This window comes from Schistocerca cancellata, chromosome 7, assembly GCF_023864275.1.
Source record: "Schistocerca cancellata isolate TAMUIC-IGC-003103 chromosome 7, iqSchCanc2.1, whole genome shotgun sequence".
NCBI classification, from domain to species: domain Eukaryota; kingdom Metazoa; phylum Arthropoda; class Insecta; order Orthoptera; family Acrididae; genus Schistocerca; species Schistocerca cancellata.
In genome coordinates, this window is record NC_064632.1 from 603,099,597 (window position 1) to 603,243,775 (window position 144,179).

Consider the following 144,179-nt stretch of genomic DNA (forward strand, 5'->3'; position numbering starts at 1 on the left):
GCTACACCCCATACAAATACTTTCAGAAACGACTTCCTGACACTTAAACCTATACTAGATGTTAACAGATTTCTCTTCTTCAGAAACGCTTTCCTTGTCATTGCCAGTCTACATTTTATATCCTCTCTACTTCGACCATCATCAGTTATTTTGCTCCCCAAATAGCAAACATCATTTACTACTTTAAGTGTCTCATTTCCTAATCTAAATCCCTCAGCATCACCCGACTTAATTCGACTACATTCCATTATCCTCGTTTTGCTTTCGTTGATGTTCATCTTATATCCTCCTTTCAAGACACTGTCCATTCCGTTCAACTGCTCTTCCAAGTCCTTTGCTGTCTCTGACAGAATTACAATGTCATTGGCGAACCTCAAAGTTTTTATTTCTTCTCCATGGATTTTAATACCTACTCCGAACTTTTCTTATGTTTGCTTTACTGCTTGCTCAATATACAGATTGAATAGCATCGGAGAGAGGCTACAACCCTGTCTCACTCCCATCCCAACCACTGCTTCCCTTTCATGTCCCTCGACGCTTATAACTGCCATCTGGTTTCTGTACAAATTGTAAATAGCCTTTCGCTCCCTGTATTTTACCCCTGCCACCCTCAGAATTTGAAAGAGAGTAGTCCAGTCAACATTGTCAAAAGCTTTCTCTAAGTCTATAAATGCTAGAAACGTGGGTTTGCCTTTCCTTAATCATTCTTCTAAGAAAAGTCGTAGGGTCAATATTGCCTCACGTGTTCCAACATTTCTACGGAATCCTAACTGATCTTCCCCGAGGTCGGCTTCTACCAGTTTTTCCATTCGTCTGTAAAGAATTCGCGTTAGTATTTTGCAGCTGTGACTTATTAAACTGATAGTTCGGTAATTTTCGCATCTGTCAACACCTGCTTTCTTTGGGATTGGAATTATTATATTCTTCTTGGGGAATTTCGCCTGTCTCATACATTTTGCTCACCAGATGGACTGGCTCTCCCAAGGCTGTCAGTAGTTCTAATGGAATGTTGTCTACTCCCGGGGCCTTGTTTCAACTTAGATCTTTCAGTGCTCTGTCAAACTCTTCACGCAGTATCATATCTCCCATTTCATCTTCATCTACATCCTCTTCCATTTCCATAATATTGTCCTCAAGAACATCGCCCCTGTATAGACCCTCTATATACTCCTTCCACCTTTCTGCTTTCCCTTCTTTGCTTAGAACTGGGTTTCCATCTGAGCTCTTGATATTCATGCAAGTGGTTCTCTTTTCTCCAAAGGTCTTTTTATTTTTCCTCTAGGCAGTACCTATCTTACCCCTCGTGAGATAAGCCTCTAAATCCTTACATTTGTCCTCCAGCCATCCCTGCTTAGCCATTTTTCACTTCCTGTGGATCTCATTTTTGAGACTTTGTATTCCTTTTTGCCTGCTTCACTTACTGCATTTTTGCTTCCGAAGAAAATTATATAAGACGAATCCATCTGTAAAAAGCATCCTTCCCTGCCCTTATTCCGATCCTGTCCTCACTTAAGTACTACCTCGATACCGAGATTATCCCCACCGTTTGGAAGACGAGCAAAACCATTATGATTCCCAAGCCTGACACGCCACTAACTGACCTGCGTTTTAGGGAAAACCTTCGAAAGAATAACAGAGCGACTAAGGACGTACATAGAGACTAAAGATCTCCATCCAGAGACAGAGGTCGGCTTCCGTACTAAGGACTCCATAAATGACACTCTACTAACTCTACTCAAGTCTACCAACGAAGCCGGCCGCAGTGGCCGAGCGGTTTCTTGGCGCTACAGTCTGGATGTGTGTCATGTCCTTAGCTTAGTTAGGTTTAAGTAGTTCAATGTTCTAGGGAACTGATGACCTCAGAAGTTAAATCCCATAGTGCTCAGAGCCGACCAACGAAGTTATTCAGGGCTTTAATGTCGGACAGTGCACGCTTGTGGTTTTTCTAAATATCGAAAGGGCTATTGATAAATTGTCGCAAATGGCCTCTGTAAGATGTGACAGTTGTGGATTACAACAAAAATGGTCTGGCTGATCCAAGGATATTTAACACACAGGGTGTGCAGGGTTCATGTTTCCACGGCAGTATTGCGACCATTCACCTCACATGCAGGCGTCCTGTCACCGCTAGCGCGCGCTGTACGCAGCGGGCATCCCTCCTCCCCCCCCCCCCCAACCCTCACTCCCACAATAACCCCAGACAATACAGTTTTGCAATATGCACGTGATACCACATACTGGTGCATCTGTCTACGAACTATCATAATAGTGAGAAATACCGAGACATACTTAACACGATGGGAAGGCTGGGTGCGGAAGTAGAGACTCAGGCCCAACTCGACAAAACTCTTCCGACGGAGAAGCTCTGGAACACACCGCTGACGCTTGCCAACATTGACAGGTATCTTGGCGCGTTCACTGACAAACATATGAACTGGAACACGCGCCCCCTTAGAAAAGACAACGAAACAGTAAGCCGTGTTCTAGAATACGCCACAACCCCCCCCCCCCCCCCCCCCAGGAGGAATATCGAATACAGTTGCTGGGCGTCTGTATCCGACAGAAAGCCGAGTGCTCCGTAATGTCGCAAGGCTTCCACGAATGACACCAAACAACGAACTTCACGACTTTGTGAACGTAGAACGATTACAGACGCAGGTGACGAAATTACGCGCGAATTACTGGAGCCGTATCCTGACGAAACGTCCGGACATAGAAGACCTTCTAACAACCAGACCACGCACAATACGATACGTACAGTTCAAATGCATCAGTTCAATGCGTTCAGTAGCCCTAGATACGTCCAGAACATTCCCGGACCTAGCCCTAACCATGGAACCCCTCACTAATGAATGACACCATCACACCTCGACATCAAACAGTGAAACACGAATACAAGACACAACAACACGCTAAAACAAAACTCAACACACACGCGCGCACGCTTGTACACACAATCACACCCACACCCACCCTCCCACCCACAAGCACGCACGCACGCGCACGCCTGCACATACAACTACGCAAATGCTAGTTTACTATACTCTGTCACCTTACCAACACAACAGATCAATCTCAAATGTAAATAAACAAATTCATTGTAAATATCATACTTCCATTTGAAAACTGTAAATGATGAATTAACTTTTCCTTCTCCCTTCTCAAGCCTTCTACATATCTAATCACCTATATCGTTCTGTTATGTTTACTTTAATTGTATCTCACAACCACACTCCTTTTGGTTTTTTCCCTTGTTTCCATTAAACCTTTTTCACTGTTTTTCACCTATCCAATTAATTATGGTTACCACAACAATTTTGTTATCTAGTCGTCAATTATTATATTTATGTTGTTCTACATTCTTAATTTTACTTCTCCTGTGTTCGTTATTACACTACTGGCCATTAAAATTGCTACACCATGAAGTCTACTGACAAGGGAACATCCCCGTCGCACCCCCCTCAGATTTAGTTATAAGTTGGCACAATGGATAGGCCTTGAAAAAATGAACACAGATCAATCGAGAAAACAGGAAGAAGTTGTGTGGAACTATGAAAAAATAAGCAAAATATACAAACTGGGTCGTCCATGCGTAGATAGGCAATATTAAGGGGAATGTGAGTCGAAGGACCCCGTGGTCCCGTGGTAGCGTGAACAGCCGCAAAACGAGAGGTCCTTGGTTCAAATCTGCCCTCACCTGAAAATTTTGCTTTCTTTATTTTCGCAAAGTTATGATCTGTCCGTTTGTTCATTGACGTCTCTGTTCACTGTAATAAGTTTAGTGTCTGTGTTTTGCGACCGCACCGCAAAACCGTGTGATTAGTTGACGAAAGGACGTGCCTCTCCAATGGGAACCAAAAACATTTGATCGCAAGGTCATAGGTCAACCGATTCCTCCACAGGAAAACACGTCTGATATTTTGTATACGACACTGGTGACAGCATGTGCGTCACATGACAGGAATATGTTGTCGACCCACCTAACTAGTACACTTGGTGAATGGGTGAAAAGATTCTTCTACCTTGCCCGATTTAGGTTTTCTTGTGGATGTAATAATCATTCCAAAAAAAGTGATGAAAACATAAGAGTTTTTCACATAAACTGAAAATAAAAAGTTAAAATTTTCGGTCGAGGGAAGATTTGAACCAAGGACCTCTCGTTGCGCAGCTGTTCACGCTAACCATGGGACCACAGCGCTCCTCGCCTCATGTTACCATTAATATTGCCTATCTTACGCATGGACGACCCAGTTTGTATATTTTGCTTATTTTTTCATAGTTCCACACAACTTCTTCCTGTTTTCTCGATCGATCTGTGTTCAGTTTTTCAAGGCCTATCCATTGTGCCAACTTATAACTAAATCTGAGGGGGGTGCGATGGGGATGTTCCCTTGTGAGAAGAGGTCCTTCAGCAAAAACTGGGTACACAAACATAAAGAATACACTCATATCATAGTACCTGGAATTTGAAAAGGAACTAAAAAATTTTGTAATTTAATCTCAAAGATACAAGAAGAAAATTTGTTCGACTGTCATACCAGAGGAATACGCTAAAAAACTTTTTTATCATTGAGAGACAAAGGACTAATTTCGAGATTCTTTTATTACTTCTAGTATTAACTACCTTTTTTTATTCTGATGTGCTGGCGTAAAGTTGTACTGTATAGTATCATGTATATGTGTGTGTTAAATGATGAAAAACGTGTTTTATAATTTCTGTCAAGATCAAGCCTAAATCCCATACCAATGGAGTACAAATTATTCTGTTAATTCGAGAAGGCGAATTTTGGATGGAGGCGACGATCTTTACGACGGCGCTGCTCAACAATAGAGGTACGTGATTGTGCTCACTACTTTCCTTTGGTGGCCGCTAAGATTAATTTCGATGTGTTCTTGCCGAGACATTCAGAACCTGCAATCTTCCTTTTCGTATAAAAATAGGAGTCCGATTGAAAAAGAAATATTCTTAAATTTAAATAATTCCAATTCTTTTACCCAGGCCACGAGGAATGATAGAAAGGAAGTACGTGCCTCTACCCTGGATTGTACGTTCGCTATCTCCAAGTGTGTTACGACGTAATTATTTTACACAAAAAAAATTTAAGATAGATCTTTCTCATCAGATCGCAACCACTCGTACGCGAATGTACGTACCCTCTGAATGTGTCTAGTCAGTCGTGCGCATTGTTCTAAAGCTTTTCTGTTAATATTCTGTGGATTGCATCTCCGCAATTAATTTTTGTTTATGCCACAAATCGCACTTCACGCGAAGTATTTATTACGCAAGTTTCAGGCTCCATTTAATGTCAAAAAATCCCGAAGTACGGCTGACTAAGCAAACCGCTACAATAATTTCATATCTCTACAACTACAATAACAAAACAAAAAAACAATAACAATAGAGGGTACGTTACAAATTACATATTTATGAAAATGTTAAATTTCCAAGAACAGAACAGAATAACCACAGCCAAGGCAGAAAAAATACTAAACTAACTGGTAAGGCTAAACTCAGGTCAATACAGACAATCCTTGTCAAGAATACGACATACACTGTGCACTGTTTGAATCAGTACTCTGTTTTGCAGCAAGTACACGGTCACTGTGGTATCAGTGTTTGATACCACAAATGTTAGGGATTGCAGTTATTGACCGCAGTCTGTATTAGTATAGTTGGACCTGCGAGTCGTGAACAGTGCCGCTCCGCGGCTTGTATCAAGTTTCTACTGAGCTCTCGTTCTCTCTTGCTCGGGATGTCAAGTAGAAAAGTAGCACAGCCTTCAGCTGATAGGAAGCAACCTCTAACAAGGTGCTTAGTAACGTATAGCCTAAGTGAGGCCTCAATAGCTATCTATTTATAATTATATGTATACAGCCAAGAGGAATCCTGTACAATCAGTTAAGTGCAATATATATTACTTTTTACCAATGATTTCTAATTATTTTAGTTGTTTCCGCAGCTCGTGGTCTTGCGGTAGCATTCTCGCTTCCCACACACGGGGTCCTGGGCCCCGGCGTGGTCAGGGATTTTCTCTGCCTCGAGATGACAGGGTGTTGTGTGTCTTCCATCATCATTTCATCCTCATTCACTCGCAAGTCACCGTAGTGGCGTTAAAGAACTTGTGGAGCGGCGGCCAAACCGCCCCCTGAGGGGTCTCCCAGCCACCGATGCCATACGCTCATTATTATTATTTTAGTTGTTGCAGATCCAGCCCGTGCAGTCAGCACCTTATCAACGTTACTGACAAACCTGCTGTGATTTATATGTTTCTATTTAGCATTGGCCGCCAGTCAACATTGGTGACGACTCGTTCGTCGTCGTCATAACAAGCACATCGATTAACTCTCACCACCAACAGAACTGTACATAGGCAGTGGCAGAGAAGTGGCCTTCTCAAACTATTGGGAGCTCATGCACCACATTGGTGGAAGCATTATGTGTGGTGCTCGGAATTTATCCGACTGACATTACCATCATATATAGGGCTACACTGTACTGGTTAAAGATGGGTATACTAGACCAGCTTAGCCGAATAAAGTGTGTACTATCGGCAGCTAGTGGCATCACATCGGAGGAAGCATTGTGTGTGGCGCTCGGAATTTATCCGACTGACATTACCAGCAGATATTGGGCTGCACTGTACTGGTTAAAGATGGTTATACTAGACCAGGTTAGCCAAATAATTGGTGCACCATTAAACATCATGTGCCAGCTTAATCTTTGGCAAATGGAAACCAGGCAAGATGAGTGGAATTCCACATATTCTTTCCTGACATACCAGAATGCTTAAGAATGAAACATGCTGATTGTAGACACAGCACAATGCATTTGTTAACAAGACATGGACCTTATCCCACATATCTACACTATGTGACTTACTCAGAAACCAGTTTTTATATGCAGGGAGAGTGCATCTCCTGAACACACCACATTCTGTTGTGGAAATTGCAGACACTTCGGACACACAATACAGGTACAAAACACATACATAGATGCCAAATACATGACACTGTTATAAACAAGGATCAATACACACATTTTAACACACTCACGGAAAAAATCTCAAAGGCAACACACGAGGAGTATTAACATACACAATCATACAGAAGGAAAGTCTGTGTGCAACAAAATGACTGAATCCATAGAGTGGAAAACAATGTAGACAAGGATTCCATATTTAATTAGACAGTAATTCATAATATCAGATACTAGTCAGATATAGTCTTACTTAATTATGTATGGAGTAAGTGACATAAAGACACTTCAGAACTGCATGTTAGCTTAAGTAGTAAAAGTGCTGGTGCATTATCATGGGCGTTATAAATTTGTGAATATAAATTTCAATAAAATAATTAACTTTGTGTACTACAGCATAATGAAATAACCTTGTTGCTAATATAACAAGCATGATGTCCAAGGAACAATGGCTCAAAGAACATAACTGCAGTGTTCTCCCTCACCCTCGCACATCTCAGTAGCAGCACTATATTTTTTCCCTATCATCTTTTTTGATTCTTCTTAAAGTTTACACAACATATATTTCCTTTTTACGTTGATTTTATATAATTCACAACATTAAACAACTGAAAAATGCTAAAACAAAAGAAAGAAGAAGACAAAAATGAACAAAAAGACCTTCCTCCAGAGGGCGAGACATGGGCCACAGTGTGACTGAATGTGGAAGTCGGGAGGGATTGTAATAGTTGCACTCTGATCCCATACACTGATCATAGTGGCTAAGTGGCATATTACAAACCCGCAGTAAGCACTCAGGTGATGGGTCAATAATGGCTGGATGGTATTGAGTCACAGGGGGAGTGCTCCATTGTGGCTTGACGATGGGTATAGGGGAGGTGGTAGGTGACTGGAGGAACAAGGCACAAAAGATCTGTTTCTGTACCACGTTGGGAGAGTAAATTCAGTCTGTGAAAATCTCAGAGAAATTCCTGATATATTTGGCGAGGGATGGCTCATCACTACAGATACAATGACCATGGGTGGTTTGGCAGTGTGGAAGAGAATTCTTGGTATGGAATGGGCAGCAGCTGTTGAAGTGTAGATATTGTTGGTAGTTGGTAGGTTTGACATGGGAAGAGGTATTGATGTAGCCCTCTCTCAAAATACAGAGGGTCTAACTGAGACCTTCAAAGATTGAAATTACCCTTCCATCCTTGTACAGAAACACGTCTCCCATGCCTTGTCTCTCCAGTCACCTACCGCCTCCCACATAGTCACAGTTAAGCCACAAAGAAGCACTCCCCTGTGACTGTACCACCATGACTGGAGCAACCGAACAGCATTCTACATCAGAGTTTCGATTACACTTGTTAAGTGCCTTCGTGCTGTTTTGAAAGATTCCTTACAATCTAGTCAACTTAATTTTACATTTAATTCTACATTACCATAATCATTTGGCCATAGTTTCCTACTGCTTTTGGATGAGGTAATGGCCACTGTTGATACCTCTTCTGTTTCTGGTGCCTGGGGCAATGGTGGTTGGTGAAGGTTCCTCTCCTGCAACATTTAGCGTGGGAGAGACTGCTGTTGTTGTACTTTTGTGCTCATTTTTAACACTGTGCACCCTGGTTTTGCAGGTCATCATTGCTATGATCAGCTGCGAGTAGTCTTCACTCGGAGATGTTGGTTTTGTGGTCTCTTTGGTGGTGATTTGCGTATGTGTACTTTATGCTATTTTAGGGTTGTAAACACCTAGATTGTATAAACCAGCAGAGAGGAATTTTACAGGGTTGGTGTATTTTTCGCATCCTTAGTCTCGTACATATTTGAGTTCCTTGTGGGGAGAGTTGATTGAGATATGTGATGTGTGTTGTTACGTCGTGTGTCAGTTAAATGTGTGGTGTTGGTGCTGTCAGTTTGTATCACTTTGTAGATTACTCTACTTTTGAGTTCTTTGATTCCATGTTGTAAGACATTTTGAAAGTTTGCTCAGTGGTATCTATTTTGTGACTTCAAATTCAATTGCCATGTTGTATCTCATTCTGTGAATGGTACACAGTTTTAATCTGTCAGGAAGTTTGATTTATATTGTTACTTATATGGCTGGTTGTGTACTCTTTCATAGAATGTGGCCAGACACTTAGGGATCCGTTGCATTTCCTTTTACAACTCACCTCAGGTCACCAAGGACATAAAAGTCACATGGTGAAATACTTGGGCTGTATGGAGAATGTCACAGTGTTTATCACCTAAATCACTGAAGTATGTCCTTTGTCCAATTGGCAGTGTGGGACAGGCATTTTCATGCAATAGGATGGTTGGTCTGTTGGTTTGTAGGAGGGGACTAAACACCAAATTCATCGGTTCCATTGGATCAGGTAGGGATGGGGAAGGACTCGGCCAGGCCCTTTCAAAGAAATCATCCCAGCATTTGCCTGAAGTGATTCAGGGAAGTCACAGAAAACCTGAATCAGGATGGCCGGACGTATGTTTGAACCGTCTTCCTCTCAAACAACAGGACGATTCTGTCCGACAGCAGTCCTGGGAGTTTTGACTTTATGTCACATCACAGTTTCTCCAAAGTGTCTTCATAGTGCTTTGCATTCATTGTGGTTCTATTCTCGAGGAACTCTATGAGCAGAGGACCCCTGCAGCTGGAAGAGCAGGTCATCATGACTTAATCAGAACGTGTGTGAACAGCTTTGGATTTCTTTGGCAGGGGAGATGGGTGATGTGTCCACTGTTGGCTTTGCCGTTTGTCCTCGAGCTGTTAAAATGCTGTCAAATGAAATCACTGTGTTGCACGACAACACTGGTCCCCACATTGCCAATTCAGCAAAGGATATGCTTCAGTGATTTTGTTGGGAAACACTACAATATCCTCCGTGCAGCCCGGATCCTTTATCGTGCGATTTCCACATATTCGGTAAACTGAAGAAAGGTCAGTTTCAGTTGAATGAAGAAGTGTAAGAGTGGGTGTGGTTGAAGGTCTGTCAGCAGCTGACCATTTCTACAAACCAGAAATAGATCATCTCATCTTGTGTACCTATGGGATAAAGGTCTTAACATGTGTGATGATTACTTTTGAATGGAACTATTCCATGGTCCTTTTGTGGCAGGTGTTAGGTTTTCTTTGAGTGCCCCTCTTACTCCACAGTCAAAACTTTCTATTAGTCTGTCATGAAGAAATTTATGCATCTGGCACTCAGCTCCTTTGCTCTTGTTGCACTGTTTTTCTCATTTCTTACAGGGGATATAAATTACAGTCTCTTGTAACCTATACTATGTGCGTTTGTGGCCTTGTTGTCTGCAGTTAGCAGAGGTAACTTCAGTTTCCCTACACTGTTTGGTCATGTTCCCAATATAGCAGCAATTTTAGCACTGTGTGGCGCCTGATTGCCAGTAATTGAAAGTCTATGTATAGACATTCATGTTGTATGAGCATTTAACATATAGATGAGTTCACTTCTTTTAGGTCGCTCGTTCTCTCTGTAGAGCTGTACTATGGGAAGCAAGGAGAGGATGGCTCGTTGTCTCTGTAGAGCTGTACCATGGGAAGCAAGGAGAGGATGTTGATTGGCAGCTGGTATGCTCTTTCTATAACACAAACTGCACGCATATATTAACTGGGTTCTTTATTAATAGGAATAGAAAATTACGTAACTCAAGATAGTCATTGTGGTACAAGCTCTCTGTAATAGTCCATGTTGGCCTCACTACTGCTGAAGTATTAGTCTGCTATGTACACTATTCTGGTTGCTAAGTGCTGCCTGATTCTGCAGTAGTGGTGGAGCTAACTGGCTACTGTGATTCCCACTGGGCTGTGACTGATGACAGACTGGAACTCACTCAGTGTGACAGACTGTGAAGAGACCGTGTGTGACACACTTGAACTGAGTGGCCCTCTGGTCCACAGCGATGATCTAAATACTGGCGGCCGAGAGGGTGTTGGCGGCTCATTGCCTGCGAGTCTGTTTTTGGCCTATGTTGATCTTCTCGCAACCTCTTTGCTGCATGGTGTGCTGGTGCCAGCTTACGCCACCACAACTTCTACATCTGGTTGTTGCCTCCTGTAATTTAGGATTTGTTCTAAATCTTATTTTGACCTCTTGGTAGAAGACACCTCATGTGGTGTCTTTGTTTAAGTTACGCTGGTGGAAACTGTAAAGGAAATCACTGTCTCATAGTGTGCCTGGGACGTGGCGCACCACTAATAGAAGTTTACATTTCCTTGTTTCCTTAAACTTTACGTGTTTTTGTCATTTCTAACAGTTTTTTGCAGTCCTCTTGTGCTGCTGTTTCAAATATAACTGCTGAGGCAGTTATCCTAATTGTCTTTATCTGCAATTTTTTGCTTCCTTGGATCTATGCTTTGTGTGGTTGCTGTCTCAAAACCTTTGGATCCTGGTTTGTTGTCGATTTTATGAATAGTCGGTGGCCTGTTTTGCTTTAGCTTGTTCAGCCTTAATGTTCTCGTTTGCTTTGGGTTTTACAGTGAAACCTGCTGCATCGGCAGTTGGAAATTGAGCCTGTTCTGTTCTGGATTTTTCTGCCTCTTTTCTAAGCTTTTCTGTCTCAGATTTTAGTTTTTCATTTTTGACCTTAAGCATGAATTTGTTCCAGTTTTAGTTCCTTTGTTTGGGCTGTTAGCTAGTGATTTTCATTGTTGAGGATGTCAGTTTGTCTTCATAGTTTTGCTTGATGCAGTGAACCAATCAATTCAAAGTCATGTAAAGAAGTTGCAATAACATGTACTTCAGCTTGTTGTCCGAGTACAGTTTACTCCTTCCTTAGTACTCACATTTGTTCCTCCAAAGGTGTCTGTGTTATTGCACCATTCAGCTGGCATTGTTTGATGGCTGGCAGCAGACAGTGAGAGAGAGATTTTCCTTGTTCTGAGTTCAGTGATAATGTAATTCATTAATGTGTCAATTATTGTTAGTTTGTTTTCATCAAGAGATAATTGTTGGTGTACTGGCAGTGCTGGATGTGCTGCTAGATCTTTGTTTCATGTAGACAGCAGCTGCCACTGTGTATACAATGCTCAAGTTTCTGTATGTGGAACATCACACAAACCTAAAGTTCATCAAAACAACAGAATAAAGTCCCTAACCAACCTGAAAATTAGATTCCAGGTACACTAAGTGTGGCTTTGTTACCTTGGTAAAGTTCATCTATTGGATCATATGTTCAGGCACCTCCAATTATTCTTATATGGTGTTCAGTGTATACAGCTTGGTCTTTGTTACTGTCCAAGAGGAGTGAGACAGTGTTGTGCACTGATGTCTGGTGTTGCATGTGGCAGTTACCGATTGCGCAACTGGAGCAACTGAATCATATTTTCCAGCAGGGCCTTCACTACCTCTCACCACACCCTGAAATGAAGAATGTACTATCCACTATCCATCCCACCCAACCCACAGTGGTATTCCACTGCCCACCAAGCCTATGCAATATCCTTGTCAATCTCTACTCGACCCCTTCCCAAACCCTTAACTTATGTCTCACATCCCTGCAACAGATCTAGATGCAAGATCTGTTCCAAACATCCTCTCATCACTGTCTACTCCATTCCAGTCACAAGTACCTCTTATCCCATAAAAGGCAGGGGCACCTGTGAAAGCAGCAACCACTGTGCTACTTTCTACGTGGGCATGACAACTAACAAGCTGCCTATCCACATGAATGACACAGACACAATGTGCTTTACTTCAATGACTGCTTCACAGGCTGGCCACACTGCAACATCCTCAGTACAGCCTGGATCTTTCACTGTGTGATTTCACGTCTTTGGTGACCTGAAGACAGACATGGGTAGACAACAGTTTCAGTCAGACAAGTAAGCACAAGAGTGAGTGTGGTTGTGAAGCTGTCAGTGGTTGACCATATTCTATGAGGCAGGAATTGATCATCTAATCTACCAATGGGACAACTGTCTTAACGAAAGAATGCAACTATTCCAAGGTCCCGTTGTGGTGGCTGTTCAGATTTAATTTGTCTGCCCCTTATATAAGCAATATGCAGCTCAATTAACTTCCACTTTAACCACGACCTACTACAGATCCTTTGAACAAAAAACTGAGCCCAGTCATTGGAAAGAACCACAGGTCATATCTTCCCACACGATCGGTAACACACGTGATCCTCTAAAGTACCATCCAATATCATTAAAATGCATCTGTTACAGAACCCTAGTACATATTCTGAGCTCAAACATAATGAAGTCTCTCAAACACAAAGACCTCCTCCCTGCCAACTAGTATGGATGCCAAGAACATTGATCATGCAAAACCCAATGTGTGATTTTCTCACAGAACATGCTGAAAGCCATGGATCAAGGAAATCAGGTAGTTGCTATATTTCTGGACATCTGTAATGTGTATGACTCAGTACCACATCTACACTTATTACTGAAAATATGATTAGATGGAACATAAAACAAAACATGTGACTGAGTTGACAATATCTTGTTGGGTTGGATACAGCCTGTTAGCTGAGATGGAGAGTTATCAATAGAAGTATAGGTAGTTACAGGCATACCCCAATGAAATGAATAGAGACCTTCATGTTGCTTGTGTATGACGCTGCAGCCAGTATTAACATTAATCTCAGACTTTTCACAGATGATGCAGCTGTCTGAAAAGAGTTGCAGAAATATTCAAGTGATAGAAACTCCAAGTTGGAATGTCAGCAATATTAGGAAAATGATAGATTGCTTCTCATCGTAATGATGACCTACTGAGCTGCACATGGACACAACGAAAAGATTGTTACACTTTATAGCTTTCCACTCCCCCCCCCCCCCCCACTCACACACAGATATATATATATAATAGAGGGAAACATTCCACGTGGGAAAAATATATCTAAAAAAGAAAGATGATGAGACTTCCCAAACAAAAGCACTGGCAGGTAGATAGGCACACAAACAAACATACACACAAAATTCAAGCTATCGCAATAAACGGTTGCTTCATCAGGAAAGAGGGAAGGAGAGGGAAAGACGAAAGGATTTGGGTTTTAAGGGAGAGGGTAAGGAGTCATTCCAATCCCGGGAGAGGAAAGACTTACCTTAGGGGGAAAAAGGACAGGTATACACTCGCACACACACACATATCCATCCGCATATACACAGACACAAGCAGACATTTGTAAAGGCCCAAGCTCTTTGCCTTTACAAATGTCTGCTTGTGTATGTGTATGTGCGGATGGATATGTGTGTGTGTGTGTGTGTGTGTGTGTGTGTGTGTGTGTGTGCACGCGCGCGCGTGCGCGTGAGAGTGTATACGTGTCCTTTTTTCCCCCTAAGGTAGGTCTTTCCGCCCCCGGGATTGGAATGACTCCTTACCCTCTCCTTTAAAACCCACATCCTTTCGTCTTTCCCTCTCCTTCACTCTTTCCTGATGAAGCAACCATTGGTTGTGAAAGCTTGAAGTTTATATGTATATTTCTTTGTGTGTCTATCAACATGCCAGCACTTTCGTTTGGTAAGTTACATTATCTTTGTTTTTAGATATATTTTTCCCACGTGGAATGTTTCCCTCTATTATATACATAAAACAAAGATCATTGTTTACCAACCTAAGTTCACCACAGGATCAACATAGTTCAGCTTTAACCAACACTTTTTTGACTTTTTCACACCAGAATTCCAGTTGCTTTCTAGTTCATCTTTATCTCTCCCCATATATTTTTATTTTCATTTTAGCCTCATGTTACACTTTCCACCTTCTAAATACCATGTCACCCTCACAACATCCCCACAATGGTCCCATCAAGTTTTATTTACATTCCCTCTGCAAACATGCCTTCGCCCTAGCTAGATTACGCTCCCATATTTTACTTAATCAGGCTTCTCTGACATTTGGCATTACCCCCAAAGGCCTCACACTTAAAGTTCCCATCTCTGGCTGTAACCCTTCTTTCCATCAGTCCCTATACCATTTCCAAACCGAACAATCCATAGCCCTCATCCGCCTAATCCTTCACCTACACATCAACTCAGCCAATGAACACACCTGTCAACTCCTGTCCTTAATAAAAGTCCTCAATCTTTCCTCTCCCACATCCACACCGGCTGTTCAGAGCATTCTCCTACAGGCCAACCGCAAATTAGAACAGCATGCCACCCTCCACCTCAAAAAACTATCGAATCTCCTGGTTTACCACTTCTGGAAAGGCAATTCACTCACCCTCCTCAACCTTTCCAACAAACCTCAACCTCCTCTCATTGCACACAGACCCAGTCTCTCCCATCTATTCGATCTCCCACTTCCAGCTCCACTCCCCCCAAAACCTCAAAATTCTAATCAATACAATCTGGAACCACAACACCCTAATTCACTAGTTAACCTTTCCTCCAAACCTCTCTCCCAATCCAAAACCTCTGTCCTATCCAAAGGCCTCACCTTCAGCCCTACTCCCAGATTCAACCAATCAGACCTCATCAAAGATTTACTGTCCTACACTTGTAGTCTCTGCTGGAAATATCACTTTGCCATGAAGAAAAATAACCCTAATGCTACTCCTAATGATCCAACTCCCCCAAGACACTATCCAAATTGAACCCTGCCTGAAACAGTTCTGTCTTCCATCACAGCGGGACCCACCTCCTCTTCCTCAAAATCACCCTCTCCAAACCTTCCAGGAATTTCTCACTTCCATCCTTGCCTCTCAATCTTTCTTGAATAACCTTAATCCTACTCCCAACATCACCACAGCTGAAGCCCAGGCTATCCGTGATCTGAAGGCTGACCGATCTATCGTCATTCTTCTGGCTGACAAGGGTTCCATAACCGTGATACTTGATCGTTGGAAGTATGTGGCTGAGGGGCTGCATCAGCTTTCAGACAACACTACATACAAAGTTTGCCAAGGTAATCCCATTCCTGATGTCCAGGCAGAGCTTCAAGGAATCCTCAGAACCTTAGGCCCCCTACAAAACCTTTCACCTGACTCCATCAACCTCCTGACCCCATCGACACCCCACACCCCTACCTTCTACCTACTTCCTAAATTCACAAACCCAAACATCCCGGCTGCCTCATTGTAGCTGGTTACCAAGTTCCCACAGAACGTATCTCTGCCTATGTAGAGCAACACCTTCAACTCATTATATGCAGCCTCCTATCCTTCATCAAAGACACCAACCACTTTCTCAAACACCTGGAATCCTTACCCAATCTGTTACCCCAGGAAACCATCCTTGTAACCATTGATGCCACTTCCTTATACACAAATATCCCGCACGTCCAGGGCCTCACTGCGATGGAGCACTTCCTTTCACGCCGATCACCTGCTACCCTACCTAAAACCTCTATCCTCATTACCTTAGCCAGCTTCATCCTAACCCACAACTTCTTCACTTTTGAAGGCCAGACATACCAACAATTAAAGGGAACAGCCATGGATACCAGGATGGCCCCCTCATACACCAACCCATTTATGGGTTGCTTAAAGGAAGCCTTTTTGGTTACCCAGGCTTGCCAACCCAAAGTTTGGTACACATTTATTGACATCTTCATGATCTGGACTCACAGTGAAGAAGAACTCCAGAATTTCCTCTCCAACCTCAACTCCTTTGGTTCCATCAGATTCACCTGGTCCTACTCCAAATCCCAATACACTTTCCTCAACGTTGACCTCCACCTGTCCAATGGTCAGCTTCACACATTTGTCACATCAAACCCACTAACAAGCAACAGTAACTCCATTCTGACAGCTGCCACCCATTCCATATCAAACGGTCCCTTCCCTACAGCTTAGGTCTTCGTGGCAAATGAATCTGCTTGAGTCCTGAATCCCTGAACCATTACACCAATAACCTGAAAACAGCTTTCGCATCCCGCAACTACCCTCCTGACCTGGTACAGAAGCAAATAGCTAGAGCCACTTCCTCATCCCCTCAAACCCAGAACCTCTCACAGAAGAACTTCAAAAGAGCCCTACTTGTGACAGGATACTTTCCGGGACTGGATCAGACTCTGAATGTGGCTCTCCAGCAGGGATACGACCCTGCCCTGAAATGAGATCCATCCTTCATGAAATCCTCCCTACTCCACCTTCGTAACCTCTTGGTTCATCCCTACGAAATCCCCAAACCACCTTCCCTACCCTCTGGCTCCTACCCTTGTAACCGCCCCTGGTGTAAAAACTGTCCCATGCACCCTCCCACCACCACCTACTCCAGTCCTGTAACCCTGAGGGTTACACGATCACAGGCAGAGCCACGTGTGAAAGCACCCAGGTAATTTACCAACTGCTTACACTGTGAAGCCTTCTATGTGGGAATGACCAGCAACAAACTGTCCATTTGCATGAACGGACACAAGCAGACAATGTTTGTTGGTAATGAGGATCAGCCTGTGGCTAAACATGCCTTGGTGCACGGCCAGCACATCTTGACACAGTGTTACACCATCCAGATTATCTGGATACCTCCCACTATCACCAAACTATCAGCACTCCAGATATGGGAACTTGCCCTTCAATATATTCTCTCTTCCCGTTACCCAACAGGCCTCAACCTCCGCTAATTTCAAGTTGCCGCCCCTATTACCTCACCTGTCATTCAACAACATCTTTGCCTCTGTACTTCCACCTCGACTGACATCTCTGCCCAACCTCTTTGCATTTACATATGTCTGCCTGTGTGTGTGTGTGTGTGTGTGTGTGTGTGTGTGTGTGTGTGTGTGTGTGTGTGTGCGCGAGTGTATACCTGTCCTTTTTTCCCCCTAAGGTAAGTCTTTCCACTCCCGGGATTGGAATGACTCCTTACCCTCTGCCTTAAAACCCACATCCTTTTGTCTTTCCCTCTTTCCTGATGAAGCAACCATGGGTTGTGAAAACTTGAATATTTGTGTGTGTGTTTTTTATTTTATTGTGTCTATCAACATACGAGCACCTTCTCGTTTGGTAAGTTAAAGCATCTTTGTTTTTTATACATATTTTTCCCACATAGAACGTTTCCCTCTATTATATATATAGGTTGGTCCACTGATAGTGGCCGGGCCAAATATCTCACGGAATAAGCATCAAACAATAAACTACAAAGAATGAAACTCGTCTAGCTTGAAAGGGAAAACCAGATGGCGCTATGGTGGGCCTGCTAGATGGTGCTGCCATAGGTGAAACGGATGTCAAGTGTGTTTTTTTAAATAGGGACCCCCATATTTTATTAATATTCATCCAGTAAGTAAAGAAATATGAATGTTTTAGTTGGACCACTTCTCTCGCTTTGTGACAGATGGCGCTGTAATAGTCACAAACGTATAAGTACGTGGTATCACGTAACATTCCGCCAGTGCGGACGGTATTTGCTTCGTGATACATTACTCGTGTTAAAATGGACCATTTACCAACTGCAGAAAAGGTCGATATCATGTTGACGTATGGCTATTGTGATCAAAATGACCAACGGGCGTGTGCTATGTATGCTGCTCAGTATCCTGGATGACATCACCCAAGTGTCCGGACCGTTCGCCGAATAGTTACGTTATTTAATGAAACAGGAAGTGTTCAGCCACATGTGAAATGTCAACCACAACCTGCAACAAATGATGATACCCAAGTAGGTGTCATGGTTAATCCGCACGTCAGTAGCAGACAAATTGCGCGAGAATCGGGAATCTCAAAAACATCGGTGTTGAGAATGGTACATCAACAGCGATTGCACCCGTACCATATTTCTATGCACCAGGAAATGCAAGGCGATGATTTTGAATGTCGTGTACAGTTCTGCCACTGGGCACAAGAGCAATTATGGGATGATGACAGATTTTTTGCACGCATTCTATTTAGCGACGAAGTGTCATTCACCAACAGCGGTAACGTAAACCGGCATAATATGCACTATTGGGCAATGGAAAATCCATGATGGCTGCGACAAGTGGAACATCAGCGACCTTGGCGGGTTAATGTATGGTGCGGCATTATGGGAGGAAGGGTAATTGGTTCCCATTTTATCGATGGCAATCTAAATGGTGCAACAATGTATGCTGATTTCCTGTGTAATGTTCTACCGATGTTACTACAAGTTGTTTCACTGCATGACAGAATCGTGATGTTCTTCCAACACGATGGACGTCTGGCACATAGCTTGCATGCGGTTGGAGTGGTATTGAATAGCATATTTCGTGACAGGTGGATTGGTCGCCGAAGCACCATAGCATGGCCCACACATTCACCAGATCTGACGTCCCAGGATTTCTTCCTGTGGAGAAAGTGGAATGATATTTGCTATCGTGATTCATTGACAATGCCTGACAACATGCGTCAGCGCATTGTCAATGCATGTGCGAACATTACGGAAGGTGAACTACTCCCTGTTGAGAGGAATTTCCAAATGCATTGATGTTGATGGACATATCATTTTGAGCATTTATTGCATTAATGTGGTATTTACAGGTAATCACGCTGTAACAGCATGCATTCTCAGAAATGATAGGTTCACAAAGGTACAGGTATCACATTATCACATTGGAACAACCGAAATAAAATGTTAAAACGCACCTACATTCTGTATTTTGGAATGAGATTTTCACTCTGCAGCGGAGTGTGCGCTGATATGAAACTTCCTGGCAGATTAAAACTGTGTGCCCGACCGAGACTCGAACTCGGGACCTTTGCCTTTCGTGGGCAAGTGCTCTACCAACTGAGCTACCGAAGCTTCAGTAACTCAGTTGGTAGAGCACTTGCCTGCGAAAGGCAAAGGTCCCGAGTTCGAGTCTCGGTCGGGCACACAGTTTTAATCTGCCAGGAAGTTTCATTCTGTATTTTAATTTAAAAAACCTACCTGTTACCAACTGTTCATCTAAAATTGTAAGCGATGTTTGTGACTATTACAGTGCCATCTATCACAAGGCGAAAAAAGTGGTCCATGTACTACACGAATGTGTAATAAAAAATGGGGGTTCCTATTTAAAAAATAGTAGATATCCGTTTGACCTATGGCAGTGCCATCTAGTGGGCCAACCATAGCGCCATTTGGATTCCCCCTTCAACCTAGACAAGTTTCGTTCTTTGTAGTTCTTTCGTTTCACACTTATTTCGTGGGATATTTGGCCCGGTCACGATCAATGGACCACCCTGTATATATATATCTATGACCGCTACCACCAGAGGCTCTGAACGGAATGTGACTATTATGTGAATAGCAGTCTGAAGTGGGATTGGGATGTGGGAGTGATAGCAGGGTACAGGTGAGGGTGGTGGGGGAGGGAGGGGGAGAGAAGATAGTTGTCTGGTGGAACATGCAAGTACTAGAGACTTTCAGGCACAGCATTGGGAGGTGAGGTGTGGGTGGCAAATTGGAAGCAGAAAAGGAGCAGGGAAGGGGAAAGGATGGAAGGGGGAAGAATGGCAGAAGGTGGCACACATGCTCCCAACCCTCCAACCACCCACAAGACCTGGCTGCAAAAAAGTGCCCCTCTGTCACCCAGTATCTCCCCGGACTGGAACAAATGAACCACATCTTATGTCAGGGCTTTGATTATCTATCAGCATGCCCTCAAATGAGGGACATCCTACCCAAGATCCTTTCCACCTCTCCCAAAGTGGTGTTCCGTCATCCATCCATCGTAATCCCTGTGGAAGGTGCAGGCGCAAGCCCTGCCCAATCCATCCACCCAGCACTTCCTATTCTAGTCCAGTCACAGGCTTATCCTGCCCCATCATAAGTCAGGCCACATGTGAAACCAGCCATCTCTGACACCAGTTCTCCTGCAATCATTGCACAGCTATTTATATTGGTATGATTACCAATTAGCTGTCCACCAGGATGAGTGGCCTCTGCTACACTGTGACCAGCAAAGTAGACGATCCTGTGGCACAACATGCAGCTGACCTTAACAAGCTTAATTCCAATGGCTGCTTCACAGCTCAGGCCATCTGGATCCTCCCTTCCACCGCTTGCTTTTCCGAACTGCACAGATGGAAGTTAACCTTACAACACATTCTCCACACCCAAAATTATCTGACCCTCAATCTACAATAACCTACTGTCCCTATAGCTTCCACCCATCAGCTTCCACCCCCTCATTCTATCACCTCCTCCCTTTTCACAATCCCTCACCCTCTTTGTGTGCTGCTGTCTGCAAATGTACCTGCCCATCCTTTCCCCTTCCCTTCTCCTTTCCTTTTCTGCTCCCTGTTTTTTCCCCCAACACCCCACCACCCGATGCTGCACCTGGCAGTCTCTAGTCCCTGCATATCTCACAAGGCAGCTGTCTTCTCTCACCCTACCCGTTCCCTGCTATCCCTCCCTCTTCCCCACCTGACTCCAGATTGCTATTCACATGACAGTTGCATTCCGGTCAGAACTGAAGATGGTGGTGTGGTGGTGGTCGTGTGTGTGTGTGTGTGTGTGTGTGTGTGTGTGTGTGTGTGTGTGTGTGTGTGTGCTTGCATGTGTGAATGCATGGGCATTTGCTATGCTGGAGAAGGCTTTGGCCAAACGTTATAATGTGTAACAGTCTTTTTGTTGTGCCTGTCTGCAACTCAACAGGTCATCTTCATAGTGAGAAGCAATCTATCCTTTTCCTTATGTTTCAAAAATATTCAGTCAGATTTTGATACAATTTCAAATTAGTGCAGAGAACTTGCTTTACATGCACAGAAACATGCAGTTCACAAAATGAAAGAATGCAGAACACTATGGCTACAATATTAATGGGTCTCAATTAGAAGCAGCCAACAGATACCAATAACTGGCTATAAACAATGTGTACAGATATGAAAAGAAATGATCACATATACTCATTTGTAGGTGAGCAGGTGGCTGACTTTGGTTCAGTGGCAGGAAACTAGGAAGAAGACCCAGTAAGCCTAGATATGAGACTGCTTAAAAATCACTTGAGTAGCCCCTTTTAGAATACTGCTCAAGTGTGTGGGACACATAACAAGTAGCACTAAAAGGGATATTGAACATATGCAAAATAAGGGTAGCAAAAATGGTTACATGTTTGTTTTACTAAAGGGGGAGTGTCACAGAAGTGTTGGTACTCTGTAGAAGACAGATGAAAATCATCCCATGAATGTCTACTTACAACATTTCAAGTATTGTATTAAGTGAATAATCTAGATATATTCTTCAGCCTCCAACTTAACACTCACATACAGATCTTGAAGAGACAATTAGAAAAATTACAGCATACACAGAGGCATTTATGCAATGGTTTCTCCCTCACTTCGTATGTGATAGGAATGGGAAGGAACCCTGACATGTGGTATCATGCTGAGAACACTCTGCTATGTATTTCACAGTGGTTTGTTGAGTATGTATGTAGATGTGGAATTACCATAAGCCTTGTAAAATCCTACAATTTATTATAAAAATATGCTAAACACATGTACTTAAAAAAAAGGAAGAAAGAAACAACAAAACAGTTATACAACTGAAATCACACTGAAATCATTGCTCATTTTTCTGACAGACGCACCAGACTCTGCATCTGCTAATTAACAACTAATTTGAAGTGGTAAAATTGCATCTTCACTAATCTGTTTAAGCATTTTAAAGTGTCTATTGAGTGTACATATTATTTAATGAAACATTCTTTACACAATTACATAATTCATTGCAATTAATGGAACACCAAATACAAATTTAACTGCAGGAAACTATTACATGGACCAGAAAAAAAAGGAAATAAAATATGCTCCGAATGGGTTTTGGAAATGGTTGACTGTGTTGCCTTGTACAAAAATATTAATGAGAAGGTCAGTTACTGTCATCTTAAATTTGTCTGTTTATCTGTTTTCAGAAGTACATCCCTGACTGCTGTGATGACTGTTGGGTGGCAAAATGCATTTAGACACTCTTCTAACAGTGTTCTTTGACAATTCTTCCCAGCTTCCGATTTATCAAAAGGTACGTTTTTACATTTATCAAGCAACAACTGCTGAAAATCTGCTACTGGGCAAGTAGGTACAATATTCAAAGCCGTTTTACTTATGGCAGAGTATATTTTACTTTTGTCTTCTTTTTCTTCTTTGCTTTCTGTAGTGTTCACTAACTTCTCAGCAGTAGAGTGTGTGTCAGATGTGGTCACACCTTCAGAGGTTTCATTCTGTGTGTGCCTCTCCAAGCTTATCTGCACTAGCCGAAGAGTATCTTCAAGTGGAGAGACTGGCAAGTCAACCTATAAAAAGAGAAACCACAGAGCAATCAGCTTCACAGTTCATTTACAGACTGTCACACAGAAATTAAATGTAAAAGTCAACATCTGATAGATTCAGGCTGAACCTGGGTCAATGAAAATGAGATTGATTTGTGAGTAATTACAAACTTGCCACTAGTACCTGCAGTTCAAATGTTTCACATCACGTTTTTTCAAGAAATTGAAGAACGCAGCAACTTATGGGTACTGGAGTGACTTTTTTTTTAAAAATTATGTGACAATGTTTCACTTGAGGAATACAATTTAATTACTTATGGTACATCGCACAATCTCAAAAAATACATAAAATGAATCTAAACACTCACTTTTGAAGTAGTACAAGAGGAAAAGCACTGTAATATTTTCCAGTAAGCAACTCCACAGCATATGGATCGAGAATGGAGAATCCGTCAAGCATTGAAAAAATGAATACCAGTGCCTCAGGACACTGTGTAAGCAGTTCACACAGGGAAGTATTGTCATTTGTTGTTAGACAATGTACATTAGGTGTATTTTTTAATGGCCTATATCGTGAGGTTGGGTGTGCAGTTACTGGTAGATTGGAATGTTCTGATATGTCCGATGAAGTACACTATTAGCCATTAAAATTGCTACACCACGAAGATGACGTGCTACAGATGCGAACTTTAACTGACAGGAAGACGATGTTGTGATATGCAAATGATTAGCTTTTCAGAGCTTTCACACAAGGTTGGCACCAGTGGCGACACCTACAATGTGTTGACATGAGGAAAGTTTGCAATCGATTTCTCATACACAAACAGCAGTTGACCAGCGTTGCCTGGTGAAACGTTGTTGTGATGCCTCGTGTAAGGAGGAGAAATACGTATCATCACGTTTCCAACTTTGATAAAGGTCGGATTGTAGCCTATCGCGATTGCTGTGTATCGTATCAAGACATTGGTCGAGATCCAACGATTGTTAGCAGAATATGGAATTGGTGGGTTCAGGAAGGTAATATGGAACACCGTGCTGAATCCCAACGGCCTCATATCACTAGCTGTTGAGATGACAGGCATCTTATCGGCATGGCTGTAACAGATCGTGCAGCCACGTCTTGATCCCTGAGTCAAAGATGGGGACGTTTGCAAGACAACAACCATCTGCACGAACAGTTCGACGATGTTTGCAGCAGCACAAACTATCAGCTCAGAGACCATGGCTGCAGTTACTCTTGACGCTGCATCACAGACAGGAGCGCCTGCGATGGTGCACTCGACAACGAACCAGAGTGCATGAATGGCAAAACATCATTTCTTCGGATGAATCCAGGTTCTGTTTACAGCATCATCATGGTCACATCCATGTTTGGCGACATCGCAGTGAACGCACATTGGAAGCATGTATTCGTCATCGCCATACTGGCGTATCACCCAGCATGGTGGTATGGGGTGCCATTGGTTACGCGTCTCAGTCACCTCTTGTTCGCATTGACGGCACTTTGAACAATGGATGTTACATTTCAGATGTGTTTCAACCCGTGGCTCTACCCTTCATTCGATCCCTGTGAAACCCTACATTTCAGCAGGATAATGAATGACCGCATGTTGTAGGTCCTGTACGGGCCTTTCTGGATACAGAAAATGTTCAACTGCTGCCCTGGCCAGCACATTCTCCAGATCTCTCACCAATTTAAAACGTCTGGTCAACGGTGGCCGAGCAACTGGCTCGTCACAATACGCCAGTCACTACTCTTGATGAACTGTGGTAGCGTGTTGAAGCTGCATGGGCAGCTGTACCTGTACACACCATCCAAGTTCTGTTTGACTCAATGCCCACGCATATCAAGGCCGTTATTACAGCCAGAGGTGGTTGTTCCGGGTACTGATTTCTCAGAATCTATGGACCCAAATTGCGTGAAAATGTAATCACATGTCAGTTCTAGTATAATGTATTTGTCCAATGAATACCCGTTTTTCATCTGCATTTCTTCTTGGTGTAGCAACTTATGGCCAGTAGTGTAATAAGGACAGCAGTTAAGTTTTTAAAAGAGCTACACAGGGCTCCTATTACTAGTAGTCCAGACCATCACATTTTTGAAGGTTATGCAGGAACTATCAGTCACCACATAAGGACAGGCAGGAATGTGTGACAGAGAGATTCTTAAACATCAACAATGCAATGCTTGGTACATGCAATGGAAAGGCACTTCATACAGAATTGCAAAGATGGAAACCAACACCAAGAGTGCAGACTTTGAGGATGAAACCAGACAGATTGGAAGGGCTACTACTATGAGAAACAATAATCACTGTAAATGCCACTGATTACATTTCTGAAGGCCTCTTCAGTATTTTAATTACCATGGAAAAAATGTTTCTCCGTGATGAAGGTGGCCTCAGATTCCTTTGTTGTGGTTTGATATGATCAATGTGGAAAGCTGGCAGCAGTGAAAGTGTTTGATTAAGAAGCTGAATGGAAACAAAGTGCACACATGTGATGACATGATAGACTTTATAATAGGTCAAGATGAAGACACGGCCAAAATAATAATGATGAGAGATGAAGAGAGACAGAACAAAGATATGCCAGGGTTAAATTCCCTGCTACTTTCTATGCCCGTCATTTAATCACATACCCACATGTAGATACACACAACAAAATGATAGCTTTAGCTAGGCCACAAAGATTTTTTGTACAATGGAAGTTCTAATGGTCAGCCTCAAAGATGAATTAGTGTCACTAAGGTAATTGGAAAACTGAGCAGCAACAGAGCTATGCTGTTGTGATGTGACATACATTTCATTATGGCAAGCACATCCCTGTGGGAAGAGGATAAACTCTTTCTATCACCATGAGGGTGCTGAAGCACATTAGAGATTGTTAGTTCTTAACATGACTGCCATCATGTGGAGATTTGGTTGACTTGTTGTGGTGTAAAGTCAAGTGCCGGCATGCCAGGCAGGAACATTAGAGCAGAGGGGGCTGTGAAGAAGACGTCAGAAAATAGTATGCTAACCGACCCCTCTCTGGGACGACGATGCAATGGCTGCACCCCTCTACATGACGAAGACATGAGCACCGTGCCACCTGGCTGTGACCCAGTTCTCTGAGTTCCATAGTGGCGATTTCAAGAATAGCATCAAGACTAGTCAGTTCACTTCTATTTTGTAGTATTGTCTATACCGAAGAGATTTCTTATTTTGTCTGTTGCCCTTTGCTTGCAACACATCTGTAGTTCACAAAGTTAAGAATTGTTATCATTTCCTTTTGTAATAAACTTCATTAATATGATTTGTTTGAATTGTTGTGTACCCGAGAAAGCAGGTTTCCTAGGCACCCCACATTCGACGAGTAGGCAAGATACAAGACTTAAGAGACTATTATGTATATAAAGAATCACTGTCCACATGCCTGAAGAAATTATGAGCACAAAATTCCAGGTAAGCATTGTTAACTTGAATAATGCAGAAGTGGAGCTAATGCAAGGTTCAGTCATTGCAACAGCATCTAACATCTACATCTGTATTCTGTAAACCACTGTGTAGAACACTGCAGAAGGTACTTCCAGTTGTAGCAATTAGGGTGTTATCTCACACCATTTGCATATAGGGTGCATGAAGAATGATTGCTGAAAGACCTTCGTGCACATTGTAATTAATCTAATCTTAGGACTTTCAGGGTAAATTGGTACCTACCTTCATGCGTCTGCCACTTCAGGTTTTTCAACATTTTTGGACATACTCATGTGAGTCATACAACCTTGCCACCCTTCTTTGTACACACTCAAAATCCTGTTACAGTTACCAGGTACAGGCCCTACACACTTGAGCACTATTCTTGGATGGTTTGCACAAGTGTTTTTGTAAGCAATATCCTTTGTTGACTAGCTGCATTTTCTAAGTATCCTGCCGGCCGGTGTGGCCGTGCGGTTATAGGCGCTTCAGTCTGGAACCGCGTGACCGCTACGGTCGCAGGTTCGAATCCTGCCTCGGGCATGGATGTGTGTGATGCCCTTAGGTTGGTTAGGTTTAATTAGTTCTAAGTTCTAGGCGACTGATGACCTCAGAAGTTAAGTCGCATAGTGCTCAGAACCATTTGAACCATTTTTGAACCATCTAAGTATCCTATGAATGGACCTAAGTCTGCCAGATTCTTTACCTACGAGTGAATCTGTATAATTGTTTCAATGTGTGTACTCATAATATGTTACACGCTGGTGTTTCTGCAAATTGAGTGTTTTAAAGTATGACTCACTGACTTTGTAGCCATTGGATAGCACATTTTTGCATTTGTTTAATTTACAGTTCTGAACATTTAAAGCTGGTTGCCAATGTTGCCAATGTCTGCACTGGTTTGATGCCTTCTCAAGATCTGACTGAATATTTGTGCAGCTTGTGTCATATAGCACATCTTGTTGTTGTTGTGGTCTTCAGTCCTGAGACTGGTTTGATGCAGCTCTCCATGCTAATCTATCCTCTGCAAGCTTCTTCATCTCCCAGTACCTACTGCAAACTACATCCTTCTTTATCTGCTTAGTGTATTCATCTCTTGGTCTCCCTCTATGATTTTTACCCTCCACACTGCCCTCCAATACTAAATTGGTGATCCCTTGATGCCTCAGAACATGTCCTACAAACTGATCCCTTCTTCTAGTCAAGTTGTGCCACAAACTTCTCTTCTCCCCAATCCTACTCAATACCTCCTCATTAGTTATATGATCTAACCATCTAATCTTCAGCATTCTTCTGTAGCACCACATTTCGAAAGCTTCTATTCTCTTCTTGTCCAAACTAGTTATCGTCCATGTTTCACTTCCATACATGGCTACACTCCATACGTATACTTTCAGAAACGATTTCCTGACACTTAAATCTATAATCGATGTTAACAAATTTCTCTTCTTCAGAAATGCTTTCCTTGCCATTGCCAGTCTACATTTTATGTCCTCTTTACTTCGACCATCATCAGTTATTTTGCTCTCCAAATAGCAAAACTTCTTTACTACTTTAAGTGTCTCATTTCCAAATCTAATTCCCTCAGCATCACCCAACTTAATTTGACTACATTCCATTATCCTCGTTTTGCTTCTGTTGATGTTCACCTTATACCCTCCTTTCAAGACACTATCCATTCTGTTCAACTGCTCTTCTAAGTCCTTTGCTGTCTCTGACAGAATTAGAATGTCATCGGCGAACCTCAATGTTTTTATTTCTTCTTCATGGATTTTGATACCTACTCCAAATTTTTCTTTCGTTTCCTTTACTGCTTGCTCAATATACAGATTGAGTAGCATTGGGGAGAGGCTACAACCCTGTCTCACTCCCTTCCCAACCACTGCTTTCCTTTCATGTCTCTCTACTCTTATAACTGCCATCTGCTTTCTGTACAGATTGTAAATAGCCTTTCGCTCCCTGTATTTTACCCCTGCCACCTTCAGAAATTGAAAGAGAGTATTTCAGTCAACATTGTCAAAAGCTTTCTCTAAGTCTACTAATGCTAGAAACGTAGGTTTGCCTTTCCTTAATCTAACTTCTACGATAAGTCGTAGGGTCAGTATTGCCTCACGTGTTCCAACATTTCTACAGAATCCAAACTGATCTTCCCCGAGGTCAGCTTCTTCCAGTTTTTCCATTCATCTGCAAAGAATTCGCGTTAGTATTTTACAGCTGTGGCTTATTAAACCGATTGTTCGGTAATTTTCACATCTGTCAGCACCTGCTTTCTTTGGCATTGGAATTATTATATTCTGAGGGTATTTCGCCTCTCTCATACATCTTGCTCACCAGATGGTAGAGTTTTGTCAGGACTGGCTCTCCCAAGGCTGTCAGTAGTTCTAATGGAATGTTGTCTACTCCTGGGGCCTTGTTTTGACTCAGGTCTTTCAGTGCTCTGTCAAACTCTTCACACAGTATCATATCTCCCATTTCATTTTCATCTACATCCTCTTCCATTTCCATAATATTGTCCTCAAGAACATTGCCCCTGTATAGACCCTCTATATACTCCTTCCACCTTTCTGCTTTCCCTTCTTTGCTTAGAAATGGGTTTCCATCTGAACTCTTGATGTTCATACAAGTGGTTCTCTTTTCTCCAAAGGTCTCTTTAATTTTCCTGTAGGCAGTATCTATCTTACCCCTAGTTAGATAAGTCTCTACATCCTTACATTTGCCCTCTAGCCATCCCTGCTTAGCCATTTTGCACTTCCTGTCGATCTCATTTTTGAGACGTTTGTATTCCTTTTTGCCTGCTTCATTTACTGCATTTTTGTATTTTCTCCTTTCATCAATTAAATTCAATATTTCTTCTGTTACCCAAGGATTTCTACTAGCCCTCGTCTTTCTACCTACTTGATCCTCTGCTGCCTTCACTACTTCATCTCTCAAAGCTATTCATTCTTCTTCTACTGTATTTCTTTCCCCCATTCCTGTCAATTGTTCCCTTATGCTCTCCCTGAAACTCTGTACAACCTCTGGTTTAGTCAGTTTATCCAGGTCCCATCTCCTTAAATTCCCACCTTTTTGCAGTTTCTTCAGTTTTAATCTACAGGTCATAACCAATAGATTGTGGTCAGAGTCCACATCTGCCCCTGGAAATGTCTTACAATTTAAAACCTGTTTCCTAAATCTCTGTCTTACCATTATATAATCTGTCTGAAACCTGTCAGTATCTTGAGGCTTCTTCCATGTATACAACCTTCTTAGGTGACAGATATATTGGATGGCAGTTTTGTGGACCATTTCTGCCACCCTTCTTGTAGATGGGCATGAACTGTGCTTTCTTCCAACCAACAAGCATAGTTTTTTGTTCAAGCAATCTAAATTATGGTTAAAAGAAGGGCAAATTCACTCTTAAATGCTGTATAGAATCTAATTGGGATTCAGTCAGACTGCAGTACTGTCTAATTTTGGCCATTCCAGATATTCTCAGTGGAATATTCACTAATATATGTATCACTTATCTTTGCAGGGGTGGAAAAATTAATGTGGGACAGTACTTCTGGAACTTTCTGTGTAAAGGAAGATTTGGTAATAGTCTTGAGCATTCCTGTTTTTGCTTTTCAACTCTCACTTTCAGTTTCTGTTTGATCTATGAATGGCTAGATACTAACTTCAGTGCCACTAAAATGCATATGTGTGACCGGAATTTTGTTGGGGTATTTCGATAAGGTTCTGCTATGGTAATTGTTGAAGAATTCAAGCATTGACAGTGTATTTCAATTAACATTTTTCTATCTATAGATCTATGCTTTGCTTTACACCTGTAGTACAGTATTTGCTGTTTCTTTACAGAGACTACATGCCACAGAGGACACCTCCCATCACACGATGTTCAACAATGTACACATCTGTTCTCTGTACCATCAACAGTTCCAGTTCCTCTAGATGTTCCTTTCCAGAGCTACATGTTGTGTTCCGGTTTGAGATGTGCACCACTGTCTGTATCTCGTTTACTGGACTTTTCAACTCATTTTAGTTGCACTTTGTGCTTTGGTAATCATTATTGGTACAACTGCCTCAGGGGTCACTGATACCAGCTTTAATGAGGATATCCTTAAAGAGATCCAACTTATTTCCATGATGTGTGGAATTCCAAATTATCTGCTCTGTTAAGTATTCTGAGAAGCTATTTAGTATTGTTTCACAAGATATCATGTCACACTCAACACTTAAAAAACTATAATTATCCCAATTGATTTTAGGATGTTCAAAGTCTCCTCCAATGACGAAAGTGTGAAAGGTGAATATAAATAATAGTGAAATGAGGTTTTGTCTGAAGTTTCAAGTCACATCTGGGGTTGAGTCCGGTGTCGATCCAATGATATGTTTATGCCCACCCTTGATACCGAGTCTTGCAGAAACACTCTCACATGTACCGTCTATTACTACCATGGTGTATTCGAGTTTTGTGTCCACTGTGGGAGTTTCTGCTTTTGACACTCTATAGAAAAACTGATAGAAAAATAAGCAACACTGACAGTGTTCCTTATATAATATTAGCTGTATTTCCTCAAATGTCACTCCCAGTTGATAATATGGTAAGCAGCTATCACTGAATGTGCACCAACACAAAATGTATTGTGATGTATTAAATCTATACAGCAGCTGGTAGATTTATGCTAACAGTCGTTTAAATTTCTCATTGTTGATGCTTATGCTTTGGCTGTTGTTTGTATGAATATTTCAGTTAAGAAAGCCTCCTTCAGTCATTTTAATATATTATTTATTGCACTATGCATTTAAAAGCTTGTTTTTCATCATCAGTTACAATTTGGTTGTAGCTAAATGTTCATTCTGTTAAAGAATGAGTCAATTAGATGAAGGATAGTGTTGAAGAAAATCTGCTACCAGACACTTCTGAAGATGATGATGTTTGGTTTGTGGGACGCTCAATTGTGTGGTCATCAGCACCCATACAAAGTCCCAAGTTTTTCATAGCCCAATTGTTTACACAATCCAATATAGCCACTGTCATGAATGATGATGATGATGATGATGAAATGATGAGGACAACACAAACTCCCAGTCCCCAGGCAAAGAAAATCCCCAACCCAGCCAGGAATTGAACCCGGGACCCTATGATCCAAAGGCAGCAATGCTAGCCACTAGACCACCCAGTCACTTCTGAAGGTAGCTTATTTAAAACATTTCAGACTTATGCCCATACTCCAGTGAATACATTAAGTTTTGTCTTTCATTCAGGCGTTAGTGATCACTGTGCACAAGAAAAACAGTGACAGATGTAAAATGATGATGGAAGCAATGTGTAGAGGATTATGGTTGATTTAGAGGTGAAATATAATTTTCTGCTTTGATCAGAGCACCACTACCCATCAACACCTATCCTACCACCAGTGGCCTCCATGTCAATCCTTCATAGCATCCAGACCCTCAATTGCCAACCTTTTCCTGCAGTAATACCCTTCAAAACTCCTTCCCAATATATAACAATATCCAAATCTAAACAGACCCAAAACACTTGTGAACTTAGCCAGCAAAAACTTCAATCCTGCTGAAATTTTAGGCCTATCCAAAGGCCTCACCTTCAGCCCCACACCCAAGTTCAACCATGCTGGACTCATCAAACACCTACTCTCCGTCTCCTCATCCTCACAGTGGAACCACTTTTTTAGCTACCAATCCCTCCTACGAAAACCAATCCAATCCCTCCTACCAAAGCCAATCCAATCCCAACACCGAATCTTGCCTATTCCAGTACATACATACAACCAACTGTGACTCTCCTCCTCTACCACCTAACCACTGTCTAGTTACCTTCTAGGAATTCCTAACATGCAACTAGACCTCAGCATCATCATCATCATCATCATCATCATCATCATCCTTCCCCAAGTCCATTAGCTCTCAATGGAAGAAAGAACAGACATCCACAACCTCGAGACTGATCCTGCAGACAAGGTTCTGCATGTCATGATGAATCACAGCAACTACCTGACAGAAGGCATCCACCAATTATCTGGCTCTTCCCACCACAGGCCCCTGCCATAGAGACCCCATCCCAGAAGTCTAGCATTCCAGAATCCTTCCCCTGAACCCACCTCCTTCCTCCCTTGAATGATGTCCAACAATCATGGATGCCCCATTCTATCTGGTTTCTGTAAGCCCATTGAAAAACTCTCCATTATTGTTAACCAACACCTCCAACCTCCCATATTAAACATACAAACTACTACCTTGAGAGACTCTTGACTATCACCACTGCATTATCAAATGGATCCCTACTACTCACTGTTGATGCCGTCTCCCCATGCCCATGGCATTGTTGCTATCAAACACTACCTCTCTCTCAATGTCTTTCCAATCCCAAAATCACTATCTCATTATTCATACACCTAATTGTCTCCTCACACATAACTATTTCTCATCTGAGGAGAAGATACACTTGAAAAAGAAGAAGAAGAAGAAATGTGATGTACATCTACAGACAAACAAAAGATTACAGTTTCAGAAAAACTGGATAATTTATTCAAGAGGAAGAGCTTCATAAATTGTGGAAGTCAATAACTCATTGGTTCTCCCCTGATCATTATGCAAGTAATTATTTGGCTTGGCACTGATTGATAGAGTTGTTGAATGTTCTTCTAAGGGATATCGTACCAAATTCTGTCCAGTCGGCAAGTTACATCATAAAAATCCTGAGCTGGGCCTTCAGCCCTCCCCTTAATGCTCCAAACATTCTCAATTGGAGAGAGGTCTGGCGAACCTTGCTTGCCAAGGTAGGGTTTGGTACGCAAAATACAAGCAGTAGAAGCTCTCACTGTGTGCGAGCAGGCATTTCTTGCTGAAATGTAAGCTGAGGATAGCTTGCCATGTAGGACAACAAAACGGTGTGTAGAATATTGTTGACACTCCACTGTGCTGTAAGGTTGCCATTGATGACAATCAAAAAGGTCCTACTATGGAATAAAATTGTACCCCAGATTAATGCACCTGGTTGTCGGGCCATATGGTCTGTGACAATCAGGTTGGTATACCATCACTGTCACTGCCCAGGGTGTCTCTAGATGTGTCTTTGGTCTCGAATCTCATTGACTGGAGTAGAATTGCCTTCAGTGATGAGTCCCACTTTGAACTGGACCCCAATGACCAGCCAGATAAAGCCCACCAACACAGGGTGAGAGTTTCTACTGCTTGTCTCCATGCTTGCCAAACCCTACCTTGGCCAAAATGGGTACTGGATCTCACCACAATTGAGAATGTTTGGAGCATTATGGGCTGTACCCTCCAACCAACTCAGGATTTTGATGATCTAATATGTCAATTGGCCTGAGTCTGGCATTATATCCTTCAGGAAGACATCCAACAACTGTATCATTCAATGCTTGCATAAGGGCCAGAAGGTGCCCAATGTGTTGCGAAACACTTTCTCTTGGATAAATCATCCAATGTTTCTGAAACTGTAATCATTTGTTTGTCTGTAAATGTACATCAAGTCTACTGACTTCTGCTATTTTTGGGTAATTCCTGATTCCTTCAAGGTGTGTCCTCCTACCCCACCCCTTACAGTGTACAAGCCTGTTCGAAAAATTCCGGAACTTTGCCCTCAAAATTTTTCTATGCTTACCTTTTACTTATTGTGCAACGTTTCCTTTGAAATACTCTCTTCCACAATTGATACACTGTTCCCAATGCCATTTCCACATTCGGAAGCAGTCTTGGTACACCTCTTGCCCTATCTGCGAATTTTCTTTTATCTCATCTATTGTTGCAAATCTTTGTCCTTTTGATGGGGTTTTCAACTTTGGGAATAAAAAAAAGTCCGTATGGGCCAGGTCTGGAGAGTATGGAGGATGAGGCAGCACAGTGATTTCGTTAGTCATGCACCAACAGGGAAGAACGTGCAGGTGTGTTATTGTGATGCAAGAGCCATGAATTGTCTCACCACATTTCAGGCTATTTCCTTCTCATATTTTCTCGCAGGCATCGCAACACATTCTGATGGTACTACTGATTAACAGTTTGTTCCTGTCGCACAAATTTGTGATGAACTAATCATTCAAAGTCAGAGTAAACTGTGAGCATGGCTTTGACATTTGCCTGACCTGACCAGCTCATTTGGTCTTGGAGAACCTTTCCCGACCCACAGTGAAGACTGAACCATGGTCTCAACATAATAACCGTAGGCCCACATCTCATCACCAGCTATGATTCTCTTGTTCTCATTTGAGTGATCTAAAAGTTCACAGATTGTGAGGCAAAGGTCTGTCCGGTCTTGGCTCATGAGCTGTGGGATGAACTTGGCAGCAACACAATGCATTCCAAGATGTTGTGTCAGGATTTCACAACATGATCCAATTGAAATGTTACATTCTTCTGCAATCTCTTGGAGATTCAGTATTGCATTGGCATGCACAGTTCTGTTGACATTCTTGACATGAGCATCGTGGGGCAACATTGATGGGCGTCCTGAACGAGGGTCATCTTTAACTTCAGTCTGGCCATTTTTAAACTGTGTGTAACATTTGTGACACCAAGTATGGCATTAGCATTCATCACCATCTGTCTCTGTAAAGGTTTTCTTGAGTTTCACACAAAATTCAACTCAATACAGCACTGAATAATAACTAACAGACATACAATAATGAAACTTTCATCTGTTACACTATAAACACAGGTGAGTGCAGGGACGCCAATGGCAGTTTTGCTCCAACACATCATAAGCATGAAATTATGAATCTTCTAGAATTATATGAACAGACCTCACATATGTGAGTGTTATCCAGAAAGCAGATTATATTTCAGTATTAAAAAAGTAAAGTGTAGGAATAAATGATGTTTTATTAATTTGAAAGTGCCACTTAGATATTACATTTCAGTAAAGTTTCCACGCAAATTTAGTTACTTATCAGGGCAGTGAACAGGCTTTGAAATTCTGTTGTCATAAAATTCTACTGCCTTAGACTTCAACCAGTTAGTCACGTACTCCTGCAGTTCTGCGTTGTTGTCAAAGTGCTGCATTGCAAACCATGTCTTCATTCTTGGAAAGAGATGGTAGTCACTGGGTGAAAGTCAGATGTTAACTGTCAGTTTGTTTTTAATCTTTTCATTGTCTTTTGAGGCCAGTATTACACCTTGCTCTTTATCTTGAACAGTATTTTGACCACTTTTAAACCTAATGCACCAAAGCACATTCTGCCTTCAGTGACTATATTGTTTCCACACAGTTCACACAGTTGCTGAAAAATTTCAATGAGTTTGGCAACAAAATCCTTATTACTGATCACACTTCATGACTTGTGGGATTTTCAATTCCAGCAAACATTTAAAACTTCTATTGTGAAATAATGAGAAATGAAATGAACCTCATGCTAGCATGGCTGGATGCTGATTGAATGGGAAATAATCACACAACTATATGGCAATGTTAGTCCCGCCTATTGTCACTGCAGGTGAAAACGTATTGTGCTTTCTGGATAGCCCTTGTAAAACAAACCTGTGGCATGGCCATGAGCATCTGCATGGCACACTACTATACTAATCTGTTTACAGACTATATAGAGGAAACCGAATCAGCCTATGTTAAGGCCCTTATCTGGTTCATGGTCAGTGATGATACCTTCATGATCAGGACCCAGGGCCCTCTGCAGCCTCATCACCTTCTCCCCACTCACTTCTGCTTGTCCTCCTGAGCACAGTGTGCCAGCTTTCTGCACATTGACTTCCATCTCTCTCATGGCTCCATCTATATAAAGCCCACTAACCATCAACAGCACCAGCATTTTCACTCTGAGGTGATGATAATTTCATTGCCCAGTATGCTGGTAGGCCTTCAAAGACAGGCACTACCCCCGAAACAGGTTTCCCTTGCTATATCCTCACACACTTCTAATTCTCCCACCACTCCTAAGAACCGCTTATCACCCAATATCATCCTGGACTGGAGCAACTGAACTATGTCCTTTGCCAAGGCTTTGACATCTATCATTGTGCCTAGAAATGAAGGACAACATATCCACAATCCTTCACTCCCCTCCTAAAGTGGTATTCCACTGTCTGTGCTCCCCCTCCCTCCCCCAATCTACACAATGTCCTGGCCCAAATGCTATTCCCACTGCCAATCACTTGTCACAATGAACATATCTCAGTGGAAGATCCAATTGCAAGACCTGCCTAATTCATCCAACCAACACAGTCTAAACCAACCAACTGTGCATCAAAATGGGAATTATCCTTGCAACACTTCCTTCGTTCCTGTAACCTTCCTGGCCTGCATATCCAATGGCCCCTTGCACTCGCATCCTCTTCCCCTTCCTCTGGTCTGTCACCCTCGCCCAGTCTGCTCCTCCATGTCACATTCATTGTGCATTGCACAAACTCATCGTCCATGGTGCATGTGTGCCACACCACTATCCAATGCAGCTGCCGCCTATCCATCGCCCATTCCTATCTTGTACAGCTGCTGCCTCTCCCTGAGCCATTAGTTACTCTTCCACAACCCCCCCCCCCCCCCCCACTTCCTGCGCCTTTTATCTCCACTCACCCCTTCCACCTGACACGATATGTCACCCTAGTCTACTTGCTGAACTGTGATACTGGCATTGTGGGTTGAACCAGCACAACATAGCTGTAACAAATGTGTGTGTGTGTGTGTGTGTGTGTGTGTGTGTGTGTGTGTGTGTGTGTGTGTGTGTGGGCGCGCGCATGTGTGCACGCGCGTGTGTGTGTTCGCGCGTGCATGTAGCTCCAACAAAGATTCACCCAACATCTCATAAAATTTTCATTCTTATTTGTGTTCCTTTTTATACTTCAACACTTCTGTTACTTGGTAAACAACAGAAATAGTTAAGATATACAAAGACAAGTGCCAAAATATCAGAGCTTACTGACTTTCTTGAGCTGGTACTGTCACAGAAGTACTTAACCTTCAATAACAAAAACTACCAACAGAAAGAAAGGTAACAACTTGTGTAGTCTCCAATCGCATATTTCTATAAATTGCTTAGTTAACAAATTTTTAAAGGGTAAAAGCAAACCAACAGAAAAGGTAATTTATTATAAAAGATATGTTGTTGATACTGACCTATGTTCAATGACATCGTAAATGACATAGACCGCCTACCAGCTGAATTCAGCTCTCACCATACAAACACAAACTTTACAGTACAATATTAAGTGAATCAGTCTATAAATTTCCTCAATCTGACAGACAGGAATGAAGAATACAAGCATGATTTTGCCATGTACAGGAAACCAATAGCCACAGACCTTCCACTCTCATCTAATGAGGACCTTACCTTTTCTGCAAATTCACTTATGCTGTTTATAGAACTTTTGCAGAAATCAATAGGAGGTATACGGAATTATCAGTGTGTGCAGTAAATCAGTGAACTTTCTTGATTTTTCAGTAAACTCAGGACTACAGTGCATGCTTAACAGGCCAGAGGTCCAGGCAACAGATTTCAGTACCCGTGACAACATCCCACAGAAAGTATATTGTACAGTGTGAAATATTTAGCAATTATTTTATGGCAGTTACATTTTTGGATTTTGAAACTTGTTTATATCATCAACAGGAAGTTAATATGGATGGTAGCAGGAAGAAAAGTTGCTGTGATTTGTGTGCTACGTACTTGACAGTAAAATAGCACAGAATAATCAAAAGATGGATTGCCAAAATGCAATCTTCCAGACATATGGATCTGACTCAGAAACATGGGCACTCCTCTGAGAATCAGAAGACGTGATATGCTAGGAAAATACCATTCTCAACCCTTTTGTAAAGTAAAGTAATTCTTAATACCTGCAAAACAATGGTTGTAGCACAGTTATGGGTAACACAATAATGAACTTAGTACAAGCAACTCTTTGTTGACAGTCCCCACTCAGAGACGTATCAATGTGATCCTGTGACCTTGGCAGAACTACTAAGGCTTCACCCCCTTCCTGAAAAGCAATTTTCTGAAATGTTTCAATGTTTACTACATAAATTTAGGAAATTTTGTAATTTGTAAGGTAGGTTGATTAACAACGAAGTTTTATTGAAAAAATATTTCTTAAATCAGCTATAGAGGTGAAACGATACAGGTAGTCATAACATAGGTGCAACCACAATGAAGGACTGTCTGTGAAGTGGACAGATTATGCTGTACCTCATGAAAAGGGGCAGCAACTTTTTCAGTAGTTGTTGGATGACTGACTGACCTGGCCTCGTAACATCAACCAACATGGAATGCTGGAACTGCGAAAGGCTGAAAGCGAGGGGAAACTATTGCTGTGACTTTTTTTCTCAAAGGTGTTCTGCCGTACTGAACAGTTAAATGAAAATGGTGTCCTCTCAGGTAAAATGCTCTAGAGGTAAAGTAGTCTCCCACTCGTATCTCTGGATGGGGACTACTCAGGTGAATGTTGTCATCAGGGAAAACAAAACTGGCATTCTATGGGTCACAGCATGGTATGTTAGATATCTCAATATGGTAGACAGCTTAGAGAATTTAAAAAGGTAAATAGATAGATGTAAGTTAGATGTAGAGGGAGTTAGTGAACTGCAATAGCAGGAAGAATGTGATTTGTGGTCAGGTCAGTATCAGGTCGTCAACACAAAGTCAGATGTTTAGGTCTCATAATGAGTAACATGATAAGAATGCAGGTACACTACTATGAACAGCATAATGAATGCATTATTGTAGCAAAGATAGACACAAAACCAACAGCCACCACAGAAGTACTAGGTTACATGCCTACTAGCTCCACAGATGACGATGAGAGTGATAGAATATCCGATGGGATGAAGGACATTGTTTAGATAGTTGTGATGAAAAGGAAGACGTGCAAAATACTAGCATAACATAGACTTGGGGAAAGTAATGGAAAATGTTGCCGCCTGACAGAATTTTGCAAAGAGTATAATTGGAACATTGCCTATACTTGATTTAAGGATCATGTAAGAAGACAGTATATGTGGACGAGATCTAAGGACACTGAAATGGTAAGATAGATATTTCATTTCAAGGAGCAGATGTGGACACTGAGCATAATTTATTGGTTATGAACTGTAGGTTAAAAGCAAAAAATTGCAAAAAGACAGGAAACTAAGGAGATGGGACCTGGATAAAGGAAATAACCACAGGTTGTTTAGAGTTTCAGAAGGAGCATTAGACAATGTTTGGCTAAAATAGGGGAAAGGAATACAATAGAAAATGAATGGATTGCTTTCAGGGGTGAAACAGTGACAGCAGCAGAGGGTCACATAGGTAAAAAGATGAGACCTATTACAAATCTTTTGTATGTCACATACTAAATTAACATAAACTAACTTATGCTATGAACAACACACACACACACACACACACACACACACACACACGCACACACGAATGCCCAAGGGAGGACTCGAACCTCCGGCGGGAGGGGGCATGCAATCGGTGACACGATGCCTCTAACTGTGTGACCGTTCCACACAGAAAATTTTCTAGATGCGGATCTTGGTGAAGAACAGTTTGGGTCCAGAGAAATATAGGAACATATGTGTAAATAATGACCCTACATGTCCTAGAAGACATGTTAATGAACGGCAAACTTATGTTTATAGCATGTGCAGACTTAGAGAAAGCTTTTGACAATGAGGACTGGACTACACTCTATGAAACTTTAATGGCAATAGCAATAAGATACAGGGAGTGAACAGCTATTTATAACTTCTAGAGAAACCACACTGCAATTATAAGACTCAAAGAAATTACAGGGAAGCATTCGAGGAGAAAGTGAGACAAGGATATCGCCTATCCCCAATGTCATTCAATCTCTAATTGAGCATGCTATGAAGAAAACAAAAGGGAAACTATGATAGGGAAATAAGGAATTAAATTTCAGGAAGAAGACATAAGAACTTTGCAATTCACCAGTGAAATTATAATTCTGTCAGTGACTGCTAACAATGTGGGATATGGTCTCAAAAACAGGTAATGAGAAGAATGTCAGAAACTGTAAAACAGGGGTAATGGAATGAAGTGTTGGTAAATTAGATGATGCTGAGGATGTTAGATTGTGAAATTAAATGCTGAACGCAGTGGATGAATTTTGTTAACCCAAAGGGATAGAGAATCTTTTCTGAAGGTATTTGTCCGGAATGTAGCCTTCTATGGCACTGAAATGTGGATGAAAGGCAATTCAAGCAGGAAGAGCACAAAAGATTTTGAAATGATGTGCTGCATAAGAATACTGAAGATCAGATGGGTAGATGGAGCAACAAATAAACCAAAATGGGGCAAAAAGAAATTTAGGCATAACTAGACTAAAAAACATCCTGAAGCATCAAGTTTTTATTTGCTCCTAATAAATATTGATACTGCATAATTATTAATTGGAAATAAGAAAGAGCTATAAATAAGGACTGAGAACATATTCTTTACCAGAAATTAAGTTTTTATTGTAAGTTTAGTTTCCATTTCCTTGCCTTGAGTGAAGCAAATTCAGTGGATAAGCCACTGAAGTGAAATCCAGCAACTGTATCATAGTCTGCTGACAAGATAGCTGAATTTGACAGTCTGCTTCACCTATATTACACCTCAAGTAGTTTTTTATCATCTTTAAATTGCTAAAACTGTGTCGAAAAGGTGCTGCACTGGAGTTTTTATTAATTTCCTGAAAGCTATTTTGTTGGTGTACCCCATACTTTAAAGAAACTCTTCAAAGTATGTTCTTTCTACTGGAATTTGAAAGCCAATGACAATGACAGCATTGTCATCAGCGTCAAAGCAATTCATGTCAACCACTATTTAAAATACTAACCGTTTCTTCTCTGCAGTTATGAACTTTTGGTTTTCTTTGCAATAATCACTATACCCTTGAAAATTTACCATTTCAAGCATTATTATAGCACTCATCACAAAGAAAATTTCAAACTTCCATGACAAGATTAAAAAAATATTAAAGTCTTATGCTCACACAACCACTATATATGGGACTAAGGATTTATAATACACTAGAAGGCATTACACAAGGAGCTTGGGTTACAGAAGCAATGGCTGTACAACCTTGTAGTAGATGCAACCTTTTAGTAGATAAGTGTCACTATTTCACAGAAGAATATATGGATGAAAATTTCACAAATTAAACAAAAATAAATAAATAAAAATAAATAAATAAATAAATAAAATAAAAATAAAATCATTTTTCTGTACACTTAAAAATGATATAGTAGTACTTGTAGTGATACAAATGCCTATAAAAAAATTAGAGCTTTTCAAAGTTATTTTTTAAAGTCATTACATTTTACTGTAATTTTGACACACTTCTGTACAACAAATAACTATTTTCTGTAATCCTACTAAGGCCTTTGACTGCATAGATAACAAAATTCTGCTAAGGAAACTGAAATAGTATGAAACTAAAGGTCTTCTCCTTGCACGGATGAGTCATATCTTAACAAGAGAAAATAGGGGGTCCTAATAGCAGATGGCACAGTAGCCTTGAGAAGGGGCTGCCAGAAATCAAATGGCAAGTATGGCTGATGGAGGGAACCTCCCCTGGAAAATCTTAAAAATTATAAGCCTGATTTAGGTCTTTAAAAGCTAGATTTCAGACAGTTTCTGGCCCAAAATAAAGAACATTTTCCAGGAATAAAAAACTGTAAGTAAAACAAATCAGCATTATCATTTGTGTCAGACTTGTCTTCATGGAAACTGTTAACAGTTGCTGACGGAACAAAAAAAAGTTTAATTTCTTGCATTTTTGACAAACAATTTAAAAAATCCTTAGCAGCTAACACTTTACACATAGCGTTTTTGAATTCTAAAAGGATGGATAAAACTACTGAACAATCTTCCACAAAAATTACCAGAAATTTCAGGGTCTATAATAATTTATTTATGGCACATTTAAAAAAAAAATTAAAGGCGAGGCAGCCATTATTATAGCAGTGTCAGTACAAAGTGTATTATTAAGTATGGATAAAAAGGTGAACTGCACATCTTGAGACATCACGTGGCTAGAACAACTACAACAGCTTACACAGAAATGCCTTGAACCTTGTGATGTCACTTGGTCCAAAAACAGTTTTATTCTTATCCTTTAAGCTGACACGTGCAGAACAAAAACTTTTCATCATCATTCAGAGTAATTATCTTAGTAAGTTGCAGTGACAGAATCATTTGTAGGCAGGTTTACTATGTACTCATGAAGAACATCATTACAGCAAAATGTGAACAGCATCTGTTCTGATTTTTCAGAGCATCAAATTGTGAAATTCTGTTTCTTCAATTTTTTTAGTAACTTCTAATTACGATGGTGAATGCATAATAATAATTACACAGAATCTGTAATAGTTGGGAACCATGCAACTGAAAGAGTGGGAAGCATTAACATGTTGATTGCTGTCGGGCCACCAGTGGCCACATCAGAACCATGTGTCTGATGCTGTCTGCCTTGTCCAGCCTGGTAATGAAATATCCACCGCACAACATATGGCAGTCTACACGTTAAATATGGCGTGCTGCAAGGTTCAGTGCTTGGCTTGCTTCTGTTCTTGGTCTATGTAAATGATTTCCTGGAAATATTGAAGGACTCTTCGAAACCTGTAATATTTGCTGATGACAGAAGTATACTGATACTGACAAAATCAGGAGAATAATGGAACAGGTTTACAACTGGATCATAGCCAACAGCATAACCCTTAATCTTGCAAAAAATTGTATGATGTAATCCCAACAAAGTGAAAATAAGTTACAGGTACCAGAAATTGGAATTAATGGGTATACACTGTATGAGTCACCATATGTGAAGTTTCTGATTATCCAGACGAATAATAAACTGAGGTGGTACGGCCATGTGGATGAGTGAACTAAAAGGCTCAGTTTGACCTGCATTGCACTTAGAAATCTATCTCACTGTACCATCCTGGATAAAAGATTACTGTAACACTTTGCATACACTTGCTTGCAGTTAATGACAACAGTGGATGAGTTCACAGATACAATCAATATACAAATAATTTCCATAATGACTGTGGATCCCTCTCTTGGGCTCAGAAAGGAGTGTTATATTCTGGTGCAAAGATCTGTCATTTGTGAACACCATGCAAGAAACTGAAAATTCCTATCTGAATACTTGGACTCAGGAATTTAAATTCAGCCTAACTCTACCATTTCAACAAAAATAATCAATTTTGGAAAATGTAAGTGGATAGATAAAAGATCTACTCACCAAGTGGTGGCACGAGAAAACATATAAGGGTTAAGTAAACATGCAATCTTTCAGAGCCTGTAGCATCTTCTTCTGGCAGAAGGGTTGAAGGGGAAGGAAGAAGGATGAAGAAAATGGACTGGCAAGGTTTATGAAATGGGAGAGTTAAGAAGTCACAAATAACCCTACGTCAGGAGAGACTTATCGGATGGGATGAGAAGGAAAGACTGACTGTTGGGAACTACATGGGACACGATTAAAAAAAAAAAGTGAGAAGTTAAAGGTGGAAGATAGGGCCATAAGAAAGGCAGAGATTATTGACAAGAAATCAGTGCGAGAGTTAACCCGAGCAGGAAACTAAGTAAATTGTTTGTTGTACATGTGGGGGAGAACAGAAAGATCAGCAAAAAACAGCTAAAAAAATTAAAAGGGAGTGAAGAAAGGAACAGCTCCTGACAAGAAATGTAGAGACTGAAGAAAATTAACATAAAGTATGGATGGATGGGTGGCGAGAACCAAGGACATGTTGTAGTGCCAGTTCCCATCTACAGAGTTCTGAGAAACTGGTGACTGGGGGAAGAATCCAGATGGCAAGTGAGGTGAAATATGTATCAACGTCATCACTGTCATCGCAAGAGGGTATCGCATGTTGCCAGTGTACACCCGCTGTTTATGCCCTCTCATCCTAACTGATAACTTGGTGGTAGTCGTACCAATGCAGAAGGCCAAATAGTGTTTACATAACAGATGGTGCACGGCATGTGTTGTTTCAACGGTGGCTCTCCCTTTGATAGTATGCCTTGCCACTTATGGGGCTGATATAGATAATGGTTGGAGGGTGAATAGGCCAAGCCTTACAGCGGGATTGATCACGGGGTAGGAGCCACACGATAGGGAAATGGGTGCAGAAGGAGCATTGGGTCTGAGCAGAATATTGCTGAGATTTTTTGGGGGGTGGGGGCACTAAAAAGCTATTCTGTGTGTGGTGGGCAAAATATCAGACAGAATGGACATTAATTTTGGGACATTATTTTAAAAAGTCATGGCCTTGTTGAAGTAGATCATTAATACGTTCAAGACCAGGATAGTAATGAGTGATGAGAGCTGTACTTCCAAGTTGTTTTTTGGAGAGGTAAACAGTAACAGGACTGGATGTGACAGCCCTGGAAATCTCCATTTGCACTAGCCTGGTGGGGTAACTACATCCAGTGAAGGCTGAGGTGAGAATGGCGGTGTATTGCTGAAAAGAGTCTGCATCTGAGCAAATATGTTTGCTTCAACTGTCAAGGCTGCACAGGAGGGATCGTTTGAAATGGAAAGGATGGCAACTATCAAAACATAGGTACAGTTGCTTCTTAGTAGTTATAATGAGAATGGAAGTGTGTAGCTGATGTCTGGTGGTGGACAAAATGTCATCCAGAATTTTTGTACTGGATGGATCTTGACTTTTCAAGCACACAGACAGTGGTCTATGGAAAGTTACATAAATGCTTTGTTTTAAGTATTAGATAAAAATAAGAGTGGAATAGTATGGGACAAGCAACAATGTTATTTTTAAAAGTATCTGTTTGTCTCTACATATACCAAGTAATGTAGAAGCAATAATCATACTTATCACTATGATTAAACTAGCAGAAATCATACTTTGTTGTTAGTATACTGTACACAAGTAGCCAGCTGTGGTCACTCCTGCTTGTTGATGTCTGACTTCATTCATACCACATTACTGAAGGCTCTCTTTTGTGATGGGACTGACAGAACGCCATGAGTGAATGAATATAAATGATACTGCAATAGTGCCAATAAACTAATGTCATTTTTTGTTCTTTTGTATTTTCTTTTCATTAATTTACTTTTTTCTATGAAAAAGGGCACTTATGATTCTTTTTCAACTTGACCTCACTTCTGTATAACAAATCAGTGATTTGTAAAATGTACTTTTGGAGTCACAGAAATTATGCATTAATTTACATATACATAGCTCAAGTAACAAACAATGGCCACTCAAAAAAACTGTCTCAAAATCTAGAACACAAGTAAAGACAAAGCACACACTGGAAACAACAAAATAAGCAAATAAATATGTTACTATTAAATTGATAAATAAATAAAAATTTACATGTGTTAAAATCTCCTTTGCCAAAAATAACAAACTATGTCATTGCTTATGATACACTGGAGGCCCCACAACTCCTATAACCGAACACAGTGGAATCTACAAATTAAGCTCTACTGATTGCATTTCATTTTACATTTGAAAAACCCATTAAAACTCCACAGTAGCAAGCCACATGTACAACAGCAGACTGACAATGAGAGGCTTAACAACCTCATTGTCCTACACATTAAAAATGACAGGAGAAATTGAGATTTATGAGAAGAAAGGGAAATACAGTTCTGGAAGGTGAAATTCAATTGCCAAATACTCAAGGAACAAAGACTTTTGACTACAGCAAAAACTTCAGTATTTATGAATGATGTACCTTCGTTTGAGATGCATGCGATTTCACAGGTCGTGTGTCCATACATTTCACAGACCTGCTTATGGAGGCCACATGGGTCAACCCCCTGGTGTGCTCTGGGGAGTCGCCAAAGAAACATTATTATTTAAGTGAATGCAAATGAGCGCTCAACCTATTCTGCAACCTGTGTATCTTACGTGTGGCTCTATAAAGTACTATGTTACATAAATTGTGTTTGTTCTTGTTGCAACAAACTTGGCGATGAGTGAGGGCTACATCTTCTCAGCATGTTAGCGTCAGTGCTAAGTCACCTGACAAACATCTCAATGGAAGAAATACTCCAACATATCACTACCCAGCAGCAAGTTTTTGCAGGACAAAAGCAGGCTCTCACCACCACTCATAATCAAGTGACATCTGCTTGTTCGCAGCATGTTACTCTTCTGTCAGTGCAAACATCATTGCCATTTCCTGCATAGGATTAATCTGCTAAAGATTGGGACTCCTACAAGACACAGTTACACCAACATTTCCAGGATTTTTGCATGAGCAATGCAAACATTTTTAGGGTTTTCTTCCCTTCCTGGCTTTTGCTGCACGTGTATCAGTTGTTGATGTGCCAATCTGCACCTTTGCATGAACTGGCCTGTTTATCATTTGATGAAATGTGCAAGCTTCTCTCAACTTACCATAGTCATTGTGACATGTGTAGAATTTCACTGTTGTTAGAAATGACCAAACCAGTCTTACAAAGCCAGGGCTGCAGAATAATGTGGGCTGAGCTGTCATCGTAAATTTATCACTAGTACCCATCACAAATCCTATACTCAACACATGGTGCCACATGTTGTTATCTGTCTGGTACCTGATAGGGTAGTCCAGGAAGAAGCACTTCAATGTGAGAATCTGATGCTTACGGCTGTGCTCAATATAGCACAGTCCTTTCAAGTGTCACAAGCCGCAGGATATAAGGTTGCTGCACGAGGAGAGGTGTTGGAAGTTCTTCAGTCAACAAGAGTTGACTCGTGTCACATGGGGCAGCGTTGATTACAGCCTCAGCACCAACACAGCATCACAACATCTGCTGCCAGCCCCCTTCTGTCTCGCCCATACTGCTTCATCCACATGAGAGTGCCACATGCCCTATGCATTGTGCTGTTTGCAACAAGTGTCAAATACAAGGCTACATTGCATCAGTGTGTAACTCCTCTTCAAATGTGGCACACACAGTAGTACTGATGGGCATAAACTGTATCTCAACAATGACTGTCTTCCCAAACACACTGTTTATTGACTTGTGTGTGTTTAATAAACTGCTAAAAATGCAAGTGGACACAGGAGCTGCACTAACTTTAGTAAATGCAGAAACATACATGGACTTGGGCTGCCCTCCCCTTACAGTCTTGACAGAAGTTGGTTAGCTACAATAAACAGCAGATGTTGATCCTAGGTCAGTTCTCTGCTCCTGCCCTTACAAATCTGTTGTTTGCTCTCTCAACTTCCTTGTTGCGGATCATTTCCATACTGCAGACTTGTTCTGGGTTAGATGCATTTAACACTTTTGGTTTCTTCATTGCCAAGCAGGTAAATTTAATGTCAGATCAAGTTCCGTGTCAGTAACTGGAGTCCCTCTACTCCATCTCTGTTTTCCCATGAGCTAGGTTGTGCTACGAGTTTACAGGCACACCTTACCATGAATGAATCCCCACATCCTCATTTTTTTGGGTGCGACAGGAGCTTGTCACATTACATGACTCTGTCAAGACTGAATTAGACCAATTGACATTGCTCAGTGTCATTCGCCTTTTCTTCCCGTGAAGTCTGATTAATGCACACTCCGTGATAGACACATACCGTATTTACTCGAATCTAAGCCGCACTCGAATCTAAGCCACACCTATAAAATGAGACTCGAAATTAAGGAAAAAAAAATTTTCCTGAATCTAAGCCGCACCTGAAATTTGAGACTCAAAATTCAAGGGGAGAGAAAAGTTTTAGGCCACACCTCCAAATCGAAACAAAGTTGGTCCATTGTAATATGAGACACAATTTAGGTCGAATGAATGACGATACAGCTACAGTAGTTTGGTTCAAGTCGTAAGCTTAGCAGTTAAGCTTTACCAGGTAGCCATTGCTATGCATCAGGCACTCCGTCCGTATTTATATGCGTACCCTTCCTTTTTCATGTGATTTGTCTGGTTTGAATTGATTGCTTATTTTTCTTTGATCTGATAAGTGCCATTCTCTTTGTTATACGTGAAAATGCATTACTATACTGTGTTATGCATTGTTTGTCACATTCTGATAATGAGTGTTTATGGCCTGTCGCCGCTCGCGGCATGGCTTGCTTTTGTGCACATTACTGCTGCTTAAAAAAAAAAAAAAAAAAAAAAAAAAAAAAAAAAAAAAAAAAAAAAGAGGAATCTTCTCATTAGCAAAACAATGGCAAGAGACTGCTATTTCTTGTTACTTACACTGCTGCTGTCTTTGATAATGATCAACAAGAACCAAATAATAGACTGCGTGTGATAGAAGATGTTCTGAACAAGAGTTTAACAAAAATTTTTCTCTGTTTGAAAATCTTTGCAGACGCCTCTTTAGTACATTACATTCTGCACAGAAATTAGAGTCATCTTAGATTTAAAAATCTAGTCAATTGCCGTGCTTCATTTCTGACTGTATCACTATTAGGCATAAGAATAATATGAATACAAACATGATATCTATATTCTTCCGCATTTGCTGTTGTCTCACTCTAGTTTCATAGTTTATTAGGCAGACAGAATTTAAATGAGATAGCAGCAAACACGAAAAAATACATAGCAAAATGTTTATATTTGTATTATTCTTATGGTGCAGAGAATACTGCATGTGATTCACAATTCATGAAAGTTCCTATTAGCAACCATCTCTTCTCACAGGTAGGAAAAAATTCAGAACGTAGAGTTGGCCATATTGACAAACATCCCAAACAGTCTTGCCAGTCGGAATTTCGTAGTACACTGAAATGCTGCTACATTCGAAGATGAACAATACGGCATTTGTATTTACTTCATTGGATAATGTATGAAAATGCAGTGGTCGAAACTCGGGGCGGAGAAAAAAGCTCGTCTTCCACCTTTTTTTAAATTTATTTACTGACACAGAGGTTTTGGAGCCAGTATTTATCTTTGTGCCTGCAAAGCATGCCAGTGTAGTGCTACATATATTCGACGGCAGAAGTTAGTTGTGGCGGCAACTACTAAAATTTTTCAGAACTTCTGCTTACTTTGCACTCGATTCTAAGCCGCAGGCGGTTTTTTGGATTACAAAAACCGGAAAAAAAAGTGCGGCTTAGATTCGAATAAATACGGTACCCTTTGCCTCACCCTGACAACTTTCTCTCAAAATTGCGAGGTGGCCACCACTTTTCCAAGACTGATTTGTCAGAAGTGTACCTCCAGCTCACCTTGGATGATGTCAATACACCTTTCAGCCTATACCAATATCAACGCTAGCCTTTTGGCATCACTAGTGTGTCCACTATTTTTCAGCATTATTTACAACAACTGCCAGCCTATGTACCCGGCTGCAACAATTGCCTCAACAACTGTTATTTTCTGTTTTTCAGTCTACAGGTCTCAAGTGCAATGTTACCGAATCTCAATTTTTTCAGCTGTCAATTGAGCACCTAGGGTTTGATATTTCTCACACATGGGTCACGCTGTTGCATCGCCATGTTGATGCAACTGCAGCTTTTCAGCAGCCAACCTCTATTAAGGAACTGCAGGCGTTTCTAGATTAAGTTGCATACTATCATAAGTTTTTACTGGATGCATCTGCTGTTGCTCAACCCCTGCATGTGCTTTTGCATAAAAATGTGCCTTTTTCTGGTCTCCAGCTTGTGACTGAGCATTCACTTTCTTAAATCTAAGCTTCAAGCTGCCCAATGTCTGGCCACTTTTCCGCCAGGTCAGCATCTTGTGTTGGGCACATATTCCTCTCAGCATGGGCTTGGTGCAGTGTTTGCACACAAGCACATGGATGGGTCAGAACAAACCATTGCTTACACTTCCAAGACTAATTCCTGCTCAGCAGCTATATTCTCAGATTGAAAAGGAGGCTTTAGCGATGGTGTTCATCCTCAATAAATTTCATGGCTTCTTGTATGGTTCAAAGTTCCATTTAATCATGGGTTCCAAGCTGTTGGTTGGTCTCTCTAACCCTTCGGCTTCCATGATGGACAAGGCAGCACATCGATTACAGTGGTGGGCTCGCTTCCTCTCCCGTTACCATTATCAGATCTATTACCAGCCGATGTTTCTTTTTTTTCCATCTAATGTCATAACAGCCCTGTGAAGAACCAGAAAATGCAGGAATCATGAGGGGAAAAAAACTGTTGTGAGGTCCAATACAAAAAGGAAGAAAAAACAAATCTAAAACATCAAGACATTACATTACAGAAGACGTTGACAAGAAACCGGAGTCACCAGGTAAAAATCAAATCTCTTTTGCCACACTACTGCTTTTTAAAAAAACTTAAAACGTGAGCCACAGCTCGCTTGTCATCTGCTAAAATGTCCGGCAAAGCGGGTGGCAGCCCGGCCCTGAAATGTAAGTGGCTAAAATAGTAGCAGAGGATCAGGAAATGTCTGACTGTTAGTGGCTGGCTACAGAAAGGACAGCTGGGTGCAGGGCCACCACTCAACAAGTGGCAGTGACTAAAGCAGCAGTGCCCTGTTCGCACCCGAGCTAACATTACTTCCTCACAGCGAGACGGACGGGAGGAAGTCGACCAGGCTGTTGAAAGAGGTTTCACGTCTCCGAGTTTGTTCCCATGAAGGGAACACCAATGGTCATGCCAAAGTGACGTGATATGCTGATAAAGAAAAGTTAAAATATCTTGTGAGGGAACAGAGTAAGAGGCAGGCTGACCGAGATGGATGGCGGCCTTGGCTGCAGCATTAGTAGCGTCATTCCCAGGTAAACCAACATGGCCAGGCATCCACATGAACATCACTTGGGCTCCCATCTGGGAACAAATGGAAACACTCCTGGATCCGTCGAATGATGGATCAGGATCATCGAGACTCTGAGGGGCACTGAGGGAGTCAGAGCAGATCACACAGTGAACAGCCTCATAGAGGGCAAAAAGCTCTACTGTAAAAATTGTGTACAGGTCAAGAACCCGGTATTGAAACTTATCAGCCCCGATGACAAAAGCACAGCCAATGCTGTGTGCGGACTTCGAACCATCAGTATACAAAAATATGCTATCGGCAAGTTGTGAGTGAAGTTAGAAAAATTTGCACCGATAGGTCAGCTCGGGAGTCATATCCTTCGGGAACGAGCTGAGGTCAAAACGAACACAAACCTGTGTCTGCAGCGAAGGTGGTGAAGGGCTCTCCCCCATTCAGAAAGTGGCAGGAAGTGTGAACTGCAGCTGCTGAAGCAGGTGACAAAAGCGGACGCTGGGAGGCTGCAGAGAAGAAACGTACATCTCGTACTGGGGGTCAAGAATGTCATCAAAAAAAGAGATCGATACAGGCAGAGGAGGAGAGTCCGGTCAGACCAACCCCCCCCCCCCCCCCCCCCCCCCGCCCCCCAAGAGGTAACACTCAATACACGAAGGACATTGAGGGACCGGGTGCAGTGTGCAGCCAGGTAGGACACGTGTGGAGACCAACTGAGTTTCCTATCGAACGTAAGCCCTAAGAACTTTGTTGGCATCCACAAATGGGAGAGCATTTTGGCCCGTCACAAGGACAGTGTAAGAAACGCCCTGTACCATCAGAGTTGAATGCATATGGATTTGGTAGCAGAAAAACAGAAACCATTTTTGACACTCCACGAATAGAGACAGTCCAGACAATGCTGAAGACAGCGTTGCAGGAGACACGTCCGGTGGGAGCTGCAATAAATAATAACAAAAAGAGAACTGGAAATGCCAGCTGGAAGGCAGTCCATAAGGGTTGATGGCTATGGTGAAGAGGACAACACTCAGTACGAAGCCCTGAGGCACCCTTTTCTCCTGTGAAAAGGTGTGGGATAAGGAGAAACCCACACATACCTGGAAAACTCTATCTGTTAAAAATTCCCGAATGAAACTGGGAAGACAACTGCAGAGGCCCCACGTGCGCATACTACGTAGAATGCCTGTCCACCAACAGGTATCATAGGCTTTCTCCAAATCAAAGAACACGGTCACTGTTTGACACATCTGCAGAAAATTATTCATGACGAGCATCGACAAGGTGACGAGATGATCAAATGCTGAGCAGCGATTTCGGAACCCACACTGAGCATTAGTGATAAGATGGTGTGACTCCAGTCACCACACTAACCGACCATTGACCATGCGTTCCATCACCTAACAAATGCTGCTGGTAAGAGAAATTGGATGATAGCTGGAAGAGATTTATCTTTACCAGGCTTAGGTAGGGGAACAATAGTAGCTTCACACCAAAGCGTGGGTAATACACCATCAGTCCAAATACGGTTGTATGCATCGAGGAGAAAGCGTTACCCCACGGGAGGAAGATTCTGCAGCATGAGGACACGGATTGTATCGGGCCCAGGAGCAGAAGACCTGGATGAGGAGAGAGCACGCTTTATCTCCCTCATAGTAAAAAGAGTATTGTAGCATTCTCGATTCAAAGAGAGAAAAGAGATTGCACGAGCCTCCTCCGCCTGTTCCCGAAGAAAGAAGGCAGGATGGTAGTGAGTGGAGCTTGAAACCTCCGCAAAGTACCGACCCAAAGCGTTGGAAACATCGACATGTTTGACTATGACGTTTCCCACCACAGTCAGACCAGAAGTCAGGGAGTGGGCGGTAGTCCCAGAAAGCTGATGCAGGCCACCTCAAACAAGAGAGGACGGAGTAAATCTGTTGAACGCACGCTTTCTTGCTTTCCTTAATAGTGTGACAGCACTGCGCACATAGTTGCTTGTATCGGATGCAGTTCGTTAATGTAGGATGACGGTGAAAGACATGAAGCACACATCGTCGGGCCCAAATCGCACTGCTGCACTCCACAGTCCACCTATGGACCGGGACCTGACGGGGAGAGGTAGTGGTACAAGGGATAGAGGATTCAGCAGCCAAGAGAATCATCGCAGCTGGGAAATGGCCGGTCGTCAAAGACTGTCAAGGAGGAATATAGCCTCCAGTCAGCAAGAGGGAATTTCCAATGAGGAGGCCGCTGTGGTGGGGTATGACTGTACAGGTGAGTCACACAAGGGAAGTGGTCACTCGAGTAAGTATCAGGAAGAGCACACCACTCGAGACGTCGAGCGAGCTGGGCAGAGAAGATCGAGAGGTCTACATGGGAATAAGTGTGCATGGAATCAGAGAGAAATGTGGCTTCATCAGTGTTAAGGCACACGAGATTAAGATGATTAAGAAGATCTGCCAAAAGAGAACCTCTCAGGCAGGTGACAGGCGAGTCCCAAATAGGATGATCGGCATTGGTGTCACCGAGGAGCAGAAAGGGTGGAGGAAGCTGAGCAACAAGCTGCATGCATCAGGACTGCCCAAGTGACAGCAGAAGATGAAGGGATATAAATGGTGCAGAGGGAAAAGGTAAATTCGGGAAGGAAAACACAGGCAGCAACTGCTTGCAGGTGGGTGTGCAAGACGAGAGGATGGTAAAAATGGAAATGTCGTGTGGCTAGGGCCTCCCGCGGGTAGACCGTTCGCCTGGTGCAGGTCTTTCGATTTGACGCCACTTCGGGATTTGACGCCACTTCGGCAACCTGCGCGTCGATGGGGATGAAATGATGATGATTAGGACAACACAACACCCAGTCCCTGAGCGGAGAAAATCTCCGACCCAGCCGGGAATCGAACCCGGACCCTTAGGATTGACAGTCTGTCACACTGACCACTCAGCTACCGGGGCGAACGAGAGGATGGTGACAAACATCATCTCGTAGAAGCAACATGACCCCACCATGAGCAGGAATCCCTGCCGTAAGGGGAAGGTCCATCCGCAGTGAAGTAAAATGAGAAAGTGTAAAATGGTCTTGAGGATGGAGCTTGGTTTCTTGGAGACAGACTACAGGTGGACATTGCGATCAGAGGAGCAGCTGGAGATCTGCCCTGTTAGACCGAAGGCCATGGATATTTCATTGTAAAATGGCCATAAAATTTAGGAACACCGGAGAATGACTAAGAGACACTAACCTCGACGGCCGCTTAGGGTGAGCCGTCGAGGGAGGACGGTCACTGGAATCCACATGTGGAGGATCTTTGTCCATCAACTCTGCGGGATCAATGGAGCTTCCCTGGTGTCGGTCAGTTGAAAGGGACCAACGAGTCAAAGAGGGCCGACGAGTCTGAGAGGGGGAAGACTGTTTGCCTTTGGATGATTGTTTTGGATTTTGGTGATTGGCAGAAGAGCCAGACGACTGCGAACTCGAGGTACACAAGAAGTCTTCCCGGGAATATTTCTTTCTGAATTGATGGTTTGCTGGCTGCGTTGCAACCGTCTTCGCTGGTGAGGGCAAAGAACGGGTAGCAGAATCTACAGCCTGGGAAGTGGGATATGGAATGTCAGCTTGAAGGTGAGGCGACTTGGCTACACAAACTTGTGACTTACAGTTAAGCTCGATGGTGGCAATGTTTTTTGTGGGATGGGGAGAGTCTAACACGGTGCTGTAGCTTCCAGACGAAGGGGCAGTCGGTTTACGGCTCGCCAAGTTTCCGGGCAACAGGGAAAGGTACCTTCTCCTTCACCTTACCTCCTGAACAGCCCACTCATCTTGATAGACAGGACAAGAACGAGAAGCAGCAGCATGGTCTCCATGACAATTAATGCAGCAGGGGCAAGGAGGTGGACAGGTGCCTTTGTGTGCATCCCTGCTACATGTGACACATTTGGCTGCGTTTTTACAAGATGTACTGGTATGATTGAACTGGTGGCATTTATAACACCACAATGGATTGGGAATATAAGGGCACACAGAGATGACTTCATAGCCTGCCTTTATCTTGGTAGGAGGCGTTAACCGATCGAAAGTCAGAATAATGTGCGAATCGGCACCAAATCGGTAGCTTCCTTTTCCATAACTCTATGAACAGCAGTAATGCCTTGATCTGATAGATAATTAGTTATTTCGTCCTCCATCAAACCATCCAACAGCCATGTGTATATAACACCAAGGTACAAGTTTAAAAGTGTCCTGTGGGCCTCCACTTTTATAGGATATTGTGGAGGGTTTGGGCCGTGAGTAGTTTCTGGGCCTGGAGAGCACTACCAATTTCCAAAAGCAGAGTACCATTGCAGAGACGAGAGCATGACTTCACAGGGCCAGCGATGCCATTCACATCTTTCTGTATAACAAAGGGGTTAACAGTAGCAAAAGTCTGGTTTTTGTCTACACGTGAGACTACTGGAAACTGAGGCGCAACAGGAAGAGACACTGAGGCAGGAGCCTCATTCCACTTTTGTTTATGGGAAACACTCAGAGAAAGAGAAGGAAAGTCAGTCATTGGGAAGAAGTCCCCCACGATTGCCAGCATCTCCGATGGCGCGCTCCTTCCAGCAGGGGCCCTCCAAAGGGGGGCCCCTCACTTTAGGTGATTGTTCTCACCTTAGGTCACACCTTCCGAATGACAGATGGAGGGACCAATTGGCAGAGGACGAAGGTAACAGCTCAGGTAATCACCCTTCCCTGGGCCTGGCCTGTAACAGGGGGTATGTGTGGGCCCTACATGCCAACCTGCAGCTGGGAATTACCCGTTACCCAGTCTCCTGCTACGCAAATAATGTATGGGTGGCCGTCACGCACACACAGGGAGGAGAAGAAAAGATAAGAAAGAAAAGGAGGAAAGAAAGAATGGCCTCAAACGTCACAGAGGAAGAAAAAGAGATCAGAACAAGGAGAGAGCAGAACAATGAGAGAAAGGAACAGGGAAAACTGAAATAGGGAAAGAGGAAACAGGGAAACGGCAGTACAGGGAAAGGGCAGTACAGGGAAAGAGCAGTGCAGGGAAAGAGCGATACAGGAAAAGAGCAGTGTAGGGAAAGAACGATACGGGGAAAGAACAGTATAGGGAAAGAGCAGTACAAGAGAGAGGAGTCCTACAAGTAAACCAACATAAATGAGCCTCAAGAGCCCATGGAGGCATGAGACATCTCCCCAAGAGAGGGGAAAAGGACAGAAGAAGAGGAGACAAGTAGCACTGAAAGAGAAGCAGTGCTGCGAGGGCTGGGGCCCCATGGTCGCCATGCACATAATCACCAAAGAGCGGTGACCCCCCTAGGGGTGCTTACATAAGCCACCTGGGTTGGCCTTCTGATGCACTCTGGTGAGCCACCAAAGAAACAATATTATTTAAGTGATTGCAAATGAGTGCTTGGCCTATTCTGTGACCTGTATTACTGTTATCCATTTGCTGTGTTCAGTGCAATATGTACTTCATTGCATCTTACATGTGGCTCTATAAAGTACTATGTTTCATAAATGATGTTTGTTCTTGATATAATAGCTAAATAGCCAAACAATTAGTTCCAGCAGTCAGCTTCTCTGATTTATCAAAATGCGCAAACATTTTTTAATGTATGTCTGAAGTAGGTATCTATCCTAGGTGTATGAAGTGCGATTTTTGTCATTTTATTATACACTTATGTGGATTACAAGTGGACACATGATCGAATGTACATTACTTGATCAGTGAATTGGAACACAGATGAAAACAGTTTACGAAATTTAATGATACAACACACAGAACTGTAAGAATCATACAAATGTTTAAGATTTAGATACTGATATAAGATTTATTGATATGTTGCAATGAGTCTTTCATTGCATATAAAAGACCTTTGTTAGAATGAACATGTAACTTTCTCCAGAATGTACCTAATGATGAGGCCACAGACTTTGAAATGCATTATGCAATAAATGATACATTAACATGATTGAACAGCCTTTTCTTAACCCCAATAGGAGGTGTATCATATGTTAAAATTCTGTTCGTTACTGTGTCCTCTAATTATCTGCCTGTATGTGTTCACTACTGTAACAAGCAACAGCAAATTTAATTGAACACACACTCATAATTAACAACAAATGTCAATCAAGCAGTTTTCCTACCTTCGCAGAATGCATTAGATACTCTCTTGAATCTCCTCTTGAATAAAATTGACAGAACAATATTATTTTCACCATTTCTTTTGTCAACTTGTAGCTTACCTCATTAGGATTCAGGAAAGACTGTGGATCAGTGGTACTCTTGCATGCCATGGCCATTATAAGACGAACTAATGATTCTTCTACACGAGCCTCATCATCAGCTTTCTGGAAAAGTTTGTTCAGTTTTGTTCAGTTGGTCAGTGAATTGGGATACAGATGAAAACAGTTTATGAAAATTTAATGATACAACACACAGTTAATAAATGAGAGAAAAGTGAGTGGGAGATATATATATAGACACACACACACACACACACACACACACACACACACACACACACACACACACACACACACACACAGAGAGAGAGAGAGAGAGAGAGAGAGAGAGAGAGAGAGAGAGACAGAACTGCATCTTTATACTGCAGTTATAGCGTAGGCTGTTCAACACTTCTGTCCCATATTGAACTTAATTTGCAGGCCCAGCATAATTTTAGATTTAGTGTGGTGCAGGAAAAGCTGAACTCCTGCATATAATTTTAATAAATTGTTTTAAAGCATTTTAACTGAGCAACACAACTCTGTAGCTGTATTTACAGATGAGTCTACACATGGGCACTCCATCGGTTGCTCTGTTGTTTTCCCTGTTCATGTCCTCAAGATCCAACGGCCTCAAGGCTTTACTATCTTCAGTACAAAATTATACGCGATCTTGTGGGCACTGGAGCAGATGAGGTGTATATCAAGTGCCAAATTCCTTGTCTGTTCCAATATCCTGAGTGCCCTTTATTCTCTACAACACTTGCACCCAGCAGATATAGTAGTCTAGTACGTCAAGAACACTCTCCTCCACTTACAAAGACTGAGGAAAGAAGTGTCTTTCTGCTGGCTGCCAGGACACGTGTGCAGATGTAGCAGCCAAGGATGCAAGCTGTGATCCTGATACTTCAGTGTGACGTCCTGCTACATGCTATCACTTCGCTGCTGAGGTGCAGAGTCACAGGTCTAAAGGGAGAAATGTGGCTGGCAGTGACAGACAATATGTGTGTCTAGTAAAGTCCACAATGTGGATAAGTCATGTAACATTTATTTGACAGTCAATTAAAATAGAGTTCAACTCTCTTGGCAAATGAGCTGCCACCTGAACAAGCAGCTGTGCGTCATAGGGCTGTGGACCTCGAGGAGAGTAAGAAGGATTTCGTCCTTCCTTCCAGTCACACAGGCACGATGAGGTCCTCCTTTCTCTCCTCATAGTCCACAGCCATATGACGCACAGATTCTTGTTCTGGTAGCAGTTCATTTGCCAACAGAGTTGCACTCTATTTTGACCAACTGTCAAACGAATGTTGCATGAATTTAAGGTTTTGTGAATTGTCCAACTTGTTCTCTAAAATTTTTGGGTGACTTTTTTAGTGTTATCACGTTTCCTGGCTCATCCATGTTTTTTTATGTGATCAGCCAACCACATATTTCTGTGAATCTATTTTAGTTTTTCTCGTGTCCTACTTACATTTACTTAAATAATTTTTTGAACTGCTGAACAATTTTAATGCTATTTTCCAGTAGCTAGTGTGATTGTGTAGGTGTTCATGGTCTAACGTTTTGATGACTAAGAGTGTGTGAGAAGTATATGTGCAAACTTCCCACTTCTCTTATTCAGACATTGACACTCAGTTTTTTGCTTTCCAACATAGCTAACCATCACAAATGGTGTCCAATATCTACTGTCCCCTTTCCCAAAACATAGAAGATTTTTGTCAAAGTTTAAGATAACTTTAAATTCTAGTAACCAATCTAAACCAAACAATATATCTCTATTGATATTCTCTACCATTAACAGCGTTTGATGAAATAATATATTTACAATGCTGCAGTTCACTTGAGTTTCGTACTTTACAATCTCACTTTTTGTTCCTGTTATTCCAACTATATAAACTCCAGTTACTGGAAATAACGGTAAGTGCTGTTTAGTCTGTAATGAGTTAAGGAATGCGCTAGATACGAGTGATACTTCACTCCCTGAGTCGATAAATATGTTAACTTCAGAAGTGTCCACGGTCCCTACTATTACAGGTTGTGGATTGTTGATAACTAGGTTTGATTCTTCTAATAGTAACCATTCTTTTGTAGGTATTCTGTGTATGAAATTAACGTACTTATTATGAACCGAGCCTCCTAGTGTATCTCTATGACCTGGGCCCCGGCCCTGTATCCAGATCGCACCATGTTTTCCTCGTTATTACTAATTACTGGTTGGTTACCAAAACAGGATATTACATTACCACTTTGTGTTCTATTATTACTCTGAACAAATTCCTGCAAAGTTACTGGACGTAAATTCAAAGGTGGATGCTTCTTCTGATGATTGTAGTTACCATTTTTTCTGTTGCACTGGTGTACTCTAGCTAGATTAACCTCATGTTTTTTTTAAATTATTACCACTGTTCCTTTTGCAGTTCGGACTATTACTCTGGTGTAAGTTTTCATTACGGTCTTTATTTAGGGCATTTAGTGCATCAAAAAAGGATAATAGTTCTCCAATCATTTTCCAGCCACTACCCAAGACGTCTTTTCTTGCATAGATGGATAATCATCTAATTAACTTTAGAACCAGCCCCTTTTCCTCCATCGGCTTATCTAAATACTTAGCCCATATTAGATGCCAGTCGAAATATTTCCTCATGGTACCCCAAGTGTTATTGTAGTATTTCTGGTCCCACAAATCTGATATTAGTTTCTCCTGCACACTAGCAGACCAATATTTCTCTTTAAATTTCTTCTGGAAATCTCCCCACGAAAAAAAGTTCTCAATATTTACAGTACCCCATTCTGAGGCTTCCCCTAAAAGGTACCACACAGCAAATTCAATCTTTTTAGAATCTTTCCAGTTCTTTGGCAAGGCTTGGTTGAATCTTTTCAAAACTTGAGTCGGATGTACCTCTCCGTCGGGCTCGAATTTAGGGAATTGTCTTGATAATTCCGAATTCACTCCCCATTGCAAATCAGTAACTACTTCACTTGTCAACACAACATCGGGTGAAGTTCTTCATTTTTCTACTTGTTCCTGGATAAGTTTGACTTCTCTGCAGAGTTCGTCTATGCCATTCCTAGGATCAGTAAGTTCGGAAGAAGCCATAGGCGATGCATTCCTGGATGTTATTCTCTCGGTGACTTTCTGATCTATAATTTCTTCTACCTGTTCCTCCAGACTACTTACATTTATGATATCAGAGCCTGCTATCTTCTCTTTGAGGCTTCTTTCTACACTGTGATTGAATGACAGGCATTAATTCGCTATGCTTATCAACGCTCTCTTTCATAGTATGCCATCCCTGCTTTACAGCATTAAACTTAGCATTACATACATCCTCCAATGATCCTAACTTTTCATTACTCTCTAATTCTACACTACTACATTTATCCTCAATATTCAATTCTAATCTTTTTGTCAGATCCAGAAAATTATCCTTCTGTTTTCAACTGAAGTCTGTAAACATTTGATTTACATGAATGTTTAAAGAATCAGTCAATTCCTTCTTTAAATTTAATTTCAAATTTTCTACTTTACTATTTAGGGTGTCAAATTCAGTCTTTAAAACATCCATGCCTTTGCATAGATTACTAAATTCCTTGCTCTGTGTGTCAGCTTTGGCATTTAACAAACCTAGATTTGTTGCTTGACTATTCAAGATTTCACTCTGGTTATTTGGAACTTCACTCTGAGCATTTAAACTAGAATGTACTAAACCCAGCTCTTAACTTAGAGTTGCATTTAATTCCTTATTTAAAGTAGCATTTTGAGCTTTGATTAGATTTACTAACTCAGACCAGTCAGGCCCTTCTTTAGTAATTTTCACAGCCATGGCTGATTCTGACATTTCCCCAACTTGCTGTTCGTTATCCATATTCTTATGAGCTTTAGATCTAGTAAGAATTTTAAAATTAACTTTAAGTATAATAACTACAATAATGAAGTTCATTCAACAGTTTATACCATGTTGTATTAAAACAATAAAGTTCTGTTTCACGCTCACCCGGCGTAGAATTTGGGCTGCGTCGGTGAGCGGATGTGGGATCAGAACCAGAGAGCAGCAACTGGTGCTGGCAGTGTCGGATGTTGGTTTCCACGTCTGTGTACCCATGACGCGTGTGAGAGCTGTATACTCCCCACACTGGATCTTCTCAGTCATCTTGCTCTAGGCGTATCTCTTCTAATTCTTCTCTCCAGTTTTTCACATTGTGACTTCCCCACATCCTCTCCCTTATTTGCATTTACAAATTCTCTCTATCAGATATTTGGACAGAATCCAGTTCCATGAAATGGTTCTCGTCTTTTTATGCTCAGTTGCTACGGCAACTCTTGATAGCTTTTTTCCCCATTTTCGTCTGTTTTCTTTGGTCCTTTCTCACTGGTCACCACATTCTAACATTTTGATGGCTAAGAGTTGGTGAGAAGTATATTAGCAAACTTCCCACTTCTCTTATACGAGTCGACTTCCTTGGTGTACACAGCCGATCTTCTTCTCTGGATTGCTAGCTTCTGGAATCTCTATAAACTTCTTCTCCGAAGAATGATGCTAGTTACAGGAACCTTAAAGACTCTCTCTCTTCTTGTGAAATAATTAGGTACTCAAAGAATACTTTTCAACAACTATCGGTATATTTGAGCTTCATAAAGAACAAAATTCACACTTCGCAAATAAACATTAGACTTCTTGTAAGTCACCCGTATCTTCTCACATTAGAAACAGATTTAACTTTATTTAGGAAAGAGTTGGCTTAACAACCATGTCTCTACTACAAACATATCATAAAAATACGTCTTGCCTGCAGCAAGTCCAAGGTAAGAGTTTTTTCACAATTCAGAACCTCAATTGTTCTTTAGTCATTTAACAATAGTCACAATTACAAACAGCACAGAATAACACAGAAGTTCCTTGGTTCTTCCGTGTGTTTCACTACGACTTCCACGAATTGCCCGACAAGTACTTGTCGGTGACGTTCAGCCGCCGCGTGAACATTTTGCTCGCAACTAATTTCACACCTGCACACGCAGACAGGTGACGTGCAGTAGATAGGGTTCCTTTCTCCCACTCAGATCTAAAATATCATGTGTTTGAGACAGTGGAAGGCCGAGTGGTTCTAGAATTTATGTGGAAATTCTCGAAGCACTACAATGGGTGAGATTATTATTATTTCTATTTTTCTCAGACCTTAGGTCTGGTTAAAAATGGAAAGTGACTTGGACCTTCATCAAGCATGACTTCCTTTTAACTGTATGGTATATGTTACATTGTATTTAGGAACTTTCGGGTTATTGAACACATATCAATAATTACGGATTTCTGTAGTTGTATATACACGTTTGGATGTAGCTGTATTGCGTTGATGTACTGGTGGATATTGTGTGGTATGACTCCTGTAGTTGATAGTATAATCGGTATAATGTCAACTTTATCCTGATGCCACATGTCCTTGACTTCCTCAGCCAGTTGGATGTAATTTTCAATTTTTTCTCCTGTTTTCTTCTGTATATTTGTTGTATTGGGTATGGATATTTCGATTAGTTGTGTTAATTTCTTCTTTTTATTGGTGAGTATGATGTCAGGTTTGTTATGTGATGTTGTTTTATTTGTTATAATGGTTCTGTTCCAGTATAATTTGTATTCATGATTCTCCAGTACATTTTGTGATGCATACTTATATGTGGGAACGTGTTGTTTTATTAGTTTATGTTTTATGGCAAGTTGTTGATGTATTATTTTTGCTACATTGTCATGTCTTCTGGGGTATTCTGTGTTTGCTAGTATTGTACATCCACTTGTGATGTGATCTACTGTTTCTATTTGTTGTTTGCAAAGTCTGCATTTATCTGTTGTGGTATTGGGATCTTTAATAATATGCTTGCTGTAATATCTGGTGTTTATTGTTTGATCCTGTATTGCAATCATGACTCTTTCTGTCTCACTGTATATATTGCCTTTTCTTAGCCATGTGTTGGATCGTCTTGATCGATGTGTGGCTGTGTTAGATGATATGGGTGCTTGCCATGTAGTGTTTTCTTTTTCCAATTTACTTTCTTTGTATCTGTTGATGTTATGTGATCTAAAGGGTTGTAGAAGTGGTTATGAAATTGCAGTGGTGTAGCCGATGTATTTATATGAGTGACTGCTTTGAGCATTTTGCTAGTTACTGCTCGTACTAGAAAGAATTTTCTTAAATTGTCTACCTGTCCATAATGTAGGTTTTTTATGTCGATGAATCCCCTTCCTCCTTCCTTTCTGCTTAATGTGAATCTTTCTGTTGCTGAATGTATGTGATGTATTCTATATTTGTGGCATTGTGAACGTGTAATTGTATTGAGTGCTTCTAGGTCTGTGTTACTCCATTTCACTACTCCAAATGAGTAGGTCAATATTGGTATAGCATAAGTATTTATAGCTTTTGTCTTGTTTCTTGCTGTCAATTCTGTTTTCAGTATTTTTGTTAGTCTTTGTCTATATTTTTCTTTTAGTTCTTCTTTAATATTCGTATTATCTATTCCTATTTTTTGTCTGTATCCTAGATATTTATAGGCATCTGTTTTTTCCATCGCTTCTATGGAGTCACTGTGGTTATTCAATATGTAATCTTCTTGTTTAGTGTGTTTTCCCTTGACTATGCTATTTTTCTTACATTTGTCTGTTCCAAAAGCCATATTTATATCATTGCTGAATACTTCTGTTATCTTTAGCAATTGGTTGAGTTGTTGATTGGTTGCTGCCAGTAGTTTTAGATCATCCATGTATAGCAACTGTGTGATTTTGAGTGGGTATGTTCCAGTAATATTATATCCATAATTTGTATTATTTAGCATGTTGGAAAGCGGGTTCAGAGCAAGACAGAACCAGAAAGGACTTAATGAGTCTCCTTGGTATATTCCACGCTTGATCTGTATTGGCTGTGATGTGATATTATCTGAATTTGTTTGGATATTAAGTGTGGTTTTCCAGTTTTTCATTACTATGTTTAGGAACTGTATCAATTTAGGATCTACTTTGTATATTTCCAATATCTGTAGTAACCATGAGTGGGGTACACTATCAAAAGCTTTTTGGTAATCAATGCCAAAAAGCTTTTGATAGTGTACCCCACTCATGGTTACTACAGATATTGGAAATGTACAAAGTAGATCCTAAATTGATACAGTTCCTAAACATAGTAATGAAAAAAAACTGGAAAAAATATTATTATTATTATTATCTTGGGCAGGGGAGGGGGAGGAGGGGAAGGGGGAGTCAGTATAATTTTATTTAACATTGTGTTCTATCTCTTTTCTCACATTTTAAACACATTGGTATCTACACATTTCATAAGAGCACTGATAACCATATTGTTGAAAGCCCCTAGTGCACATGCAAGCACGAAAGCTCTCTCTCTCTCTCTCTCTCTCTCTCTCTCTCTCTCTCTCTCTCTCTGTGTGTGTGTGTGTGTGTGTGTGTGTGTGTGTGTGTGTGTGTGTCAGCAGACTGTGAAAAACTTTCAGCTTGTCAGTGTCAGAATGTTGTAGGGAGCATCAGAATCACTTTTATTTAAACCTAAAGAACATGTACTGGATGATACGATAACTGAAAGAAACACCCTACATCTGAAGCAACCTAGAGCCCTTTATAAATGCAGGTTTACAGAAGCAGAAAAGTAGTAACTTTGAATAAAGCCATAGCTATTCCTTTTGCAGGAGCAGTATTCAGCTGCTATTTTTATTTATCATAAAATATTAAGTATTTATTTAATTATCGCAATTTCAGAAACCATTTTCCACTCTTTATATATTGATATGAATATTAGTGTTAAGCATAATTTCATCCATTTCCCACATTAAAGTGATATTACTGAGATGGAGAAATTTCAGGGACATGGAACAAATCAATCAATACACAAACAATATGAAGTAACTTAATCTGATGTGACAATATTTCACTACATGTGCTAGCATCAGCTAAATTGAATGTAGGGTATCAGCAGTTACCCTCACTGAAAGATCTCTAAAATTTGCTATCAAAGCAACTGTCTGCAAGGAAACAGCATTTCATCACACACAAATTCATGGTCTTATGAGGCTAGAAAAGTAAAAAGCATTCTTACCAGTGGTATCCATGTGTTAATACTGATAGCTGTGTCAAGATTCTCAACGTAGTGCCACCAATGTCGAGGAACAAAGAGAACTTGGCCAGGATTTAGAGTCACTACCCGTACTCCAGATAAATCTGTTGGCAATAATGGTGCATCACACAATTTTGTAATTTACTTAAAATATTGTCACAAAATAATGATGTGAGCTAATCAATAATCTTTGCTATCTCAGTCAAAACCACAGAGTATACTACTACTAGATTTTCTTGTCTTTTGCATCTGTCTGATGTCTTGCTTCTCGCATACTCCAGCAGAACACTGTTATACCTGGTGCACAGGAGAGAAATGGCTGAAAGACGTTTTGGTTCAGGTAACCACAGGAAATTCAGAATATGAAGGCAACAGATGAATCCCCAGAAAAGAAGACTCCTATTATGATGTATGTGTAGCCCAAAAACCCAAGAAGAGTCAAAATTTAATTGGGAGATTTTAATGCACAAATGATTAGATCACCCTTGGGATCTCTAACAATCATTTAATTGTTATTAGCCATTGAGTAAAATATTCTGGGGAGAAGCTGTGTATTGGCAATGAATAATAACGAATGATGATGAGCTACTTTGGGAAATGTTTAATTCATATATTGCATTGGTAAATGGGAGGAAAGGCTAACCTGCAGTTGTGATGTTGAAAAGATACGAATTTCTAATGACATGTTATGCTTCAATGTATAATAATACAGCAGAACTGAAATTGGATTGGATTGTTTGGGGGACGAGACCAAACAGTGAGGTCATTGGTCTCATCAGATTAGGGAAGGACAGGGAAGGAAGTATGCCGTGCCCATTCAAAGGAACCATCCTGGCATTTGCCTGAAGTGATTTAGGGAAATCACGGAAAACCTAAATCAGGATAGCTGGACGCGAGATTGAACCGTCATCCTTCCGATTGCGAGGAACTGAAATTACCAACGATAAATGGAAAACAGTATGGTAAACATGGTATGGTTGATTTTTTTTACTTCTTCCACCAGAATAAAAATGTTTTACACAGTCCTCTTTCATAACTGAGTGTTTGTAACTACCACAGCTTTCAGCCTAACTGTGTAGATGTTACTGTGGCCTTATCTAATGCAGCAGTGTCACTGTTTGAAGACTCTCTCATCTAGCACACATCCATATCCACATCCACACTCTGGAAACTTCTGTGAAGTATATGGCAGAGTGTACATCTCTCAGTACCATGTATTAGAATTTCTTCCTGTTGCATTTGTGGATGAGACTGCAGGAATAATGACTGCTCAAATAACTCTTTACACATTGTAATTAATCTAATCTTGTGTTCACAGACCCTATGGAAATGACACATGGATGGCTGCAGTACAGTTCTAGATTCCTTGCTTATATTGTGGTGTTTGGAACTGTGTAATTAGGGTTTTGAAGGATGGCTGGCATCTATCTTCAAGTGCTGCCAATTCCAGTTTTTCAGTGAATCATGATGCTCTCCAAACATACAAACTTGTCACCTTTCATGCTGCTGCATCATGTACACATTCAGTATCCCTCATTAGTCCTATTTGGTATGGATCTCACCTATATGAAGAGTGTTCAAGGCTGGGTTGCATGGGAGTTTTGTAAGCACTCTTCTTTGTAGACTGACTGAATTTTCCCAGTAGCCTATCAATGAATGGCAGTTTACCACTTGCTTTACCTACAATTGAGCCTAAGAGATTATTTCATTTCATGTTTTCACAAATTATTATATTCAGTTATTTGTAATTAACTGATTACAAATGTGATTCTGTGTTATTGTGTACTAAGAGTGCAAAGGTTCTGTGCTTTCTGAAGTGTACATTTTGTGTATTTAAAGTAGGATGCCAATTACTGCACCACTTTCAAATCTTATCAAGTGCTGACTGGATATTTGTGGAGGTTTTTTTGGGCAGTTCATTGTAAATTGCACCATCTGTAAAAAGTCTGAGGTTCCTGTTCATACTACCTGGTAAAACATTATTAAACAACACAAACAGCAAGTGTCCCAACTAGCTTCTCTCTGGAATTCCTGAAGTTATTTCTACATATTTCAATGACTATCTATCCAAAACAACATCAGCAGTAGTATAATGTGAGTTATTCATGAACATGACTTACGTTTCACTGACAACGCTTACACTGGCAACAAATAGTAGTAACTCTCATAGTCATTTTATATAATGGGAAAAGTACACTGTGTACGCCCTGATCTGTGATTTATGCAGATGGTGCATATTCAGTGATGTAACACAATATGGGCAAGGCGCAGTGTTGTGAGCACAGTAGCAATTGCTGGACATGGACATTTATGCCTTGGTGATGCCTCTTGTAGGTGTCATGAACACCTCAGAGAAAACACACATACTACAATGTAAACACTCAGATAATTGAAGAGTGTAAGTTGCATTTGATGTGGTCAGACGTGCTGGCTGACTTATTTGAGTTTATGAGTTGCTGCTATTTGGATCTGTCTGCACAACTGACACACACTGTTGATACAGCAGAAGATTATCACTGAAGACATTTCACCATTCAGTAGCTGGAAGATGGTCTCTTACTGCATCACCCTGTCTGGAGATGAAGCCAAGAAGATGAAGGCATGGTACAGAGAAGGCAGACCACAAGAACAAACCAAAAATGCGACCACTGTGGTAGACGAATAGTCAAAGGTAATTTAGGTCACATCAAACTGTCAGATCCATCACACAGTGTTCCCTACTCATTGTGTTACAGTCACACACACACACACACACACACACACACACACACACACACAAAATGGGAAATACTGCATCTGGCGACCTTACTGAAGGATGAGAATACTGTGGCACTAGAAAGGAGAGTACTGTAAAATTTTTTGGAATTATTTCAAAGAAATACTTGGTTGCCAGGGCAGCTCAGAAATCAATATTAGAACTCGTATGAGTGAGCACATGCTGTGTAGCGCCCCAAAAAAACCATCTAACAAAACTAGGAAATTTTCATAACCAGAAGATAACTAATGGTGGTTGTCTACACTAACTGACACAACTGTTGTGTGTGTTTACAAAGCATTATTCAAACTATGCACATGTACATATCAGTTACAACATGGAAGAGTTTTTGGTGGGTTTGGTGAGGAAGAGTAATAACGGGAAAGCAGTGGGTGGACTGGATGACAGCAATTCTATTCAACTATGGTGGTGCAAGTCCTTGTGATACGACAAATCAGCTGCTCATTGCCAGAGTAGTGGCTGCCCGCCACAGCTTCTCAACACGATGCACCAGCTTCATGTGTCCAGTTGATGGCAGTGTCTCCAGTTCACTGTTCTACTCATTGGGTGAATTGAGATTCTTTTTTTATTGATTTAAGCCCACTAAGGAGCGCTTATGACTAGTTGTTCTTCGATGCTCTTTTCTGTTCCCAATATCTCTTCAGCCCTGCTGATAATTTCTCCTTTCTTTCCTGTAAAAGGGTCTTCCGATGTTTAAGGACTCTAGGTGGTGGAGTCCAAGACTCTACCGTAGCACAAAATTTGGAACAATCTTCTACCTCAAGATCAGAGATCCCAGCTGAATCAAAGTCCTTTAGTACTTCATTAAGCCACAGGCTTCCAGACTTGTAGCTTTTAACCAATGAGACGATCTTCTTGGTAAGCCTATTGTTGTTCATTCATTGTAGGTGCCCATAGAACTTGAGCCTCCTATGTCACATACTGGTGTTGGCTGATTCTAACTGTTGATGCAGTTCAGAATTAGACTTCAGTCGGTAGGTTCCATCTGGGAGCAATCACGGGCCATTAATTTTTCTGAGAATACGTCTTTCGGCTTTCTCCAGGTCCTCCGCCATGCCTTTTCTGTTCATCAAGAGGGTCTCTGAGGCATACATAAACTGTGGTCTGGCAGCAGTTCTGTAATGACAGACCTTAGCGTTCTTCGAAATGCACTTCTTGGTGTACAGATTGTATGCTGCACTGTTACACCTTTCTAAGATATCTGCCCCCAGTAGCTGAGTGGTCAGCGCAACAGACTGTCAATCCCAAGGACTTGGGTTCGATTCCTGGCTGGGTCGGAGATTTTATCCGCTCAGGGACAGGGTGTTGTATTGTCCTAATCATCCTCATTTCATCCCCATCGACTTGCAAATCACCGAAGTGGCGTCAAATCGAAAGACTTGCACCCGGCGAACGGTCTACCCGACGGGAGGCCCTAGTCACGTGACATTATTATTATTACCTTTCTAAGATGGGGGTGTCATCTCTACCATTGGGGTGGACCCATTCACCAAGATAACAAAAGTGATTGACTGTCCCAATCGTTCCATGTATAGTCGTCAAAGGGGTGTTACTGGAGTGATGCTGTGACAACTGTGACTCTGTTAATTTAGCACTCTTTTCTTTAATCTTTTGTTGTGTATATTGGAAATTTTGGGATTAATTGCCAATGAACTCATACTTTAACTAATTAACTGGGAATTTTATTCATAGAATATATCAGTGTGGACTAGATACATGGTAGCTGAAGCACTGGAATGGTTTACGTCACTTGTGGGACAGTCCTACCACACTGATCTTTGTGCCCGTGTTCCACTAAAAATATCTACACAACAGAGCAAATGTTGATGGCGTGTACTGTGCAACTTGCTTGTCAGCATTATATTACAATTACAGGGCCTGTTCCTACCTGTGAAATTCAAGAAAGCTGGTGTTGGGAAGCACCTAGATTGTGCTGGCTCTGAAGCAACTCCTGAAGTCTAGCACACCACGCTGTGTGGAATGTTTGACATCTGGGCCACAGCTGTCTCATGGCAACAGTTTGGCTTTTCAGCAACTGATTGGTCCAGGTGTCTCTTGGGCACAGTTTGGCAGAGACCATTTATGTGCACAGATAACTTGTTATAGGTGACACCTGCACAGTGGTTGCAGTTTGGTAGACTGCATGGCTGCTTTCAGAGGTGCCTTTGACAGGACAGCAGTAGGCTTCAGTTGAAGGATCTATGGTACAGGTCTTTCATGTAGGTATATCGCAGAAATTTGAGCCATGAGACCAAGGGTTGCGAGCAGGTGTGTGTGTGTGTGTGTGTGTGTGTGTGTGTGTGTGTGTGTGTGTGTGTGTGTGCGCGCGCGCTCTTCAGCTTAAAGAAGGATTCTACCAAAAGCTAGCACAGTTCTCAGTTTCAGTTACATGCTTGTTGCTGATTCAGTGCCTACACTGTTTGTAAATTGCTATCTTTACTATATAGATATCTCTTCTATACTGATGGAAACTATATTTCTGTGTCAAGAATATTTTCACTGATAAATAAGACTGCATTCATAGTTTTATACCCACTATTTTTTTAAATAAAAAATACAAACAATTTGGAAATATTTACTGAACTATTCATCAATCTCCCTCATTTCTGAAATCGGGAAACAGTGCTCAAGAAACAGTTTCCATTTCTTATTTTGATTGAATGCATGTGTTGCACTAGCATTTGTATCAAATTGGCACAAGAAAAATAGCTTACCTTGTGTGATTTTAGCAGACGGACAATAGAAGTTGTGCATACTGAAGATACTAGACTCTTCATAGGGGATACGTGTGGGCAACATTTCATCATTCATAGTTGGCGGAAATAAGTACCACTGTTTCCTAAAACATTTATCACAGTACTGCAGAAAATAATTCCTTAGGATGTGAACAATTAATATTTTCCATATTCTAGACCAGTAATTTTAGTCTTAAATAGTTAAAGTAGCTCGTATAGCTCAAAAATAACATTTACAAAATGGGAAAAAAGAAAAGAGTAAAATATTCTAACTTTAGAACTGCAAATCAGCTACTATAATGTAACTGCAAAGATAAAAAATCTACTCACCAAATGGCTGCAGGAGAAAACACACACACACACACACACACACACACACACACACAAGAGGTTTAATACATGCAAAGTTTTGAAACCAGTGCCTTCTTCTTCTGGCAGAAACGTTGAACAGGGAAAAAAAGAAATGATTGTGTGGCACTGTTGGCCATGAGGCCCCATTCAGGGAGTTCGGCTGCCGGGTGCAAGTCTTATTTCAGGTGACACACACTGGGTGACTTGTGCGGCGGTGATGATGGGATGATGATGATGATGATGATGATGATGATGACAGCATAAGATCCTGTCCCCAAGCCAAGAACATCTCCAACCTGGCAAGGAATCAAACTGGGCCTGCTGCATGAAAGGCAATCACATAACCACTCAGCTAAGCAGGAGGATGACTGAAGGGGAAGAAAGAGGGGTTAAGGAAAAGGACTGGAGAGGTTTTGGAAAAATGGTAAAGTTTGGAAAAGTCAGCCAGAACTCCGGGTCAGGGCGGACTTACTGGACTTACCCAGTCTCCAACTGTCTGTCTGTCCTCATCCCTTCTGGTAAATGTCACCTGACCCAGGGTTCTGGGCAACTTTTCCAAACTCTTCCCATCTCATAAGCCTCTTCAGTCCTTTTCTTTCACCCCTCTTTCTTCCCCTTCAAACCCAACCCTTCTGTCAGAAGAAGGAGCCACTGGTTCCAAAAATATACATAATACCTTTTTTTTAAATTGTGTTCTCCTGTCACTGCTTGGTGAATATATTTTTTTATCAATCCAATTAGATTATATTGTCAAAAATTGATTATTTTTGTTGTTCAATCTACTTCTATGCAAAACAGAAGGTTGTAGACTAGACAGATCACACATTATGAAATAAGAGTAGCCCAGAGGTCCCTAGAGATATGAGACAAGAGAATGAGTCTGTTATCCATAGATATTATAAAAATGAATACACATATGTATTTATGTACATCTTCTCCTAAATCAACAAAACTTAGTACACACAACACTTACTGAGTGAAGAGAGAATCGCTATGGGGGCAAGAACGAACTACCTATGGCAGGAATGGGAGTGGAGGTGAAAAAGTAGTGAATCATTGAATTTGGAGAGTTTGTTAATCCAGTATTTGAGAAACAGAGCACTTAGTGGCTTGCAAGAAACTTTACACACAATTTCAAATCCTTACGAAACTTTTTCTTGCTGACAACACCCACAAAATGACGAAAGGAAGAAAATTTTATCACTTACTACATTTTCAATGTTCATGCAGTAAAACTGTTGCATCAGCCATATTCATGAAAAATTTTATAGATAGTATTCACGTATACTGCTGAATGTTCTTGCAGAATCATATAATTTTATGAACATTTATGAACATGAACCATGGACCTTTCCATTGGTGGGGAGGCTTGCATGCCTCAGTGATACAGATAGCTGTACCATAGGTGCAACCACAATGTAGGGGTATCTGTTGAGAGGTGAGACAAATGTGTGGTTCCTGAAGAGGGGCGGCAGCCTTTTCAGTAGTTGCATGGGCAACAGTCTGGATGATCGATCTGGCCTTGTAACACTAACCAAAACGACCTTGCTGTGCTGGTACTGTGAACGGCTGAAAGAAAGGGGAAACTACAGCCGTAATTTTTCCCGAGGGCATGCAGCTTCACTGTATGGTTAAATGATGATGGTGTCCTCTTGGGTAAAATATTCCGGAGGTAAAATAGTTCCCCATTTGGATCTCCAGGTGGGGAGTACTCAGGAGGACATTGTTATCAGGAGAAAGAAAACTGGCATTCTACGGATCGGAGCGTGGAATGTCAGATCCCTTAATCGGGCAGGTAGGTTAGAAAATTTAAAAAGAGAAATGGATAGGTTAAAGTTAGATATAGAGGGAATTAGTGAAGTTCGGTGGCAGGACGAACAAGACTTATGGTCAGTGAATACAGGGTTATAAATACAAAATCAAATAGGGGTAATGCAGGAGTAGGTTTAATAATGAACAAAAAAAGTAGCACTGAGGGTAAGCTACTACAAACAGCATAGTGAACGCATTATTGTGGCCAAGATAGATACGAAGCTCATGCCTACCACAGTAGTACAAGTTTATATGCCAACTAGCTCCACAGATGAGGAAGAGATTGATGAAATGCATGATGAGATAAAAGAAATTATTCAGATAGTGAAGTGAGACAAAAATTTAATAGTCATGGGTGACTGGAATTCGATAGTAGGAAAAGGAAGAAAAGGAAACTTAGTAGGTGAATATGGAATGGGGTTAAGGAATGAAAGAGGAAGCCACCTGGTAGAATTTTGCACAGAGCATAACTTAATCATAGCTAACACTTGGTTCAAGAATAATAAAAGAAGGTTGTATACATGGAAGAAGCCTGGAGATACTGGAAGATTTCAGATAGATTATATAATAGTAAGAGATTTTGGAACCAGGTTTTAAATTGTAAGACATTTCCAGGGGCAGATGTGGACTCTGACCACAATCTATTGGTTATGAACTGCAGATTAAAAATGAAGAAACTGCAACAAGGTGGGAATTTAAGGAGATGGGACCTGGATAAATTGAAAGAACCAGAGGTTATAGAGAGTTTCAGGGAGAGTATTAGGGAACGACTGACAAGAATGGGGGAAAGAAATACAGTAGAAGAAAAATGAATAGCTTTGAGAGATGAAATAGCGAAAGCAGCAGAGGATCAAGTAGGTAAAAAGACGAGGGCTAATAGAAATCCCAGGGTAACAGAAGAGAGATTGAATTTAATTGATGAAAGGAGAAAATATATAAATGCAGTAAATAAAGCAGGCAGAAAGGAATACAAACGTCTCAAAAATGAGATCGACAGGAAGTGCAAAATGGCTAAGCAGGGATGGCTAGAGGACAAATGTAAGGATGTAGAGGCTTATCTCACTAGGGGTAAAGTAGATACTGCCTACAGGAAAATTAAAGAGACCTTTGAAGAAAAGAGAACCACTTGTATGAATATCAAGAGCTCAGATGGAAACCCAGTTCTAAGCAAAGAAGGCAAAGCAGAAAGGTGGAAGGAGTATGTAGAGGGTCTGTACAAGGGCGATGTACTTGAGGAAAATGTTATGGAAATGACAGAGGATGAAGATGAAATGGAAGATATGATACTGCGTGAAGAGTTTGACAGATCACTGAAAGACCTGAGTCGAAACAAGGCCCTGGGAGTAGACAACATTCCATTAGAACCACTGATAGCCTTGGGAGAGCCAGCCCTGACAAAACTCTACCATCTGGAGAGCAAGATGTATGAGACAGGCGAAATACCCTCAGACTTCAAGAAGAATATAATAATTCCAATCCCAAGGAAAGCAGGAGTTGACAGGTGTGAAAATTAACTAACTATCAGTATAATAAATCATGGCTGCAAAATACTAACATGAATTCTTTACAGACGAGTGGAAAAACTGGTAGAAGCCGACCACAGGGAAGATCAGTTTGGATTCCGAAGCAATGTTGGAACATGTGAGGCAATACTGACCCTACGACTTATCTTAGAGAATAGATTAAGGAAAGGCAAGCCTATGTTTCTAGCATTTGTAGACTTAGAGAAAGCTTTTTGACAATGTTGGTTGGAATACTCTCTTTCATATTATGAAGGTGGCAGGGATAAAATACAGGGAGCGAAAGGCTATTTACAATTTGTACAGAAACCAGATGGCAGTTATAAGAGGCGAGGGGTATGAAAGGGAAGTAGAGGTCGGGAAGGGAGTGAGGCAGGGTTATAGCCTATCCCCGATATTATTCAATCTGTATATTGAGCAAGCAGTAAAGGAAACAAAAGAAAAGTTCGAAGTAGGTATTAAAATCCATGGAGAAGAAATAAAAACTTTGAGGTTCGCCGATGGCGTTGTAATTCTGTCAGAGACAGTAAAGGACTTGGAAGAGCAGTTGAACGAAATGGACAGTGTCTTAAAAGGAGGATATAAGATGAACATTAACAAAAGCAAAACAAGGATAATGGAATGTAGTCAAATTAATTCGGGTGATGCTGCAGGAATTAGATTAGGAAATGAGACACTTAAAGTAGTAAATGAGTTTTGCTATTTGGGGAGCGAAATAACTTATGATGGTCGAAGTAGAGAGGGAATACAATGTAGATTGGCAATGGCAAGGAAACCCAATACATGAAGAAATAATTATAATATGAAACCCAGAACTGGACAGTACTATAAGAAAATTACACATGGATATAAAACTAATGTAAGATACCTCAAAAATGTGTGTAAATAAAATTTTATGTGTATAAATTGTAGGTATATTGTATTGTATATGATTTTGCTGACGAAATCCACACAATGTAAATTGTTAGATGGATTTAAAAAAAAAAAAAAAAAAAAAAAAAAAAAAAAAAAAAAAAAGCGTTTCTGAAAAAGAGAATTTGTTAACATCAAGTATAGATTTAAGTGTCAGGAAGTGGTTTCTGAAAGTATTTGTAGCCATGTATGGATGTGAAATGTGGACGATAAATAGTTTGGACAAGAAGAGAATAGAAGGAGATTTCCAAATGTGCTGCTACAGAAGAATGCTGACAATCAGATGGGTAGATCACATAACTAATGAGAAGGTATTAAACAGAACTGGGGAGAAAAGAAATTTGTGCCACAACTTGACTAGAAGAAGGAATCAGTTGGTAGGACATATTCTGGGGGATCAAGGGATCGCCAATTTAGTATTGGAAGGCAGCATGGAGGATAAAAATCGTAGAGGGAGACCGAGGGATGAATACACTAAGCATTTTCAGAAGGATGTAGGTTGCAGTAGGTATTGGGAGATGAAGAAGCTTGCATAGTATAGAGTAGCATGGAGAGCTGCATCAAACCAGTCTCTGGACTGAAGACCACCACAACAACATGAACACTAATTCAGGAGATATGATGTCATAAATACTGAGATGTCTGAAAAACTGCAGCATTGTGCATGATTCTCAAACTTATTATGTCTTTACTACTAACTCTATTTGGAACACATTTTCCAGACAGAATAAAAATATACCACTGAATGTCCATGCAAAATTGTACCACTGTACAACACACTCTTCAGGAGATATGACATCACTGAGATTGAGCTGCATGAAATGAAAACTGCATGAGGAAATTCTCTACATATACAGGTGAAATACGTGTAGAAACAAATGTGAAATATGTTAAATATATGTGACATGTGCAAGGAGATGGGCAGTGAGAGGAGGGTGGAGGAGATATCTTTTTTTTTTTTTTCCCCAGCCCCTGACATATACGCTGCCCTCCATGATATGTATGTTGCGGGAATAGTATTGGCTTGCTTTTTTGAAGTATATTGTAGGGGCTACACATGCCAATGTGCATGGTGGAGACAGGCTGATATGGATAAAGGAGGCGATGGACAGAACAAGGGGGAGGAAAAAATGAGTTGAGAGAAGTGAGCAGGGGGAAATGCATGAGGCAGGTGGACGTGGAAGGTGTCATTGGTAGTGGGCAGGTGCAAAAACGAGAGAGGGAGGTGGAAATGGAAAGATAGACTGCAAGGAGTATGTGCTCAGAGTGTGGGGTGGGGGGGGGGGAGGAAGATATGGTCAGGGAGAAGGGGTGGAGGAAATGGACAGAGAGACGGCGGAGGGTGGGGGAGAATGAGATGAAGAGACAAAGAGAGTGAGGAGGAGGAGATAGAAAGATAGAGATGGGAAGATGAGGTGGACAACAGAGGGATGAAGAGGTGTACACAGAGAGAGGGAGGAGGAGGGGCTATGTTCAACATATACATTGAACGCATACACGAGCAAAGCTTCATTTGCTAATGACAGCATGTACATGAAGATATGTCATGGGGCACGGGTGCATCGCTGAGGCACTGGAGCTTTGGTGGGATGGTTTTCAGTCAGCTCTCTGCAAGTGGGCAGGTACAAGTCATCCTGCGGACTCAGTGTGATTTCAAAATTTTCTTTAAAAAATTTACGATCAATTGTGACCTAAGTATAAAAGTAGAAGTCACCTAGGCAGAGGTTGTGTCCTCTAACTGCTAACACAGAATCTGCCCCCCTGCACATTAAATGTTAGCAACCAGCAGCCAGCAGGGAACTAGGGGAAGGAATCATGTCCTGCCCACTGGCAGATGGCGAGAAGTGTCAGAACACATCAGTCACTCTGGTGCTGGTAGCCACCTGGTTATGACATGCTTACTTCCTTACTTCTACAGGGGCACAGGTTCCATTTCCACACATGCTGATCCCTTGGTCCCACAGAGACTGGCTTGTGAGGTGACTTGATTGTAGCTTGTAGGAGGAAAAAATTTTGTTTCTCCTTTACCCTAAGGTTGCCCACAACTTGCCAATCTTAACCAGGCACAAACAACATGCCCATATGGGTGGCATGCAGATAGTGATCATTCCTGGAATAGATTTAGAAGGGACAATGGGTTTGGCAAAACTTCCTATGACAAAGTAGTCTAAATGATCTGTTGTGCTTAATCCAATGAGGCATCTAGTAAAGGTGGCCTTACTTAGTTTGTGCCCCAATGGATTGTTGCAGACATTTACAGTTATGACCTGCAACATACCTATTTTACTAGATGTAACAAGAGAATTGAGGAGAAAGATGGATTTCACTACCTGAGATCTATCCCATGCAGTTGCTGCAGTTGACAAGCAGCTTACGGTGTTACACGACTTCATTTCTACAATTTAACAAAGCTAAGGAAAACAATCAATTAAAATATTTTGAAACAGTGGTAAACTGTGCAAGAGCCTGCATCAGAGAGATCACTTAGTAGCACTGGATTTGTAGTTAAAGATTATGGTATCATAAATCAATGCCACACCTCACAAGCATCACACAGTCATCAACTAAAATGCATGTTTCCGACAGACACTCAAAGCAGTCGCACGGGGACCCGACAGATCCACTGATGCTTGCCTGCTGAGCCACGTCTTCAGTGGCTCTGATATGAGCACCCTCTGCCACAGCAATGTGGGATATCTGGCAGCACCTGTATGTCCCAGTCTCAGTTGCGTTAACAGTGGGAGTCTCACATTGCACAATGTTCTTTCCTTGTAACAGCTGGACTTTATAAGTGTTTATTCTTTTGCAGAGTTTCTTCATAATGCTTGGAGAAAGTTACAAGTTAAGTAAAACTTCCATTTACCATAGTTAGGTCTCCCAGTTTCCCTAGGACAAGAGCTGCTGCACCACTCTGTAGCCCACCTCTCCTTACTGTTGTGTATGAAATAGTACATTACCAATATGAACTTGCAAAATGGTTCTAAGAGCCTTCCAAGGGAATTAACAAAATAATGATTTTCAATCTGCACAAGAGAAATATCTTCATCTCACATTACCATATATAGACAAACTGCAGTGTTCTGATAACCTCAGTGAAGTTTCATTCATATCCCTGCTAATGATAAACTGGTTCTACACCACCCCCGTAAGTGCACTTTCTGAGTACCCTGTAAAAATGAACTGACCATTATCGTCTATTTTCTCACTTCTTGCACTATTATTAATTTAAAATAGCTCAATATTTAAGATATTTTTATGTCCATGATATCATTTACACGACATACTTTGAGTTTTTTGTTATTTTATTTTATAAAGCCCTTGTTACAGGATTTTAATATTCTATGTTAGTTGTTGCGTTTTATGTACTTGTCATTTTTTCTTGACTACAATTCATGGATGACCTGATGTCATATGCATTTTGATGTATACAGGGTGGTCTACAGATAGTGACCGCGCTGAATATCTCACGAAATAAGCATCAAATGAAAACTACAAAGAACGAAATTTGTCTAGCTTGAAGGGGGAAACCAGATGGCCCTGTGGTTGGCCTGCTAGATAGCGCTGCCATAGGTCAAATGAATATCAACTGCGTTTTTTTAAATAGGAACCCCCATTTTTGTTAAATATTCGTGTAGTACGTAAAGAAACATGAATGTTTTAGTTGGGCCACTTTTTTCACTCTGTGATAGATGGCACTGTAATAGTCACAAATGTATAAGCACGTGCTATCACGTAACATTCTGCTATTGCAGACAGTATTTGCTTCATGATTCATTACCCGTGTTAAAATGGACCGTTTACCAATTCGCGGAAAAGGTCGATATTGTGTTGATGTATGGCTATTGTGATCAAAATGCCCAACGGGCGTGTGCTATGTATGCCGCTCGGTATCCTGGACGACATCATCCAAGTGTCCGGACCTTTTGCCAGATAGTTACGTTATTTAAGGAAACAGGAAATGTTCAGCCACATGTGAAACGTCAACCATGACCTGAAACAAATGATATTGCCCAAGTAGGTGTTTTAGCTGCTGTTGCGGCTAATCCACACATCAGTAGCAGACAAATTGCAGAAGAATCGGGAATCTCAAAAGCGTCGGTGTTGAGAATGCTACATCAACATAGATTGCTCCCATACCATATTTCTGTGCACCAGGAATTGCATGGCGACGACTTTGAACGTCGTGTACAGTTCTGCTACTGGGCACAAGAGAAATTATGGGACAATGACAGATTTTTTGCACGCGTTCTATTTAGCAACAAAGCATCATTCACCAACAGCGGTAACGTAAACTGACATAATATGCACTATTGGGCAATGGAAAATCCACGATGGCTGCGACAAATGGAACATCAGCAACTTTGGTGGTTTAATGTATGGTGTGGCATTATGGGAGGAAGGATAATTGGCCCCCATTTTATCGATGGCAATCTAAATGGTGCAACATATGCTGATTTCCTACATAATGTTCTACCGATGTTACTACAAGATGTTTCACTGCATGACAGAATGGCGATGTACTTCCAAGATGATGGATGTCCGGCACATAGCTCACGTGCAATTGAAGCAGTATTGAATAGCATATTTCATGACAGGTGGAGTGGTAGTTGAAGCACCATACCATGGCCTGCACATTCACCGGAACTGACATCCCCAGATTTCTTTCTGTGGGGTACGTTGAAGGATATTTGCTATCGTGATCCACCGACAACACCTGACATGTGTCAGCACACTGTCAATGCATGTGCGAACATACAGAAGGCAAACTACTCGCTGTTGAGAGGAATGTCGTTACATGTATTGCCAAATGTACTGAGGTTGACGGATATCATTTTGAGCATTTATTGCTTTAATGTGGTATTTACAGGTAATCACACTGTAACAGCATGCGTTCTCAGAAATGATAAGTTCACAAAGGTACATGTATCACATTGGAACAACCGAAATAAAATGTTCAAATGTATCTATGTTCTGTATTTTAATTTAAAAAACCTACATGTTGCCAACTGTTCATCTAAACTTCTGAACCATATGTTTGTGACTATTCTAGTGCCATCTATCACAAAGCGATAAAAGTGGTCCAACTAAAACATTGATATTTCTTTACGTACTACACGAAAATGCAATAAAAAATGGGGATTCCTATTTTAAAAAATGCAGTTGATATCCATTTGACCTATGGCAGCACCATCTAGCGGGCCAACCACAGCGCCATCTGGCTTCCCCCTTCGAGCTAGACGAGTTTTGTTCTTGGTAGTTTTTTCGTTTGACTCTTATATCATGAGATATTTGGCCTGGTCACAATCAATGGACTACCCTGTATATGTATATCACATTTGCTTGAAGTCTGTTGTGTTTTTGTAACTTGTACACAAGATTATAATGTTTTGTGCTTCTATTTAACTTGTAACCAGCAGCTTGGCTGTTTAAATGATAACATTATACCTACTCTACCTGAATGATATAACAGGCAGCTAATTGTCCATGTACACACGCATAATGGGTGTGCGTCAGCCATGTTATTTACAGCTATTCATGACGTCGCCTTTCCGGCTTAGATTTTTTTTAAATGTGACTTGTAAGTACTGTATCTCTTTCCAGTCCGTACAAACTGAAGACAACACTCATAGTAGCGTCGAAACCTGGTCAATTCTGACTTAATATTTGTGACCAAGGGCTTATTTGTTCTAATATAATTCTGACATGGACACTGAACCCCTTAGCAGCTATGTTCAAAGTTTTTTTCGGTTACTGCTGCTACAATTTCAGGTTATCAAAATTTAAGTGAATTTGAACACGGTGTTATAGTCAGTGCACGGACAGTGGGACACAGCATCTCTGAGGTGGGGATTTTCCCATATGAACATTTCACGACAGTACCACAAATATCAGGAACCTGGTAAAACATCAGATCTCCGACACTCTGGTGGCCTGAAAATGATTCTGCAAGAATGGGACCAATGACGACTGAAGATAATTGTGCAACGTAACAGATGTGCAACAATTCCGTAAATTGCTGCATATTTCAATGCTGGACCATCAAGTGTCAGCGTGCAAACCATTCAATGAATCATCATCAATAAAGGCTTTTGGAGCCAACGGCAAACTCATGTACCCTTGATGATTGCATGACACAAAGCCTCATGCTTCACCTGGGCCCATCAACACCGATATTGGACTGCTGACAAATGGAGACATGTTTCCTGGTGGGACGAGTCTCGTTTCAAATTGTATCAAGCACATGGTGGTTGGTGGTGGTGGTTAGTGTTTAACGTCCCGTCGACAACGAGGTCATTAGAGATGGAGCGCAAGCTTGGGTTAGGGAAGGATTGGGAAGGAATCCCTTTCAAAGGATCCATCCCGGCATTTGCCTGAAACGATTTAGGGAAATCACGGAATACCCAAACCAGGATGGCCGGAGACGGGATTGAACCATTGTCCTCCCAAATGCGAGTCCAGTGTGCTAACCACTGCGCCACCTCGCTCGGTATCGAGCACATGGATGTGCATGGAGACAATCTCATGAACACATGGACCCTGCATGTCAGCAGCGGACTGTTCAAGTTGGTGGAGAATCTGTAATGGTGTGAGTGTGTGCAGTTGGAGCAGTATTGCATCCCTGATATGTCTAGATATGTCTCTGACAGGCTACACTTACGTAAGTATCTTGTCTGATCACCTGCAGCTATTCGTGTCCATTGTACATTCCGACAGACGTGGACAATTCCAGCAGCACAATGTGGCACCCCACACATCCAGAATTGCTGAAGAGTGGCTACATGAACACTCTTCTGAGTTTAAACACTTCTGCTCACCCTCGAAATCACCAGACACGAATATTATTGAGCGTATCTGGAACGCCTTGTAACGTGTTGTTCAGAAGAGATCTCCACCCTCTTGTACTGTTCCGGATATATGGACAGCCTGCAGGATTCATGGTGTCCGTTCCCTCCAGCCCTATTTCAGATATTAGTAGAGTCCATGTCACGTTGTGTTACAGCACTTCTGCATGCTTGCGGGGGCCCTACCTGATATTGGGCAGGTGTACCAGTTTCTTTGGCTCTTCAGTGTATGTCCATAAATCCATAAGAGTACTTGAAGGTGGAGATCTCTTCTGAACAGCACGTTGCAAGGCATCCCAGATATGCTCAGTAATGTTCATGTCTGGGGGGTTTGATGGTGAGCAGAAGAGTTTAAAATCAGAAGTGTGTTCTTGTAGCAATTCTGGATGTATGGGGTGCCACATTGTCCCGCTGGAATTTCCAAAGTGTGTCACAGTGCACAAGAACATGAATGAATGCAGGTGATCAGACAGTATGCTTACGTACATGTCACCTGTCAGAGACAAATCTACACGTATTACGGGTCCCATACCAGTACAGAGCCTCCAAGAACTTGAACGTCCCCTACTGACATGCAGGGTCCTTGGATTCATGAGATTGTGTCTATACCCGTACACATCCATCTGCTTGATACAATTTGAGACAAGACTCATCTGACAAGGCATTATTCTTTCAGTCATCAACAGTCCAATGTTGGTGCTGATGGGCCCAAGCAAGACGTGAAGTTTTGTGAAGGGTACACGAGTGGACCTTTGACTCCAAAAGCCCTTATCAATGCTGACACTTGTTTATGGCGCAGGATTGAAATCTGCAATAATCTGCAGAAGGATTGCACTTCTGTTATTTTGGACAATTCTCTTCAGTCATCATTGGTCTTGTTCTAAAAGGATCTTTTTCTGGTCACAGCGATGTCAGAGATTCGATGTTTTACCAGATTCTCGATATTCACGGTACACTTGTGAAATGGTCGAATGGGAAAATCCCACTTCATAGCTACCTCAGAGATGCTGTGTCCCATCGCTCATGCACCAACCATAACACCACATTTAAACTCACTTAAATCTTGATAACCTGCTATCATAACAGCAGTAACTGCTCTAACAACTGCGCCAGACACTTTTTGTCTTATATACGCATCCCCGACAACAGTACTGTAGTCTGCCTGTTTACATATCTCTGTATTTGAGTACTCATGCCTATATCAGTTTCTTTGGCACTTCAGTGTAGATACTCCACAAGCCACAACAAGTTGCATGGTGGAGGGTACCCTGTACGACCTCTATTCAATTCCTTTCCAGTTCCACTTGCAAATAAAGTGTGAGAAAAAAAAATTGTCTATGCATCTCTATATGAGCCCTAATTTCTCAAATCATATCTTTGTGGTCCTTACGCAAAATGTATGTTGGCAACAGTAGAATCATTCAGCAGTCAGTTTCAAATGCTGGTTCTCTAACTTTTCTCAATAGTGTTTCTCGAAAACAACATTATCTTCCCTCCAGGGATTCCCTTTTGAGTTCCCAAAGCATCTCCATAACACTTACATGTTTTTCAAACCTAGTGGTAACAAATCTAGCAGGCTCCAACCTGGTGTGGCTCCCAAGTGTGGTCTCCTTTACAGATGAACCACTCTTTCCTAAAATTCTCCCAATAAACCAAGTTGACCATTCACCTTCTGTAGCATAGTTCTCACACACTAGTTCTATTTCTTACTACTTTGCAGATCTTTGCCCCTATATTTACATCTACATCTACATCCATACTCCACAAGCCACCTGACGGTGTGTGGCGGACTGAGTAAAGCAGGACATTAGTAATATAGAAACTGAACATTACAGGTTTGTTGTTCTTACTCATCTGCATTAACTTACATTTTTGCACATTTAGTGCTAGTTGTCATTCATCACACCAACTAGAAATTTTGTTTAGTCGTCTTGTATCTTCCTACAGCCACTCAACTTTAACACCTTACTATACACCACAGCATTATCAGCAAACAACTGTAGATTGCTAACCACCGTGTCCGCCAAATCATTTACACTGAAGCGCCAAAGAAACTGGTATGGGCATGCACATTCAAATACAAAGATACGTAAACAGGCAGAATATGGCACTATGGTCGGCAAAGCCTATATAAGACAACAAGTGTCTCATGCAGTTGTTAGATCAGTTACTGCTACACAATTTCAGGTTATCAAGATTTAAGTGAGTTCGAACATGATGTTATAGTTGATGCACGAGCAATAGGGCACAGCATCTTCTTGGTAGTGATTTAGTTGACATTTTCCCATATGAACATTTCTCAAGTATACTGTGAATATCAAGAATCTGGTAAAACATCAAATCTCTGGCATCACAGTGGCCAGAAAGAGATACTGCAAGAATGAGACCACCAACAGTGTGACAGAAGTGCAACCCTTCTGCAAATTGATGCAGATTTCAATGTTGGGCCATCAACAAGTGTCTGCATGTGAACCATTCAATGAAACATAATTGATATTGGCTTTCAGAGCCAAAGGCCCACTCGTGTACCCTTGATGACTGCATGAAACAAAGCTTTACGCCTCACCTGAGCCCGTTAACATCGACATTGGACTGTTGATGACTGGAAATATGTTTCCTGGTCAGATGAGTCTCGTTTCAAATTATATTGAGCGGATGGATGTGTATGGGTATGGAGACAACTTCATGAATCCATGGACCCTGCATGTCAGCAGGAGACTGTTCAAGCTCGTGAAGGCTCTGTAATAGTGTGGGGCATGTGCAATTGGAGTGATGTGAGACCCCTTATACATCTAGAGACGACTGACAGTTGACACATACATAAGTATCCTGTCTGATCATCTGCATCCATTAATGCCCATTGCGCATTCCGATGGACTTGAGCAATTCCAGCAGGGCAATGTGACACCCCGCATGCCCAGAATTGCTACAGAATGGCTACAGGTAAACTCTTCTGAGTTTAAACACTTCCACTCACCACCAAACTCACCAGACATGAACATTATTGAGCAAATCTGGGTCCTATCACACTTCCCTGGGGCACTCCGGATGATACCCTTGTCCTGATTAACATTTGCCATTGAGGAAAGCATACTGAGTTCTACTACTTAAGAAGTCTTCAAACCACTCACATATCTATGAACTTATCCCATATGCTCGAGCCTTCGTTAACAGCCTGCAAATGGGGCACTATGTCAAATGCTTTCTGGAAATCTAAAATACGGAATCTAGCCTGTTGCTCTTCATCTATAGTTCACAGCATATCATGTTAGAAAAAGCGTAAGTTGAGTTTCGCATGAGCAATGATTTCTAAAACCACCCTGATTCATGGACATAGGCTTCTCAATCTCAAGATAGTTTACTACATTCAAACTGAGAATACGTTCTAGGATTCTGAATCAAACCGAAGTTAGGGATGTTCGTCTGTAATTTGGGAGGGGGGCGGGGGGTAGGGGGGGTCGGGACGTGGGGGGGCGGTGTGTTGTCTATTATTTTACTCTTCTTACATACTGGATTTACCTACACTTTTCTCCAGCCACTTGGGACTTTGTGCTGGGCGAAAGATTCACATTAATTGCAAGCTAGGTAACGGGCCAATGCCATAGAGTACTCTTCGTAAAATTGAATTGGGATCCCATCCGGACCTGATAATTTATTTGCTTTCAAATCTTTCAGTTATTTGCCTGCACCAGGCACACTTAATCCTGTCATCCATACAGGAGCCTGTCTAATGGTTAAATGGTGGTATGTTTGTGTGATTCTGCCGTCCGAACGATTTCTTGAACATGAAATTTAAAACTTTGGCTTTTGTTTTGCTTTCTTTAACTACCACACCAGACAGGTCAACAGGTGACTGAATGGAAGCCTTAGATCTGCTTACTGATTTTACAAATGACCAGAATTTTCTCGAGTTCTCTGCCAGATCTTTTGCTAAGGTGTGATGGTGGTAGTTGTATGCTTCGCACGTAGATGTTTTCACAGACACATGAATTTTTACTAACCTTTGTTTGTTGTCATCTGTGCATTCTCTTTTTAACTAAGAGTGCAATAGTCTCTGTTTCCTCTGCATCTTTCACATTTCGTTATTAAACCATAATAGGTCTTTCACATCTTTTATCCACTTACTAGGCACATAACTCTCCAGACCACAAGTTACAATCTTCTTAAGCTTTGCATATAATTCCTCTGCATCCATCTTACTGGAACTAAGTGATGTCTATTCACTGTGTAAGTGAGATGCTAATAAATGGTTATCTGCTCTATCTAACAGATACACTCTCTCAGCCTTCTCAACCGATTTATTAACTTTCATAACCATAGTTGCTATAATGACATCATGATGTTAATCCCTGTTTCTATACTGACATTGTTAATATGGTCCAACCTATCTATAGCTGAAAGGTCTAAGATATTTCCATTGCATGTGGGTTGCTGAGCCGGCTGCTCATGACAGTTTTCAGAAAATGTGTTCAAAAGTGTTTCTGTACCCGCACAATGAATCCGTAGATATCCTAGTCTATACTTGGTAGGTTAAAGTCACCCCCAACTAGTACTGCAGGATCTGTGTATCTCCGCACTGTCACAGTGGTGTAGGGTAGCTGGTAAAATCATCCTACAATTAACTTGGTTTCCCCTATACCTGTTATACATGACCAGATAACTTCACTGTCACACTCAACTTCTACCTCAATAGAGAGGATATTTGTGTCAACTGCAATGAACACTCCCCCTCCTATGGCCTCTAAAATGTCTTTCAGATATATGTTCCATGACATGCTAAATATCTTAGAGTTTTCCACTTTGGGTTTCAGCCAACTCTCGGTCCCAAAAATAATTTGAGGATCAGAACGTTCTTGGAGGGCAGTAAATTCAGGAACTTTATTATGAATACTTCAACAGTTTACTGATAAAATTTTGAGGAGCAAAGTGTCTTTACTCTGAATGCGGCCCGACTTCCCTTTCTGCATTTCAACTGGCGAATGTTCATCAGGGCACCATGCAGTAATGATAGAGTGCCAAACATTAAAGCCTTATATTTGAAGAATCAGGTCCCCTAGGTAGTAATGGGAACTTATAAAGTAAAGGGGAATTAACGGAATGTGAAAGGAAACAAGAAAAACTTGGTGCGGTCAGAGGAGTGCCTTTATCCTCGACTGATAAGCTAGTAGAGGCTATTACAAGGCTAACATTGTAGAATGTTGTGGTAATGAGGTGAAATGTACGTACTGCCCCAGTCTTTATGGCAGGGATTGCATTGCGTCTACAAAGTAACATGAAGCCATGGTCATTGTAATGTTCTCTTAGAGAGTCGGATAACCAGTGAGCTGTCATAATGCTGGATATGAGGGATTAGGATTAAGTATATTGAGTATGGTAGTGTAAGATTATTGTTAAATGTCTAAGGAAGATAATGAAATAACTTTAGATGAGAAGTGCTTTAAGAATTTATAATAATCAGGGAATCTACTTGGAGGATTATTAAACTAAATAAATATACAGATATGCTTTAAAACTTGAACACAGTGTGTATGAGAAAGTATGTTTAATGATGAAGACACTGACAATGTACTGGTTTGACTATGTAAAGAGAGTGCAAACGTATTAACTCTATGAGGGAAGTGTCATTCTGGTGTTATATGTTATGTAAGCAATTATTTTAATTCACCTGAAAAATGTTTATTAGTAATGAACATTATGGGGTGACACGTTGAGTCATTATGTGAGTTAGGGAGAAGTATACCATTTAATGGAATGATTGAAGAGGTAGATTTATGAAGCCCTTATTGTCCCAAGGTCAAGTGGTGATTAGGTTAATTCTTGTCCGGAACACCATGAATCATACTGATACTGTATCCCTCACACCAACCAAGCACAGTACTGGAGCGACTTATAATCATTTCTAATTATTTGGTGGAGTTTTGTCATTATATTTATGGTAATTACCCATTTGAGGTGCAGAAGCCTTATTTTATTTATTAGTATGGTCAACTGATATCATTGTATGACAAGTATTCTGTTAAGCAGTCAAGTGCCCAACTTCTGCTGCAGAAAATGCTAAGCTTAAAAAGAATCACTGATTCACCAAGAAACTATGAGATTAAGATTCAGCCTATTCCTCAAAGGTGCTGAAGCATTACTGTGGGTTTAATTACATAACATTTATCACAATTTAGTACTAAATGGAGAGAGAGAGAGAGAGAGAGAGAGAGAGAGAGAGAGAGAGAGAGAGAGAGTGTGTGTGTGTGTGTGTGTGTGTGTAGCTTAGCTTATGGGCACTCCACAGTGAGGTTATCAGCACCCTCACATTGATTATAACAAACGAATGTGGATAAAATTGTTACGCTCTCATGCACACACTGCCACCTCACTCAAATTGACCACACAATCACTCTATCTCATATGTGCTAAAACAACAGAGAAAGAACAAAAGTAGCTACACATGAGATTAAAACACAAGTAAAATAAGAAAAGATTAAAACACAAGTAAAATAAGAAAAGATTAAAACACAAGTAAAATAAGAAAAGTAAAATAAGAAAAGAAAAAAAAGAAAGGTACAGGCAAATATCATTGGCTGACTACAGTGAAACCTCTACATAATGTTTTTAATGGACCATGAATATAAAGTGGAAGACTTCCAATTGATAATTTTAGTGAGCAAATTTTCATAAATGCAGTACCAGTAACTAAACAAAAGCAATACTTTTGCCCGCAGACTTTGTTTTGTACAAGCTGTTTGCGAAAAGCATTCTTTGTACACATTGCTTTGTATTCTAGAAATGGAATCCAACCCAAAATGTTTGTTTTTAGTTGCCATCATCACCATGCTGCCCTAATCCTAAAGGTTACAGACACAGCCAGGGAAATATTCAAATAACAACTATGTCCACCATGTGCAAAATGCCATATAAATGTAAATTTAGTGTCTATGTGGTTGTGTGTACTACTCCTGGAAGAAGAGGAAATGCTTGAAAGCTAGTATGAATGCTGTTTCTTTTAAGTGTTTCTATGCTCCACACATCAATCCATTATTCCTTATTTTATGCATTGCTTCATCTCAGAATTTATATAAAATGTCCTTGATTAAACAAGTGTCATAATACAAAACCAATAGAATTACGTTGTTACTGTTCTGAATTATGAGACTGGAGTAGACATGACCTGCCTGCTCCCCAAGACCTATGGCTAAGGCACTTTACGATATTCACTGCCTTTAGGGTGCTAGCTTTTCAGGTCTTACAGGCGTGGTAACCATGACGGTTTCAAGTCAAACACGAAGCCCAGAAACCTCATTGTCTCTTTAAAATGTAGAATGGTGTCCCTCATATGCAAGTCAGGTGTATTAAAAATATAATGAGAATGATTACAATGCACACACACACACTTCTCTAAAGAACTGAAAACCTGTCTTTGCAGCCCACTCCTCTAACTTTAAGTTGCAACTGACAGGTGGCTGTTTCAACACTGGAGCAGGAACAGAAAACAGTAAAATCGTCCACAAATTAGGAGCACTGTACAGGGCTCCTTACCAAAGACATGATACTGTTTACAGCTATGGCACAGAGCATAATACTTAAAACACTGCCCTGAGGGACACCATTCTCTGGCTTAAAATGATCTGACAGTGTGTCACCAACTCAGGTCCTAAAAAACCGGCAAGATAGGAAAGATCTTATGAAGAACAGGAGGTAGCCATAAAAGCCCCACTGATGCAGTTGCATGAGAATACTGTCTCTCCAAATAGTGATGTATGCCTTATTGATATCAAAGAATATGCCAATACAGTGATGTTTATATAGGAAAGATTGTTGAATATGTGTCTAAAGTGGGGTCAGGTTGTCCACAGTGGACCGGAATCCACACCACTCATTGAGGCGATACTCTGGTGACTACTGGGACATGTGAGGTCCTTTCCTGGTTTGTCAAGAGGGACCAAAATCATCTCTCTCCACAAATTGGGAAAGTGAACTGTCTGCCACATCAAATTGAAACATTTGAGGAGGATTTCCTTTGATAATGCTGGCAAATGTCAAACCATGCAGCACCAGATTTGGTTGTAAATGGGTGCAGTGTTATGAGTCACAGACAAAGTGAATTCCAGCTCCCACATGGAGAAAAGGAAGTTATAAGACTCAGAACTGTTGGCCACACAGTAGTGGTGGAATGCTGAATCCTGGCTTGCACTGGCAGTAGTTTTTGCAAAATGCTCTGCCTGTGTCTGAGCAATGTCTCTGGGCATTGTTTGGAGACACCCCTGTTTCAGCACTGTTGCTATGGGTAAATGACTGTGTTAACCAGAAATCCTCTGGATGGCTTCCCATACTTCCGTAGAATAAGTGGAACGGTTGACAGAGGCCAGGAATGTTTGCCACAACCATTTGTTGCTCTTCTTAATAATGTATTGAGCCTCAAGTCTTGCAACTCGAAAGGCTGTAAGGTTGTCTGCTGTTGGGTGGCATTTAAATTGCTGAAGTGCTGCATGCCTGACCGGGATTGCTGAACGGCAGTCGTCTGTCCACGAGGGTACAGGTCACTTCTTAATATATCCGGAGAACTTTGGGACTGATAGGTCAGCAGCATGATGGATCTCTCATGTAATGTGGTTCACCCACTCTTGCATGGTGTCGCAGTATTCAAATACAGTCAGCTGGATGAACAGCATACAGGTAGCCCTGCAGACAATCCATTTCAGTGGCTTATGTTTAACTAATTGTCCATCAAGTAGGTGAATCCACAGTGGATAGTGGTCACTGGAATGAAGGCCATCAGTTGCTTCCCACTGCGCTGAATCTGCAAGGGCTGGAGAGCAGAAAGAGAGGTCGCAGGCAGGAAATGAGTGGGACTGCCCATGTTGAGGGCAGCTCCTGAGACATCTTAAGGTTCTTCAAAACTTGACTCTTGGGAGAAGTGCAGTTTGAGCCCCATAACACATTGTTGTTGTTGTTGTGGTCTTCAGTCCTGAGACTGGTTTGATGCAGCTCTCCATGCTACTCTATCCTGTGCAAGCTTCTTTATCTCCCAGTACCTACTGCAACCTACATCCTTCTGAATCTGCTTAGTGCATTCATCTCTTGGTCTCCCCCTACGATTTTTACCCTCCACGCTGCCCTCCAATACTAAATTGGTGACCCCTTGATGCCTCAGAACATGTCCTACCAACCAATCCCTTCTTCTGGTCAAGTTGTGCCACAAACTTCTCTTCTCCCCAATCCTATTCAATACTTCCTCATTAGTTATGTGATCTACCCATCTAATCTTCAGCATTCTTCTGTAGCACCACATTTCGAAAGCTTCTATTCTCTTCTTGTCCAAACTATTTACCATAATGAAATACATTATGGGCATTGAAATCACTCTGTAGGAGAAATAGGCGGGGAGAGTTGCTCAGTAAGGCCTATGAGAACCTCAGAGTCTATTTCATCCCACAACAGGTGGAGTTTCAGCCTTGGGGCAAGACGGTTGCCCCATGCAGACTTCACAGTGCATTGGCTCTGAAGCAGACGCAGCAGAGCCATGAAGTCGAATGACATTGACATGATCTGACAGTTTTCACCTGCAGTGGAAGCTTCCCATCGGCTTTTTTAGTTTGGGAGGGCTTTGTACGAGCTACTGCAGCAGTGGTGGAGGCAGCACTGGATTTTTTACCAGGCCTTGCCTTTGGAGGTACTGGGAGGTCCACAATGGTGGCAACTGTTGCTTTATCTGACATACTCATGACGGCTGTTGGCTCTGAAACAACTGCAGCTGGACATGTGCGCTGACAACTGCAGGTACAACTGCAGCTTGACATGTGCGCTGACAAATGCAGGTACCAGTGTTGACACTAGCAACCTCCATTTGTGTAGCAGCATAGGCTTTCGAAAGAGACTTTTTAAGAGCCAAAGCAAAATATATAGTGTCTGGTACCGCACGCCATGGAATTTGAAACCCCGCCAGACATCATGGACATTGAAGACCCATAGACGTCTCTGTACGATTGTGCCATAAGCTGTGGCGGTGCGATCCTCCTGCCCCACATTTATAGTGAGGGTGCCACAGTGGAAAACGTGGTTGCAGGGGCCAATAGCGGCGTCCCCGATCGAGTACTTAAGCGCCTGCCTGTCGCTCAGCCTGCCAGTCTAACCTCGCGTGCATCTCAGGACAGATCGCCTCACCGTATTGACTCTCATGTTGCTTTACCAGTGGTCGTGGTTGTCTTGTTTGGTTTGTGTTACAACATTGTGATAACGATGTAAACGGTGGTCATTTTTGGTATGGAGGCGCAATTGGTCTGTCTGTTGGAGCAACAGCAGCAGCTCATGCAGCACCAGCAGCTCCAGTTAGACATCTTACAAAACTTGCTGAAGTTGCTAACGGACAAAGTCGATGCCCGGTATTAGTTACCGTAACAGCTTCAGAGTCCTCAGGTGTCTGGTGCTTTCCCGCATCTGCCATCATTTCCACCCTTTAATGATGCTAAAGAAGACTGGGAAACCTACTTACATTGGCTGAAACAACATTTCATGGCTTTTCAAGTCACAGATGACTCCTTGCAGCGGTCGTTGTTTTTGTCTTGGGCCTCTCCGGACACGTTCTTTCTTCTTCGCAAGCTGGGGCTCTCTCTTTCCAGGAGATCTGCCTTTTGCTGACAAACTATTATTCCCAACGCTACCATGTGGCCTCTCGGCTGGAGTTCCACCAGTACCATAAACAACCTGGTCAATCGTATCATTCCTGGGTCACAGACTTGCAGGGTCTCAGCCATCAATGCGATTTTACGTGCACCAATAGCAGTGTAAGGCTTCGTATGTGGACTCCCTAATCCGGGATGTGGTGGTTCAGCTGGCTCCCGATCCTGAGGTCCATACTGCAGTGTTGAAACTAGACAACCCCTCCTTGGAAGAGATTCTCCGCATTGCCCACTCCTTTGAAACTGCTCAGCAGCTAAAGAGCGTCTTATGGCGCGACTGCAGGTGGTGGCGATCGCGGCGTCACGGTGGGTTCCGCCCTCGCGATGTCGACATGGCCCGGCCGACAGGGGCCAGTGCTGTCGGGACTCCTCATTGTCTGACGTCTCTATGGCATTGACGCCTTCAGTTGCCCCTCGTTGCTGGTTGCGCGGCCCACTCCCATCTTGCCCACAGTGTTTTACTGCACATTCGTGGGCTGATTGTACCTACCGCTGGAAAACGTGCATTCTGTGTAACAAGGAGGGCCACATCCGATAGGTTTGTCATAGTTGCTTGACTCGCTCCAGTCCTGCCCTCCCGGGCCTCAAGATACAGTCCATGCTCTACAATTGGTCATCCCACAGGACGACCCATCAGCGCAGAAGCTTTTCCTCACGCTTCGCATTTTTATGAAGGATGTCAATTTCAGGTCGACACTGGGGCCACCGTCTCCCTGATTAATATGGTGACATATACCCGGCTGGGCTCTCCTGCGTTGTCGCCTCCCTCTCACCATTTGGTCGCCTATGGAGACGGTTCCATTCCCCTTCATTGGCAGATCGTCGTCCAGGCAACGTACAAGCGTGTTCCTCGGCTCCTTACCCTCTTTGCCGTCGACCATCCATTGGCTTCGAATATATTTGGCCTGGGTGTGTTTCAACTGTTTGGCTTTTCAATTTCCGATGAAGTTAAGGTCATTTCCACGGCTGTTCCCTTTCAGGACTTGGATGATATGTGCTCTGCTTTTGCGTCGTCGTTTTCACCAGATCTCGGATGTGCTTTCAGCTTTCAGTCACACATCACCCTACAGCCGCATGCACATCCTCGATTTTTCCGGAGCCGGCCCATTCCAGTGGCCTTACGGACTGTGGTCAAGCAGGAACTTGATCATCTTCAGGCCTCTTGCGTGCTGGAGCCTGTCACTTACAGCGCATGGGTGACACCACTGGTGGTCATACGGAAACCCAATGGGTCCCTTCGGCTGTGTGTGGGCTTCGGCGCTACAGTCAATGCTCAGTCCCTCGTTGACACTTACCCGATTCCCCGACAGGAAGACCTTCTTGCCAAGCTTGCCGGGTGAGAGTATTTCTCTAAGATCGACCTGGCTGAGGCATACCACCAGTTGCCCTTCAATGCCGAATCTCAGAACATCATGATTGTCAACACGGCTTTCGGATTGTATAAGTACAAGCGCCTTCCCTTTGGTGTCTCTTCAACACCGGCCATTTTCCAGCAATTCCTGGAGCAGCTTACACAGCCTATCCCTGCCTGTGTGAATTATCTGGATGACATCTTGGTCACCGGGCGTCCCGGCCAGGAACATTTGCAAAACCTCAGCACCTTATTTCACGCTCTGCATTCTGCTGGTTTACGCTGTCGGCTGGACAAGTGTTGTTTTTTTCAACCGGAAGTGGAATACTTAGACCACTGGCTTAGCAAAGATGGCATTCGCCCTTCGGGTCATAATATCACGGCCATTGAGGCCCTTCCTCATCCCAAAGACTTATCTGAACTACAGGTGTTTCTGGGCAAGGTTACTTATTACTTAAAGTTCTTCCCCAGGCAGCCTCCGTTGCTCAACCCCTTCATCACTTGCGTTGTAAAGGGGTACCTTTCGAGTGGACCCCTGCCTGTGACCAGGCTTTTCTCTGTTTAAAGGCGATGCTGAGGTCTGCCCCTTGTCTTACTCCCTTTTCTCCAGACCGCCCCTTGGTTGTGGCAGCTGATGCGTTGGCGTACGGTACTGGGGCCATCCTTGTGCACCGGGATGCCGATGGCTCCGAACAGACCATCACTTATGTGACCCCAGTACAACAGAACTACTCCCAGATTGAAAAGGAGGCTCTGGCAATTGTGATTGCTGTCCAAAAATTTCACACCTATCTCTTTGGTGCAAAGTTCACCCTCCTGACGGACCAAAAACCCTTGGTTACACTTTTTGGACCCCACTCTCACCTTCCGGAGCGGACAGCTCACCGTCTCCAGTGCTGGGCATTGTTTTTATGTAATTATGCTTACACCATCTGGTATAAGCCTACCGCCCACCATGCTAACGCGGACACTTTGTCACGTCTCCCAGCGGGCCCTGATCCTGACTGACCAACAGGAGGTCCTCTGCTTTCACATTGATTCCGCTCGCTGGGATGCACTGGACGGTCTGCCTCTTATGGCTGTTCACATTGCTGTGGCTACCTGCCGCAACCCTGTCTTGCGGCAGGTTCTCAACTATGTGGTCCATGGGTGGCCGTCCTACATCACTCGTTGGATGCAGTCTGATTTCAGCCCCTGGCGCCACCTGGCCCACAGGCTCTCCGTGGTCGATGATGTCCTTCTGTTGGCCATGGAGTCAGATGCCCATCGGGTGGTCATCCCTCCGGCATTGCGGCTTTGGGTGCTCAGTTTGTTACACTGCGGGCACTGGGGAATGTCCCGCATCAAAGTTTTGGCTCGCCGGCATGCGTATTGGCCCAGCATCGATGGTGATATTGAGGGCCTGGTCCATAGGTGCACTGTCTGTGCGCGTCACCAGGTGAGTTCCCCTCAGTCATTTGCACCCTGGCCTGTGCCTCGCCGGCCCTGAGATCACATCCATATCGATTTTGTGGGCCTGTTTTTGGGGTCCATGTGGTTACTTATCGTTGATGCCTACTCCAAATACCCATATGTTGTCCGAATGGCATCCACCACCACCACTCATGGCCCTGGCCCAGGTTCTCACCTTCGAGGGTCTGCCACACACAATGGTCTCTGATAATGGTCCCCAATTCACGGCATCCTCCTTCCGTGACTTAGTTATGTACAAGGAAGCATACATTATTTTAAGCTACAGGCCATTAACAATGGTTAGTGTTGCTGATAAAATTATTTATTTACATGAGCAAATGAAGCATTAGTCCTTTATTGTTTAATGTTACATGAAATATTTGAAGGTCAAAGGATTTACACTTACTAATGTGAAAAAAATTGTTGAGGTTCAGTTGTTTGTCAGTTACGGCTGTAACTTCACTGCAGTTTTATCACTGGCTTGACATTAGCATACCTAAGCATCAGTTAACTAACTACTCACAGATGTTTTAATTTTACTGCCCGATGTGTAACTGATTGTAAGGGAGACAAATATTAAACGCGTAACTATTGTGTGCAGTCATTAAAGAAAAGCCACGAGACAAATCCAGTTGCTTCAAGAAGTTGAAAAAGCAGGCTTACAAATTACCTTTGAGAAAACCAAATTTATGAAAAACATTAAGGTAGACCCAAACATAACAAAAACTAAATGTGGGAAAATCCAGAGAATTAAACAGTTCAAGTATTTAGGAGAAGTAACTGAACAACCTCACCAAGGATGTGTATAACCAATATTCATCAATGGTGAATGTAATTCTTCTAGAAGCACTTTATGCAGCAGAATGTTTAACACTGAACAAAAAGGTGATGATGGAAGCACTGGAAATAACAGAATATAAAATACTATGGAAAATTCTGGGACTAATTAAAGGTAAAGAGCAAACACAATATGGAAGAGGCATAATAGTAAACCTATACATACATTGAAAAACTGCAGACATGATTAGGAAAAGAAGAATAAATTTCCACATCCAAAGGATGAATCCCAACAGGGTGAGAAACTGACTATTCATTTACTTCAGTAAATTACATATGGATAACACATGGTGCAAGGGAGTTGTAAGGAACATGGACAAACTCCAAATGACACCACAAGATATTGAGGGACATCTGACACTCAGAAAAAAAATTACAAGGCTCCATAGGTTTTCATGAAAAACCCAAGAAGACTGGAGCCACTAAGGTAGAAGAAACATCGAGAAATTATGAAGGGAATGTTGAGAAAAGGAATGGAGGAACAGTTGAAATAATTGTATTCCATAGTGTATTATATATAAAAGAAGAAAAAGAAGAAGTAAAGGAAAGCCATGTTGGCACAAAATATAATTTTGTAAAGAATAACTACCTATTGTCGTCATGAATAAACAGGTGTCATACATAACAGAAACTGAGAGTACTAACTTAGCCTGTGTGCATAAGTGGAACACCCTTTAAGTCCAATTCCTTGGTTGAAGACAGGCAACCATGAATGCTGTATGTGTAGCATACACAAATTAGTGATATGATATGAATTGTAGAATGTTAAAAAAATCTACATGAGGCAGAATCAGGAGAAAACACACATAAGCCAGTGGCTTCTTCTGGCAGAAGGGTTGAAGGGGAAGGAACAGGGGTGAAGCAAAAGGACTGGCGAGGCTTAGGGGATGCGGACAGTTTGTAAAAGTTACACAGAACCCTGGATCACAAGAGATTTAACGGAAGGGATGAGAAGGAAAGAATGATAGTCAGAGAAATCAAAACCTGAGAGCCTAAAGGTGGAAGATAGGGCCACAACCAAGCCAGAGATTAGTGACAAAAGATCAAGCAAAAGTTAAGAAGATCAGAAAGCTAAGTGTATCATATGTGGTATAAGTGGGGGGAATAGAAAGGTCAGAAAATAATAGATAGAAGAAAATTAATGTTAAGTTAAGACCAGATGGGTGGTGAGAACGGAGGACATTTTGTAGCACAAGTTCCCATCTGCATAGTTCTGAGAACATGGTGACAAGCGGAAGAATCCAGATGGCAAGCGAGGTGGAACAGGTACTGAGGTCATCACTGTCATGTTGCAAAGCATCCTCTGCAACAGTGTTGCCAGTGTACACTCTCTGTCTATGCTCATTCATCCTAACTGATAACTTGGTGGTAGTCATACCAATGTGGACGGCCAATAACAGCTGGTACACAACATGTGTTGTTTCACAGATGACTCCCGCTTTCACTGTGTATGTTTTGCCAGTTACAGGGATGGCACAGGTCGTAGTAGAAGAGTTAATAGGGCAAGTCTCACAGCGGGGATGGTCACAGTATAGGAGCCGTAGGGTATGGAAATGAGAACAGAGGGAGCAAAGGTCCGAACAGGATATTTCACAGATCTTGGGGAAAGTAACAAAAAGCTATTCTAGGTGTCATGGGCAAACTGTCAGACAGAATGGACATCACCTCAGGGCATGATTTTAGAAAATCATAGTTTTGACAAAGTAGCTAATTAATAGATTCAAGACCGAGTATGACTACTACCAAGCTAACAATTAGCATCAATGGGCATAGACAGAGAGGGGGATAATGGCAAAACACATATCCTGTTGGCGAGCACACTCTACAACACAACAGTCATGGCCTCGATGCCTGTCTTACCACATGTACAGCCTGTATTGTTCCTCCTGACACCAGTTTCTCAGAACACCGCAGGTGGGAACTTGCATTACAACAGGTGTTTGGTTCTTATCACCCTACTAGCATAAATTCATGTAGTCTCAAAAAATATATTCATTAACTATTTCTTTCCTCCACTTCCTTTTGTTTTTATGTACCTTTTATTTCTCAGTGAGTATCTTTTCTCACCCCCTCAACTGTATAAAATGTATAATGCACTTGGACTAGTGCTGTTGTACATAGTTTTATTTTTTTTCCAGCAATCTCTCTCTCTTGCTTATTACCCTACCTTCCATCTTCAAGTTTTCAGGTATTCTAATCTCATCTGGTGCAAGCACCAGCAATCACCTTTCCTTCTCATCCCATCCAGTAAGTCATTGCTGATACGATGTTCTGGGCGACTTGTCCATAATTCTCCCTATTTCCTAAAACTCACTAGACCTCTTCCTTCATCTCTCTTACTTTTCCTTCAAACCTTCTGTTATAAGAGGAATGAGCCACAGACTCTGAAAGTTTGTGCATTTTCATATCTTTTATGAGCCTTTTCTCTTGCTGCTACTTGGTGAGTAGATTTTTTATCTCTCCATATTAAGATTTTTGATCTCTTCATATTATATTAAGTTTCACTATTTGCTACAGTAATAGCGGAACTACAGCAACTGGCTCTCTACAACATGTGACATGAGAGCAAGGTAAAAATTCACTAACAGGCAAAGAATACTCTTCCATCTCGACTGAAGAAAATTAAATGCCTGCTAATAACATATTCATTCTGATTTGGATTGTATTACAGGTGTTCAAAATGAAATGAGCCAGAGGCATAATTACAGAAACCAGTACCTCTATGTTAGAAGTATTGACCCTGGCTGTTGAGACACTTTTCCCACTGTGACACAAGTCAGTGAATGGCTGTCTCATAAAATTCATGAGGCTGCGATGTTAACCAGTTCCGCACGTACAGCTGGACATCATCTACAAGAGGGCAGGAAAGGTTATGCTGATTTTCTTTATTGGCCAAGATGGCCCCCTCCTGATTCACTTCCTGCAGCACAGGACAACAGTGAATGCCCAGCATTACTCACAAACCTTGACCACCCTTCGCCAAGCTATAAAATCAAAATGACCAGGCAATCTCACCCATGGGGTCATTCTGGTCCATGACAATGCAAAGCCTCATACAGCCAACACAGTCACAGCACTCTTGCAGAAATTCAAATGGGAGGTTCTCGGCCACCCTCCATACAGTCCAGACTTCTCTCCGTGTGATTATGCCATTTTTAGTCCCCTTATAAAGGCTTTGAGGGGCAAACAATTCACCTAGGATGACGATGTCCAGCTGTATGTGCTGAACTGATTAACATCACAGCCCTGGGAATTTTATGAGACAGCCATTCACTGTCTTGTGTTACAGTGGGACAAGTGTTTCAACAGCCAGGGTCAATACTTTTAACATACATGTACTGGTTTCTGTAATTATGCCTCTGGCTCGTTTCTTTTTGAATGCCCCTTATATAACAAAAGGATCTATGTGCCAGGCCGATGCTTGTGTTCAAATACGGATCAGTACTGACATTTTTTAAACTGCATTTATGTGAATGATTAATTTACAACTACAATAGTGGTGGAGAATGTTTTTGGAATATTACCAGCATGTTTCCAAAATAAATTATACTGCCATGCACAAAATTGTCTAGACATGCCATTTCAAGCATAATTGATAAAGATCTCCAACATGGGTATTACAAATAATTGTTAGACTACAAAGATAGTGAAACTGGAAATTCCATGAAGGAGAGTAACTTAAGATATGCACAGCTGGTCCGTCCACAGACAGACCAATGGGCCCCAACTGTCCACCATATAATTCATCAGCCAAAGGCATCATATGGATGCAGTATGGAGGGTAGGGATCAGGTGCCTCTACTACTCTGTGAAGCGGCTCCTAGACTTGCATCACGGAGCTGAGGGCAGCCTGTTCTTGTTCTTGCATGAAGGTAAAATTCCTGGTAGTACCGGAAATCAAACCTGGACCTGGGGAGCCCCGCTGGCAGGCACAATTGCAGTTGTTGGTGTCTGCTGGTGTCCTGCGCTGTATCACACTTGCAACTTTTTAAGTCTTACCTCTTTTATACCTTCATGCCTTTACTGCCATGATACTTCTACACCGTTTGCAAATTTATAGCCTCACCCATGCATCACTATAGCATCTTTACATTTATCAGCTTTGTACTGAACTCACAATCGTGTAGTGGGGAATAGACATGGAGTCTGAGAACCCACTGACAATAATGGATATACCTTAGTTCAGTGGGCACATCAGAGGTAGCCACTTCAAGCAACAACTATCAGATCAGTTCAGTGCACTTTATCATTTTTCCATATGTGGTCCCAGAGCTAAGTGTTTCAAAGCAGAATCTCAAGAGTGTTTTGTAAAAGAGTAACTCAGTATACTTCTTTCTCTAAATGAATGATTCAGCTCCCACTCCCGAATCTCTCAGTATTCCCTGAGCCTCTCAGAATTCTCAGACGTTCCTGACTTTTTAGGAAGCCACTTTCCTCTGAGAATTATTTAGTATTCAGGTTTTTTGACTCACAACAGCAATGCCCACTTTACTCTTTGCCGCCATGCTCACATTCAGTACTGCTCAGTGCTGTCTCGAGTTTGTTTCTCCAGCAGTGTTAGATGTACATTAGCAATGATACACAGCAATACAGACAGATTTAATGATAAAGAGTTACAAAAGCTGCAGATGCAAAAGTACTGTGATGTGGCTGCCACAACACCAGGAAAGTTCAGTGTAGTGTCATTGCGCTGCTCTTCCATTGCATTCATTGTATTCATACCTGAGGTGCATACTAGTCAGCTCTTCATTAGTAAACCTATCCATATTGCTGTGGAGCACTGCTAAAATACTACTAACACTGACAGAAAAACGAACTTGAATCAGAACTGGGCAATAACGAATACAAGCTTGATCATTAGGAGGAAATTTGGCATTACGGTTGTCGACAGCAAATATCATAGATGAATGGAAAAAATTCATTTTCATACAAGATGAACACCACATACCACTGACAACTGCAATGTTGTGCAGATGTTATCAATGTAATACAGACACAAAGAAAAATCGGTGTAAGAAATCAAACATAATGTAATTACTCTGTAATGATCCATTGGAGGCCAAGGGCCTCTTACACCAAAATACTCAGGAAATACACAGTGTCCCAGGATGAATGGTCAATATTCAGCGATATGAAAGAAACAATCATCCAAAGGGGAAACAAAGGGCTCTAAAATGCATACCTTAAGAACTATGAGCAAGTCTTCACCACTGGTACAGTAAAACACATCTCTTCTATTGAAGAAGTGCTCATAGTTTTGGTTCATACTATCTCCTGACAAAACATGGAAAGAAAGGAGCTTGCAGTAGAAGACAGCTGTTTCACAGTATCAAATATGAAGAAGTACTCATAACTCTTGAACTATGCATTTTACAGCTCATGTTTACTAGACTTTTTCTTTGAATGATCGTTCCTGAATATTGAACACTCCTCTTGGGACTCCTTATATATTGGAACAACCTCCAAAATTTTGTTGGTGGAGTTTATCTTCATCCTCCTTAGACATAAAACAAAACACAATTAAAGGGTAAAATCTGTAACTTGCTAAGCTGGATTAAATAAGACAGATGGTTGCAGTGTGAAAATGGCCAGACAGAAAAATACAGACTTTCATGGTACAGTGAAGATGATACTCTACTATCATGTATAACACACCTGCCTAGCACCTGTGCCACGAGATTGCAACCGTACACATCTATGTGGCACGGTGTATGTGCACCTTTGCTGCCAAGCCACAGTGTAGACTCTGCACCACCACATTCCGGGAATCCTAGGGTTCCCCAGTCCACCGTCTGTGAATTAATATGTTGCTTTTCTTCATGTGGATAACTAGATAAATATTGTTCTCTTAATAACCCAAACCTGTAATATTTCTGGATACTCTTGAAACCATTCGTGCATGTACTTGTAGTCAAAGTACCACCATTTCTTACATTGTTTTGGAGCCTCCGTATAATTAAAGTTGGACATTTTGATAAATTCACAAAGAGTCAGTTTCTCCTGTTGACATTTATGTTCCCATTGCGGTAGCTGAAACAGATTTGCAAACCATGAATGACAGTAAAAACAAACAATTCTAGTAAAAGTGCAAACAATTTGTTGTGACTAAATTATCAACCTAATGTACAATAAGTAAAGGGCAAAATGGCATGCAGGCTAGCTCAGTATTAAAAAGGGAAAATTATAATGAAGGGCAAATGATTGATTGCAGTGAAGGGAAACATGGACAGACAAGAGATAGCAAATATAACACCAAGGGATGAGGTGGTTAGGTTTCCAGACATAAATTCGTGTATAAAAATGAAAATAAATGGTAGTATTCAGGAAACACTGTAAATTTGTAAAACATTTGAAAAAAGCCGATTAACTGGTAAACCTTTGTAAGTATATCTGTTTTGGCATTGCTACCAGCAAGTTCTGTCACTGTCTTATCTGAGCACGTATGGACACCACGTTTGGCCTCACTAACATCCTTTACGTAAGACACGAATATCTCTGAGTTTTGTGTCAGATGTTTTGATAATAGTCTCCTTGATCAGTTGTTTAAGGCTTCTTGTATTACAATCTTCACATGCAAACATGTTTCATTCAACATATCTCTATCTACAGCCCTATGATTTTTTTCACCCATTCTGCATTAACTGCTGTTTCTTTAGAAGTCTTCTTACAGAAACTGTCTACAAGGTAGGTCCATTCCATCATGATCTGTTCTACTAGATACACACGTATCAAGTACTTGGTAAGTTATACCTTGAAACTTGGACCCCAGTTCCTCTACATGCCCCTGCCCAGAGCCAAAAGTTTCAAGTTCCTCCCTGAGATTGACACTACTGCCTGTTTATCAAATTGGTCAAAAATTTAAATATTTTACTTTATTTTACTTGTTTCAGTGGCTCTCTGTATTTTAGTAATTGTTTTGAAAGAAATTAGTTTTGTGCACTGGCTGATTGTTACATCCATGTTATTTTTATTTAGTGTACTGAGACTTTTTGCCAGTGTGGTCATTATCAAGCAAATGTTTAACATGTTAAACATGTATGTTTTGGATTAAAGTGATAATTTCTTGGGCAGTGTGAGTATCCTATGTGTGTCATTAGGTGGCCATCTTTACAACTAAAATATTGGTAATCATTGTTGTTAGAAATTCAACATGTTCACCAATATGAGATCTGAACATAAACAGCCACAAAGAAGTCAGGTCTATTTATTCCCAATAGTTAGCAGCACTAGAAATATCTGACCCACTAGAGTGAATTTTGAGTTACTATATGATAACGTAAATATAATAAGGCAAAACAGTTTAAATGGAAGACAGTTCTATCAGTACATATGGAATGACTTGTTACCAGCATGTGGTGTATTCAAATATGCAACAGACAAGATAATCAGACTAATCCTTACTAAACTGAGGATTAGCACCTTCTTCAGCCAAGCCCTAAATTATTTCCTAACAGTAATCCCATCTACCACTATTAGTTGTTCTGTAGTTTGAAAATTGTGTCAAAGTTTTATGTTTTTAATAACTAAGAATCAAATGTATGCATAATTAGTGAATCACTGTTAGCTAACACAGTGCCTAAGTTATGTAACAAATATTTTAACAGGTGCTAACTTCGTATAGAAGTAATCATTATTACTTTTCCACATTAATTTTGAATGGTGAAGAATCTCTGAAAGGAGTTTAGTATGAGCACAGTCAGTACTATCTATAATGTATAAGATGAAGAGAATATCTACATTTATGATTAACATGCAGTTAACCAATTCTATAATGTATAGCAGTACTATCTGGTCTATACTTTGCTGCTTCACTTCTCTTATGTCTCTTTCAGCTGTAGCAAACTCAGTGTCATTATCAGCATAGTTTGATCTTACGTGACATAAAAGTAAGCAAGTCACTTACATTAAACATCAAGAGTAAAGGACCAAACAGGAAACTTTATGGCACACACTAAGCCATGTTCAGAGCTGCCCATACTTTCAAGCAGTATTGTGTGTTTTCTACCACTCAAGTGCAAGGCAGACAGACAAGAGTTCTGAGTTTTTAAAACCATGCTAGCACAGTTATTTTTAACAGAATTACATGCCTGGCACAATCAAATGCCTTGCTGAGATCAACAGGCATGCATTAACTGACAATTTCGGTTTTAATCAGGATAACAGAAATGTAGCAATATTTTCATCTGCTTTTACAGTTAAAAACCACATATAAAACCATATTGGAAGCCACTTAGAATGCTATTTGCAGAAAGATGTCAGCAGATTTGGAGCTGCACACAGCAATCTATTATTTGAATGGGTACACAAGAGTTTGGATGGTGATTATTAGCATACGAACTGTCAGTTTTTTTATATTAGTTGTTAATAATTGACAAATTGCTCACAATTTGAAAACAACAGTAACAGCCATAAAAATAATATTAGAGGGAGAAATGACTTACACAATCCTTCACACAGCCTTATTGTAGCACAGAAAGCAGTGAGGAATTCAGCAATAAAAATAAGGTACTAGTAAACAATTCAATGCCAAGCTGACAGACCAATGACATTATTAACATTATGGAGACTGAAGCCCCAAGAAACAGAAATGAGTGATCTGCTTCTGCACTTCTATGGATTGAGTGATCAGTGGCTCAAAAAAAGGCAGTAGTAGGTCTTCAGTCCCAAAACACCTCTCCAGTGAGGTCACTGAGAGGAGTGAAGATTCTAGAACAGGATGCAGCAACAGAGTCCCACACAACTTGCTGAATTAGTCACTATGGGATAGGCCATTACAATAAGAACTGTCTCCCAAGGTGCAGAAAAATAAACCATTTGTGTGTGTGTTTACGTAACTTAATGTAGTGCACAACATTTGTCAGTCACAAAAGAAACAAATAACAGACAAAAGGTCACATCTTTAGGACTCTGCACTAATACAGAAAAAACCCTCGATCAATTATTTCTGCTCTCTATTCGAAAAGACAGCTTGACAGCAGAGCTCAGAGAGAGTAAGTTGCAAGGAACTGCCGAAGGGGATGTTGTGAGCTAACACTCTGCAGCCTTACCACTCCTGACTCACAGGTAAGCCACGGCTTGCCAGCTGCTCGCTGTTAGATATGTAAGCCCATTCACCATGGCAAGGTCATATCACATTGGGTGGGAAAAACTGGTTTTTAAATGTCCTGAGGCCAAAAACTGCATAAAAAGCATCAATCAATATCAAATTGGATTATTAATTTCCATGTGACTGGCACAAAACATGTTCAATATGCTGTCCACCATTTTCTGAAACAAGTTGAAATTGAGAAACAGCATGTTCCACAACTGATCAAAGTGTTTCCAGAGTCACATTCAGAATGTGCTGCGCAATGCGTGCCTTCAATGCAGCTACATTTGCAATTGGCACACTGAATACAACGTCTTTCAGATTGCCCCACAGCTAGAAGTCACGTGGATTAAGATCAGGTGATCAGGACTGTAGGGAAATGGCGGTTGATAATTATAGCATTTCTGAAATGGCACTTCAGCAGATGCTTAACTGGATTTGCAATGTGCGGAGGTGCGCCATCTTGTATAAAAAAAAGATCCCATCCACAAATCCACGCTGTTGGAGAGCTGGAATGACGTGGTTGTGCAAAAGACACTCATAGCACTTACCACTGATGGTACAGGTAACAAGACTGGATGCACCCTATGATAAATGATGCAGTAAACCCGCACCACACAGCAACCTCACCACACAGCAACCTTTTCAGGATGAAGTGGTACTGGTTATTTGCTTTTGGATTTTCCATTGTCACTGTTCAACAATTCTGAGTGTTGACATGTCCACTTCCATGTGCGCAAGGAATTCTAAAGCAAAGGGCGCTCTTGCTGGCAGGTCAACAGGAAGCAACTCGTGCACTTGGGTAGTTTTGAATGAATAGCAAAGAAGGAAGTTTGGTAGAATTTTATGTACACTAATCATCTTGTGGTGCAGTTCTTCTTGTTGTCTCCATGCTTGTCTCTCATCCCATTTATGTACACTGTTCATGGGTATGTCCAGTGTTCAGGAAATTCTCTGTGCACTACATGTTTGTTGCACACCACCACTCGTCTCCTATATTGCTGTGACCACTGCTTCCACCGACATCAAGTCAATTCGTTTCCTCTTCCCTCTACCAAGTCACACACCAAAAGTACCTGTCTTTCTGAATCATTTTCTCCAGACCCATGGCAGTCATCGGACCAACGCCTTTTTTCAAACCCTTCAGTGTCTGGAACTTCTGCAGAGCGACGTTTGCACAATCAACATTCTTGTAATACAGCTTTGCAAGCAGAGCGCGATCCTGCATTGAGACAGTCATGGCGAATGTCGCAGACACGAAAGGAGGAAAAGCCGTGCACACGGTGTGTTTATACCAACTTCAATGGGTCGTGCACATGACAGGTGTTTTCATTTATGTATTCTGACACATACAGCAGCATCTATTGATCAATTTTCACACTATTTTTTCTTCTGCCTTACGTTTTCCCTTTCTCCGATAATATTCCATTGCAATCTGATGTTATTCTGCCCAGTGGTGTTATTTCTACAGCGTTTTGAAAGTTTAACTTTAATTATAATCACCCTATATGTAACTGTATCATCAGCAAAAAGTCTGAGGTAATTATTAATATTGTCCACAAGTCATTAATGTAAAGCATAAACAGGAAGGCCCCAACACGCTTCCCTGGGGCACACCCAAAGTTACTTCTATATCTAATGATGAATCTCCATCCAAAATAATTTGCTGCATCCTTCCTACCCAGAAATCCTCAACCAGTCACAAACCTCACTTGATACCCCACATGGTTGTACTTTTGACAATAAGTGTAGGTGTTGAACTGAGTTACATGCTTTTTGAAAATCAAGAAATACAGCAGTTACCAGACTGCCTGGATCCAAAGCTTGCAGTGTGAGTTGAGCTTCATGTGATTGATGTTCTCAGTATCTATGTTGGATGGCATGGAAGAAGTCATTCTGTTTGAGATACCTCACTATGTTTGAGCTCAGAACACGTTCTAAGATTATACAACAAATCAGTGTCAATGATACTAGATGGCAGTTTTGCAGATCGCTTCTACTACCCTTCTTGTAGATGGGTGTGACCTGTGCTTTCTTCCACCTACTGGGCACAGTTTTTTGTTCAAGGGATTTACAGTAGATTATAGTAATAAAAGGGGCTAACTCAGCTGAAAATTCAGTACGCAATCCAATAGGAATGCCAACAGGCCATGGGGCTTTGTTCAAATTTAAAACTTTCAGCTGTTTATCAACACCACTGACACTAATACTTATTTCACTCATATTTTCAGTTGCACAGGGAGCAAACTTGAGCAATTCTTGTGGGTTTTCCTTTGTAAAGAAACATCTGAAAACAAAGTTAAGCATTTCAGCTTTTGCTTTGTTACCCTCAACTTCAGTTCCTATCTCATTCGCTAGGGACTGGACACTAACTTTGGCGTAACTAACAGTCTTTACATACTACTAAAATTTCTTTGGATTTTTGTGAAAACAATTTGACAATATTCTGCTATGGCAGTCATTGAACACTTCACGCTTTCCTCTCTTGACAGCCAAATGTGTTTCATTTAGCACCTCTGTAGCTATAGTCTTATGCATTGTTTTAAACCTATTGTGCAATAGTCCCCATTTCTTTAGAAGTTTCTTTACAGAGGCTGTATACCATGGAGGGCCCCTTCCATTATGAGCTGTTCTACTGGGTACATATCTATCCACTGGATGGTCATCTATTCTTTTAAACTTGGGCCACAGTTTCTAAACATGCTCCTGCTCTGTGCAGAATGTTTCAAGTTCCTCATTGAGATATGACACTACTTTTTCTCTGTCTAGTTTGTTGAATTTATAAATTTTTCTGGTTCCTTTGGTTGCCCTTCGTGTCTTGCTATTCATTGTTGCTATAACTGCCTTGTGGTCACTGATACCAGTTTCAATGTGGACTTCCTGAAAGGGGTCGCGTGTGATTGTTGCCATTAGATCTGATATGTGGGGTTCTGAACTATCTGTCCTAGGTAGTTTTAAGAAGAGGCATTTAATATTGCTTCATAGGATGTCTTATCATGCCCATCACTAACAAAACTGCAGTTTTTCCAATCAATTGTCAGATGATTAAAGTCTTCACCAATGATTACAGTACTATTGGGAAACTTGTGTACAAGTGAGTTAAAGTTTTCTCTTAAGTTTTCAGTTTCACCAGCGGATTTGTCTGGTGCTTGATGGGATTCAATTATCATTTTATGTCCTCCCTTGATTACAAGTCTCACCCAAATAATCTCACAAACTACTTCAGTTTCTATCCCTCTGGATCTGAGCTTCTTGTCTACTGCGGCAAGTTCGCCGTGTCCATTTCCCATGAAGCAGCAGCCTAGCTTGTCACTGAACTTTTGAAGTCTCGGGTTCAGTCCTTCTGATCGACTCAGAACCAAGGGGGCCACAATCTGTTCTAGGAACGATGCTGCAACTTTTGAGCTTCATTGAAGCTGTATGCAAGACTCGTTGTCTTGACATTTTCTGCCAGTCACTGAAATGATCCAAGTATGAACTTGGATCCCAGATGACAGGCATCAATCTGCAGTTAGTTGCACCCTTTTCCCTCAATGGCAGCCGGAGCAGCCTCTTCAGCAAGTTGAATGAGCCTCCAGGCATAAGTGCACCTGGTGTGCTTTCCTGTCCCTTGCTGCCATTTCCCTAAGAGGTACCATCTTTTGCCATACAGTTAAACTACGACACTTAATAGGCCCCGACCCTTTTCTCCAGCATCAAAAGGAGACAAATGAAAATCAGGTTTTCCCCAAACAGGTCAAGTCAGTCCCACAGGCTCAGTTTCAGTTTAAGAATGCATAAAAAAAAAAAAAAAAAAAAAAAATCCTCTTAATTTGACTGAGTTAATTTTTCTACTGCTGTGCTAATGTCACTTTCATTTAAAGGCAGGAAACACATGTTCAAATTGCACAGTATGCATAACCAAATTAGGTAGTGTACTTTTTTTTTGGTCACGGATCTGATCTGGTGTGGTGAAAAGTCACACTCTGTGTGGCCATCCTCAGTTAGCCGTACAGTGTTATTCCTAAATCACCTCAGAGAAATGCTGGGATGGTTAATTCAACAAGGCCAAGCCCGACGAGCTGTCCTCATTCAACATATGGTTATATTCATGTGTCTGTCTACATATCTGACATCCGTTTTCCTTGTATTAAGTTTACACACCCTACATGATTGTAAAATAATCCTTGGATGAAGAACTTACTAATACCATAAAGTTGCAGGGACTGTCAATGTGAAATGCGTTCTGGATATTGTATTTGCAGATTTGCAAGCAAGGTTATTCATGTTACAAGCATTAATGAAGTATGGAATTTTCTTTGAGACACCAACATTACTTCAACTCAGTTTTGTAACATCAGATGCTGCTTTACACCTTTGTAGGTCAGTTGTAAACCACATATGTATAGGAGTGGGATTATGTTCTTATAGGCTACATTTTTTTATCATAAGATGTAGGTGTCTCTCTTATGTAACAAACTTTTGGCCGCATGATGGTACATACATTAAAAAAGAAAATTACACCATCTTTCATCCTGTTTCCAAAAACCTATTGTCCATGTTACTTAGATGTAATATCGCTAAAGAAGTCTTATAGACCGGACTGCTACACTTGTTATGAAAACACTTGTGATACCACCACCCTGCGAGTCTCTCTCTCTCTCTCTCTCTCTCTCTCTCTCTCTCTCTCTCTCTCTCGCTCGCTCACACACACACACACACACACACACACAAGTATCTTAGAGAGATTACCACTGGCTACAAAAGTTACTAAACTGCCAGTACAAAATGATACATTTGTCTATGACTGTGAACCAAATACAAGTAGGGGCCTACTGCAGAAATTGCACCTTATGGAAAAATTAGATGCTTTCAGAAATGAAGTTGTATGTACGTTGTTAACTTAGCAGGAGGAAAGGATATGGGAAGGGGCTTAGGATCCAGAAGCGCATTTAATTTTCACTCTAATCAAGTGTGACTTCAGTTCCTTTAAGGAAGGAGGTTGTACAACATGATGGTATCCATTACTTCTTTAAAATGCTTTCACGAAACAGTTGTATCTGTCATAACCAGACAGCGAATCAAATCCTGTATAATGAATCCTAGGTATGAAAGCAGGGAACTGATTACTAACTTAACGTTGAGCTGCCTGTTCTTACTTGCAGAATACTTTTAGTGGATAGTGGCTAATACTCCTTCATACAGAATAACTGTGTCCAAAACTCGTTCATGCAAACTGTTTACGCCTGAACATGAAACTCGCATTTGTTTTAACTTTGTATTCTGCATGTATACGGCATTCGATAGTCTGCTAAACGTGGAGCAGGGTTAAAAGTAATTATAGTCTTCATATTCACACGACCGACTGGCTAATTCTTAACTGATGAACCCTTAGGATACCTAGGAATCTCAAACCAACGATGGCATATAGAAAAAATTATTTCTGAAACAAACTTACTGGGGTTGCTTTGTTTAATCCAACTCTGAATGGCAGTTTCTTGTCGCCTAATTTACTCGCCCATTGTTCCATGTCCCAAGACAATATTTCCCAATTTATGATCATATTATCGAATACAACAGGTTCTTTAACAACATTCAATAAACTGTGGCGTAATTCTGTTAACGACGTATCACCACAATCACTCATTTTCAGTTTTGAACTTCGGAACACTCGCGTCGTCTGCTAGTACTTAAATAAATGCGAAAACAAATGACGCTATACATTCGATATGACCGCAGTAGAATTATTCGATCCATAACATTGCAAAAAAAATCTCCTATGTTAACTTAATGTTTTTCTATTATCGAGAATATATTTTCAACTGCTTTAGACGTGATCGTTCCTGTTGACAGGAGAAAGTAGCGCATACTCCACGTATGAATAGATTTGAGACAAAATTAGCATCTCGGTGTAATAATTAAGCGGCGTTTCCACTGTCTATGAAAATTTGCATATACATCCACCCCACAAGTCCGGTAGGAGTGCAGTATTAAATTGCTTTTATTTACAAGTTTGTGGACACTACAGAACACCAACATATCGGAAGTGCAGAGCCTGCGTTAGGATTTGGAACATTCTACTTCCATGATTTGGAAACAGAGCTATAGGCCTGTAGCGACGTATTGGTGACACAGATCGACAATTCGAGAAATCGATGCGAGTGCATGACGAGAGAATTGCATCTTTTTCTCTTTCTTTATTGATATTTCATCCCACCACCCCTTTCCAGCGGGAATTTATGTACCACGAATTTAAAATTACTGTAAAAGATTATATTAATGGAAGGTGTGTGTAAATAATACTGTCTTCGTGAATTATTTACAAACTGTAATAAAGATATGGGCAGACAGCACAGTAAAAAGACTTGAAAAAAATGAACATGGCAGAAGAGACACAGACCATTAAAAATATAGCACTTTAAATGTCCACTAAAACTGCAAAAGGACTTGCCCTGGGATGGGAGTGAGTTGATGAAAAGATGGGTTGTTATGGAGAGAGATAGGAGAGTGGTGGTGATGAGGACTCATGGACTGGTAAGAGGTGAAGACACGATAGGGGTGGCTGGTATTACAGTCGATAAATTTGCGAAGAGTGGGGTTGGGCACAGGGGAAAAGTCTGAGATGTGGCATAGGAGAGGATGGGAACGGAGTATGATGAGAGATGCACCACCCAGATTTTTTCTCACATCATGTGCAGTTGCTCACAGTCTGTGCTCAGCAGCCAGAGACAGTGGTGACATGTGTGTGAGTTTCGTTTGCATGTATGTTGTCTAATTCGGAAGCAGGCCTTTTGGCAGAAAGCTTACTTGTTTAACAGTCTTTTTGTTGTGCCTGTCTGCGACCCAGTATGTTGAAAAGGAGTCTATCATTTTATAATATTGATATTATTCCATGCTGGATTTTCCACTGAAACACCCAGAAATATATTTAATACCCTGTAGAATTAATGCTGACAGTTATTGTCACAGACGCCCATGAAGATGTTGCCCTTAGAAGCATTAGCTGCAGTTATAAGTAATTTATTCAGAAAACTTGATACGTTTTATTATAAAGCACATTGAGTTATCTGAACAGTTATGTAAAAGACGTAATGCTTGGATGAAATCCATGTGTCTATTAAAACATTGTTTCACTCAGGTACATGGACTTTGGCGTTACATTCATTTTAGATGTCTAGGTGGCAATATCATTTGATCCTAACACATTTTCAAGGGGTGGTGTAGGAAGGGTGGCTTACATTTAAATAGGTCAGGCTTGATGAGTCTGTCTTTGGACATTCATAAAGTAATGAAGTGCAAGAAAAGTTAATTAGGATGAGCAACCAAAATTGTCAACTAAAACTAAAATGTGTAACAGGGGTAAAGAAATATCTGCAGATCACACACAGGAAAAAAAAACTGTCAGTAAGTGGAATACAAATGCACCTTGCAGAATTTCCAAATGTAATTGTCATTTTTTTCTTTGCACTCCATTGCTACTCTATCCTGCACAAGCCTCACCAGCTCTACATAACAACTGCAACCTACATCCATTTGAATCTGCTAACTCTGTTCAAGCCTTGATTTCTCTCTACAATTTTTACCCTCCCTCTCCAAAAGTTACTGATCTGTCCATATAATATTCAGCATTCTTCTGTAGCACTATGTTTCAAGAACTATTTTGTTACTCATTCAAAAACTAGTGAACTTTCAGATTGTGCAACCATCTGTTTTGTCCATGAAATGTGTTTCAGTTTGCGAATATGGACACCCATCAGTTGTATAATGGAATGATGACAATGAAAATTCATCCCAGACCGGGCTTCAACCCAGATTTATCACTTATCTTTAGTGGTTGCCTTACAGTTAGGTTATCTGAGCATAGATCACAGCTGGACACAAATGTCCAAACATCAATAAGTGGGAAATCTATGTTTGAGTCTAAATACAGAATTAAGTTTCATTGTCGTCATTCCATTATACTGGTCCATATTCGCAAATTCGAATACATTTAATGTCTTTTATATTGCTTGCAGCCACCACTGTGCCTGTTTCTTTGGAATTGCGTGCATGTCCGAAGGAACTTTGTAACATTTTTCTCTATAACACAGGTGCTGCAATATCGTACCTGTCTTAGCTGTATAAATGAACACTGGCATAATAAGATTGAATAAGCAATTGGTAATGGTGGTAAGCCTAATCTGTAGCAGTGCCTGAGTTTAAAGTTAGGTTGAGAAGTGACAACTTGGTTGCAAGTTGACACAGCCAATGAATGTGGAAATGAAATAAAAGTTGTGATAACAAATTGATCTGATCTCTATGTTTGATCCATATATCATGCACCTTTAATTATAAAAACTAAAACTACAAGCAAATTGAGGAAACCTATATTGGATAATAGACAAATGCCTGCCAAGTGTATATATCTTGTATTTAAACAATTAGACACAAAATTGTGGAGGGCCTCTGATATAGATTAGGACTGGGATATATGTGCAATACAATGTCTGTACTATATACCAGACAGTACTGTTAAAGCATTCACACAGTTTTAGGAGAAAATATTCTTACGTCGTGAAAAATGGTCTAAATATAGGATTTTAATTTTTGGAGACATCAGTGTCTACATTTGTCTAAATTGTAAAGACACTCAAGCAATTTGATTTTCTTAATATGCTAAGACTGCATGACCAATATTGTATGAATAATTCAAGTAGACAATATTCTTGTTTGGTAATGTTCAGAGAAATAAGTACAAAACTGTGTTGTTCCATAAAGGTCACTAGAGCATGATAGGGGACCAGCTTCCTCTCCCACACCTCCAGGATATCTAGGTTTTGGTGACAGACTGATCTGTAGTGTATCTCAAAGCCCATGTTTCATTGGAAAACAATAGTTTAGTTGGAGTGCAAGTGAGTTCCATTTTGTCACTTCTGTCTACAAAGGCTAAAATTAAAAACTCAAATGCCTGCAAAACATTGCAAAGAAATATTACACTTCTGAATCATGAGAGCACGAAAATTACTGCTAGAGTTAAGGATCTCAAAACAGCGTCACATCCTTGAAAACTTTTATCCCAAGTATACATTTCCATTATTTATCAATGCACTCAGATATACAATGCGATCAAAAGTAGCTGGACACCTGGCTGAAAAAGACTTACAAGTTCGTGGCGCCCTCCATTAGTAATGCTTGAATTCAATATCGTGTTGATCCACCCTTACCCTTAACAACAGCTTCCACTCTCACATCATATGTTCAATCAAGTGCTGGAAGGTTTCTTGTGCAATGTCAGGCCATTTTTCACGGAGTGCTGAGAGGTATCGTTGTCAATTGGTGAGGCCTGGCACGAAGTCGGCATTTCAAAACATTCCAAGGGTGTTCTATAGGTTTCCGGTCAGGAATTTTGTGCAGTCCATACAGGGATGTTATTGTCGTGTAACCACTCCGCTACAGGCTTTGCGTTATAAACAGGTGCTCGATCGTGTTGAAAGATGCAATCGCCATTCCTGAATTGCTCTTCAACAGTGGGAAGCAAGAAGGTGCTTAAAACATCAGTGTAGGCCTGTGCTGTGATAGTGCCACGCAAAACAACAAGAGCTTCAAGCCCCTTCCATGAAAAACACGACCACACTGTAACATCTTCGCCTCCAAATTTTACTGTTGGCATTACACATGCTGGCAGATGATGATCACCAGGCATTCGCCATACCAACATCCTAAATCAGATCGTTACATTGTGTACCGTGACTCATCACTCCACACAAAGTTTTCCCATTGTTCAACCGTCCAATGTTTACACTCCTTACACCACACGAGGCATCGTTTGGCATTTACCAGCGTGATGTGTGGTTATGAGCAGCCACGCGACCATGAAATCCAAGTTTTCTCACCTCCCACCTAGCTGTCATAGTACTTGCAGTGGATCCGAATGCAGTTTGGCATATACACTCCTGGAAATGGAAAAAAGAACACATTGACACCGGTGTGTCAGACCCACCATACTTGCTCCGGACACTGCGAGAGGGCTGTACAAGCAATGATCACACGCACGGCAGGGTGACACACCAGGAACCGCGGAGTTGGCCGTCGAATGGCGCTAGCTGCGCAGCATTTGTGCACCGCCGCCGTCAGTGTCAGCCAGTTTGCCGTGGCATACGGAGCTCCATCGCAGTCTTTAACACTGGTAGCATGCCGCGACAGCGTGGACGTGAACCGTATGTGCAGTTGACGGACTTTGAGCGAGGGCGTATAGTGGGCATGCGGGAGGCCGGGTGGACGTACCGCCGAATTGCTCAACACGTGGGGCGTGAGGTCTCCACAGTACATCGATGTTGTCGCCAGTGGTCGGCGGAAGGTGCACGTGCCCGTCGACCTAGGACCGGACCGCAGCGACGCACGGATGCACGCCAAGACCGTAGGATCCTACGCAGTGCCGTAGGGGACCGCAACGCCACTTCCCAGCAAATTAGGGACACTGTTGCTCCTGGGGTATCGGCGAGGACCATTCGCAACCGTCTCCATGAAGCTGGGCTACGGTCCCGCACACCGTTAGGCCGTCTTCCGCTCACGCCCCAACATCGTGCAGCCCGCCTCCAGTGGTGTCGCGACAGGCGTGAATGGAGGGACGAATGGAGACGTGTCGTCTTCAGCGATGAGAGTCGCTTCTGCCTTGGTGCCAATGATGGTCGTATGCGTGTTTGGCGCCGTGCAGGTGAGCGCCACAATCAGGACTGCATACGACCGAGGCACACAGGGCCAACACCCGGCATCATGGTGTGGGGAGCGATCTCCTACACTGGCCGTACACCACTGGTGATCGTCGAGGGGACACTGAATAGTGCACGGTACATCCAAACCGTCATCGAACCCATCGTTCTACCATTCCTAGACCGGCAAGGGAACGTGCTGTTCCAACAGGACAATGCACGTCCGCATGTATCCCGTGCCACCCAACGTGCTCTAGAAGGTGTAAGTCAACTACCCTGGCCAGCAAGATCTCCGGATCTGTCCCCCATTGAGCATGTTTGGGACTGGATGAAGCGTCGTCTCAAGCGGTCTGCACGTCCAGCACGAACGCTGGTCCAACTGAGGCGCCAGGTGGAAATGGCATGGCAAGCCGTTCCACAGGACTACATCCAGCATCTCTACGATCGTCTCCATGGGAGAATAGCAGCCTGCATTGCTGTGAAATGTGGATATACACTGTACTAGTGCCGACATTGTGCATGCTCTGTTGCCTGTGTCTATGTGCCTGTGGTTCTGTCAGTGTGATCATGTGATGTATCTGACCCCAGGAATGTGTCAATAAAGTTTCCCCTTCCTGGGACAATGAATTCACGGTGTTCTTATTTCAATTTCCAGGAGTGTATGTGTGATGGTCTGGATAGATGTTTGCCTATTTCACATTATGATCCTCTCCAACTATCAGCGGTCTCTGTCTGTCAACAGACAAGGTCGGCCTGTACACTTTTGTCCTGTATGTTGTAAGTAGGCTGTTTAGGTTTTCTTATATTGGTAACGCCACGTAGCGCTCTGTATAAAAATCACTGACTGTGCTGTGTGCAGTCTGTGGCTGGTTGGCATTGTTGTAATACTCGCCATTGTAGTGTTGGGCAGTTGGCTGTTAACAGCGCGTGACGTTGCGCAGTTGGAGGTGAGCTGCCAGCTGTGGTGGATGTGGGGATGTGAGATGGCGGATTTTTGAGAATGGATAATCTGGAGGTGTGTCCATCAGAAACAGTACATTTGTAAGAATGGATGTCATGAACTGCTACCTCACTGGAATCTTCTGATTTTTTTCTTGTAGTTTGTGTAATTAGTGTAGCTATTGTTTATTGCTGGCGCGTAATTGTAGAGAGAATCTCCTTTGTAGTTGCAGTCTTTCATTGTTGTACAGTAAAACAGTTGTGGCATGCATGTAGATTTGCACCAAGTATTTCGCAGCTGCGCTTGCAGTTAACTAGATATTATTTTCAGGGCTATGTTAATGTGTTCTCTTATTTTTGCTCTTCGAATTGTGCTTTTCTGTGTTATCGTGTGAAATATTGTGACAATAATGGCGTGTGAAAAACGTAACACTAGGCTCCAAAGTAAACTGAGAAATAATAGTGACGACGAGCGTAGCTTATCAGCACCACTGTGTAGTGAATTAACAGACATTCGAAGTAGTAATTTGGTAATTGTGCATAGGGAAATGGAGCGGGCGGCAAATAATGGTGTAGACAATGAAACAAGTAGTGAACAGGGAAGCATTATCGATCGATCGGTCGGCAACAGCTCGCCTCAGGAATCCGAAACGACAGAACACAATATTGCAAATACTGTAGACTCAGGTTTTGGGTCCAAACCGGTTTCTCAAATGAGTCAAGACACATTTTCTACTTGTCAAAATGTGAATGTTGCCGGTGAAAATGGACTGCCAAAAGGCATAGAGAAACAGATTCCAGACACTAATACATTATTATTGCAATTAATGCAACAAATGGAACAAAATCAGAGACAAACACAGCAAAAGCTTCAAAAGTTAGACACAATGGAAGAAAATCAGAGACAAACACGGCAAAAGCTTCAAAAGTTAGACACAATGGAACAAAATCAGAGACAAATACAGCAAAAGCTTCAAAAGTTAGACACCATGCTTGAACAAACACGTCAAGATGTAACTACTGAGTTACATAACATTGAATCGAAATGTCAAAAAGTCTGTAATGACGTAAAAATACAAATTTGTGAGCATTTTCAACCTATTTTTTCGCGTCATGAAAATGCATTACAGAATCACGAAGCAGCCATAAAAGAACTGCAAACTATTGTTCATGAAAATCATGAGACCTTGCAAGCTAAAATTGACTCAGTTGCATCTACCAATTCGGTTACGCAACTTGCAAAAACTCAGGAAAATTAAAGGACACAGTAGATACTCTGAAAATTGGTTCAGAAAGACACATGGAGGAAATTAGTTCATTATCAGAGAAAGTAGTTGAACTTTCGGATCAGCTAAATAATTTATGTGCAAAGGTAGATGATACTCTGAATGACACAAAACCGGTAGTCTTTAATGACACAGAAGAGTGCGAACAAATTAGGAAATTCAAACAAAATCAGAATCAAATTAATACGCAACAGCAAAGAGAAATCCGGGAAGTACAAGGTCAGCTGACACCGGTGATACAAGAATTACGTATTTCAGAGGACACTCGCGCTCCAATACGGGAAGAGGGACATAGAAATACGGAACAGCCACTAAATAATAACACAGGGCACTTCGGAAATTATGAAAGACATTGGCAAGGTACACCGAATTTTGAGATGGAACCGCCGAAACGACGTAACAATGACCGACATGCGACTCGCCGGCATGATGATTTTGGCTATAAGCTGTTTATTACTACACGTAAATTCAAAACATTTAAGAATTCCAGCAACGACATTCATCCACAAGCACGGCTTCATCAAGTCTCTCATTGTTTTCCCCCCAACTCGTCATTAGAGCACAGATTCGAATTTATGTGTGGATACTTAGAGAATGAACCAGCTGAAAGAATGTGATCGGTCATCACGAATTTTACCATGCCTTGCTCTCAGCATATTGGTCTCAAGCCACACAAGACTGAGTAAAACATAGCATCATAATGATGAAACATTTCGAACAATCTGAATTTTCCAGTCTTGTGAAATATTTTGAAGACATGTTGCATAAGAATCAGTACCTGTCAAACCCATACAGCCCCTCAGAACTCATCCGCATTTGCTGAATCAAACTACCTGAACATTTACGACATATTATTTTGGCAGGACGTTGCAAAGACGACATTGAAGCTTTTCAGGGACTCTTACAAGAATTAGAAATTGACAATGACAATCGCAGAACGTGAAAACAGGAACACAACAATTACAGGTCGCATCCATCGCAATTCCGCGATGAAAGAAATATTAACTGAACACGACAAGGCTATTCTCATAATACAAATCGTGACCAAAACAGACACCACCTGTATGACAACAGTTGGCAAAGTAGTAATAATTACAGAGAAAGATCGCATTTTCATAGTAATGAATGTGACATAGATAACCACAGAAACAGACAATATGGAAATGTGTGTAAATGCGTGGATGTACCACAAGGCCGCCGAAAATTTTTTGGACGCTTATATTTATAGGATTTTGTTTCTACAGATTTGTAACGCAAATATTTCGATCTGTGAAATTTTATTTGTATCAAACTGTCACTGTAGCGGAAACTGAGGTCGTAAATATTTTGGTAAGGAAGGTAGGTCACTGTAAGCACCCAGCTGCACGACAGTCGCCTGGAAAAAAGCCATTAGTTGTGCCTTTCAGAGGCACAGGTGAAAAAAAGGAGAGGCCATTAACCTCTAGAAAGCATCGCAAATACGACACGCTCATTACTTAGAAAGATTCTTACATCTGCACACCTGATTATGACAAGCGTCTTTCTACAAGAGTTGAGAGAATTTCTACTAACTTATGAAATGCCACATGACTATTGAATGATATTTTTATGCTTTACTTTGTACATAGTTGCTTATTTCATTTGATATCTGGTTTCCAGCTGTGTTGCAACATTGGTTTTATAAAATAAAATTAAATGCATTTGCTAATGTGAACACTTTCTGCCAACAGATCTATTAAATAATAATTTTATGATCCATATTCTTCGAAAAAGGAGCACTTGGAATGGAACGAACAATAAGACGGGATTAATAACAGTAACTGCATACATAATTTTCTTTTCAACTACTTGGTAATTTTTTTGGTAGAGTAAGTTATCGTGATGCATCACTCTAGTGTTAAGATGTGACATAGGTATTAAACATGGTCATTTTTACTGTAATATTTTCTCTGCTTGAGCTTTGTCATGTTTCGACATAATTTATTGCATTTGTTGCTGCTGTTTGCCAGGCATAGTGCTACTGAATTTTAATTTGTGTTACTCTGCTAAGCCAGTTTACTACTGATGTATTTTTCTTGTTTGCTGCACATTGCCTTATATTAGTTGTAATATTGCAATTGCTTTGCTAATTTCTATAATGCTGCTTGCTTTGCAAACCTGCATTTTTTTGTCATTGCTGTTTGTGTTAATTGTTTTGTGCTGCTGCATTGCCTTGTTCCTTAGTTTAGCATCTGAGCTCAGTAGATTTAAGTTAGCTTAAGATGGGGTAGGCTATATGAGACAACGAGTTGTGATGAATTGGATGAAATGCACTGAGAAGCTATAAGAAAATGGTTTGGCCAAAAAAAGTATTTTGAAAGAGGATATGAACAAAAAAGTAGGGTTTAGGGACAACAGGTTTAGGTAGGATTTTCTTGGAAATAAATGATGAGGTAAGATAATGGAAAATAAATAATGAGGTAAGAAATATGTGACCATATAAATACAGAAACCATGCTTGGAGAGGATGTTGAAATAAGACGAAAGATCTATGGAATGAAGTTTTGGGTTGGACTGCAGTACCAAATGTCACACTGAAAAAAAACCCTGTCCTGTCCTTTTGTATCATTCCACTATGTGTTTGTGTACCCTTGTGTATTTGTGTTCTTCCTGTCTTTATGTGTTTATCTGATAAGACTTATGTTGTAGAATTTTTCTAATACTCAGTTACATTCACTATGATGAGGAATATTGTTATCCTCAATAACAATTTGCATTAATAATATGTCATTTTCTTTGTAAAGATGTTTAGACATTATTAATTGTGTTCTGTTTCAATTCTCATGTGTGAAATTAATGTTTCAAAAACTATTCTAATTATTTTATTTATTTACTTATGTCATAATTCCTGTAACACTGATGTATATGTCTATTTCTATTCTTTTGTAAAGCCTGTATTACTACAAATATTATCTGTAGTATTATGTTCTTTAATGATATATTTTGTACCTTTGTAACTGTATTCTTATGTTGTAAATTTATAATTGTATAGACACCAGTTTTTCAAATTAAGTATCATTTCACTGCACACGGTTCTGTTGCTCATAATATATGCCCAGTGGTGGCCCACCAATACCATAATCTCTACCAGGACTACAGTGGGTCTGCTCTTTGATGACCTACCTACCAAAAAACTTCGACTGACTCTGCTGTGGGTTTGCTCTGTTGTGGCCCATTACCTGTCTACATGTCGAGAGTCAGCACTGTTTTTCCGTTGGAAGGACAACACTACTTCTTCAAGACTGCATGGAAATCCACTACTTCTGTGTGCATTTTCTTTTACTGCTCAGACTTTGAGAAAAACACTGCTATTTTATTGTGATGAACGATCAGGACTGTCTTTATGGACTTTGAGAAAACTTTATCTTTTGACCAACATTATATCAATATGTGTGTGCATATGATTTCTTTGTTATTGTAAGTGTGAAAATTTTTTTTGACAAATATGTATTGGCCAGTGCCCAAAACAATTTGTAAAATATTTTGTGGGGAGCATGGGGGCTATGTAAGTAGGCTGTTTAGGTTTTCTTATATTGGTAACTCCACGTAGCGTTCTGTATGAAAATCACTGACTGTGCTGTGTGCAGTCTGTGGCTGGTTGGCATTGTTGTAATACTCGCCATTGCAGTGTTGAGCAGTTGGCTGTTAACAGTGTGTAGCGCTGCACAGTTGGAGGTGACCCGCCAGCAGTGGTGGATGTGGGGAAGTGAGATGGCGGATTTTTGAGAATGGATAATCTGGAGGTGTATCCATCAGAAACAGTACGTTTGTAAGAATGGATGTCATGAACTGCTACATATATTATGACTATTAAGGTAAATACATTGTTTGTTCTCTATTAAAATCTTTCATTTGCTAACTATGCCTATCAGTAGTTAGTGCCTTCTGTAGTTTGAATCTTTTATTTAGCTGGCAGTAGTGGCGCTCCCTGTATTGCAGTAGTTCGAGTAACGAAGATTTTTGTGAGGTAAGTGATTTGTGAAAGGTATAGGTTAATGTTAGTCAGGGCCATTATTTTGTAGGGATGATTGAAAGTCAGAGTACGTTGCGCTAAAAATATTGTGTGTCAGTTTTAGCACAGTCATGTATAATTTTTCTAAGGGGCGTTTCAATGTGTCCCTGCACGTTTCCACTCCACTGTCACATTGGAAACATTGGTCCTAGGGATGTTTCGAAGTGTGGAAATATTGCGTACAGACGTATGACACAAGTGACACCCAATCACCTGACCACGTTCAAAGTCCATGAGATCTGCAAGACGTATGACACAAGTGACACCCAATCACCTGACCACGTTCAAAGTCCATGAGATCTGCAGAGTGCCCAGTCAGCTCTCTCACGATGTCATTAGACATGATGTCGCTGATACGGAGTACCTGGCAGTGGGTGGCAGCAAAATGACCTAATATGAAAAACGTATGTTTTTGGAGGTGCCCGTATACTTTTGATCACATAGTGTTGTAAATATGAGAACGATTATGGTTCTGCTGAACTTCTCAGGATTCATCTCGACTCAGAGTGAACTTTGAAAAAATTTATGGAATATCTGTGTACAAAGTTAGCATGTGCTACATATTTTTTAACTAAACTCGGATTGTAATATTAGTAATGCTTAATATTTTTTCTGCCTTTTTCTACAACCAGATGAACTATGGAGTTCTGTTGTGGGGCAATTCCTCTTGATGTCAGCCTCCGTAGTTCAGTGGTAGCATTATTGTCTACCACGCAAGGGAGCCGGGTTCGATTCCTGGCAGGTGCTGAGTGTTGTATGTCCATCATCATTTTCATCAACACTGACATGCAAGTCGCCAAAGTGGCGTCAACTGAAAATACTTGCAATACAGCGGCCAAACCCTGAAGGGGTTATCCTGGCCAATAAATGACATTTGATCATTTCATTTCATTTGTCTTGATAAATAAAAAATTCTTAATTGGCAGAAGAAAGGCAATCAGATGAGTATTTGGAGACAAAATTAAACTGTCTTGTAGACCACGTAAAAACCCTGAAAATTCTAACATCTTTATTGTCCTTTATTATACGAGGTGCATTCAAGTTCTAAGGCCACCGATTTTTTTTCTCCGGACTGGAAAGAGATAGAAACATGCGCATTGTTTTAAAATGAGGCTGCGTTCATTGTCAATACATCCCAGAGATGGCAGCACCATACGGCATATGGAATTTTACCGCCAGCGGCGAGAATGAGAACTGTTTTAAATACTTAAAATGGCGACGTTTTCCTTACTTGAACAGCATGCAATCATTCGTTTTCTGAATTTGCGTGGTGTGGAACCAATTGAAATTCATCGACAGTTGAAGGAGACATGTGGTGATGGAGTTATGGATGTGTCGAAAGTGCGTTCATGGATGCGACAGTTTAATGAAGGCAGAACATTGTGTGACAACAAACCGAAACCACCTCGGGCTTGCACAAGCCGGTCTGACGACATGATCGAGAAAGTGGAGAGAATTGTTTTGGGGGACCGCCGAATGACTGTTGAACAGATCACCTCCAGAGTTGGTATTTCTGTGGGTTCTGTGCACACAATCCTGCATGACGACCTGAAAATGCGAAAAGTGTCATCCAGGTGGGTGCCACGAATGCTGACGGACGACCACATGGCTGCCCGTGTGGCATGTTGCCAAGCAATGTAGACGCGCAACGACAGCATGAATGGGGCTTTCTTTTCGTCGGTTGTGAGAATGGATGAGACATGGATGCCATTTTTCAATCCAGAAACAAAGCGCCAGTCAGCTCAATGGAAGCACACAGATTCACCGCCACCAAAAAAGTTTCGGGTAACCGCCAGTGCTGAAAAAATGATGGTGTCCATGTTCTGGGACAGCGAGGGCGTAATCCTTACCCATTGCGTTCCAAAGGGCACTACGGTAACAGGTGCATCCTACGAAAATGTTTTGAAGAACAAATTCCTTCCTGCACTGCAACAAAAACGTCCGGGAAGGGCTGCGTATGTGCTGTTTCACCAAAACAACGCACCCGCGCATCGAGCTAACGTTACGCAACAGTTTCTTCGTGATAACAACTTTGAAGTGATTCCTCATGCTCCCTACTCACCTGACCTGGCTCCTAGTGACTTTTGGCTTTTTCCAACAACTTTCCGTGGCCGCACATTCACCAGCCGTGCTGCTATTGCCTCAGCGATTTTCCAGTGGTCAAAACAGACTCCTAAAGAAGCCTTCGCCGCTGCCATGGAATCATGGCGTCAGCGTTGTGAAAAATGTGTACGTCTGCAGGGCGATTACGTCGAGAAGTAACGCCAGTTTCATCGATTTCGGGTGAGTAGTTAATTAGAAAAAAAAATCGGAGGCCTTAGAACTTGAATGCACCTCGTAAACTGTTGCATACAAACAGAGCAACAAACTGTGACAATCTGTTTATCAACATGTTACACGTAAAAAAGCAGATTAACATTCCAGGTGCCAGACTTTAAAAAAATTTTAAGCCAATCAATGAGGAGAATAATTTAGAATTTGCCTCCTAAAAGAATACTAATATTGTTTCATTTATGTTGACACTAATTTATGTAATGTACCGTTCACAAACGCGTTATATTGTGACAGTAATTTTTTAATTTATTTATCCAGGGATCATCTCACAATGAAATAGGATCTATCAGTATAGTACAAAGAAAGTAAATAGCTCCAGTATACATGACGATAGTACTGGGTGGCTGGCCATGACCTTGCTGAAGGCATCATCCCAGAATTTACCTGGAATGGTTTAGCAAACTCAAATCAGTATGGCCAGATTGAGTGAATTTCATCCTTCCAAATATGAAGTCGATGTTTTCGCGACAGTTCTCACGACTCCAGAGAGTACTGCAGAACAACTGATAAGCCAAGCTCGAAACACTCATAATGTAGCAGCTGTGTGGGTTGGCAGTATGAACTACGCTGAGGTCCGCCAATGGCCGCAGCTGTCAACCCAAGGGCATCACATGTGGATATCGATTGGTTGATGCCTCATTAAATATTGGATCACTGAGCTACAGCAGATAGTTTTCTTCAGTGCTCCATGTCATGTGTAGTCTCCAGTTATTGCCAAGTCTACAAGCTGCAGTATTTGTCTCTTGTCTCCAAGACTTATGCTCCATAGGCATTGTCAGCCAGCTCTGGACTCTATGTAGGCATCACTCAGAGGCACATTGATAGAACTGTAATATTCTAGAGGACTTGTAATAATTTCAAATGTCTAATTGTGCTGGACATTTCACAAGGAGAAGCATCATGTAAGATGCGTATTTTCATATTTAACAAATATCATTTTATTATTAATTCTTGGGAAGCTTTCTGATTGAAGATAACCTACGCTGTCCTCCACCATTCCCAAAAGATGTCTTCACAATATTACAGATCCATTTGGTTGATCCTCTGTCGTACAATATTCTTTTTAACGTATATAATTTGCATAAAATATTTTATAATACAGAGTGAATCAAAAAGAACTTTGGAGTGATACAGAAATTTATTGGGACAACTTAGAGAATCGATAGATGTGTCGTTTTGTAGCAAACAAACCTCAAGTTTCACATGAAAGTGTGAAGTGTCGCTTTGGCTCGATGTGACTACCATCTGCGATGCTCCAAACATTCCACCAGTAATCGGGTTTCTTCCCTCATTCGTTGCAGCATATCAGGCTTAACATGTGCAATTGCAGCGTAGATTAGATTTTTTAGGTTGGCCAAATTGTTTTATGGGGGAGGGACGTACACACAGTCTGTAATGAAACCCCCAAGGAAGAAATCCAGTGGTGTCAGATCTGGGGAGTAAGGTGCCCATGTGACTGGCCCTTCAAGACCAGTCCAGCAACCTGGGAAGCAATTATCGAGAAACCCTCAAATTTTCGAGAGGAAATGAGGTAGCGCACCGGTGGTGACTTATGAGCAAACTTTCTGAGTGTTCACAAATTTTTAGATCGAGATAAATATGAGAGTGTGGAATAATAGCATCTACTGTATAAGATTTATTCTTATCAACATATTTACATGACTACATCCACAGCCAATAATAATAATAATAATAATAATAATATGTATAACCTGTCTGAAAAAAGACAGAATTGTTTTTGGGTAATTTCGTTATTTTGTACTTAATTAAGTACACTTTAGGGCAAGAACAAAATAATGTATAAGCTTTCATTTCTTTCCATTTCCCATTTTTGTGTATGTGGTAGTTTTCGTGAGTTTTTATTTTTTCAGACAAATGTACAAGATCTCTAATATATGTATTAGTTAATGAATTTACTTGGAAGGCTGAAAATCAAGACACTCTTACGTTGCACCCACACAACAACTTACGCTTATTATACACTTTTTGTTCACTTGCAGTCACACTTATTTGATTTCGTCACTTTCTCAGTCAATGGATCTTTTGTGGCCGTCTGTTCCTGATAATCTTCTTTTCTGTTAGCATTTAAAATAGATTCAACAGAGTTCATGTTGGCACTACACATAAAAGCGATTCCAGCACAGTAAGCAACCAACTCCAAACACAAACTGCCATTTGCGTAAATGATTAAATTCATGTAGTACTACACTATGTTCAAATGGCTCTGAGCACTATGGGACTTAACATCTGAGGTCATCAGTCACTAGACTTAGAACTACTTAAACTTAACTAACCTAAGGACATCACACACATCCATGCCTGAGGCAGGATTCGAACCTGTGACCATAGCAGCAGCGCAGTTCCGGACCGAAGTGCCTAGAACCGCTTGGCCACAGCGGCAGGCCTACATTATGTGATCAAAAGTATTCGCACACCAGGTTGAAAAAGACTTACAAGTTCGTGGCGCCCTCCATCGGTAACCCTGGAGGCCATCCTGATTTAGGTTTTCCGTGATTTCCCTAGATCGCTCCAGGCAAATGCCGGGATGGTTCCTCTGAAAGGGCACAGCCGACTTCCTTCCCCGTCCTTCCCTAATCTTATGAGACCGATGACCTCGCTGTTTGGTCTCTTCCCCCAAACAACCCAACCCAACCCCATAGTCAGAGGGAGCAATTTGTAGAGAATACAGTGGGTTTCAGCTCACACAGGACCCAAGTTACTTCTTTCGGAATCATGCCCATAGCCTTGAGATGTTTTGAAATGGCTTGCTGTGTCGCTCCCACTAATCGTGCCAATTCTTCTTGAGGTTGACGCAACTCTTCGTTCAGCAATGTCTCCAATTCTGTGTCTTCCAAAACATTCTTTCACCACTATGCCGGTCTAAGACGTTAAAATCACCGTTCTTGAAGCGTTGAAACCACTCATGATACGTTCTTTCACTAATAGCATCCTTACCATAGGTACTTGAGAGCATTCGATAAGACTCAGCCGCCGTATTCATCATATTGAAAAAAAAAAAAAAACACCTTCTGCAAATGACGAGAATTAGGCTCGTTAACTGACATTTTCAATCAAGAACAACTTTGTGATGCATTCACCAATCGACTAATGTTTGAGTAAGGTTATGCTGACTGAGATCGAAGCTAACTGCCTGACATCTGCGATCTGTTTCTTTCGACCTCTACTTACCGTTGTCGCCACCTATAGGCAAACGGCGGGAGCAAAGTTGTACACGTAGTTTTTTATGTATTTGTTGGAGTGCTGTGGTTCAGTTCTTCCCTCGGTTGTATATAGTCAATAGTGAAAGTATTAACGAATTCGGGAGTGTTACGTTCTTCGCTACAATTTCATAAAGATTTATTAAAAAACTAAAAACCCGCCTCGATTGCGAAAGAAGCACCTAGTATTAAGTGTTAACTCAGGTTTCGGCGTAGATAACTACACCTACTTCAGAACAACAATAAAACCCACAAGTGCCTAAGAAGACCTTTGTCAATGATTAAAAGAACACCATATCTATACATTTATAAACGAAAAAGAAAAGGATAATACAAACAGTACATATGTACAAAGTCAAAATCACTACTTAACTTAATGGTGTACGCTCCACCTCACACTGGCCTATGTTCGATGGGCCATCACCCACCATAAACAGCAGCTACAGACAGTCGCACACTTACAAGCCTGACCCGCTATCTATGCACATGCACAAGACAAGGGAAGTTACTTGAATGCGCATGCGCATACGAATACGAGAACCAGCACACCACAAACAATAATTGCACTTATAGTTGAATCGGTAACTGTAATCACGTGAGGTCCGCCCCCGGTAGCTGAGTGGTCAGCGCTGTCAGAATGTCAATCATAAGGGCCCGGGTTCGATTCCCGGCTGGGTCGGAGATTTTCTCTGCTCAGGCACTGGGTGTTGTGTTGTCCTAATCATCATCATTTTATCCCCATCGAGGCGCAAGTCGCTGAAGTGGCGTCAAATCTAAAGACTTGCACCAGGCGAACGGTCTACCCGACGGGAGGCCCTAGTCACACGACATTATTATTATACCACGTGAGAAATATTGACGTAGTTCAAATTATCATCGCTAGATGACAGCACCATCTACGTCCAGAAGCGTGGTTACGAATGTGCTCTTGCCACAAAATCAAAATATCATGGGTGGCTTCAAATGAAACACATCGTCACAAAGGGTTAAATAGTAGCGAACAGTGAACAGCGAGATCAACACTGCTTTCGCTAGCTCTATGGTTTGTCCTGCGAAATACGCAGGACAGAACGTACAAGTGAGTGTGAAAATTAATTTTTACAATGGTTCAATGGTTCAAATGGCTCTGAGCACTATGGGACTTAACATCTATGGTCATCAGTCCCCTAGAACTTAGAACTACTTAAACCTAACTAACCTAAGGACATCACACAACACCCAGTCATCACGAGGCAGAGAAAATCCCTGACACTGCCGGGAATCGAACCCGGGAACACGGGCGCGGGAAGCGAGAACGCTACCGCACGACCACGAGCTGCGGACAATTTTTACAATGCCTGGCTGAGCCGTTACGAGCTGTTTTTCTTACAATGGGAGCACAAAGGAAATTGACATAATGTATCATAGTTTCCCGCGCAAAGAAACAACACAAAAACTGCGGCTCTCCAAAAGTTGTAGGAAAGACAGTGTACGAGGTGCATTCAAGTTCTAAGGCCTCCGATTTTTTTTCTAATTAACTACTCACCCGAAATCGATGAAACTGGCGTTACTTCTCGACGTAATCGCCCTGCAGACGTACACATTTTTCACAACGCTGACGCCATGATTCAATGGCAGCGGCGAAGGCTTCTTTAGGAGTCTGTTTTGACCACTGGAAAATCGCTGAGGCAATAGCAGCACGGCTGGTGAATGTGCGGCCACGGAGAGTGTCTTTCATTGTTGGAAAAAGCCAAAAGTCACTAGGAGCCAGGTCAGGTGAGTAGGGAGCATGAGGAATCACTTCAAAGTTGTTATCACGAAGAAACTGTTGCGTAACGTTAGCTCGATGTGCGGGTGCGTTGTTTTGGTGAAACAGCACACACGCAGCCCTTCCCGGACGTTTTTGTTGCAGTGTAGGAAGGAATTTGTTCTTCAAAACATTTTCGTAGGATGCACCTGTTACCGTAGTGCCCTTTGGAACGCAATGGGTAAGGATTACGCCCTCGCTGTCCCAGAACATGGACAACATCTTTTTTTCAGCACTGGCGGTTACCCGAAACTTTTTTGGTGGCGGTGAATCTGTGTGCTTCCATTGAGCTGACTGGCGCTTTGTTTCTGGATTGAAAAATGGCATCCATGTCTCATCCATTCTCACAACCGACGAAAAGAAAGCCCCATTCATGCTGTCGTTGCGCGTCTACATTGCTTGGCAACATGCCTCACGGGCAGCCGTATGGTCGTCCATCAGCATTCGTGGCACCCACCTGTATGACACTTTTCGCATTTTCAGGTCGTCATGCAGGATTGTGTGCACAGAACCCACAGAAATGCCAACTCTGGAGGCGATCTGTTCAACAGTCATTCGGCGATCCCCCAAAACAATTCTCTCTCCACTTTCTCGATCATGTCGTCAGACCGGCTTGTGCGAGCCCAAGGTTGTTTCGGTTTGTTGTCATTCGATGTTCAGCCTTCATTAAACTGTCGCACCCATGAACGCACTTTCGATACATCCATAACTCCATCACCACATGTCTCCTTCAACTGTCGATGAATTTCAATTGGTTTCACACCACGCAAATTCAGAAGACGAATGATTGCACACTGTTCAAGTACGGAAAACGTCGCCATTTTAAGTATTTAAAACAGTTCTCATTCTCGCCACTGGCGGTAAAATTCCATCTGCTGTACGGTGCTGCCATCTCTGGGACGTATTGACAATGAACGCGGCCTCATTTTAAAACAATGCGCATGTTTCTATCTCTTTCCAGTCCGGAGAAAAAAAAATCGGAGGCCTTAGAACTTGAATGCACCTTGTAAATGTTGCGGGTGTAAGAATATGCTCTCGCCTCTTCACAGAAGCAGATTACATGAGGGATTTACAGTGTGAATTGCTCAATTTGACCCGAAAAAGAGTGCTCGAGCCGGCGCATTTTCGTCGTGCAATTTTCTGTGCAGTGGTGCGATCTTCAATGTGTCACCTGCAACAGAAGACAGAAGCAAACGGTATTAGGAAACGAGAAGTACACAAGAAATCTCTCGATACGCTGGGAAAGCTGTCACCAAATAAGAAACACATTTTCGGATAACAATCTTTCTTCTGGTACAGATAAAGTTACTTAGATGAATGCTATTGCGGGAGAAGAAAGAAAGAATGCTGCTCTTACTAGCAAGTACGTGCAACTTCAAGTGCGTAACGAAGATCTTCAGTCAGCTATCAAGGACACAACGACTTCTGTGCGAGGAAGAAATTAATAAGGGTGTTCTTGTATGTAATGAAATTGCTCTTGTGTTGGGAAAAACATTTTCACCCAGTTAAATTAAAAATTTATTAGATGACTCAAAAAGGGTTCGATGTAGTAACGAGGACATATTTTGTAAAGCGATTACTCAGTGGAAATGTTATAATTTGCTGAGGCTAAAAAATTGTGTGCCCTCTACCGGCAGTGTTAACATTGAGGGCCTCGATAAACCGCTCTCTAGCTGCAGACCTGGCATTTTGAAATATGTTTTAAGTATGATGAAAATGCAGGCTAAAACATTCACTGACAGATCAACAAAAGGACAGGCTGTTGGGACCATACAGTAATGTTTTAGTTGCTGTGGTGTGTGGGCTGTTTACAAGTTGGAAAAAATCTGTTTATTTTGATTTTGATATTCGCATGATAGCTGCTCTCTGTCTTGTCGCCTTATCAACTGATTCGTGTAAGGTTTAATTTGTGTAGTAGACATGGCAACAAAAAAACATTTCCGCTTGAAACGAGCTAGTGTGATGCACATAAACAATTGTTTCCCTCATCGTAGCAGCACACAAACATGTGTGGGTGTACGCTGATGACCCATATTTGCTGAGGCTGTTACAGTATCATTTGCTGGCTGAAGGTGTTATAGTAGAAAATAAGGCAGTGACGGATCAATGATAATCTTGTCAACTGAGACAGCGACTTCCACCTTAGCACTGTGTGGGACACAACATTGGCAAGAATATGAATAGAGCACACCAGTGGAGGCAGGATGGTGGCGGCTGATGGAATAAACCATCTGCACCAAGACAAGACGCCATTACCTACAGCTCGCTCCTTCCCCCTCACTCTCACCCACCATGCACCGCGCCAATCTGATCCCGCTCGCTCTGACCGGAACAGAGGATGTAGAGGAGACCATGGTCCAGTGGCTATAAAGACCCGGACGAGACATGAACACCACGTGAAGATGGCAAGTAAGAAACTTGCTGAAACGTTGCCAGAGAACAAAGCATAGACTCAGCTGTCAACCTGAGAAGATTTTAAAATCAAGAGATTGAAATTGTGAAGTAAGTCCTCCTGAAATAACTGCAATCTCCGTATTTCCCTGTCTCAATTTCTCTTTCACACAAGTTTTCAAATGTCTACTAAACTGATATAGCACCAGAAGGGAACTCTTCTTAAATGAAGTACCTTTTCTTGTCTCCCACACTCTGTTAATCCATAATTTCATACCAGCCTCACCCATCCAACACTTGTCATGTACATGAACAGCAACATCTGGCGGTATTTCAGAAGGTTCTGGCATTGTTTTGCACTTGGAAATGATCATTGGATTATGTTTAGTACCGTCAGCGCAGCATGAAAGATCAACAGTGTAGTTCATGTTTTCATGTCCATTGTTTTTATAGTTACAGTTCTAGCACCTTTCATGGCAATAGCTCTGTTACCTAGAGTAGTTGGGAGAAGGAGCAACTGCCCCATTTTTGATATTAATTGATATGCAAATTATTAAATTCATCTATTAATTCCCCCCTCCCCCTGACTAAGAAAACGGTTCCTAGAAATAGCTAATATAGATCCATTCTGTTATTAATCAATTGCTGGAGTTTTTATGGCTATATACAGATCTAAATATTGACTAATGGAAGAACTGCTGCACTGGATAAAGAACAAAAAGAAAATTATAGCAAAGACTAAACCGTTTAAACTATAATAATATTCAACATGCTTTTAATGGTGGAGCGAAAGTTGCTGCTTTTGATATGGAAACCAGTACTGTTTTTGGTATGGTTGTAAAAATGTTTTAAAACTGAAACTATTAACAATAAAAATAACAAATTGGTGGATGACCTATATCAAGAGACATTAACATGAAGTACAAAAATACGAAAGTCTGGATATAATTTAGCAGAGATGTGAGAATGTGATTGAATTAATTCAGTAGAATATAAAAACTTAAAAAATTAAAACAGTTATCTGAAGTTTATGAAGTTTGTGGTGGTCAAACGAATACAATGAAATTGAGAATTAAAGCAGATGGCACTATCAGAAGAATAAAATATATTGATCTGTGTAGTCTTTAGCCAACAATACAATATTATGATTATTATCCTGAGTGACATCCAATAAACCAAGATATTATATTAAAATGGTATAGCCTTATAAAATGTGAAGTATTGGCACCTAGAAGACTGTATCACCCAGTTTTGATAGTATGAACAATATATCGAAAAAAGCGAAAAGCTTTTGTTTCCTTTGTGTGTCAAATGTGCAGAAGAAAAAATAAATAAATGCAGTCAGAATGATGATGAAAGAACTTTTATTGCAACTTGGACAACTGATGAAGTAAAGAAAGATGTGGAAAGAAGGATATGAAGCGCTTGTTTCAATAGTGGTACAAGTCCATTACCTGCACTTTTCTGTCTATAATGCTTTGGACATTAATGATTCAACAAACAGAAAGAAAGGTTCATCTCTAGCAAGAAGCTATATGCTTGAGTATTTCTGGTATGTCAACTGCAGATTTTTCAGCATTCATTTAACTTTAGGACTCTATATCTCAAAATGAACAAAAATGGGTTTGTACCACTATTGAAATAAGCCCTTCATATATTAGATAGAGATGAATCATGGGGGTTTAAAAATAAAAGCAACAAAATGTTGTATGTAATGTGTGTAAAAGGCTTGATGAAAATGAAATTAGAAAGCAGTCCTCATGATTTTGAATCCAAGGAGTTATATGGCAAAACAGTGAAAGAAAAGATGGGCATTGAAATGGATTATTATAAGCCAGAACAGGAAAACGAGCTGTTGCTATGATATATATATCTGAATTCATTATGGGGAAAATACATTACACATTTATGACATTATATAAGGTACTAGTTTATGATTGATTAGTGAATATAGATATCAGCCCTATTAATCAGAATATGGTTCAGATGAAGTATAACTTCAAAGATTATTATGTAGAAAATAACAGATCTAAAAATATTTTTATAACATAATACACAATAAAAAAGCAGTATGTACTTATAATAGTAAAAATGCTGTGGAAACAGGTTGTATGCTGTGTGACTGGACTGGTAAGTTAGGAAACAATTGAAGAGGTGAGGATGATATAGTCCAAAGCCACACTATTCTCGAAACGTTCTTTTTTGTGTTATTTCAACTTTGTTTTGTGTCAGTCCAACTTTAATTCAACAGACGAAGCTACTTCAAAAATATTTTAACTTTCGCTCATTAGATGGCAGAGCAGTCCACACTTGTTTTTCTCATCATACATTGAGGAACTAGTCTTTTCTAAGTGTGCCACAATAAAATGGCGCTTGCAAAGAATTGATTATTTTCATATGTAACCGAAAAAGACCATTCTGAGAAAGAAATTAATAGTTATGATGAAAATTTTGCATAGAGTGGAAGCAATTATTGTCCCTCTGATAAATGGTCATCTGAAAATGACATGGTAGGTCGAAAATACGTAAATGTTTAAATAATAAAACATAGAGGCTACAATGTAATTGTGTAATTCTAATTCTGATAATTTACATTTTTATTAAAATATATAAACGTAAACCATATAAATATTTTTCTTATTCTATTAATTACTGCATTATCGGTAACAATTCTAATATTATGATGCTATTTGTATAATATATTAATGTGTGTTATGTATGTTAAAGTGGCTTTGATCTTTCTCATTCTGAATATTTTGCTTGATGTAGGATGCTGAAAAATGTAAAAGTCTTGAGAGATGACACCTGATAAATTAACTAAGGGCAGGGAAAAAGAAGAAATAAGAAGAATTGGGAAAGGGTAAAATGTAAATGTCATAGAAATTCTGGCATCTGATACAGCAGGACAAAGTATTGGTGTTAAAATTCTTGGTGCTGGGTGTACATGAAAAAACAAGTGTTGGAGCAAAATTCATCAATGTATAGAGCAGATGTTACATCCTTTTTTGGGATATGGGCGACTTCAGCTGTCAAAAAAATTACCTTTTGAGTAATATGAAGGTGAAACAAGTGCAAAGGAGGTTACTTTGATTAATGAAAATCAGAAATTAGATTTTATATTACGTAAATTTTTATAGATAAAATTATTATGACGACTGATTAACATATTTTATTTCTTCAGGCACCCAAAGAAAAAAAACCAGTGTACTTTCGCTATGAATAGTTGCTTTTCTATGTCTGGATAACATTAATGGCTGTAATATCCTGATACACAGAGAGGCATTTTAAAGTGTGCATGGGCTCCAGAACAATCAAGGACGTCTTAAGAATTTACAGAAATTCTAGCATGATGTTCTGTGCATTTCTTCAAAAGACAAAAGAAGTACCTAAAGATTAAATTAATATTGCTTCCCAGAAAATCCATAACTATGTCATATTCTGTTTATTTAATTTTTTTTCAAGTGTTGTATTAAATCAAAAATTCACTAAATTTCTCTGACAAGGTCATTTAACTTTGAAATAAACTTTTTGTTGGTTGTCAGGAAAGAAGGGTAACCCACCGAGAAAAAATACACCAGAAGCATTTTAGTCAGTTCAGAACTTCATAAATAATACACCTACACCAAAGTATGCCAGAGATTATAGGCAATTACAGAACTCCAATAAAGTGTACTTCATTCACGACATGTCGAGCTCTTCATTATACCAATGACATTTTTAGAAATATTGTGAAGGAAATAATGTACCACATGTAAAACTTTCAGAATTTCGAGATATTTTCAACCATGATTGTAATATTGGTTTTAAGGATACAGGGTACTTTTCTGGTTCAATATTATGTTAAAATCAACACATATTTCTTTCAGGCACTGTTTATAATGTATATGTTTTACAGATTTTTTGTTGATATCAGTTACTGCAGCACACTTTCTAAACAAATCAAAAGTATTTTGAAAATTTTTGAACCTGATTAGTGTTATTAAAAATTACAAAGAAATTGATGCAATTTTTTTCCAAAATGCTTCCTCAAATTGAGGTACAATTTAATCCAGTGTTATTCATTCGAAGGAGACCACATTTTTAGCAGATACATATGACATGATGGCTGAGATACTAGACATATTTAATTCCACCTATTATGTACATTACAAGGATAAAAAATGTAGCATCTTACATTTTAATTTTTATAATTTTTTCCTAATAAAAATGTTATTTTTTCTATAATTTAGTTGATTCTGTCATAAAGCTTAGGTCTACTACATACGTATGGACTATTGCAAGTTACAGAAAACAACTAGAGCAATGCTTTATAAACTTTAGGAAATATTTGTACCTGAATTCTGAAAAATACAACTTGTGGGAAGTTGTGTTAGTCCAATTAAAGGGTGATTCAGAACACTCCTGAAGCATGGTCTTCATCCTGCAGCATCTCTTCATCTTCAAGCTTCCTCTTGGCATTTCTTTCAGCACTTCTTGCTTCTCTACAAGCAAATCTTTCAGCTTCATGCACCCATTGTCTGCCACATGCAAGCAATTGATCTTCCATATTAGAACCACATTTTATGCCTAAATTTCTCAGGACTTCCAACCTTCCTATCACTCCATCATTGAAACATATCACTGCATCCAGTAAAACAACTTTTAATGTATTCCGTCCTACAATAACATCCTTGGGTAATCTTTCCCGTATGCAGTAGTTGAAACTTCCATTTGTATTCTGAGTGCATCCATGAAGACATTTACAAAGCAAAACAGTTCACTCAGGTACATAAAAATTGGTTTTATTTCGTTCATAACAGGCTCAGGAAGACAATGCTTGTTGTTGTTGTGGTCTTCAGTCCTGAGACTGGTTTGATGCGGCTCTCCATGCTACTCTATCCTCTGCAAGCTTCTTCATCTCCCAGTACCTACTGCAACCTACATCCTTCTGAATCTGTTTAGCGTATTCATCTCTTGGTCTCCCTCTACGATTTTTACCCTCCACACTGCCCTCCAATACTAACTTGGTGATCCCTTGATGCCTCAGAACATGTCCTACCAACCTATCCCTCCTTCTAGTTAAGTTGTGCCACAAACTTCTCTACTCCCAAATCCTATTCAATACCTCCTCATTTGTTATATGATCCACCCATCTAATCTTCATCATTCTTCTGTAGCACCACATTTCGAAAGCTTCTATTCTCTTCTTGTCCAAACTAGTTATCGTTCATGTTTCACTTCCATACATGGCTACGCTCCATACAAATACTTTCAGAAACGACTTCCTGACACTTAAATCTATACTCGATGTTAACAAATTTCTCTTCTTCAGAAACACTTTTCTTGCCATTGCCAGTGTACATTTGATATCCTCTCTACTTCGACCATCATCAGTTATTTTGCTCCCCAAACAGCAAAACTCCTTTAGTACTTTAAGTGTTTCATTTCCTAATCTAATTCCCTCAGCATCACCCGACTTAATTCGACTACATTCCATTATCCTAGTTTTGCTTTTGTTGATGTTCATCTTATACCCTCCTTTCAAGACACTGTCCATTCCGTTCAACTGCTCTTCCAAGTCCTTTGCTGTCTCTGACAGAATTACAATGCCATCGGCGAAGCTCAAAGTTTTTATTTCTTCCCCATGGATTTTAATACCTACTCCAAATTTTTCTTTTGATTCCTTCACTGCTTGCTCAATATAGAGATTGAATAACATCGGGGAGAGGCTACAACCCTGTCTCACTCCCTTCCCAACCACTGCTTCCTTTTCATGTCCCTCGACTCTTAGAACTGCCATCTGGTTTCTGTACAAATTGCAAATAGCTTTCCGCTCCCTGTATTTTACCCCTTCAGAATTTGAAAGAGAGTATGCCAGTCAACTTTGTGAAAAGCTTCTTCTAAGTCTACAAATGCTAGAAACGTAGGTTTGCCTTTCCTTGATCTAGCTTCTAAGATAAGTCATAGTGTCAGTATTGCCTCACGTGTTCCAATATTTCTACGGAATCCAAACTGATCTTCCCCGAGGTCAGCTTCTACCAGTTTTTCCATTCGTCTGTAGAGAATACGCGTTAGTATTTTGCATCCGTGACTTATTAAACTGCTTGTTCGGAAATTTTCACATCTGTCAGCACCTGCTTTCTTTGGGATTGGAATTATTATATTCTTCTTGAAGCCTGAGGGTATTTCGCCTGTCTCATACATCTTGCTCACCAGATGGTAGAGTTTTGTCAGGACTGGCTCTCCCAAGGCCGTCAGTAGTTCTAATGGGATGTTGTCTACGCCCGGGACCTTGTTTCGACTCAGGTCTTTCAGTGGTCTGTCAAACTCTTCACGCAGTATCGTATCTTTCATTTCATCTTCATGTACATCCTCTTCCATTTCCATATCGTCCTCAAGTACATTGCCCTTGTATAGGCCCTCTATATACTCCCTCCACCTTTCTGCTTTCCCTTCTTTGCTTAGAACTAGGTTTGATGGTATATTTCACCAGTTTTCTTTGCTTTTTGGTAACCACACCCAGAATCTGCCCCCCTAGGGCAAAGCCCGTGAACAGGGTAGTTATCTGTGGACAACTTATGAAAGTAGGTAGCCCATACAGCTTTTCTCATTGCTGTAACATCATTCAGAGGTGCAGTTCGTCTAATGGCCAGTCCATAATAACTCTGAGGAAGGCCTATCTGTCAATCTGCTGTCTTTTGCATATGTCCGAAACACTCCAGTTTTGTTACCAAGGTATCACTATAAACATTGAACTCATAAATTTTATTGAAAGCTTTAAAGTCCCCAACGCCTGGGTACTTCACGTATCTAACGTTATAAACGGGCACCGACCTCTGAAATATTTGTAGAGCTCTATCACACACCATACCTCCACTGTAACCATAGTAATGCTTAGAACACTAACTTTCAATACCTCCTTCGGTATTACCATGGCAGGTGTGGCAGTACTTAGATAAGCACTCAACATCAACAACTTTTCGATTCTCCAGTGAAGTAGCACTTGCAACAACATTCAAGGTACGATGTACTCGACGTTGCTATGTCCCATCAAGTGCAACAGCAATGTCCCTGGTTCCACTAATATTTACAGTTTCTTCTATAGCACGTTTCACAGATACTTTAGACACAACCGTTGGGGCACCTAAAAGTATGTTTACATACTTGCTGAACCTGCTGGTAGGAGGAGGAAAGTCCATCAAACCACAAAACGTTTGGAAAGCCTTTTTTTCCTTTTCCTTCTGTATGCATTGCATACACTAACTTCAAATGCACATCAAATGAATTATGCACAATGTTCGAAGTTATTTTCGAGGTAGATTTATTGCAGGATCTACGCAGAACAACTAATTTTGAAACTAAACCCTCCATGGTACTCTGTTGTTCAGTTATTTCCAGACAGCGTACACCATCACATTGTTTAAATTTCGCCACTTCCTTTATCAAAGAAGACAAGATGCCCACTTCAACAACAACAAATCCATCACAAACAGTGTCATTGTTAACACAAAAATTAGAATCACCAGGAGGCATGCCATGTGGGGGACTCTTCACTGAAGAACTTATACATACGTTACTTTCAACGGTGTGGCTTGCTTTATTTGTGAACTGGTTACCATGGAATTTCCTTTTATTGAATTTCTTGATGTGTGGCATAGTTCGTATTTATTGCACACTAAATGATATGTACTTCCACAAATATATATTGCACTTGGGCAACAAACATACAGTAACACATGAACAAACTGCTTCAGTGGACAATAGTAAATACTAGCAAAGATAATCATTTACAGAGCACTAGAAACCTGCAATGTCACCAACACATCCAATGTATCATCGCTGGAAACAGGAAGTTCACAGTTCTTTTCGAAATAATACTAGTTCCTGTAACAGAAATAAAGGGCGTGTGGTGGCATTCATGACCATAACTTTAAAATTTGATATATATATATGTCATTTTTCATTTGAAACCCTATAATGTATATATTAATGTAATCATAAAATACTAAAAAATTTAATAAAGTCACAAAAAATTTCGTTTTCCCACCATTTATAAGTACCCTGTATCCTTAAATTGCCTCATTCAGACACATGTCCTTAGTGTGATGAACTTCAAATTCAAATTGAAAATGTACAGTTGACCAAATCTGAAGATATGATTAGAAGATTATAAACTGAAAGGGACTTACAGCATGCCAAAGAATCAGCAGGACAAGATATCATTAGAGAGCTTTCCGAGTTAGCCAGAGAAGATCCTGAGGAATCTCTTGCAGTAAATAGCCTTTGATCTACAACAAACCTTCCCAACACCACGACTAACGTCTGGGCCTGCATTCTATAGGAGGAATTTATGACTATATAATTTAGGTATTCATGATTGGCGTGATTGGGGGCCTGAAAAGGGACATAAGTTCGTGTGGAGTGATGATGACACAAAGCATAGAATTGATGAGATAGGTAACTGTCTCAGAAAATTCCTAGAAATGGAACAGTCTCAAGCAACACTTCTTCACATCATTTCTTAGTGATAATTGCAGAGGCTAAGGTATAAACTGAACAACTGTGGCAGTAGCAAGATTCCACTAAAGATTGTTGAACATTGAAACATTTCTCATTGAACATTCATTACCGCAAACTGGGCACACTTGATTGCCCTGTCACCGAGATTTCTGGTCGAATATGAGAAACATGTTAAGAACAGAAACTCCACATTCTGAATCCTTGATGACTGAGTTACAGTCATTAAAGATCTGTGCAAAAACAAGCCTTTTCAGTTGTTGAAATGAAGCAAGCGGTCTTAACAGATCTGACATCTTTGCAGATAAACACTGTAAAGAAGGACATACATGATGATGGATCTCAGTGATTTTCTTTTTGATGACGAATGCCACCGCATTTAAAAACGAAGTATCAAGTACACAGATCTGGAAGAATTCAGAACTGCAAATATCACTAGGAAAGAACGAGCACATCAAGGACATACTTCAAGCACATTCCAATATGCGAGAAAAAACTGAGAGATGTTATGTTTTTGGGAATTTGTGGTAAGTTTCTATGGGACCAAACTGCTGGGGTCATCGGTCCCTAGGCTTAACCACTACTTAATCTAGCTTAAATTAATTTTTGCTAAGAACAGCACACACACCCCTGCTTGATGGAGGACTCAAACCTCTGACAGGTGGGGGGGGGGGGGGGGGGCACAGTAACTGTGGCAAGGTGCCTCAGGCCGCCCCATGTGGCTGAGATGCTATGTCATTAATGCCATACATACCAGATGTTTCAAAGGGATAGTTCAAGACTCTGAGTGAAACAAAGGAAGAAAACGAAGAAAATAATACAGAGGTGATAGATGTTGGTTATATTGTTTGAAATATTGTATTCACTATCATTCTAAGTTACGTTGTATGTTAATGTGCACAGTTTTGTAAATCTTTTCTTCTTTCAGCATGTGACAGGCCAAAGCCCAGTGTTGTGTTACCCAGTGATAGCCTTTTAATTAATAATGCATAACTTTTCCACAAAATACCTATGCACACATGTATTTTAAGACATAGACTTATTGTGTTGGATACCTAGAAAAACTATACATGATTTAAGGATTTATTCCAACTTTTAGAACACTCTCCCGACAATTTTACATTTCATGGCTAAGGATTATATCACTGTCATACCTTGAAATGGATTAAAAATTGGGCATCAACTGGACCTTAAAGTTACCATTTTGAGAAAATGGATAAAAATGCTGTGATCAAGATAAAGGGCTTTACTTTGAACTATAACAATATTGAGAAGTTGAATGGCGAATCTATGAACAGGTTAATTGAGAATGAAGTGAAAGGAAAGATACAATTTCTGTACAAACAGATACCCAGAGACGTTAACACAAAAAATTTAACCAACAAGGAAGTTAAGAAAGATTCTCATTTCAGTATGATAAAAGAATAATTATACAAAATCATGTTAGATTTTCTCATGGGCATTAGAATTAAAATAAGTTTTCTATACGTACTACTGCAAAAATAAAATTTGTATCTGAAATTTCCTTAAAACAATTATATGAAAGCAATAAATGTTTTTGGCAGTATTCTTTGTTTTCTGTTTCCACACTAGTATTCTTTCTTACTTCATAATTTTGAGAATCAAAAGCAATCAGGTAAAAAGGCTGTAAATTCAACTAGATATGGAATGATTAAACAGAAAGGCAGAGATGTGCTTGGAGAAGTTTTAGGATAATACGATAAACTGTGTAAGTCTTACAGATGGGTTTGGGAGTAGGTGTAGCGAGTGACAGACGTTGTGCTGTGTACACTACGACAGAGGAAGATGGACTAGTTGGATGGTGGAGGACTGGGCTAGAATCTTGAAAACTGCATTTGGGACTGTGGATGATGGCGACGTTAGATTTCTCAACGGGATCATAGAAGGATTGAAGAAAATGGCAAAAGGCAGTAAAGTAGTGGTAGAGTAGCATATCACATAGCTGTCAAGTGTGGAACCGAAGTTTTAAATAATACGCACATTTCACCTATACTGTCAATTGAAGTAATGCACTATGTCAATACATTGGCTGACATCGTGAATTAGGATCTGGGAAATATGCAAATGTGTTGGTTGCAAGAATAACAGTCACAAGGCTGCTGGAATCACTTGCAGACAACATCTGGGATGCACAATTAATAATTGACGGGCTTACAGGAAGCCGTTTTTGGACAGCTGAGTTCAGCATTACTATAACTGGAACAGTATTCCATGTGGTTGAGAAAGTAGAGGAGGAGCTTCCACCTGAGTTTGGACTCATCGTGGAGCGTAGTCAGCGGCATTTGCCGCTATACTGACATACAGTATCGATAGAGGTTGAGAAAGAGCAGGCGCGCTAGATCGGTTCCCAGTAGCAGATAGTCCCGTGTGGTTTAAGTGTTTCACCATTCACCCTCTCCTACCAGGTGGTAGGACGCTAGGAAAACTCGTGCAAGTGAGAACAGGCAGAGTTTTGCTGATTTCAGAGGCGGAGGATAGGCATGCTGTAATGACACCAGATTGTGTCACTGTCAGAGGAAAAGAAGTATGGTGTATACGACCGGTTGATTTAGACCAGTGCCGATATATGTGAAGTTCAGATGTAAGAACATCTAAGAAGGCAAAATGGACTGCCAGCGGCGTCTGTGGGACATCACGGAACCCAAACGACGCTTCTAACAAGCAGGGCTACACTGGATCTACTCCACTTGTGACACCATTGTGGTGTCACTGAACTGCTACGAGCAGGGCAGACTCGCAGGGTTAAAGAGACTGGAGCTTAGCGGTAGAGGGATGTTAATTAATGGAACAACGAGTAACATAACAGGACCAACATTCCGTCTACCAGCTATGGTTTCGGATATTGCCATGTTAAACACAATGCATCTGCAGTTGCACTTGACAGACAAACCTCTAGGCGTACTTTCAGCACAGAATTTAACTTTCCTCAATAACACATTGCAAACCAGAGCTAATCCACTCCCCGAACCAGCTCACAGCAATGCAAGGATGACGCATCTCAGTGGAAAAGATGCTGCAGCATGCGCAGAGGTTTAGATTGGAGGGGCTGCATCTCCAGCTCGTCTTGCCGCCAACCGGTCCTGCCCAGACGTGGCCCAGTACCTTCAGAAAGGACTCAAAGTTTACCGTATCTTAAATGTCCCATAGTTATTCAGCCAACATATTTGGATCACCGTTAAACCTTAATAGTAAGCATATTTCGTATATCATAATTTGAATGTGTATATAGGTATC

The 144,179-nt window shown here is 41.0% G+C and overlaps 1 protein-coding gene across 1 annotated transcript; it reads right to left on the bottom strand.

Annotated features, from left to right (window-relative positions):
• Positions 1-22,293: 22,293 nt before the first annotated feature.
• LOC126092063 (HSPB1-associated protein 1) lies at positions 22,294-111,580 on the bottom strand. The gene is made up of 7 exons (XM_049907475.1): positions 111,215-111,580; positions 102,552-102,719; positions 102,345-102,481; positions 70,925-71,049; positions 65,417-65,538; positions 57,353-57,457; positions 22,294-23,097 (listed from the first exon to the last, which is right to left on the bottom strand). The coding sequence occupies exons 1-7, from the start codon at positions 111,401-111,403 to the stop codon at positions 22,687-22,689; spliced, it is 1,257 nt and encodes a 418-aa protein (XP_049763432.1). The 5' UTR covers positions 111,404-111,580; the 3' UTR covers positions 22,294-22,686.
• Positions 111,581-144,179: the final 32,599 nt, after the last annotated feature.

What these genes read in the sequence shown, in the direction of transcription:
- LOC126092063 (XM_049907475.1), bottom strand. Translation starts at nt 111,403, where the DNA reads ATGAGTGATTGTGGTGATACGTCGTTAACAGAATTACGCCACAGTTTA. An exon ending in AGTATCCAGAAATATTACAG is followed by an intron (nt 102,482 to 102,551) that starts GTTTGGGTTATT and finishes ATTAATTCACAG; the next exon opens with ACGGTGGACTGGGGAACCCT. An exon ending in TTAACACATGGATACCACTG is followed by an intron (nt 57,458 to 65,416) that starts GTAAGAATGCTT and finishes AAACTTTTCCAG; the next exon opens with AAAGCTGATGATGAGGCTCG.